The 117,628-nt window shown below is 39.4% G+C and overlaps 2 protein-coding genes across 3 annotated transcripts; one reads left to right on the top strand and one right to left on the bottom strand.

Moving 5' to 3' along the window:
* Window positions 1–16,578: 16,578 nt before the first annotated feature.
* Window positions 16,579–28,846, top strand: MSH6 (mutS homolog 6). The gene is made up of 10 exons (XM_082757470.1): window positions 16,579–16,806; window positions 17,195–17,397; window positions 19,524–19,699; window positions 20,823–23,367; window positions 24,718–24,983; window positions 25,588–25,705; window positions 26,905–26,994; window positions 27,600–27,754; window positions 27,937–28,136; window positions 28,677–28,846. Exons 1-10 carry the CDS (start codon window positions 16,601–16,603, stop codon window positions 28,756–28,758), a joined length of 4,041 nt encoding a protein of 1,346 aa, XP_082613596.1. The 5' UTR covers window positions 16,579–16,600; the 3' UTR covers window positions 28,759–28,846.
* A 525-nt stretch (window positions 28,847–29,371) lies between these two features.
* FBXO11 (F-box protein 11) lies at window positions 29,372–102,160 on the bottom strand. 2 transcript variants are annotated; one of them, XM_082757472.1, is made up of 23 exons: window positions 101,632–102,160; window positions 64,850–64,977; window positions 64,654–64,735; window positions 58,597–58,738; window positions 57,170–57,299; window positions 55,983–56,066; window positions 55,767–55,899; window positions 49,632–49,738; window positions 49,433–49,544; window positions 44,266–44,372; window positions 44,043–44,180; window positions 36,570–36,787; window positions 36,173–36,258; window positions 35,997–36,091; window positions 34,923–35,045; window positions 34,733–34,818; window positions 34,309–34,385; window positions 34,063–34,206; window positions 33,053–33,163; window positions 31,839–31,946; window positions 30,724–30,832; window positions 30,229–30,327; window positions 29,372–30,149 (listed from the first exon to the last, which is right to left on the bottom strand). In XM_082757472.1, exons 1-23 carry the CDS (start codon window positions 101,756–101,758, stop codon window positions 30,020–30,022), a joined length of 2,676 nt encoding a protein of 891 aa, XP_082613598.1. In that variant the 5' UTR covers window positions 101,759–102,160; the 3' UTR covers window positions 29,372–30,019. The 2 variants fall into 2 exon arrangements, with proteins under 2 accessions (XP_082613598.1, XP_082613597.1); XM_082757471.1 differs by having other exon boundaries at window positions 58,597–58,741; window positions 101,632–102,159.
* Window positions 102,161–117,628: the final 15,468 nt, after the last annotated feature.

Raw genomic sequence — 117,628 nt, 5'->3', positions numbered from 1 at the left:
TGAATTAAACTCTTGTAAGACCTATACAGTAATTCCTTCTTAGTAGATAACAAAATAGAAAGAAGTGTCAGAGATTTACTATAAATGGAAATTGTTACTTCAAAGATTATTCTACAAATATGAAGTACTAAGAGGACTTGAGCTGTTCTTTTCTGTACAACATTAGAAATAATTACTTTCCCTACCCATACAGTTGATATTTCTTTTGTTAGCTGATGGAGAGTCCTTATTGTGGTTGATATATTATCCCTTAAAAGTTCTTTAACCTACATCCCAGCAATAATTAAACTGGTTGCTTTGAACAACGCCACGTAAAATAAAGTTTATAGTTGAAGGATCTGAACATACTTTGGCTGTCAGACTGTCAGCATGCATTAATACCTGGTTTGAACCTGAACGAGCAGGTGAGTCTTTTTACCATAATAAATAAATAAATGATACAGTTTTGGTGGGTGTAAGACAGTTTTTCCTTGAAGCAAGATAGCATTTGTCGGTGTCATGCTAAAAGAAAGTAGGGTGGCTATTTTGTTCCTAGAAACCTTTGATCTCTTGCTTCACTGATCATGCCAGGTAGCTTGAACTCCTGAGACATGTGTGCACAGAATGGCATCTCTGCAGGGAAAGTCTCCATAGCTATGCTGCAAAGCAAGGTTTACATTTCCTGTAATTGCATGATTCTTCCTACTCTTCTTGCCCATTACTGTCACAGAGCATGAAAGGACAATAGCCTACCAGATTCCTACAACATGTCTCCCGTGAAGAAGCAGCCATCCCCCGACTGCCAGTCTGGGATTCCTGGGACAGAAATCTTTCAGCAGTATTTGAGCTGACACAGTGCAATGCACATGGCAGATTTTACCCAGTTTTGTAATCCCTGTATTGTTTAAATGACTTACAATAATGTTAGCTCTTGTACTAGTACTGTTGTTTCTCTGTGGGAACATTTAGGGAATACTGTAAATCCTTCAGTAATTTTATGGGCAAGGCTATATAATACACTTATTTTGGGCTTCAGCTCACAGTATCATATGATTCTATCAGAATCCAGATATGGTAAGCTCCTTGCCTTTACAAATAGCTTTAAAGGAAGAAGAAACTCTTTAAAATATGAAATTGATGCAATGTGATATGCCTGGGAGTGTGAAATGTGCCCTAAAGAGTGTGAACTCCAGAATACATTTTCATTTGGTATTTATCCCTGAAGCCAGGATCCCAGCAAAGCTAGTGACAACCAGGCATGCAAAAACAATGAAAATTCAGGATCAGATAACCATGGCAAGTCCTGCCAACTCACTAAGTCAATGTGCCCTGCAAGTTAATGTATCTATTACAGGTTCTCCTGTTGCTCTTGCCTCCTCTCTTAAATTAAAAAGTTCCTGTTTTCCATGGCTACTTCCACTGAGCATGTAGGACTATGACAGAAGGCTACTGAGTATGGAGCAATGGAAGGCTTGTTGGCCATACCTATGGGCTCTGAATCCTCTTTTTCTAGCCACCCTGGGCTGCAAATGCTGTCTAATAAAGAGATGTAAAAACTCAAGCTAATGCTGTGTAGTGTTGAAAGTTCATGAGTGTTGCACAGCCTGATAAACTACTATTTTTCTGCGTAAGGACCCCTGGAAGTACACATGGGGATAAGGGAAAGAGCTGAATCTGTCAGGAAGCTGTAATTAACAATTATGTAGTTAGAGCCAGAAGCAGAAAATAGCTGTAACTCTGCAGAAAAAATAGAATTAATAAAGCCTATTGATTCCTTTGAGCCATCCTGTTATCAGCCTGCTTTACTCTCAGTTTATAGAATTGGCTCATTTCCATCTTTTAAACTCATTTATGTGCTGTAACTGGAGCCATCATCTGGCCTTTTGATATTTGTTACTATTTTCATCTGTTATCATTTAAGTGGTTTTGCCATTAATGAAGGCTTTTAGATTTCTTTCCTCTTTGGGCCAAGCTGTTTTAATTGCTTGGCTGCTAATGAGCTAACAGTAGTTGGTTTGAACATTTGTGATCTGACAGTGTATTCTCAAGGGACTAAAAATATGCCCATTACTGATTTACTGGAAGTAACCATGACATTTAACTGACTGAGGTCTTTATCTCATGCTGCACTTAATGTGACCTTTGGTATCCGATTGGCCAGCAGAATAAAGAAAATCTTAACAGGGAGTGAAAAGAAAATAAAATTGAAAAAAGTAGGCATGATAAAGCATCTCGACTTACAACTATGAACAGAATTAAACGTGTATGTTTGTTCATTTCTATTTATTTTTACTTCTTTCTCATTAACCCTATTTTTATGGCTACTATTTCTGAAGAAAAGAAGCTGGAAGAGGAGAAAGGAAATAAATTGACAAACAGTAAATGTAAAAAGAAGAGAAACGGCAACACAGGCCTTACCCTGATTCTCTGCTGCAGCTCCGATTGGAGCTGTTGAAGCTGCTCACCTCCTCCTCCCCCTCAATGTTACGGCCTCTCCAAGATCCGTGGGCATAACCAGGAATGCAGATTTGCGCTGTGTGAGCTGAGGTACTTGGCTTTACTGAATCATTCAGTGTGTTGCCCTGCCAACAGCTGAGGTCAGAAATACTGCAGGGGCAGTAGCATCCCTCCGAGGATGGATGATAGCTGCTGAAAGCAATCCCAGTAGCCCAGCTCAGGTGCCAGGAGAGCACTTCTGACCAGCTAATTTTGTGTAAATCCAATGACACTAGGTTTTTTACTACTGTAACTCAGAGGAGAATGTGACTCATAAAAACTGTAAAAAATGGAGAAACATTGCATTGGTTTGGAAGAACAGGAGAAGAAGAACACCCTGGAGGAGTCCAAGAAAAAAAATGCTTTAAACTAAAAGAGGGTAGGTTTCAATTCAATATTTGGAAGAAATTCTTTACAATGAGGGTAGTGAGGCACTGGAACACAGAAGTTGTGGATGCCCCGTCCCTGGAGGTGTTCAAAGCCAGGTTGGATGGGGTTTGAGCAACTTGTTCTAGTGGGAGATGTCCCTGCCCATGGCAGGGGGGCTGAAACTAGATGCTCTTTAAGGTCCCTTCCAACCCAAACCATTCTGTGATTCCGTTTTTCTCCAAGTTAGGAGAAAAATCGAAATGAGGGAGACACTGGCTGTTGCTCTGCATAAAACATCTGTACCTGTTTATCAGTGGAGCAACAAAGATCTACAGCAATACATATTTTAAAGGACACTTAGAAGACGAAGTGAATGCAAAATGCAGCTGTTTGGTTATGCATGAAGACCTGTTCTGGAGCAGTTTTTGACAGTGATTTATGCTGCACAGTCTGCTAGTGAGTCAAGTCTCCAGATGTTATTCAGTTGTAGGGTTTGGGGTTTATGTTTGTTTGCTTTTTGTTGTTGTTTTATTTTGTTTTGTTGACATTTAAAGCTCTAAGAAACACCTTACTCCTTTTGCCAGATCAATGCTTCCTTCCTAAACTATAGCTCCATTCAGCTGGAGCTGTTCCTCCTTGTTCTATCACTATTTGCCCTTGTAAAAAGTAGTTCTCCATCTTGTTTTCTGAGCCCCCTTTATGTACTGAAAGGCTGCAATAATGTCTTTCTGAAGACTTCTCTTCTCCAGGCTGAACATCCCCAGTTCTCTCAGCCTTTCTTCACTGGAGGAATGCTCTTCATAGGTGCTTCAGCCCTGTGATCATCTTCATGGCTCTCGTCTAGACCTGCTCTTATGGTCCATGTGTTTGTTGTTCTGGGGTCCCCAGACCTGGATGCAGCACTCCAAGCAGGGCCTCACGAGGTCAGAGCAGAGGAGCACAATCCCCTCCCTTGCCCTGCTGCCCACCCCTCTGTTGATGCAGGCCAGGACGCAGTTGGCCTTCGGGGCTGCAAGCACACACTGCTGGCTCGTGTCAAGCTTTTCATCCACCAGAACCCCCAGGTCCTTCTCTGCAGGAAGTAAAAATACTTGATTTTTAAAAGCTGATTGTTTTAGTCCTACTCAAAAGAAAAGTCTGTGGTTTCATCATGATCAAAATAGAAAATAACAATGATTGTTAGGTCAAACTGAACAACTTTGAAATCCAGTATTATTATTTCATTAGATTTTCACATACTTTCACACCATTTTAAATATTAAATAATAACTTGATTTTGAAATATAACCTTAATTTAAAATGGAAAAATGGTACTTCTCTTTATGAAATATTACATTAAAACAATCTGTTTCACACATTAAGGGATTTTTCTATATTTGAGGCTGAAAATTACTGATTAAATTCACGTATGAATTTGCAAGGAGTTCCAGTTGATTTCAAATTGCATTACCAGCAAATGATTTATTTGCATGGAAAGCTTTAGTTACTTTTATGTTTAAATCTCTCCATTTGCAGCTTTAAACAAAATTGTATATGCTATGGTATCATGTATCCCATTACTTGACTGCGTATGAAAGTAGAATATTGTAATTAATGCACAGAGAATAAATCAAATACGCAGATAAGTCTTCTGAGGGTAATTCACACTTCTTCCTCTCTAAACGATATAAAATCAGATTTTCAAACTGTTTTTTTTCTCACTTACATACTGACATATCCATCATGCTGTTTCCATACTATTAGGCTGCTGTAAACTAGAATCTAACCTGGTAATTTGCAGTAATCCTCTTTTAGATATCAATCTTCTTAAAAGCAGAATTGTGTTGTGTGAGACCTTGTTTGTGGTTGTTATATCTGTAAGGGCTGGAGTGTTATTTCTGAATATGCCTCTTATCACATTCATCTTTGGATAACTTCTACTTATAACCTGTTAGTAAGATTATGACTGTTAGAAATGGCTCAGTCTTCAAATTAGGATTAAATAAAAAAATAGGATTTATTAAAAGAATAGAGGTAAGCAAACAGCGCTGGGTGCACTGGGAGTCTCCGCTCCACCAGGACGCACACCAGCCACATCAAGTAGCTGATTTTTATACTCCTAGACTAATACATATTCGTTACTACTTCTAAAAAAACCAGGTTATTATAATTAGCTTCCGGGGTCCAGTCCCTCCTACTGGAGCATGCACATCAGTCTCCGGTGGTCCCTCTGGGGGTCTCTAGGGGTCTTTCATGCTGAAGGCTCGTAGTCTTCCCCTCCAAGTTTTTTTCGTGTCCTTCCCCTTTTTACTCCTTGGCACCGTGTCAAGTTTATACAGCACCCCCTGCAGGTCTTGTCTCCTAGCCGTCCTTCAGCTTCTTTTTTTTCTTCTTTTTAATCTCTTGGCCACCTGGCCAGATATCAGAGGCTTGCATAGTATCCCATAACAGTCACTAGTTGTTATCCGTTGTTCTGAAACCCCCAGACATCAAAGACTTCATACAAACACAAATAGCTTTCTTATTGACACTTCACCAGTAATTAAAACATTCCTCACTAGCCATTCACAGGGACAGTCCCACCTATAGCAGTGTTAAATTAATCTCGAAGAAGACAAAAAAAAAAAAAAAGGCTGTAACTGTTAGAAATAGAAGTCTGGAATAACAAAAGCAAACAGGTTCATAAATTTGAGGAGTATTTTCTGAAGACTTGATAAATTGACTACAATGAGGGGGAGACTGGGACACACTGCATCTGTGGTTCAAGAATTCAATTGCCAGTGCAGGACCCAGAGGCAGACAGGACTGTTCTTTATGGACACGAATTGTTAAAACATTCCTAACATGACCAAAACATCAGGGAGGATTGGGGGGGGGTGGGGGGGGAGTTGCACAGAGTGTATATCTGATGTGAAATTATGATCAGCTATGTATGAATCACTCTTTCAAAAGACAAACGCAAATACTTAGTGATCTAACCACATGCCTCAAGGAAATTTACATGGCAGTGATGTGCTCTTAAGAATTTAATAATGCCTATGCAATGTTAATGTGCTACTTAGCAAACCTAAGAAAAATCATTCATCAGTCAGAGAGAATTTCACCTAGCTTCATTTTTTTTCCTGTTACCTTCCTCTATACTTCAAAATGAATAATCATCCAACTTTTACTTTATAAAACTTTGTTATTGTTGTTGTTGGCAGGGGAACTCTTATTTAACACATAATTTTAGAGATAGATTGAACAGTACAAATAAGAACTGGGCTGCATTTCACCAAGAGAAATAAGGGAAAGAGGGACAAAAAGTTAAGAGTGTGAAAATGTGTAGGCCAAGAGAAAGGCAACTTCAGCATGGCAAAAATGAAAAACATTTATTAAGAACTCACTACTAAGTGTACATACCGGCAGGATTAAAAAATGCTACCAACCGTAACAAGGAGAAAAAACAGCTTATGGCTTTACAATAATGTGTAAACTTGGAATTTTCCTAAGAAATTATCTTGTATTAGAGCTTTGTACAGTTACACAAATGACCTAAAGGGTTATGAAAGCTAAAATATTACAACATACTATTTTGTTTTAACATAGCAACTGCTCTGGAAAAGGCCAAGTAGTAACAAATCAGGCTAGCCAGATTCTGTAGTCTTGTAGTCTGAAAACATTATGTAGGAGGGTATAAGAAAGAATAATTTATAGAATTTTGTTAGAATTATTAGATATTTTTTTTCCTATATAAAAGGATCTCAAAGTTGTAATGGCTTTCTAACAGTAATTTATTGTAAAAGAAGTACAGCATAAAGATAGTAAAAACTTTAAAATGATACCAGTGTCATCAGAAACTATATCTCTATTTAGGTTATTTATTTCATTATCTTACTGTGTGAAGCACATGGAGGTATCCAGTGTCCTAGCAAGCAGAATATCATCTTAATGAAAGATAAGAGATTAAACAAGCAAACAAACAAATAAACATCGCTATCCTGAGACCAATATAAAGCACATTACATACTCTTGTAATTAGTGCTTTTTCTTCAGTGCTTTGGTAACTGCAGCAGACAGGCAGAATGCGTATTTCTGTAAGCACAGCATTGCTGGAAAGTAGTTTAAGACCTATTTAACCTGTTAGATGAGACAGAGTGACCCATAACAGAACAGTGGGGTTGTGTGCACCGTCTTTCTCTTTGATTATGTTCCTAATTGGACAGTTCTGATTTCATAATTGGTGAAAAAGCGAAGTGCAGCGATGGGGAAGGCCTGAGCACACATTTTTATTTCTATAGATCATTTTCTAACCACGTAAGCAAGTGTTGACTTCCTTGAGACATGTTAAGTGAGGAGGAAGGTGATTATGTGGCTCCCTCTGCTGCAGCATGCTAAGTGGTGTTGCTGGTCCCTGCCACGTTCTCTGGCTTGGCTGTGAGAAAAAAAAAGAAACAGTCCTTTTAAATAAAAACAAACCAACCCCAGATATTACTCCAATAAATCTGTCTCAGTAAGGAACAGCTTTACGACTTGCTGAAGTCATGAAGATGTACTTTATTTCAGGTAGCAGAGCTGGCAGAAAGGCAAAGCATTTCACCCAAAGAGGTTCAGATGCAGTTGGAGACTTACAGCTCCTTTTAATGCATGGAGGTGCTGGTGAGGCTGTGAGATGTGGGGTGTTCCCTCAAAAGGGCTCCAGAAGCTGTCCAGCTGCAGATACACTCTCACCTTTCTTTAGGTTCTTTTTCCTCCTGCTCCCATTGATTTCTTGCCTTCTTTTTCAACCACTTTTTTTTTTTTTTTTTTTTTTTTTTTTTTTTTTCCTCTCCCATGCCCCTTATCATTACCGTTATTCTCTCCTTTTCTCTTTTTCTCCCCTCATTGTTTTGGGCTAACTTTTCTTTTTCTATCTTGTTTGTTTCACTACTTAGGCAAACTTCTTTGTTCTGACAGCTCCAAAAGAAGCTGTTTCAGCTTCTCAATGCTGCAGATATTACAGTGCACCCACACTATGAAAAAAAAAAAAAAAAAAAAAAAGAGTTCACCACCATCCACAGAAGCATGGGAGGAAATATATTAGAGGAAATATGCTGTGCACCAAGGAACAGATCTGTGTTTCTACATGCAACCAGTCTCAGTGTGGTTCGACAACAGTGTGACCTGTCATCCCTGGGCTACACCAGGGATGGTAAAAAGCTGGTCTGCTTTTCAATTAATCGAGAAGAAACAAATTATTGATGACTCAGGACTACATTCAAAACTGATGGAGAAATTGCTTGAATGTCAATTAGCAGTTATTATAGGCAGGCTTCTTTGAGATCAATGTCAACACATCAATTTTGTAGCCATCTGGATTCACTGTTGTGCTTGTGCAGGGGATCACTTCACCTCTGGTCTGCCAGCAGCAGAGCTAACAGAGTGTGCTGTGTAAAGTGCTCCTCGTATCTTTGCAGAGTCAGTCAATGTCTGCGATATGAGTTAATGTCTAACTTTGCAGTGAAATTAGTTGTCACTGAAACTTTTGCTTGATCTCCTCTGTCTGAGGCAGATGAGGAAGGCAGTGTCCAGCTGATAGATCGCTGTTGTCACCCACTGTGTCATCTTCAGCTGTTGTGTCATCTTCAATCACTCCAGCAAGATCCAATAAAGATGTAAAGCTATCGCCTTCGCCTCTCCCCACCTACTGATAGATGCTTTCTCCTCAGTGGACAGTTAATGAAAATGGACAATCCTTCAGAAACTACTGGAAAGATGATCACTTCTGGAAAGACAGTTCCACGTTTTTGTTTGTTTGTTCTGTAAAATTCACAATACATGATACCTTCCATGAAACCCATTTCCAAATCTCCAGCATTACATGAAAATTTAAGCTTTTATTAGAAAGGAAGGAATGTGCTTAGCTTTTATCTTTCCAGGGAAGCATTTGAAAATTAGGCTACCTGGAGCTTCAAAAATTACCAGGCAAATTTAAAAGTTCATTACATTTGAAAAACTTATTATGTTTTTTAATGTCTGAGGATGCCAATATAGCACAAGTCCTATCCTGCTGTCAGCTTACAGATTTCTTAAATTAGATGCTAAAGGAGTTCAGCAGTCCTCACCAAAGGAAAAGAAAAAGAAAAAAAAAAAGGCACAAAAAACTTGGGGCCATCTGTTTCCATGAAATTCTTCTAAAATTATGAATCTCTGTGGCAAGTGCTGCCCAGCTGTAATTGGCGGAGAGGTGAGTAAGCTAACACTTGAGGGAAGAGAAAAAAGACAGTGAATATAAACTTTACCCAGAAAATGAGCAGAATATAATTAAAATATTTAACCATTTTTCCAATTAAAAAAGTGTTTCAAACTAATTAAGCATATTTTCCATTCATAGAGAAATAAATGTGTTTAAAAAGTGCATCAATTGGATGAGCTAGTTTAACTATGAAGCAGGACTTTCTCTGAGATTCTCCATTAAGATTTAAGGAAGAATGTGGGAGGAGATAGCAGATGCTCTAAGACAAGACAAAATCATTTAGGTGTAATTCTATTAGTAAAAAGCTGCTCTGTATTATTATTAATACAGGATACTCAAGACACATGGTAATACACAAGGCAAGCAATGATATGGGAGTCCTCTATGTTGAGATTGCCTTCCTGAGACTATGAAGAATGGAGAATGTGCCAAACAGAAGACCACTACATGTGAAGCAAAACAAAGCAAAAATAACAATGCAAAGGTAGTGTTTAAAATGAGACCTTGTCTCCTGGTAACCTTGAGGAAAACTCAAATTTAGTGATAGATATTACACCTTAAATTATGCATGAATGAATGTCAACAACTATAAACTTTGACTTCTCAGGTTCGGGCAACACTGATAGAAGACTTGCCATGCAACCAGTCTAACCTCCCAGCTGCTTCATGTCACATCTGTGAAAATGCCAGTGCCTACAGCACACAAACACTGAAACACAGGACACTGTGAAACACAGTGCACGTGTCAGTGCAGAATAGATCACCTCAGTCCATGTCACCTCATCCTTGTCTTGATCTACACCTCCTGATGTTCAACAAATAAACACATTTTGGAAGGCATTTGCCAGATTTAGCATCAAGGAAAAAAATGTAACTTGCTTAATCCTATCCATGTAGCTTAAACCTATATTCCCTGCTTGACTGCTGTAGAGATGTTGTGCTACTTAATTAACAGACCATTGCCATGATCTGTCTTTGCAAATCTTTACATCAAAGCTATTTTCCACAAGTCATATTTAAACAGGGGTCGATTCAGGGAAATCCAATGCCCTGTGCTACACAGGTTAGGCTGTTTGATCGCAGGTTTTTTGTTTTGGTTTGGTTATTTGCTTGGTTTTAGATTTAGACGTTTATTATTTGTAACTCAAAATTGTTAAGCTATATCATCAAAAAACTTGTGTGTTCATACTATTAATATATGCACAATAAAACAGATGGCAGGAAGCAAGATAACTGAGTGGCCACTGCACTTTTAAAAACCAGGAACATCTTGAACCCAAAGAAATCAGCAGAAGACGGTTCAGTCATCTTCAGACATGGCCCATTTCCCTTTTGTTTCTGGCTTTTTTATTTTATTTTATTTTATTTTATTTTATTTTATTTTATTTTATTTTATTTTATTTTATTTTATTTTTTGTACATTTTATTATTATACAGGGTCTATAGTATATCACATGAGAAAAAGATCTGAATTGGAGGTGCAGTCTGTTCAAATTGTTGGTTGGTTTCATGGGTTACATTTAGACTATTCCAGCAGCTATGATCTCACGTAAAGACTTACATCTAAATGAAGACATAATGCAAAAAAGTATCTTAAAATGTCATTTATTCAGAAATCTTACAGTTTCATCTCTTCTTTTCACTGCTTTGTCATTTAAGGAAAGTAGTAAAATGGTTTTAGCACCAGACTGTGAAATTCAAGGGACCGTAAATAATCACACATACCTTGCTGCTAAACAAGCTCTTCTAAAACTGGTACAAGGAAGCTGCATGTCTGCAGATGCAAAAAGCATGGTGGTTTCTCAGCCTAGCTACAGAACGATAAGCTAGTTAATGAACACTAACTTGTAATTTATTTCAATACTCTTGCTTAGCCCTTTAAGTATGCTGGACGTTGAGGAGGAAACTAATAAGCAGAAAACAGCATGGAAGATAAATACCCTTTAAAACTTTTAACAACCCCTTATACAGTCATTTTTCCCAGCCTGCACAAAATTTGTATATTAGGGTATTTGACACTTACCATTCTGCCAGATGAATTTTATTTATGTCAGAGTGACATCAGTCCTCATTAACATTTTGTCATGGTCATATTTATTTAACCCTTAGCCTTTCCTTGGTTACCTTATTTACAGTTCACATAATACACAGACATCTCATGCTGGAATTCTCCTTTTGGGGTCAAATTTTTAACAAGGTCAACATTGTATTCAGTCATGTCTATATTAGTATGATGAAATTATGTCTGTAAATTGTTCCACCTCACAATGTAACAACAGCTCATTATTATTAGATCAGTCCAGCACACTTTATCACCAAGGTAAGGCCCATAAAGCATTTAGCACTGCTTTAAGGTTACGTCTGATCATCTCACCTCTATAGGTGTAAAAGCAGTTCAAATCATCCTCAGAGAAAGGACATGCATTAATCAAGTGAAGCAGTGGAGTCTTCTTCCTACTTCCCACTAAGCTATTTGCATGCCAGTTATTTCACTTGATTTTGATAGAATCACTAGGTGTTTGCAGCAGCCGATATAAAAAGCAGTTTTTAAAAAACAGTTTTGTTTGTTTGTGTTTGTTTTTTTTTTTTTTTTTAATTTTATAAAAATAGCATACATGATACTCAGGACATTACCAAACATCAATACCTTGCAGGATGCAAGGCCTTCATTCTCCTGAGGGCACCAGTAGGCCTCAGAGGCCCATGGCCCTGCCTGTAGGCCCAGGAGCTTCACGTCTTCTTGGCCCTGGGTATCAAGTCCCTGCCTGAGCAGTGCTAGCTGACTCTGGGCCTGATCCATTCCCTTCTTTTTTTTTTTTTTTTTTAGGGTTGGTGCTGTGGTTACCAGTACCCTGTTTTGCCCACCCCATTCAGAGGCTGTAGGTCTGCATCCTGGTAAGCAAGGGCATAGCCTCTGCCAAGAGCACCCTCACTCTTCTCCCCAAGCCTGGCAGCTTCAAGAACTGTGTGATCCCTCACCTCAGGAATGACTCTTCCTTTCTATCTTTTTTTTTTTTTTTCCTGATGAATATAAATAACCAAGCGTTGATCTTTATTTTGCTGGTCTGTTGTGGTTGGTGTTCCAAGTTTCCTTCTGCTCCACCATTAACATGATCAGCAGTCCATTTCCCTTTCCTGTATCAGATGCCAAGAAGGTGCCATATAATTTGTTAAACCAAGTTGTGTTCTTCAAAGTTGCTTCAGTTTCAAAAATTTTGAGATACTATCTTGGAAAAAAGCCAAATCCGTGCCTTTTCCAATACACCTAGAATGGAAATTGTACAGAAGTACTTAGGGAGATAAAAAGTACTGTTGAAGGCAGTGTGGGTGTATTTGTGCATGCACTGGCAGGGGGAGAGGGAGGTGCTTCCCAAAGCACTGAAGACAAAGCACTTCTTTATATTAAGCTGAGCTTGGTGTAAAGTCTATGCTACAGCACTTTAACAATTCCCAATGGTTTTCTCTGCAAAAGAGAAATAATGATAAAAAATGATCAATATAATGATCAAAAAAAAAAAGGAGAAAGGACACAGAGAGAGGTTTATAGTAAGTTTTCAGTAATATCAATTACCTTTCAAAGCTTCCTACCAAAAAACTTTGAAGATTCATGTATTCATTACGCTAGACCCTACCCTGCTGAGACTGGTGGAAAAACAAGTAGAATTATATATCATACTAGAGAGAAACTGAAAATCCTGTCACAAAAGCCCCCTATGTGTTCATTTGCATGAATAGCTCTACAGGTATATGTGTGGATGGAGAAATAGGTAGTAGAAAACAGCAGGCTGAAGAGATGGAAAGTACGTGCCAAGTGGTAGCATGTGAAAGTCTCCCATGAACTAATAAGCTCCAGAGACTAGTAGTCCTGCTGAAACCACAAAAACTGATAAGCTCTGACCAACGAGTCTGCTGAATCTGTCCAAATCCACTAGCATCAGCAATGGATTGTATAACCCAGACCACATCCAAGAAGGCTGCTATTTGCAAGACTACAAAATTATCTATGTAAAATACACACACATGCACACACGCTGAAGTGAAAGACCTTGAGGGACTTCCTGAACAGCTACCTCAAACCACTGGTACACCAATACACGCCTCTGCTAGTCTCCCAAGTCTTGTACCAACTAGGTAGCTGTGAATGTGCGTGTGTGTGAACAGTGTGAACGTAACGTGTCATGAGTACCTCCTGTGGTATCAAAGTGCAGAGCTACCCTGCTTTAGGGAGGGTACTTGACATTGGATACAGAATTTCTACAGTAGGGACTTGTATATATTTCCAATGTTGTATTTCTTAAGTAGCCATCACCGTAAGTGCAGGAATGCCCAGATCCAGACACTGGGACATCACAGACACAGAGAAACTCTATCACCGTATGGGACAAATTAAAGAGCTGCAACTCAAAGTATTGATTTTCTCAAAGTTGCACACTCCAGGCCCCTTGTTCAAGCTTCTGGACCACGTGGTCCTTGAACTGGAGCATGTCACATATGAAGAAAGGCTGAGAGAGCTAGCACTGCTTAGCCGAAGGAATGGAAGGCCTGGGGGAAACTTATTAATGCTGGTTTAAATATTAATACCTGAAGGGAGGGTGCGGAGAGGACAGAGTCAGGCTCTTCACAGGGGACAGGAGGCAATGGACACAAACTAAAACACAGGAGGTTTCCTCTGAAATCAGGAGGAACTTCTGTACTGTGTTGGTGAACAAGCACTGGCACAGGTTGCCCAGAGAGCTGTGGAGTCTCCCTAATGGAGATATTCAAAAGCTGGTTCTGGCTAACCTGCCAGTATACTGCAGGTTATACTGTATGTAGCACATTGCACTTGGAAGTTCTTCATGGCCTGCATACTTTGGAATCCCCTATGGTGTTCTCAGGAAGCTAAATGTCTTTCTACTTAAGTTTGAGATGTGTGTAGCTGAGGACACATCAGATTGTTTTGGAGGCAATACATTAAATAGAAATTATGCACTGAAATTAAACAGAGATGATTCCTTTGGAATAAGTATGCTTTTAAAATACTTTGGTATTTCTGGGGTTTGCCTGACCTCTTGTGGTCAGGTCCCTACCTTGCAGTTCCGAAGTTAGCTAGGTGGTAGCGCACCTGAGACATTTTTTGAAGGCTACAGCTGTGCTGAACAGAAGACATTTTGGTTTGCAATCTTAAACGGCAACTTTAGTGAAAGAAAGAGCTAATCTAAAAGACATTTAGTGACATTCTTTTCTTCTGAATGTATGCAGATAAAAATAACTTCTTATTTTGCTCTGTAGTATTATAGACTAAGCACACTATTTAAGATGACATGGATTGTATTCTAACACATCAAAAATTTGCTTTTAAGGGACAGTCTCACCACTGAACATGAAAAAAACAAAAACACATACATACAAAACAACAACAACAAAACAAACAAACAAACAAACAAAAACATGGGAAGAGCACCAGATAGAAGACATCTAAGAGAAGACATCCCAAAAACCCTCATGCTGTAAAAAACAAACAGGTAACTCCATCTCCTCTGCAGAGCACCTGATGCTCTTACTTTTGAGGTAATTTTACTTCGGCATACTGCACATCTGCCAGTTTTCTGGTAGTAAATGCAGCTAAAGTACCATCTTAAATTAGGGGACATTTCTTCTCAGAAGGAGCAGTCAGGCATTGGGACAGGCCCAGGGAGGTGATGTAATCACTGTCCCTGGGGGTGTTCAAGGAAAGGTTGGACGTGGTGCTTAGGGACATGGTTTATTGGGTGACAATGGTGGTGTTATAAATGAAGTCTCAACTCAATCCGAATTTAGTAATATTTATAAAAGACAAGTAGACAGCGCTGGGTACGTGGGGAGTCTATGCTCTACCAGCATGCACACATAAACATCGAACCTTCTAAATATACAGAACATTGCTTTAACATACTAAACCCGAGTACGCCTATACATATGTACAATCAGAAAAGGTAACAAACAATCCTTTAAGTCTATTACTATTAATGTCCACGACTGACTAGGGGAGCATAGTTGGAGTTGGTAATCCTGGCTGAAGTGCTCCCATATCTTCCATGACTTATAACAGTCTCCATTTCCCATTCCTTTTTCTTGATTACAAACACCGGAGAATTCCAGGGCTAGTCGTGGGAACAGTATGTCTCGCTTTAAGTTGTCAAGCAACTCGGCCTTCGGGCCTTATGTATCCTATTCTTCCCAGATTGAAGAAAAACATATCCATTTCCTTTTCAAGGCCAATAGGGCCTAGGTCAAAAGGCACGTCCAGGTCATCTGTAGCAGCGGAGGGGCCCATGGCGTAGCAGTCGGATCAGTAAACGAGCCCACAGCTCCCTCACTGTCTGGCAAACCACATGTTTCTGACTGTGGTCCCACATGGACTTTCTGTACAAGCTTCTTTGAGCGGTTTGCTGAGTTTGGCTGAACCTATCTCCATGAGACGATCAATGTCCCTGTTCTTGTCCTGGTCACTGTTCTGCTAGCCTGTTCCTTTTCATTCCTTTTTTCTACTTCTTTATTGATGACATAACTTCATTATATCGTGTTGCCTTTTTTATCTTGAGGACAGGCTCCCCTCTTACACCCTTCTCCCCACAGCAGTCCTTTTCAAAAACAACTTTTCAATGGTCAAACAACTTTGCTCAGCAACAGCAAACACCCAGAAACTTCTGTGCCTTAATGGCTGGAGAACAAGCAACCCGAGACTGCATGGCATCTCCTGAATCACCCTTCTTTGTTCCCTCTAAACTCTTTTACATTCCTGATGGCCTCAATCGTTAACAGTCTGATGTTACCATCAACCACGGGGCTTGCCAGCCCCCATGGCCACACTCCCACATCTCCTCCTTCTTTATTAATATCAACCATCTTCTTGACACAAATTATTACTCCATTTATCACAGTGGTAGGGGAATGGTTGGACCAAATGGTCTTGGAGGTGGTCTGAATTTTTGGGTTGACCTGTGTGGTGCCAGGAGCTGGACTCAGTGATCCTTGTGGTTCCCTTCCAACTCGGGATATTCTGTGATTCTGTGTGTTTTATGACTTTAATGAATCTGTTATTCTATGATCTTTCAGCAGGGCAGCAGGGCTGGCAGCTGACCCAAGTTTCTGCTCTGGCCACAGCCAGCATCCTTCCCACAGCATTAATGCTCTTGTCTTCTGCAGCAAAGGCTGGAAGAAAATCCCTATTGCAGGTGCACAGCTTCCCTGCGATGTGTATATATATATGTGTGTGTGCGTGTTTTTTTGTTTGTCTGTTTTGTGGGAAGGATCCTCCCAGCTGTACATCAATCACAACAATCGCCACTGACTGCCTGGCTCCGCTGTAGGCAAGGCACAAGGTTTAAAGATAAACTCGCTTTGCCCTGAGGCGCAGCACCTGAGGCCGTGCCCGCCATACCACCACACACCAGCCCCCACAAGGGCTCCCAAAATGGCGGGTCCCGCGCGCGGGACGGAGGGGGCGGAGCCTCCGGGTGGTGGGCGGGGCGCGCGGCGGCCGTCTTGGCGCGCGCGGGCGCTGTTGGCGCGCTGTCGGCGGGCAGCGCTTCCCGGCCGGCCATGTCGCGACAGAGCACCCTGCTCAGCTTCTTCCCCAGGGCGCGGGCGGCGGCGCCGCCACCGGCAGCGACACCGGCAGCGGGCGGCGTGGAGACGCGGCGCCGCGCTGCACGGGAGCAGGAGCAGGAGGGGGATGGCCGCCAGGCCGCCGCCGTCCCCCCGCGCCCCACGGCCGAGAAGGGGCGGCGGCACGGGGCGGCCGCGGGGTGAGCGGGGGTGAGGTGGGGTAGGGTGGGGTGGGGGGCACGGAGGGGCCGGGGAGGGGATGGGGGCGCTGCTGGGGCCCGGCCTGCTTGGGGTCAGCACCGTCGGTGCCTCAGGTGCTGGCTGGGAGGGGGTCGGTGTAGGGTCCTGGGGGGGAGGAGGTGGGAGCCGCATCAGGGAGGCAAAAGAAAAGGCCAAAATCTGCAAAGGAGAAAAGTGGTTTAAGGAGAGGTCTGAATACTGTTGTTTTTATGGGCCGTGTGATGCAGGTCACGCCGCTCAGGAGCTTTCCAAGACCTCCAGCTGCTCAGAAGCAGCGTGCTGTTACCTTCATAAGAGCTGTTCAAAATGCTAAATGCTGATTAACCCCTGCACCTGTTGTCCTTGTAGCCCCTCCTGTGATTATTCGCCCGGTGACTTAGTCTGGGCCAAGATGGAAGGTTACCCGTGGTGGCCGTGTCTCATATACAACCATCCCACCGAGGGGACCATCCTCCGGGGGAAGGGGAAATCCGCCCGGATCCACGTGCAGTTCTTTGATGACAGTCCCACAAGGGGCTGGGTCAGCGTGAAATACCTGAGGCCATATAAAGGTAAGGGATGGAAATAAATGTTTTCGAAATGAAGATATGCCCCGTGTTTTGGAAGAATATAGTGTTCTTCATAGAAAACGAGTAGCAAAACCAAGATTAGGCATGTTCTGCACTTTGTAAGTGTAGAGAAAACAAATTTTTGTGGGTTTCAGGTGTGTTTATGGTTATACTGTTCTTTAAATATAAAACACTCTGCCCTCTTGTTTGTTGGATGACAATGCAAACTTGAAGTTTGCTTAGGTCATAGAGTTTTGGTTTTTTTTTCTTATGCCATGCATATAAAGAATATCAAAGATAAATCCCTGAAATATGTTAGGACTGTCAAACCTAAATTTTAAGCAGAGATTTGGGAATTGCAGCTTGATTAGAATAAAAAGATCAGGCACAAGATGTAGGTCAGGTGGCTAAAATTATTTCTTTTTTGATGTTATTTCTTGTAAGCCTTGAAATACAGCTTTGTTAAAATGTTAACTTGAGAATTCAGTGTTAGGGTGGTGCTAGTAGCTGCAGAGCAGGATTGGCGCTTGTCATCTTGAAGAAATGACTTAGCCAACTGATGTAAAAATCATACGTAATAAAAATTAAATCAGAATTTTGCATAATAAACCTGTTCTTAGTAATTATGATCGTTATATAATGATTTATAATGTTACTGTGGCTGAAAACTGTAAGTCATTTGCTGTAAACAGTCATACCGCGATTCTGTAAATTGTTATTGTGTAAGCCAAACGAGTACTTCGGGTGTAATATGGTATTTTTGGTAGACTGTAGGACTTGATTATTTCACCAATGAAACAACTTTGATTTCAAAAGGTTCTTTTTTTTAAAAAAAGCCAATTCCATCTTGTGTGATCATGTAGTCATCTTTTGTTTACACTGAAGTGTATTGCAATTAAGCCAAAATCATTTTTAAATTAAAATGGTACTGTTATTACTGTAGGCATCTGAAGGTATTCTAAAAGAATCAAGTATATTCTTAACAGCTTATAGTTACGCTTAAAAGCAAATACAGGTGAGGGAAAACTGAGCTGTTTATCAACAGAAGAATAAGATGTATGAAAGAAGCCCAAGCACAGAGATGCTGGCGTGCCTACAAGAAAGGTGACTAAGACAGAACAGAGTAAGATATTTAAAATGCATGCTTTGCTTTTAAATTGAGATTAAAAAGCTGCATTTTAATTTAATTAAGAGTGCTGGAGTCTTATTGGTTAAGAAAGTGGAAAGATTTCTTATTGTTTTTATTGCTTGCAACTGTGAATAAATATAGATACCGCAGGGCTAGGCTTTTTAACAGTTGGGCTTGCGAGAAATAGTGTTTTATGTACAGATTGGTTAAATGAATATGAGGTTGTTGCAGACTTCAGTATGCAGTTAAATTATATGATGAGATCTGCTCCTGTCACTGTTCAGTTGTCATTATTGATGCAAAATATTTCTAGGTTTTCTCACTGCATTTGCAAAAGAAAAAATTGAGATCCAGTTTGTTTGTGTGTGGCATGTATGTTGTAGAAGGAGCTGCTTTTAACTCCATCCTTAGCTACTGTGAGCTCAAATATATTAATGTGAGGAAGAAATCTGTTTGGCTTATATTTGAGATAACAGTGGACAAAAGGCAGTGTATTTGTACAAGTGCAGCTAACTTGGAGCTGAATCTTCAGTTTATAGCAGCCTTTGAAGTTATTCACGAGAACATGTTGACATCTAAACTTACAAAGCAGAAAAAAAAAAATATTCTTCCCCATCTATAGCGTACTCCTCTCTTCTTTCTATCCCCAAGCTTAATGTACATAGTACATTATAAATACAGTTTACTTCTTGAGCATGGCGTTAAGATGAATCCCAGCTTCTCTGGGATTCCTTTCTAAAAACCAGTCTAGGTTGGCTGCCTTTGTTTTTGTCTTTGTTTATAGGTAGTTGTGTCCTACAAAGGAAGAGGGAACCGTGGCGCTAAAGGGATGTGAGAGAAAGAGAATATATATGTTATAATGTATACCTAATATGTATTATAGTGTATGTTTAATATATATAATGGTTTGAATATATTTAAAAGTGAAGGATGAACACTAACTAAAGGACTGGTTAAATGCTAGACCAACTTCAGTGTCTGACATGTTGCTGTTTTGTAGGTTCATCAGATGGCGAGACACAGAAGGGAGGTATGTTTTATAGCACAAAACCCGAAATTAAAAAAGCCATGGAGCTGGCTGACAGCGCAATGAGTAAAGATAAAACTAAGCGACTTGAGCTGGCAGTATGCAGCGAGCCTTCGGACACTGAAGAGGAGGAGGAGGAGGAAATGGAGGTAAATTATTTCTTACTTGCTGTTGTTTTTAGAAATAATACTTTATCTTAGAATCTGTCTCTTGGAGCTAAGCAAGGAATATCCTACTACTTTGTAGTTCAGTTGCCACTATCTGCTCTTTAATTATGCATGCATATGTACCCCAGTGTCTTTTTTTGCACTGCCTCTGTGCTGTTAGATTATATGCTGGTGTCTCACCTTTTCTAGTAGGAAAGAAAAGTCTAGTATTTCTTTAGTTTTCCCTAACCTCAGATAAGTTACATAATTTTAAAGTATATCATCTCTGCTCATTGATCTCTCCCAAGTTAGCCCTGGTTACCTACCCACTTTCCGGCTCAAAATACTTTTCATCTGCTGCATCTCTATTTGTCTTCTCTACTCTTGATGTTCCAAGTTCTCATAAATTCAATCTGAAATTCTCCTTTGCCATAATGCAGAAATTCATGCTTTTTGAGTGCTTATTTTAAGGCATTAAATTGGATTTTGGAGCCTGTGGAGCTGCACCAAAGTGCAAATTCTTATATTGTTAATGCCAGTTTGTTAGTGGGGCAGCTAAAAGGAGATCTTTTATTGTGTTGTGTTCACATTCTTTTGTGAATAATCCAAATACTATTTGAGTACTGCCATGTGCATTGGAACAAACTTCTTTGGAAAGGAATGGTATGACGAAAGAGCTGATGTGGTAGTGGTTTTCCTTACCTCCTCTGCCAACATGACCTGTTTATTCTTTCTACCAATAATACTTCTGACACAGGTCAGGTCAGTAGGAACAAAATCACACCACCGTTAGCTGATGGTGATGTTTCTTTGTGCTAAATTTCATATACCATACACCTCTTATCCCGTTAGAATGGCTTCTTAATCAGGATCACTAATGTAACGTTATGAAGTAGTAAGGAATACAAAGGAGAGTAATTATGCCACAGGCAGCCAGCTGTTCATTATCCAGTGGGAGGGGAAAAAAAAGTCCGTGAGTATAAACTGAATTGGCTGTGACTCCCCTGTCTTCTGCTTCAAGCATCATAGCTACTGCATTATCCTGCATTTCTAAGCTTCTTTTTGCAGATATGATATTTTACTTTGTAGCCAGAATTTTTAATAGGCTAAATAATTTATTTTACAGCAATCAAATGAAAGTGCATCAGGTGACAGCGATGACCCGAACAGTGAGGAGGATGTGAAGGGCAACAAGCGGTTAAAGAGCAAGGGAAGTGCCACAAAAGCCAAAAGAAGAAGGGTGTTGGATTCTGACAGTGATCATGACGGTTCCGATGTGGAGTTCAAGCCTGATGTGAAAGAAGCAGCAAGCAGCGAGGAAGCTAGTAGCGGGGTGGATGAAAACGAATCTACTGACGCAGAGACCGATGAAGAGAGCATTGCGGAAAGTCCCGTAAAAGTCTCCTCTAAACGAAAGAGAAGAGACGTGAGCAAGCCTTCTAAAAGGAGCAGCTTAGAAAATGGGCGCCCTGAAGCACCCAAAAGAGCAGCAACGGTTTCCTTGGAGGCCAAGTCTAAGCTGACATCGTTTGCAGCACCTGATAATTTTGAGTCTCAAGCAAATGCTTGCAGTGGAGGAACTGGTGGTTTTGCAGCATGGGAACATGAGAAACTTGACTGGCTTCAGGAAGGGAAGAAGAAAGATGCACACAGGAGGCGACAGAATGACCCTGATTATGACCCATGTACTCTGTATGTTCCTGAAGACTATCTCAACAAATGTACCCCAGGGATGCGGAGATGGTGGCAGCTGAAAAGTCAAAACTTCGATGCAGTGATTTTCTACAAAGTTGGAAAGTTCTACGAGCTGTATCACATGGATGCAGTCACTGGTGTGAATGAGTTGGGCCTGATATTTATGAAAGGCTCTTGGGCTCATTCGGGTTTTCCAGAAACTGCGTTTGGCAGGTTCTCTGACGTTCTAGTGCAGAAGGGCTACAAGATAGCCCGTGTTGAGCAAACAGAAACTCCTGAAATGATGGAAGTGCGCTGCAAGTCAATGGCCCACCCAACAAAGTTTGACAGGGTCGTGCGTCGAGAAATCTGCAGAATCATTACCAAAGGCACTCAGACCTACAGCATTCTGGATTGTGATCCATCGGAGAACCATAACAAATACCTGCTGTGTGTTAAGGAGAAAGAAGACTCTTCCGGACAGCGTGTTTATGGGGTCTGCTTTGTTGACACATCAGTTGGAAAGTTTTACGTAGGCCAGTTCTCAGATGACCGGCACTGTTCAAGGTTTAGGACTTTAGTAGCACATTACACTCCCGTGCAGGTACTGTTTGAGAAGGGGAACCTGTCTGTGGACACACAGAAAATACTGAAAGGCTCACTTGTGTGTTGCATTCAGGAAGGGCTGCTCCCTGGCTCCCAGTTCTGGAACGCATCTAAAACACTAAAAGTTCTTCTTGAAGAAGAGTATTTCAAGGAGAAACAGAACTCTGAAAATGGGTGTTCTCTGCCCTCCGTGATCAAGTCTCTGACTTCAGAGACTGACTCTCTGGGATTAACTCCTGGTGAAAACAGTGAATTAGCCTTGTCAGCTCTTGGGGGGTGTGTCTTCTATCTGAAAAAATGTCTGATTGATCAGGAGCTGCTATCGCTGGCAAACTTTGAGGAGTACATCCCTGTGGATATCGATACCGCAAAAACAGTGAGTTCCAGTAGCTTCTTTGCCAAAACTGACCGGCGGATGGTGCTGGACGGAGTCACCCTAATGAACTTGGAAGTTCTGCGGAATGGAACCAACGGAACCACAGAAGGAACTCTGCTGGAAAGGATCGATTCCTGCTGTACGCCCTTTGGGAAGCGGCTCCTGAAACAGTGGCTCTGTGCTCCGCTCTGTAACCCCAAATCCATCAATGATCGTTTAGATGCTGTCGAGGACCTTCTGGCAGTGCCAGATAAAATGTCTGAAGTTAGCGAGCACCTGAAGAAACTTCCTGACCTGGAAAGGCTGCTCAGCAAAATTCACAGTATTGGATCACCGCTGAAAAGTCAGAACCATCCTGACAGCAGGGCCATCTTTTATGAAGAAATCAAATACAGCAAGAAAAAAATTGCTGACTTTTTGTCTGCACTTGAAGGGTTTAAAGTAATGAATGAAATTGTCGATGTCATGGAAGAAATTGCTGCTGACTTCAAATCTAAAGTACTTAAGCAGTTAGTCACACGCAAAGCCAAAAATCCAGATGGACGCTTTCCAGACTTGAGCGCGGAGCTTAAAAGGTGGGATACGGCTTTTGATCACAACCAGGCTCGAAAGACAGGAGTGATCACTCCAAAGGCTGGTTTTGACCCCGATTATGACAAAGCACTGCAGGATATTAAAGCTGTTGAGGAAGATCTCCACGCATACCTAGATAAGCAGCGCAAGCTGCTTGGCTTCAAATCTGTGCTGTACTGGGGGGCCGGCAAAAATCGGTACCAGATGGAAATACCAGAAAGCGTGATATCACGTAATCTACCTGAAGAATATGAGCTGAAGTCAACCAGGAAGGGGTATAAACGTTACTGGACCAAAGAGATTGAGAAGATGCTGGCTGCCATGGTGAATGCTGAGGAGCGGAGAGATGCGGCGCTGAAGGACTGCATGAGGCGCCTGTTCTACAACTTTGATAAAAACAGCAAGGACTGGCAGGCAGCTGTGGAGTGCATCGCCGTGTTAGGTAAGAGGATTTTTTTTTTTTTTTAGTTTTATCATATAGCAAAAATGATCTTTCATAGTAACTGATGAAATCTGACCAGGATAAGCAAAAGAAGGCCCGCAGCCAGCCCTTGATTTGGTTTAAAAGCTGTGGCTGTGATAACAGCATTAATAGGTAACAGTTGCAGCTCGCTTCCTTCCTGTCAGTAAAGGCAGAACTGATGGGTTGCTGGGTCTTGCCATGTGCAAGCTCTTTCTTCATTCCTGTTGTGTGATTGTAGGTGTGCATTTTTCACAGCTTGGTGTGGCGTTTTTGGTCTCACACTGCAACTAGGACTCTCATGGATCGATGAGTACCTTCCTATTAAATGAAGACAGTGCAGATGGAGGTACAGAAACCTAGCCTGATAGTCACTGTTCAAGCAGACTGCTTTATTAGCAGCCTTGAAAGATAAAATAAAAGGTGGTGGTTTTCAGTACCTTGACAAAGGTAGCCTAATAGGAAGACTTCCCCAAACTTTCCTTAAAGTCTGGGGTGGAACAGTCTCCTGTATTATCTTCTTAGAGAAGAGGATTCTCTTCTCAGCCCTAAGAAGATGTCTCCAGGGGAAAATGAAAAGCATCTCAGATGCCACTGCAGCAGAAAAGGGAGGACAGGCAGACCGTGAGGACAGCTGTCTAGGAACCAGTTCTGAGTGGGTTGGGAGAGCTGGGAAACACATTAGCTACACGATGGCACTAGCACCAGTACTGAAAAGTCAAAGGAGACTGAGCTTTCAGGCTCATCTGTTTAAAAGTTGTAATGTGTGTAAAGAAAGTCTCTAAAAATCACATAACATGGTGTTACTTTGTAGGCAGCCAGTGTTTGGAACCTTAGAGTTAGGCTAATTGAGGGGGATTGTGCTGCTTTCTGCTAGGCCATCAGAATTTTAATCTTTATTGATTCTTTAATGATTAATCTTTAATTGATTCTGACAAGTTTTAAGCAGTATTATGGTTCTTAACTTACTGTCATGGAAGTTGGTTTCCTCCTCACGTACCTTGTTCCAAATCAAAAAACAATTCTAGAAAAATAATATTTATACATGTATATAAAAAATAAGCTAAGTGAAATGATTCAAATGTTAAAGACTTTAAAAACTAGAGGGGGTATTTTTAATCTGACATCAGCAGAAATCTTGAAGGAGTGAGGAAAGACCTTGTGAATATCCCACCTTTTAATTGCTCTTCAGGAGCACTTCCTGGGTGTTGCCTTTAACAGGAAAATGGGAAAAAATGTTTCCAAAAATGCTGTTCAATGCGTAAATGCACTCCAGTGAATGGATAAAGAAAGATAAAGCATGACTTACTGGAATTTCTCTTAATCTTATAGATGTCTTGATGTCCCTTGCTAACTACAGTCAAGATGGTGATGGACCTTTGTGCCGACCTGTAATTCTACTGCCTGTGGATAGCGCTCCTCCCTTCCTGGAACTTAAAAATTCACGCCATCCATGCATTACAAAAACCTTCTTTGGGGACGATTTTATTCCTAATGACATCATGATAGGCAGCAAAGATGAAGACAGTGGTAGCGAAGCTTCCTGTGTATTAGTAACTGGCCCAAATATGGGTGGCAAATCGACACTCATGAGACAGGTGATTGTCCATCTACATAAAATTGAATGTTCCAGAGTACCTGTGCGTTTTACATGAAGGAATTACATGATTTACTTGTTCATAAAAGCCAAAGGAGGTCCCAAGGCTGGCCTGCAGGACTTGCAGTACAATACAGCAATTATACTCTAAAGACAAAGTATAATTGTGGTTGAAAATGCCCATGCTTAGGTTGTAGATTTGCTAGTTATACTGACTTTACAACTCTTGTGAGAGATGGCTGGAAAAAGTGAAAGCATCTTTTATCGCTTTCAGGTGGCATTATCCAGGACTTGGCATCATCTGGCAAAAGATACTTCAAATTGAACAAGATTAAAATAGAGGTCATAGGCAACTGGGAAAGCAGCAGGGAATTTGCTTTATAAACACCATTTACTGTGATAATTTATGGTTTGAAGGTTTTCAGAGTAGTTTTGTCCTAGTTGAGATTATAATGCTATAATCTGCAGGTTTTAAAGCAGTAGCAAGTCTTGTGTCCCCTAGTGTTTGTTTCAGGGGAAACATGGTTTCATTCTTTGTTCTCTGTGTGGAACTGAAACTCCAAAGACTTAACAAATATTAAACCATTTTAATTTTTATTTTGCAGGCTGGTCTCCTGGTTATAATGGCTCAGCTGGGATGCTATGTACCTGCTGAAGTCTGCAGGCTTACACCAATTGACAGAGTATTTACAAGACTCGGTGCCTCAGACAGAATTATGTCAGGTGAGTTTCTGCAATCCAGCTGTTCAAGGGATTTTACCACAGGATGAGTTTTCTAGTAAATTTGGATGCTCTCTTTGTGCTTTGAGTGTGTGGCAGGTTGGAAGGGGACAGTGTCTCATGTTCCCATGGAGAGCTGGGTGACTAATTCTGTGTCTCCCATTGTTCAATTCTAGGAATGCTTGATTTGGTTGTTAAGCTTGTTCTACATTATTTTTGACAGACATTAACAATCATTTGTTATAGACTTTAATATTAAAAAAGCCTACCAAATCTGAGGAATATCTTTTGGGATGTTACACAGTTAATATTCTACTTATGCAGGCATCTTTTTCTAAATGCTCTGCAAAAGGAAGTGTTGTTAGGTTATCTGTGGTGGAAAGGTTGTTCTGCTATCTTCCCTCAAGGACTAGAGGTCCTTTGTTTCAATCAGGATGTGTTCATTAATGCTGAAATCCAATTTCTTCAGATGATGGAGACAGGCAGGCTTTCTTTTTGGAAGCAGTAATTGTCAGTTCTTAGAATATTTAAATTCTTGGATGGAGAGGAGGATAGAAGTTGGGGATGACACAACTGGAAAGGGAAGTCTGCCTGGGGTGGTATGCCAAATGTCATGGGGCTTGAAAAATGTTTATTTTTATCAGGTAATATCTGTGGTATCACAATTCATTTAAGGTGCAAATTTTTTCTGTGAGCTTTGTGCTGTAAGATGTGGGTCAGTGAATATGAGAGTATTTAAATTGTTTCAAAAACTTAAGCCCATGTGTTGTTGCACATCAGAAACTTGGAAATGAATCATTCCATGTGAGTTCTTGATGTAAAAAAAAAAAAAAAAAAGAAATAAAAAAATCACACATACATCAGGCCTGTGTCTTGTGCACTTAAGAAGGAGGAAAAGAATCTTGTCTTGTTTCCTTTGTGGCTTTTTTTCATATAGCTAATATATCTGACCACTGCTGTTAATACTGGACAGATGAGGTGTACCTGTGTTCTTTAGCAACCAAAACCTGCTTTTTTTTCCCGGCAAATGGGTACCCATCATTTTCATGCTGGAAAAAAATGCTTTATGTTTTTGTTAATGTTTAGTTTGCTAAGTTTCATTTTGGCTTGACTAAGATACCAGTGCAGATTCAATGAGGTTTTAGCTGTGTTTTTCATCTCTTCGATGACTTGTATCTATTTTGTTATTGTTTCTTTTAAAGGTGAAAGTACCTTCTTTGTTGAACTAAGCGAGACTTCAAGCATTCTCCAGCATGCAACAGAGCACTCCCTTGTTCTTGTGGATGAACTTGGTATTTAGTCTGTTTTGTAATAGAAATTGTCTAAAATGTAAAGACCAGCTGTGAGGCTGTTGGGCTAAATCAGAATTCAAGTATATAGTTTTATCATAATGCTAATAATTTTTAACTAGTCAGTATCTATGTAACTGGCTCTTAAAAACATGAATTTCTTGGGTGCCCTGGGCATTAACACAACACCTTTTATTTCCCAATCCATATTAACCTATTTCTAGTTGAGCTTTCCTGCATGCCTTTGCATGATTACTTGCAGAAAACCTTGAGCAAGTCAGTGTCATGTTTCAGAGCAGAAATGTCTCTTCCTGCAGTGCAGAAGAGATTGAGATTGTTATGGAGCGTATACTCCAGTGAGCTCACCCTGCCCGTGCCTCTTATTCCTCACTGCTGTTTTGGTTTTCTCCCCTCCATGCTGTTTGCCATGGACCAGTTTGTAATGTTTGTCAATGAAAACTTAGAACTTTCTTTAGAATGTCATCTTTTCTTTTATTGCTCAGTCTTAACGCTTAATAGGGGTGTCTTCTGTAGCAGGTAAACTACGGATGCTTTACTTTGCCACTTCTGTTCCTGAGTATACCAAAGCTTTTCAATTTCATCTCCAGGTAGAGGCACGGCTACTTTTGACGGAACAGCTATAGCAAGTGCAGTTGTTAGAGAACTCGCAGAGAAAATCAGGTGTCGAACCCTGTTCTCCACACACTACCACTCCCTAGTAGAGGATTATTCACAGAACGTTGCTGTGCGGCTTGGTCACATGGTAAGTACAATAAACTGTGATACACAAATCTTCCTCGTGGCTGGCGGATCTTATGCTGTTCATGATTTTCTACAGCTGCTCAGAGTCACAGAGGTGTCCTGAGAACAGGTAGTGATGTTTCATGCATTTATTAGTCTTGTAAGTATTACATACACTAACTTGTGGTAACAAAATCTTTCTAGGCATGTATGGTTGAAAATGAGAGTGAAGATCCAAGCCAGGAAACTATTACATTCCTGTATAAATTCATCGAAGGAGCGTGTCCAAAAAGCTATGGCTTCAATGCAGCAAGACTTGCTGATATTCCGGAGGAAGTTATTCAGAAGGGGCACAGAAAAGCAAAAGAGTTTGAAAAAACAATGATATCACTGAGACTGTTTAGGTAAGGCCTTGGTTCTCCATTTCTAAGTTACACGTTGCTTACTAGGCAGACATCTTAAACTTTGGGCAGCTGCTTCCGCTTTGCTTACAATTTCAGTCTTTCAGCAGAGGGGGAAGGAAAAACTATTTTTATGAATGCCAAAGGTACTTCACAAGCATTGAGGGAGGGATGTAAGAAACCCTGGCTGGGAGATAGCCGATATGATGAGTAATGCAGTATTTTGAGGCTGGGTCATGTACTAGTCTGCAGGGCTAAGAGCTTGATTTGCATAGGTGCTAGGCTGGATGTGACCTGAGTCGAACTGAGGGAATGCATGAATAAGTCCTTGCTGACAGCTGCTGGGTGGGTACTGGGGGAAATCAGTCGTGCAGGAACCATGGTTGCAGCGCCTCTGCAATAAGGCACTGAAGGCTGACAGCAGCCTTTATACTACGGGGGAAAAAAAAGTCATGTGTCTTCTAAAGCTGTGCAAGTAAGAGGAAGCTTATATTCCTGACCCTTGGTGGCCGTGTTCAGTAACAAGGACTTTATTTTCTTTAGGTATCTGTGCCTGGTGGTAGATGATGCAACAAGTGATGCAAATGCAGTTCAGAAACTTATCACTATGATCAATCAGCTTTAAGAACAAAAATGCTTTTGTACTGGCAGTTTCTCAAAAAGGTGGTATCAGACAACGTTATGATCTAATAAACTTTATTTTTTAAAAATGACCATTTTTCCATTGTCTTTCCTAGGAAATTAAACCCTTTAATTCTTACCTACCCTCTACATAATGGTTATTGAGTACTCCACAATATATTAAGTCTAGATGTTATGGTACATGCATACACTTTCAGGCTGTTGATTACCCACTGTCACCAATACACATAAATGGAAAAAAGCTATGAAACGGTATAGGGCTGTATATATACTTGTCTCAGCTTCATTAGAGCAGGAACTTGCTGTGATTTCCAGCAGGTTATGTAAAGTAATGTCCAGACTGTTCAAAAAAAACTATGAACAGAGTAAAATACAAGACTGTTTTGAGGAGACTTTCTACTGTGTACTTTAAAACATAGTAAAATTTCACTCACAAAACTTAGTTACATGGGTACTTTGTTTTATAGTGCATTATATTCTAGGAAGTCTCATTAAAACACTCGCTTTTTTGTTAGGGTGGTTTGAGTACAGACTATTGCTGGGGCAGGGAAGGAGATTATTCTAACTTCAGAGGACACCAGAAAAATTGCTGGATATAATTTAAGATTAGTGTTTTCTCTTTCATAGAAAGAACGTACATACTGGGACATGAGTACAGTTACAGCAAGTCTAGGTGTGCTAACAAAACAGGACACATTCAAGTACAATAAGATTTTTTTTGCTTGAAATTAGAAACAAACTACATGAGATTAAAGCATTAAAATCATATTTCTCAATCTGAATAAATGTTAAAAAAAAAATCAAAAGAAATGCAGAAGTGCTAGCTCACATTTTTTTACCATGTTACAAAAGCAATTGGTACCCATGTCCATAAAGGCAGCAACAAAGAATGCTGCTTGTCTACAGAATAGTACTACTGCAAATTGGACTGCGTTTCAATGCTACTTGTAAAAACACCAGCTTTCAGAAGTTGGTATCTGTACAAAATTGCAGCTTATTTTTCTTCACTTCTGTCCCTTCAAAGTCTTTGTTTACACAGTAATGCTAAAACGCCCAGTTCTGTTATCCTGAGTCAACATATTGCCACTTTCTTTTTTGGTAGGTTGAGCTCCATAGTGTCAACACCTCACACATCCGCTTTAATACAGTCTCTTTCTGCAGAAATGGGCAAGTATAACTTCCTCCAAAAAAAAGTTTTAACAGTTATGATATTAGAATGGCAGGACTTTCTTTCTGAAAGGAATTCAGTTGTGCTGCAATGTATTAGATTCTATAGGTGGAGCAGAGTCATATAGTGTATCTGTGTCATGAGTAGGCTCTCCAGCAAGCGTACAGGGATTAGACAGTGTTCCAGCACCACAGTCACAGAAAAACCTACAAAGAAATAGAACTCTTTAGTTTTCCTGTTCACTTGCATTGCCAAAATTGCTTTATGTACTTGTTTGAAACGTACCTATCATGCCTAATGAATTCTACATCATGTCCTTGATGGCACTTCTTAATGCAGTTCACACATATGGCATTACGGTCTGTGGTGTTACAGGTATGACATCTGAAGAAAAATACATCACATTGCGCATGAATCAAAAACTGATGAGCTGGGAAAAATTGTCGGGGGGTGGGGAGAACAGTACTTAAAGAAAAGATATGAACAGGACTAAGGCTTGAGAATTTGACTTAAACTTGGATTTCATGGCACACTTTCAGTTGTGTGTTTTGAAAAAAGTTCTGCCATGTAATCACTTAGGGTTTATGTTCATAGTAACCATACCTTTCCCAATTCAGTAAATTAAAGGCAATGAAACTTTAAATTTTTTCTCTTGCAGGTGAGGGGAAACACACCTTTGTCTGTTACTGACATGGCAATTGTTAGGGGTCCTGCTAAAAGAACATGTGTGAGAGTCTATTTGAAAAACCATACTGTAGGTGAATAAAAATAAGTTGTTACCTGTAGAAGTCATGCATTGGATAGCTGGTGTAACTTGATATCTTATATAAACACTGGCCTCTACTGACAGCTTTTTCTATGGCATCTTGATTGTTCATTATTTTGTTATCTGTTAGGGAAAATAAAACACACTAATTACACCTCAGTCAATGAATACATTTACTTTTTATTATTATTATTATTAAAGATGTTAGTTTTTTGCCCACCCTTTTAAGAGCTAGTACAATTAGGAACAGTTAGTGTTCTGCCTGCACTTTAGTTTTGGCATTTAAGCACATCACATACTCAATGCCAAATGACAAGACAGGTGCCCAGACAGTGCAGTGCTGTCCTCAGACCAGAAATACTGCTGCTCTATGCACTTTGCACAAACCATCTGATAAGCCTTTGTTTAAATACTCTTTGTGAACTGGCTAGTGAAAACAGAGAAACCAGTTTAAGTTTTCTGTTCAGATGTCTGAAAATCCAATGTCTGAAAGCCTCTAGTCTACCACGAGGACTTTCATACACCCCTTCAAATAGAGAGGAAACCAGAATTAGGCCTAAAGTTAGGACCACCTCCAGCATTTAAAAGATGCGTTGAATGGATAGTGGACTCCAAACTCCTCCAAAATGACCCTGTCTCATGCACACTCCCTTCCTAGACATGGACATAGTAGGTATATAAACTATTCCTATTTTCTGAAAAAGTGATTTGGGATCACAAACGTTCATGCTTTTAGATCCTAGCAGCCAAGTGAGGCATGGATCTTTACTAGACTCTTGCTTTCAGATTTGTGACAAAAGATTTACTATTATACTAGCTTAGAGTGTGCATTAGAGATGAGCTAAAACCCAGTGACCAGTTTAGAAACAATTTTGAGACAGAAGAGCTAATAACAGTTTTAATAATAATAGCAAAACCTTAAGTTACATTTAAGAGTTTCTAGCTGACTGTCTAAAAATCTAAGATAGCTTAGCTTGGCTTACTACCTTCAGCTGAAAGGTTTAATTACAAACTCAGCTTAAAAACATAGCAGATCTGAACCAAAAAGTGTTAGAATAAAAAACCAAAATAGCACCAAATTAAGAAGTGCAAAGTGAACAAACAAAACCAAAGAAGGGCTCAGGCTCACCTTTCATTGTTACATTGACACCAGATGCTAGAAATAAACCTCCAAAGCGGTTGTTGAAAATCTGATTGCCTTCTAATGTTGCAGTTGCATGATTTGTTATTTCAATACCTTTTTTGGGTTGGGAACAGAGAAAAGCAAAGAAAGTGGGAATAGTTAGTTGTGCATATTTGTACCTCTCTCATAAGTTGTGAGGGTTGATTTTGTGTATTTTTTTTATCATAAGCTCAGGGAAAAAGTAAAATGACACAGCTGGAAATTGGACTCCGAACCGCTACAAAACTGAGGTTCAAATACTTGTGGAATCCTTTCAAAGAGTTACAGCCGGCATGCATGGTTTATGGCAGTAACAATATATTACCAGTTTATCTGATAATAAAATGCTACTTTTATCAGACATTTTCAAGGGACATATGATTTCTGGGTGTTTAACCTGCCATCTTCATGTATATGTGAAAGTTCTTGTGCACATAACTTACCTTTCTTAAAGTACCTTTTTATTATATATATACATTTTCAAGATAGGGACCTAAAAATCATTTAAATCTTAGCTTTTACTATTAACCCATGTCTTCCAAGTCATTTGTCCAGGACTGCTCCAGCAACCTATCCTTCCCCCCTACTACACACAGAAAACAACACCTTTAGAGACGCCTTCTCAGAAAACTTGCTTCTTCTGAAAAAAAGATGGGAGAAAACTCAAGAATGTGATTGTAGTTGAAATGGAATAGAATGCAAGACGTATGGAAGTCTGGTCATTAAGCAATAAATTACACAGAAACCGTTATTAAACGTTCTTCATCTCTTTTGGAGTCAGAAATGCTCATTTCAATAATTTTTCAAGTTTGCAGAATTAAAGTTGATCTTGAGATGCAATTCAAATCTTAAAATATATTTGCTATATGTTTCCTTTGTTTTAAAGCAGTGACAAAACATTCTAGACAGCTTTACCAATTACTTATAAAATAAAAAGGAAAAAAAAGTATTTCACAGAAAAATGAGAAGGCAGAATGTGCATTATTTTTCAACACACGAGTAATTACAGGACTACTGTAAAGATTTTTTGCTACAATTCTGAAATTGTTTCAAAAATACACCGAAGGATATCCTGATTGCTTGTGAAAATATCTAAGTACTGTGGGGTGACAAAACTCACAAAATTAGCTTCGTGAACAGCTTATCCTAACACTTCAAAATTTGATTTGAACAACACAAACCTGCAGCAAATCCATCGAATATTCGATTTTTCCTTAGCACAGGGTGGCTGTTGGTGCTGATAAGAACACCAGCTTGAGCATTCCTGAAGATATCATTCTCCTCCAGAAGACCTGTTACAGAACCAACAAACATTTCAGATTGTTAACATTTCCTTATCTGTAATCCTTCTGTGAAAGGTATTACTTTCATTTGGGGAATACCCATCAGTAGCACTGAAGTTAGTTAGTGATGCAAGTTTAAAGCCATTCTCAGTGTATGATCACATTAGGGTATTTTTTTTTTGGCATACATAGTAGAATTTGGAAATGCATGCACCATTACAGAAAATTCCTTTAAGTGCCATTTTATTTTTGTGGAAAGATTGAATCTTTTGACTTCCCGATCTTTTCTTTAATTTTTCTAGCATCTTTTTGTTCTTGTCTTCTAAAACTATCATCCTGTCAACACAAAGCTTAACTTGCATTTTTGTTATTGCAAGACTTTAAAATGTTTAAAATTAAATCTCATTTTAACTACAAAATATCAAAAGCTGTTTTCACACAACTAGCTGACAAACAATAGTCAGAAGATTTTGGAAGAGGACCATTTCTAAATCTAACAGGTGTACAAAGATTACTTTATAAATCTTTTTTTTTTTTTTTTTCCTTAAAATTTTTGACTCTGGCAAAACATGAAATGTTCATATGCAATATTTTGGCTAAGTAACTTCAATTCAATACTGTCTCAGTGAAATGGCGAAGCTTACAAAAACAGATGAGACAAAAGGACTGTCCTAAACAGCAATCTAACAGTCTTCTTGGATTAATTATCTCTCTGCCCCCCACAGAGTTCAGTATTAGTGATGTAATTAAGGCTAAAAAGCATTACTATGTATCTGTTATAGCTATTTTATTACTTCAAAAGACAAGAGCTAGTTTTCTAAAGAGCACTTTAAAAAGGACACAGCTTAATCTGAAATTGAACTCTTATCCAGAATACTCAGTACATGCTAGCAAGGGAAAAAATATACCTCTTCCCCCATTAAATATACAGATGCCTCCATCTCTTCCATCATGAATTTTATTTCTTCTTAGTGTAGGGTTACTGTCTGTTTTAATCCATACACCAGCCATTGCATTATCAAAAATTTCATTGTCTTCTATAAATCCAAGGCCTTAAATTGAAGCGTGGAAAAAAAAAAAAAGAAGAAGAAATGAGAAGAGATAATATTGCAGAACATAAAACAGTTCTGAATAAATGAGAGAAACAGACCTACCAGAATTATAAACAAGAATACCACCATTCTGACCTCCCCAGATCTTGTTGCGTCTTATTTTGGGGTTGCTTCCAGTTCTAGGGAGATACATACACAAAGAAGTCATTTAACACATTTTACTATTTCTCAAGGCCAAAGATTTGAAGCACCTCTGTAGAAATGCCCAATGGATCTCATTGTTTGGAAACCTGAATAAAATACTGTATTTTCAAGCAGGCAAACAGGTTTTAATTTTTACATGCTTCACAGGTCACACTTTCTGGTCAAAAACCAGGCTATATTAGAAGCAATTCTTTACTGAAGCAGAGGATATTCAGAAATACTGAATTCCAAAGAAGTTATTTTTAGAAACTGAGTGACAAGAACAGGATAAAATAGCACAACACCATGTCTGTTTAGACATAAGAATCAGAATACATTTTACCTTATCTGAACCCCTGAGTACATGTGATTATAGATGTCATTGTCTTCTAGCACACCATGTCCATTGTCATAAAAATAAACTCCAACCTAACATACAGAAAAATAAATTAGGAGTTTGAAAATGAAATATAAAAACACAAAAGAACTTTCTTCTTTTTTGCCCCCCTTCTAACATGCGAAGTAAAACTCACCTGTTTCCCACTATGTATTCTGTTTCTCCTCAAGACTGGAGTGCTCCCCGTTGTCACCCAGACCCCAGCCAAAGTATTGCTGTAAACTTCATTTTCCTCAATCACACCTTGTCCTTTTTCATGCTAAATACAAGAAGTATAAGAGTTGAGAAAAATTGCTAACTGCAAATATTGTTTATCTGGTTGCACCCACCATCCCCAACATAGATTCTTTACTGTGGAAATATAATTCCCTTCTATTTGAGTATATATTCACACTATTTTCTAAAAAAATAACATTACAATTTTGACTGTTTGTCATAAAATTAAGAACTCTCTGCATCTAAACCACCATATTTGAAGGCTCTGCAGTAGTATTTGCTAATCTCTGTAGCTTTTGCTAGAAGAGGTACTTCCCCAGCACCATGCGATCAGATGAAAGCTGTGACATGTGGCGCTTAAACGTACATCCACCCTTGTCCACCAGACTGACAAAAAATTGCATGTCACTTAAAGTGACATCTTTACCACATTTTAGTGCTTAAAAGCAAAGCAACAGTATGAAGTTATATCTGTTGAATGAGCAGATGAACACATGCAGCATTAGCTAAACATTTAGTAATTTCTGGTAGGAAAACACGCAGATATTTCTTTAAATAAAATCTGATATGGCTCAAGGTGGCCTGACAGCTCATTGTGCTTTATTCCTCACTTTTGCAGTACATGCCTGTACTACAACTGCAATGCATATCGTAACTTGAAGGAAAAAAAGTATCTCAGGTTAGTGAATGCACGTAAATGCGCAACACTCAAAAAAGCTGAATAGATTTCTAAATTTATTTTATTAAAAGCTTTTATCCAACAAGTGAAGTTCTGCCATCCTATTTTAAATGGTGTACTCTATTAACAGAAATAATTTAGGAACATTTGTAAGAGCCTTAATCTTTTAAACATGAGCACCAGCTTCAGCCTATTATAATTAACCTAAGAAATCTAGTCATTTTAAGTACAAACGTTTTACGTATAATATACACTTTGGCAATGTTTCTATGAACAGAAGCTAAGTTTGCATGCCTCCTTGTGGGTCATACTTACCACGTAAATTCCACCATGCTGACCATCATGAATCTTGTTGTGTCGAACTATGGGACAGCTGTTTGTTCGAATCTGTATTCCTGCTAATGCATTACCTAATAACAAAAATGGTATTTAATGCAATGCATATGCTCATTTTTCTCTGAATTTAAGATGCAATAATCAAATCAGCTTACCATAAATGTCATTTCCTTCAATAAGGCCTCTTCCATCACCAAAGATATAAACACCACCTTGATTCCCATTAAAAATTGCATTGCCCCTAAAAAACAAAAAAAATGGACATTACGAAATTGTTATAATAATACTACACAACATATAAAGTCTAGGACTGTATAGTACTCAGACTTTAAATAGTGTTTTTTTCCTGTGTCTTTTCAAGAAATATGCTCTTCCAAATACACACAGTTTATTTAAAACACACAGTTCAGTCAAACACAGATGGTAATCTCATTTTTACATATACAGGAATATTTTCAGTTCATTAGAAATAAATGAAATAAAGTTGCACTTTTCCCATTCCGATCAACTCTCTTATTCTAAGTAGTAAAATATCAACAGGGAAAACAATACCTTATTGTTGGGTCACTGTTTGAGGTAATCCATACACCTGCAAAATTGTTTGCATAGATTTTGTTCTCTATGAATTGTCCTCTTCCTTTTTCATGAACATAGATTCCTCCAGTCTGGCCATGATGAATTTCACACCGAACTACTGTAGGATTGGCATAGGCTTTAACTTCAAAACCTGCTATCCTGTTCCTATGGATGTTGCAGCTTTCAAAATAACCCTTAAGACACAAAACATACAAAGTTTCCTGTAAATGTCTTTTCTCAAGTGAAGGCTGAACATTGAGATGTTATTTTCTCCCCTCCAAACGCCATGGACATTTAAAAGGAACAGCATCAAAGCTGACAAAACATCAGTACTTACATGGCTAATGAGAACAGCTACTGTCACTATATCCTGTTTTTCCCCGAAAATAAAATACCATTTCAAAGACACTCTGTATTGCTATTTATTAGTACTGATTGAATTACAAGTAAAAACAGCACCTCAAAGAGGACCAAGTACCAGGTTTCTTTAGCAGCTACAAAGCCCACGCATCTATTATAAGAAGGACAGTATCAAGAAGACAACCTGCTTTTTTTCCTGCCACATACATATAAGAATATAATAAATTTGGGAAGAAGTGTCCTAAAATTCTTTGTAATGACTGGTCAGAATAAATGCATATGGATGGCTATGGGAGATAAGCAACTTTTCCAGTGCTTGATAGTAACCTCCCTTTCCTCAAGTGTGAGCTGCCAATGAATAAACACCCCCATGCAGTTACACACTTCATTTAGACACTGCAGGGATATTTGTCAATTATAAACAAGCAAGAATATATGCAGTTTAATGAAGAAATCAAGACAGCATGTGCTTTACCCTACTTTGAGGACTGCAGACAGGAAAGGGACTACATTGATTAAGCAAGCTCCAGAAAGTACTATAAGTGTACACGGCTGGCTCCTCAGGCCCGTGTGATAAGTCAAATGGAAAATGACTCTTTTTTGTAAATATTCAGAATATATTTCAAGAATTTAGGATTAGGTCTTGTCTCAAAGTGAGATGAGACATTTTCAGAGTTCTTGAAGATGCCGTACAATAACAGACAGGGAAATGTAAAAAAGATCTCTTTAGAAATACACCTGTATGCCAACAGGCAGCCTTCTGTGATTCTCATCCCCAAAGGAAACACTATTTTCCCCTTGTTGTTTGAAGAGAGGCTGTATATGAAACTTAAGCAGGATGACAACTTGGTATTAAAAAACCTTCGTCCTCTTCATGGTGGAATACATCATTTCAATTAAAATACTACTTCATGGTCTGGTACCTTTTTAATTACTTCACAGATTATCTTTGAGTGCCAAATATGCTGCAACTATGAAAACTGCTTGGGTACAAGAAAAAGGGTATATAAGATGTGCTTCGTCACAGAAGCCACACAGAAGCTGCAAACAGGGTTGCTTAATATAAAAAAAGGCTCTGTGATTAGTAACAAAGAAGGAATAAACGATCACAGAATCATAGACTGGTTTGGGTTGGAAAGATCTTTAAAGATCATCTAGTCCAATACTCCCTGCCATGGCCTGAGACCTCTTTCACTAGATCAGGTTGCTCAAAGCCCTGTCCAGCCTGACACTGTGTACTTCCAGTAATGTGGATGCATGCAGAAAACAGATTACAAAAATACCAAGTCTAAGCAGACTCAAAATACTATTTTTGAAGTAGAAAGAATCACAGAATCATAGAATTGTAGGGGTTGGAAGGGATGTCAAGTGATTATCGGGTCCAACCCCCTACCAAAGCAGGTTCCCTACAGCAGGTTGCTCAGGTAGGCATCCAGACAGGCCTTGAATATCTAAAATATATGAAAAGCTACTAATAAAAAAAAGCTTCATAATATATGAAAGCTACTTTTAAAACATTGGGAAGTAGTCTCCATACGAGATTTATTTAAAATACCAGGCAAGGCATTAGCTGTAGGCACAAAATGACAGTTACAATGACAGAAGGACTGCTGTGTGGGTAAGACAACACCGGTGTATCCCGTTAAGACCCGAACAGAGAAAGTAATTGCACGCAAACACACACCACAGTAATTGTAGTGTTGATGCCTCCACACGCTACTTAGCATACAACGTGTATGTGATAGCAAAGATCCTTTCCTGCAAAGTTGGACAAGATGAGGAGACTTTTTACATCAAGACTAACTCAGGAATTCATTGTGTTTGTGCTTTCTACATTTTATCTAGTCCAACAAATACTGCTTTGAAATATATTAGGGTTACATTTTTTAATTGATGCAATTTTGTTCACTGTTTTTTTCTCAGAACAACTTTTCTGTATTTTTTATATATTTTTTTCTTATTTCAAGGATTACAGTATTACAGAAATCCAGACATTTCACATTATTGTTTGAAAAATACAGGTATTCAAAAAAAAAAGGAAATCATGCAAATTTTAAGATTTCCTAAATATTTACTGAAACTCACAGTCTCAACAGGGCACGAAAAAGACCAAGATAGAAAGAACTGCTAAAGAGTATCTGTCTTTGTATTGACTTAAATAAATAAATAAATGTGACTGACAACATTAAAATATACACTCATAAAAATCTGCCTAAAAGTCTGGAATGGTCTCTATTTGAGAGTTGATGGATTTTATAAAAAAAACAAATGCAGCATAAAGAAAAACATATTCCAGATGCAAAACAAGCCCTTTATTTTTAGGGCATAGGAAAAATTTGCTATTGCAGCAAAAGGCCAACTGAATTTTTATGTACTCTACATAGAAACTGGCAAAAGCTTCATTACCATTTTTGGACTATGTAAACACTTCTTTAAAATGATCTGATTTGTAATATTTAAAAGAATGAGTGCTATATTTCTCATTTGGAAACAATGAAAATGAAGACCTATGCCTTGCTCTCGACTTCAAGTCATGAAATTATGTTAGCTTATTCTTACAGTACATTTGAAGGTTCTCTGTTGTTTACATACGATGATCAAATACAGTTTAGTCTGGCAACTTGTCTCAGGCACCTGGCAAGAGCCATCAGTGTAAGACACTGAGGGATGCCAGGGCCATTGCTGCATTTTTAATGCCTGTTTGTTCAATGTTTGGCACAAGCCCCAGCAAACAGCAGAATACTGCTGGTTTAGAAATAAGAGGTTAAGTTTCTACAAGCATCAAAACACAAAGAACAGTCTGAGAACATGAAAGTGAAAAACAAAGCACTCTTTAACCTTTCAGAGTCGGCACTGCGGTACAGAAACCCACGGGAAAATAATGTGTAGGGTAGGAATTTGGTACTGGAATGTACTTATCCTGCTTCACATTTACAAACAAGCGAAGAAAAATATGTACAGCCAAAAATATACCGCATGAGAAACAAGAGAAAAAGTAGAGAAAATGCACACATACGGTAGGTATGTAGGATTTGTATCTGAAAGATACAGTGTCACTTAAAGGATATTTACATTTTGCAATGGTGTTACATCATCATCTCTATGGCTGGCCTGATACAGAACAGAGGACTCTGAAAAAAGCAGGCTTTGAGATGGAAGGAGGCAGGGGGAAATCTTTCAAATGAATTTATGACTAAGAAGCATTTCAATAGTGGAACTAGGCCATTCTTAAGGATAGTATATTGTAAAAATTGACCTATTTTTCTTCCTACTTACTGAAATACTTCCCAAATATACAGGCCAATGCTGTTGCATTCCTTCCCCCACCCCCCCTTTTTTTTAAACTCTAAGTATCTCAAAGACTGCATTGCTCTGCACATTTAACCATAGTTAGTATGTGAGACAAGAGGATCATCCCTCTTATTTGCAGCTAAGATAAATATTAGCCACATTTTCTTTAATATGTTATTGTTTCTTTTATGTAAAAAGGAAAATGTCTGTGTATTCCATATTGCTTGTGAAACCACACTGATCACAGTATTAGGATAGTATAGACTGTGTATTCATTCTAGCTGGAAGAAAACAAAATGCTTTTGTTTCAAATGAATCAAGTGAGCACAATCTAGTTTTATTATTATTACTGTTTTTCAAGACATTTCAGTACTCATTTGCTAAACACTTCAGTACTTATACCAGAAGCTTATCCTAGCCAGATTTTCAACCAACCCTCAAGCCTACACACACAGACAGCTCCCCTCAGGGAATTACTGAAGCATTCACCTTTGCAAGCTTTCCTGTATCTGAGATCACTTTATTACATGTTTCAGAGCCTGTTTAAGTCTTGCAGGGATATATGGATATACATATCCACTGAAGTGGATTCAGAGTGCTTATACAATACATTAATACAGCTTAGATGAGGCAGTGGCAGCCTGCAAACACTGAGCTAATATAAAACAAAGACGTAATGTCTTAGGTTTGCCATCACTCTGCAAAATGCCCACACAACTACATTTCTAGAACACGTATAATGTAAAAAAAAAAAAAAAAATTAAATATATATATATATAATATAAAATATATAAAATATATAAAATATATAAAATATATAAAATATATAAAATATATAAAATAAAAAAATAATAAATATAAAATATTTATATAAAATAAAAATCTGCCAGAGGGCTGCTAGAAGGGAGCTCTGTGCTGGTATAACATTGCCCAATACAGAACAAATATGCTCCTTAGGACATAAGAGAGGATAAAGAAGTGCCTAACAGAGCAAAATCCTACCACGTTTAAATTTCCGCTAGCCAGAAGATTTTCACAGAATGGTTTAAGTTGTGAGGGACCTCTAGAGGCTATCTGGTCTAATGCCCCTGCTTGAGCAGGAATACCTAGAGCAGGTTGCCCAGGACGACATCCAGAGGGCTGTTGAAGATCTCCAAGGAGGGAGACTCCACAGCCTCTCCAGGCAACCTGTGCCAGGGCTGTGTGACCTTCAGAGGGAACCTCCTGTGTCCCAGTCTGTGCCCACTGCCTCCTGTCCTGCCACTGGGCACCACTGAAACGAACCTGGCTTCACCTTTCTATCCTTCCCTCAGGTACTTACAGATATTGATAAGGTCCTCCCTGAGCCTCCTCTTCTCCAGTATGAAGGTTTTATGCCAGCAGCAAAAATAACAGCAGTACACATCCTGATTAACTTATCGTGATACCAGGAAACTGAAAATTAAACTGCTAGAACTAGCACTGCATTGCTCCTTTATTCCTGCTTCCCCAACAACTTGGTGGAAAGAAAAAAAGCATGGGTAGTTTCTATACACAGTGCATCTTCTGTTAGTACTACCTCCAGACATAATTCTCATCAAAAACCCAACCAAGCCTGAGCTAGAATTAAAGCAACACAACAAGTCCTTACAAAAGCAGGAAGATACCCTAACTAAAGGAAGAAAGACCCACAATTTAGTGAGCGTAGACACACTTGGGGATCAAAATATGGATCTTCTAAAGGCAACTGCTTCTCTTCTTCCTCTTTCCCATGATAAAATATCATGGATTTTTTGGGAAGTTCACTATGTTGTGTTTACCATAGCTGCATTTAGTATTTATAGAAAATATGGACATCCATTTCCCAAAAGAAAGGCCTTATTTTTTACAATAGGAATCTGATACCTAGCTTTCTAGCTAGGTATCTAGATCTCTACCTATACCAACACTCCCAACACACAAATTGTAGAAAAATCTCACGTAAAAAGTTCATCAGAAAAGTTAAAGCCATTTAGTACCTGAATTAATACATCTAATTTAGGAGTAAGATTACTTTTAAATGTTGGGCTGTTGTTTGGAGCAAACACTGAGTGAGTATAACTTAAAAATTATTAAGTAATGCAGTTAGGTAACTGAACACACTAAATCTGGGAGGAGAGTATGATAATAAGATGAAATACACGGAGGATATGGAAGGAATGGTAGTTCTGAAGGGCATAAGATGAGTGAGAAAATGAAATGAGAAAACAGAAGTCCAGAATACACCCAAGTTATGTTTGTATTAATACGACTTGGGACTCATCTTTCTTGGCCAGTCAAAGCCATTAGTGTTCAATGCATGCATTTTTACAAGTATTATCTTTCTTGGAAACTAAGATCTACCAGCAAAATTACAACTTGGATGGTAACAGACATTTACTTACGAACAATAACAGACTATCTACTCTGTTATCTAACAGAATATCAATTGATAGAACACGCTAAATAATTACGGTCTTCTCACCAGAAAAGAAGCCTAACATATTTAGTCACAACCAGCCAAGCACTGTGTCAGGTAGCAAGGCTAAGAACAAAATGTATGGAAGGGAATATGCGGTACTATCTGATGGTACGTAACACGTGCTCTGGGTTTTGCTGACCTTCTTCAACGGTGTGCTGAAATCAAGTCTGTTAAAAGGAGGCTTTCATCACGACAGCTGCTGTTTATCTACAGCACCTTTAAAAAAGGAAGCCCTAAGCAACTGCCTATGTAGTTTATTGCTCTCTACAAATCCCTACAAGCAGTATACAACTCCTACAACAAGATAGTCAAATTCTGTGCTACTAATGTGACAGTAAAAAGGAATCTTGTTTTTTTTTTAACACCACTTGATCTGAAAGCAAGCAGCATTAACCTCAGTAGCCCTCATTTAGCTCATTTAGTCTGACATTTAGTTCACTGTACTTGATTCACATTCTGTACTTTTAATGTGCAATTCACATTTGTGCTCATAATTATAACAAAAAGTGACCAGAAAAAATCCTGCTGTTTTTGTCAGCTGGCGGGGGGGACAGGACTAGGAGTTCAGCATTCAAGCAGGAAAAACAATGATTTGGCACTGTTTGGAAGACTTGCAGAGTATTTTGCCAAAATCAAATGAGCAAATAATCTTTTATTTGAATGGCAAAAATCCATTCTGCTTTCTATTTCAAGGAATATGCACGCTCATTACATATTAGTTTATATGCACATAGAATATATCACCTTCATCCCACAGAAACATTTTTATGAAAGAATGCACTAATTCTGAAGTAAAATTTTGTGATAAAATTCAACAACTAAGTCCATGCTAAAATGAGTCTTGTTTCCAGAGAAGCTGGGCATACTCCGTTTCAGTGATGTACACTAAAATAGGTCTGATTAAGTGTCCACACAGTGTTTTATTTCACATCTTCTACCACCCAAACGTACAGAATCCTACCAGAAAAAAAAACTTAGTTTTGTTCTATTTTGAAAGAAAAAGAACAAAGTGATAGTGTAAATGTAAGCCTACCATTTATACCCTACTTCATGAGATATTTTATCATTTCATCATAATTCAATATAAGAGGCTGCCAATCAACTGCAAAAAGTACTTAAATCTCTCAGCTAAAACTATCTTTAAAATGAAATTGGCCACGAAAGAGCAAAAGAAGCAGCAGTAGGCATATTTTTAAATAACTATTCACATGTAAAAGCATGTTTTAAAAAAAAATATTTCTTTAATAATGAGCGAAGTCTGAAGACTTCAGCTACGCAACATCATCTACTTTTCTTCGAAAGAAGAAAATAAACATTACCATGCCATGGTCAAAAGTGAAAACGCCAACATCACGTCCATGATGAATGTGATTCCGTCTGATAATGGGATTTCCATGGTTTTTAACCCAAATTCCTGCTAATGCATTGTTGGAGATCTCGTTATCCTCATATATTCCCTGGAATATAGAAAAGTAAATTAAGATGGGAAACATAAACAGTAAACAATTTTTATCAAAGTAATAAAATTGATACAGAAAATACCTGTGCATGGTCTGTAATATAAAGTCCAACGTTTTCACAGTCGCTGATGTTACAGTGTTTGATAGTAGGACAAGCTCCCTGGCCACTGACACATACTGCGGAGCCAACTGCAAGAAAACAGTACAGTTACCATAGCTCCAAAGCACAGCGTTATCTATAAATAGCCTGGCACTAGTCTTGCAAGAAAAGTTAGCGTGAACTGATATTTCAAAAAGATCTGCCATGCGCAGTGCCAAAGCACTGCAAGCCGCTGGTGGAAAAACACCTGCGTCATCGTTTTGTAGATAGAAAAATCTGAGGCAGGAGCTGCTTTTTAAAATCACTTTTCCAAGGTTATGCAGCTGCGTATGACCGCCAGAATAGATAACAGTTTCTGTAATAACTCAGGCTCATGAAAGTTCCCATTTGTTTCCCCACAGCCAGCCCACTATACACCGTTTACAACAAAAAGACACAAGAAATGTAATAAAATTCTTTGGTAACTGCTGCCTTCTTTTAATTCCATTTAAAACTTAGGAACCCAATACTTTCAAAGCCCAAACAACTAACAACGCTGTAGCATACAGAAACACCCTGTTTAACTCAAAATGAGCAGCACCAGCAGCACAAGGCAGCACACAGAGCTACACCCCAGCAATCCAGGCATCTCTTCCCAGCTGAGTTACAATGCTCCTTGCTGCAGCTCCTTGGGTGATTTTACCTACCACGCTATTTATTACCCAGAAAACAAACTCTTCAGGTAGCTAGGGGACTCAAAACTGCTTGGGACCTCATCAGACCAGCTCAATCCCCTCATTTCCACGAGGGATGAAAACATGCAATTCTGCTCCTACTAAAGTCCACGGCAGATTCACAGCGATTTCAGAAGGGTAACATTTCTTCTTGACATATCTGGCCTACATACCACACACCTTCCCTTCAATTAAACACCACTAAATAAGCAAGCTGGTACATGCCCTATTAGTAAGCTTTCGTATTACCTCAAGCATACCACAAAGACTAGCCCTTAATAATTCATAGACTCATTCAGGCTTTTGTAAAATCCTGAAGAAATCATTCTGGTTGTCTGATCTGACCGTATGAATAATACAGACTGCAACAACTCCCCGGGTTAATTCCTGCTTCGATTCTAGTAGCTGGAATGTCAGCACGTGTCTTTCAGATGCATTTAGTTTTGATTTGAAGGTTTTGAACAACTGAGAAACCACCTAAAGCTTGTTAGAGCTTGTTGCACAGTTGTTACCTTGTGAATTTACACTTCAGTTTTTAATCTGAATTGTCCCAGTTTCAGTATCCAAATATTGGGTAAAGATACATTGTATACAGAAAACTAAGGCATGTATTTTAGTGCAAATGACCTATTCCTTCAGTCTGCTCCTTGCAGAAGTAACAGTTTGTGATCAGTACGCTTTTCATGATAAATGAATTCTTCTGCTTTATCCTTTAGGACTTTTTGTTGACCTGTTTCTAAATTTTCAACATGCTGCCATGAGCACCAGCAAGAAGAGGATTGACCTGAACCAGGACTGAAGATGGGCACTATCCAAGCTGTTTCCTCTCAATATTTCTCCATGCCTAACGTTAGTTCTTTGGACCTCTCAGCTACACATGGGTTCATATTTAGCTGTCTACCTACAGTGACTCCATAAAGCTTTTCCCAGGACACAGCTTCCCAGGATAGAGGTTTATCACTTGCATACAACAGGCTGTTCTTATTTCCTAGTTACTTTGCACTTTTCTGCATTCATGTGAATATTGTTTGAGAGCCCATGTCACAAGAAGTGCACAGCAACACATCCTCCTGGTTATTTATAACACCCTAAATCATCTACAAACTTCATCAGTACATGTTTTATATCCTCTCTGCAAGTCATTGATAACATTAGAGTGGCTTGAAGTCAAGGAGCCAACTTTGAAAAAGCCACAAAATCTTAAAAATAACTCATGGGGTAATTATAATTTCTTCAATGTGTGCTGCTAGTTCTGTGGGATTCAGATGCTTTAAAGCAGTGCAAGATAAAGTTGAGTGTCTTTGAGGCATCTACATAGTTTATATTGGGACTGCTACCTTCTCTTAGTCAGACAAAGTCATCAAAAATGCTAACGGTATAAGGCAGCCATTAACATTATCTGTAGTTATATTTGTTTCAATTATTTTTAACTCTTGACTGACCATCCACCTGCATTGTCTCATTGTTCTATCCATGACCAGTAAGTAGGATTGCACTGCTGTATTTCATCCTGTTTATAGGATTGCACTGCTGTATTTCATCCTGTTTAGTGTCAGTACCCCCCCTCTCACCCACCCACCCCTGACAGGTTCTCATTCACCACCCAATCCAGGCTTCAAGTTACTGCTTATACCTAACAGGAGTTCAGAAGATTTCTTGGCCCGTTCTTTAAACTCTTGTATGATTTTAGAATGGCTGTTTTTACAGCTGTTTAACCTCATCCATGGTTACTGTCAGAGTAGAACATATCTCATTATTCCTCTAGGGTATGAGCACATTTATCATTCCTACCTATTCTCATTAAATATAGAACAAAAATTAAACACTTCTCAAATATTCTTCCGTATCTATGACAGATCAGCATCATTGCTAGAAATCTGTTTTCCAAGTTAGGGCACAATTGCTGGTTCTTCTGAATAATTTCTCATCTTGTTTTTTAGTTTTGTTTTTGTTTCTCTTAGGGGAAGACAAGGGGACATTTTTGAAGGGCTACTATTTTGTTGAGGGGAAGAATTTCCCAGTTTCTTACAATTCCTAGTTGATTCCAATTTATATTAACTGCTAATCATTTCTCCTTTCTTGCATCTCGTGATTGTTTTCACTCCTTTTCCTCTACCTCTTGCATGACATTAAGGAATTGTGCGTTTGGGGGAACCCAGTAAGATGTCCTAAAAGCATACCTCTATCACATTTTGATTATAAAAGCAATCTTCATTCTGACTCACTTCACTGGACTTATTGATTGGGTGAAATTGGTTCTTTAGAAGGACCAAGCATATCTTACTAGTTTAGGCTTTTTTTTATTTTGTTTTTAACTTAGAATATCATGATTGCACACAAAAACATTACTTAACAGAATAAACGAGGCATACTGCCATCAACTTTTGGTTTTATCAAGATGAAAACTAATCCAGATTTCTTCTGCAATGGATGCAACAGAATATCTAGACTCAGGATCTTCCCATTTAAACTTTATTTTAAAATTTCAAAGGTACTTTGGACTGGCAGTAAGAGACCTCCAGCTGAAATCACTTACACGGCTCCCATCTTCACATATTACATAAAGAATTTAACATATAACAATATAACAATCTAGAAACAGGCTTTAACACAATTAGATCTACAGAAAGGGCATCAAGCATGTACTAGGAGAGAGATTCTGAATGTTTATGGATCAATATTTCAGAGATGCCATTGACTTGGAAACAGTAAATGGCTTTTTTGGCAGACTGCCACTTTTTTTTTTTTTTTTTTACACACACAATACTTCCTGAGTAGATTATAGCAAGGCTTGGTAGGATTAAAAAGTCAATAAAAATTAATAATCGATAAGTGTTGACAGTATAGCCTGCCCACAGCCTCCAAAATTGACCAGAAATGTTAACTTTAGAGCAGAAAAGCAAAAATACAATGCAACAAAAATTCAGAAGTCCAGAGGGTTGAAGAGGGCAGTAGACCAAAATTACCAAAAAGTTTGTTACAATAAACAGTGGTCATAAAAATTAAATCTTAAATTTAATAAACATTTTTCACAAGATCATCAAGACCTACTGGCTTACGTAAAAGCATGTTCCATTAAATACAAAGCCATGCAGTTCTTCAAGCTACTTCTCTAAACACGTTGAACGTGGTCCAAGAAATTAGAATAATTCCTCTCATTCATTATCAGAGTACCCAATATTGGTATAGAGAAACTTAAAGAATAAATTTGTTTTGTTTACTTCAGCTTTCTCAATACTTAAGATACAAAAAGTAAAATAAAAGAATAAAAGATGCTTTGAATAGCTAGCTGTCCTTCATTCTTCTTCATTGTTAATACTTTCACATACTAGCTGATCTGTCTCAAGTAAAACAGATGATGCAAAGTATAGAGCTGTCTTGACCATAAATGCAGTAGTATTTTGCAGCCTGTAACCTTCAAGAAAGAGCTTGTCTTCCTCTACAATGCATGTACAAGGAATCCTTTCCTTCTGCTCTCCTCATTACAGTTCCCAGTAGATTTTCCTTCTGATTGTACCAGAAAAGGCTAATTTTGCGTCTAGTTGAAGATCTCCTTGCTTCCCTGCCTTTATGTTGAGCTGAGCAACTATTATGCACAGCCTGCTGTGTAGATCTATTCCATTTCACTAGCTGTAAGTTTGTATCTTGATTTCCATGCAAAGACTCAGTATCTTAGTACTCCTGCACCTCTTCTTCCTGATGCTCCAAATCCGTTTTATCTGCTTTTTTCCATACGCATAGACGTTACCATGTCTTGTCATCGTGAACTGTCATGTTTCATGTCCCGTGACTACGAACTGACATCCATCTTCTCAGACCTCCACTGCCTCTGACCCTTTCTTTCCAGAATCTAAACTACTGTTATTTCTCAATTCAGGTGGTATAAATTTCTCATCATCTGATGCTGAAATGAGTGTCAACCTTCCACAGTGTATTTCTTCTGTCAGTACAGCTAGCAACTCATGCTTATGTCAAATCCCTTCCACTCCTGTCAAGAAACTTAAGCACAGTAGTTACAGCTCATGACTGTTTCAATGTCATCAAATCCCAATACCGCATATTGCAGTGAACCTGATGTAAATTCCCACGTATGCCCCCTTCAAATGTCATCTCCTGCCAGCTATAACTATGCATATCAGAAACAACTAAGTTTTATGTAAGAACACTCCTGTCATTTCTCAGGTTTTAAACTGCCCAGTGAGTCCAAACTGACTCAAACAGAAAACAAAGCATGTGTCATCACAAAGGTCTTAAGACACCAGTAAATCACCAGAACGATGCCGTTTCAAGGCAAGTAAGATTTTCAGACCCGTATTAAACACGTGCATAAAAAATATGGCAATATGGATCACAGTTTGTGTACCCCTTCTGTGCACACAGGTTAGACTAGTCAACTTTAAACAGTGGTAATTTCAAACAATAAAAAGCCCACTAACCCGTACAAGTACTTCGAATAATACAGTGATCTATAATTGGACTGCAATTCACGGTAATCTCTAAGCAGTGGTGTGCATTGTGGTGCTGAGCAGATTTGTCATCAGGATTGAACTGAAAAAGGAAAACAAATATAGTATTTATTGGCTCAGGTATTGAAGAGAAATTACTAAAAGCTCCACTCAAATTTGACATTCTTACCCTGATTGTCATATATCCAACATAGGCATCTTCAGAACCCTCCATAAAAACGAAGGTGGAATCTCTAGTGTTTTCTATTATAACTTTATCTGCTACTTTTCCAGGAGCTGTAAAACATTAAGAAGTTTACATTTTAGTGTATGTCAGTGAAAATGAATTCTACAGAATTCTATTCAAAGCCACAACAAAAGAAAATTAATGTGATTCACGGCACAAAAATCTTGATGTCAGAAGACCTTGACAACAGTGAATTTCAAAGAATGAAGAAACTAGTCTCAAATGATCTTGTACCATTTTATTATTTAATAACATGAGAAAATCTTCTCTTGTAGAAAGCTTATTTTTCTGACTTTAGTTTTTTATTAGTATTTCTAGGAAAATTGAAAACCACAAACTGAAAACCTGTACAAGAACAAAAAGACACTAGCTACAAAACACCAACATGTTTTCTGAATACAAACTGAAGAAACAGTTCAACAAACCTGGATTCCAGTCTAGATGCACTGTAATTCTGTTACGAAATACAATTTAGTTTGGTATTCTGAACTTTTATTAAAGCTAAATACATACATTCCACCACTAATTTGAACCAATTTAAGCATCTACTTAGTAAGCTGCTCATGACCTACATGTGACCCCTCAATGCCTCTCAAATGTAAGATTCAATGTTTAAATCGTTTCTTCATTTACAAGAAAATCTCACATAACTAGACTGAACTCTACTTCTGAAAACATAGAGAGAATTTTTCAAAATAGTTCATTTACAGTTTCCCACAATCTGGAATTTGAAAAAGCAAGGCTGTGCTATATTCTTTATCCTTAATCTGAAGGGAAAATAATGTTTACATTGGTATTAAAAAAGCCAGCAGAGGGAGCACAAGTTAACAGTCTTACAGTGGCATAAATTCAGTGATACTCATTCACAAGCAAGAGTTTGTCCAATTCAAATCTGCACATGAAATATGCAAACCAGAAACCTTCCTTCATACATGAAATGCAAACATGGAAGTTTTACATATTAGAGCAAGCTATGGGAATGATTTGGAGTTGCAACTGTGGAACAAGAGAGATGCAAATGTGACAGATATTTGCCCTAAATTCTGCATTTTACTGAAGAGCCTATTCACAGCATTTCTCACCAGCAGATCTTTTTCTGTTGCCTGTTGACACCAGGTACAGACAAGTGGTATGTCCTGTTCTTTAGCACTCAGGCAGAAAGGTGCCAGTCAGAATGAAGCAATATTTACATAATTACCCAGCTTGTTCTTACTACTTAAAAGCCAGATCTGTTTTCACTACTGCAGAGCTGCAAATGTTTTAAGGCAGTCTAATCTCTTTGTACCACTATGCACTTAGCCATAGCCAATACCTAAAAGAGGTTGTGTGTTGTCACAAAATACTTCGCTGTGACCTGTTCACATTTCTCTTAGCTGTTTTTCTCCATCACACAAATTCATTGACATATATACATTAGTACACTTCAGCACCTGAGAAAGAATGGCCCCGCTGTACTGCAGCCAAACAAACTAGAAAATTAAGTGTGGTCCATGGCAGAAAATAAGAGCCATAAACCAACATCAGGATTGTGATCAATCCCAGGGAGCAAGGATTTGTACTGTGGATGCTCTGAAGCACTACCTAAACAAAGCAGATAGATCTGTGAAATTGTGTTTGGAAGTGCTTGCCATGCTCTTGCTTGAGGTCACTCTACAGGTATCTCCTTCCTCTTAGCACAGAAGAGAACTTACAGGTCTGAGTTTGGGTGGTCCCAAAATGTTCAGTATGGAACATCCCAATTAGTAAAACCAGTGCATTTAGATGCCCCTCCAGGAAAAGACCGTAAAGGGAAAGGGACATGTTCAAGGACTGATTGTATTCTAAATGCAAAGAAATAATCTGCAACATCTTTGCAGAAGAATTATTCAAACAAACATATCCATTTCAACTTCTGGCTTTGAACACTTTACAAGAGAGAAACCAAAAAAAGAATGGAAAAAGAAAGTGCCTCAAGTGTTATAATCAAGCAAAACGTTTCTCTGTTCTATTTTGCCATCGTCTGATGCAGACAATACCCCCACAAGATCAGAGTTGGTTCTCAATTTAAGGACCAAAATGCGATGATTTAAAAATTATTTAACACAAAGCCTATGATAAGAGGCTGCCTAAACAAATTAATTGGATGTTGCCTCAGAATTCTAAAATTCTGAAAAAAAAAAAAAGGAAGTTTTCAGTACATTAATAGGAAAAAAACATGCTAGATTCTACATGAAGTAATTGTTATGACCCTGTTCAATCACATCACACAAAAGATGCTGAGATCCTTTTAGATCTTGCAGCATACAAAATCTATGAAAAGAACACAGCTCTAAATTTGGCTAAAATATTTTCAATTCAAAGATACAGAACAGGTATCTAAAGAAGAGGTCAGTCATACTGAAGTTCTTTCTTGAACACAGGAAGTATCTAATTATGACAGTCTACACTATTTTAGATTCTGCTACCCTTAAAATTATAATCATTTCTATTATTGTCACTACTGCTTTTTCATGATTGGAAAAAATCCTTTGATAATCCATTTTTTCACTTCCTTGCATATTATGTAAGTGAAGTGGAAAATAAAGGAAAAAAATGAAAGCTGTGTCTCCCAAAATACAGAAAAACATATATAGTGCAGACTGTCAGATCAAGATACCTGTCTGGACAACTGCTGAAACAGTTAAGACAAGATGTTTCTCATCTTCAGTGAGATGAGCACTTCACGGAAGACCTGTACTCCTGCATATACCTGACTCCCTACTCCACCACTTGTTTTCCCCTCCAAACCCTGGAAAATAGAGTTTACTTTTAAGAAGTTCATAGATGTTTCTGTCCACTGAACTGGACGCATCGATTTCCTAAGAGATGGTCTACTCTTGTCTCCTACTTGTGAGTTCACATAAACTGCCATTTCTAGTAAGTTAATTTCCTTTACAACAAGGTTACTTACCTAGTTGATCAAGGGAAACCAGTAGATGGGATTTTTTTCTTTTGGATTTCAAAGCTTTGGATACTGTCTCTCAAAGTATCCTTCCGGACAAGACATGCGGCATACAGCTAGACAAGTGCATAATATGGGTTGGGCTCAAATTGATATAGTAAAGGGGGTTATGTTAGGCTGGTGGCCAGTCACCAGTGGAGTTTCCCTGGGCTCTATTTTATAGTCAGTTCAAGGCTTCATTTATTTAAAAAAAAAAAAAAATGATTTGTATGCAGGGCTCAAACACAAACCAACTCAGCTTGCAGATGATACTAAATCAGGAAGAGGTGTTGACTCCTTTGAGTATAGAGAGGCCTTGCAGACAGATCTTGAAGAACTGAAAGGCTGAGCAATCACAGAATCATTAAAGCTAGAAAAGACCTTCAAGATCATCTGGTCCAACCATCCCCCTTTCACCAGTATCAGCCACTAAACCATGTCCCTAAGCACCACATCCAACCTTTCCTTGAACATCCCCAGGGACGGCGACAGTGACACCTCCCTGGGCAACCTGTTCCAATGCCTGACTGCTCTGAGAAGAAAAATCACACCTCGTGAAGTTTAACAAGATCAAGTCAGATTCTGCATTTGGGATGGGGCAGTTCTGGATATACATACAGGCTGGGGAACAAGAGGCTATAAAGCAGCCCCACAGAAAGGCATCTGGAGAGTTTTAGTTGATGGCAAGATGTCTATGAGTGAACAGTGTGCCCTGGCAGCCAAAAAGGCCAACCATGTTCTGGAAATGCAGTAAGCATCACTGCTAGCAGGTCAAAAGAAGTGGTCACAGCACCAAACCTGTCTGATTACAAGTGTTTGGACAAGACTTAGAGACATGGTTTAATTTATAGGTAGGATAGTTCCTGTGTGGAGCCAGGAGTTGGACTCCATGAACCTTGTGGGTCCTTTGTAAGTCAGCATATACTATGATTCTGCAACTACAGTAATATCCCTACAGGTTTCCTTCTGAACCAGACTCTTTCCCCTAGATTTAACAAATTTAAATACCAAAATTAAACTGAACAGCAAGCATAGAATACCAGGCATTATTCTGTAAAAAAAATTTTCTTATTTGGGAAAGAAAAAAAATCTTGAAAGCTTGAAGTATGTAAAGCTGCCTTTCTAGTAATTCTATGCTTCTTCAGAAGTCCACGGAAGCAAGTGTTAAAATTGAGCAGAATTGCAAAGAGATTTGCTGCTGTCTTAATTGCACCATTCTGAAAGGCACACTAAAGTGAGAAGAGGTAGTTTTCCAAGGCTTAGTGGTTCGCTTTGTTTTCTTTTCAGACATTTTAAAATTGAATCCCTCTACAATCTTACTGACCATTCAGTGCAGAAAGTCTGAGGAAGTGAAGAGACAGTGCCAGAAACTGAAACAAATACATCTCACATTTCTGGTTTACTCTTAGATTTTGTTCCTCAAGACAGCTATTCTATTACAAAAACACAGTACAAATCCCTTGCTTTTAAAGAACTGCAGTTAAAATTATTGTTTTCTGAATAACAGGTTAATTGCAGTGGAAGGGAATTACTGAAGCAGAGGGTAAACTTGAGGGTATGCAGAAGTTCAACCAGGTATCAGAGATGTCCTTTCAAATTTCATGAAGGAAGCAACTGAGATATTTTGTATCTTTGAATAGTACTGATCCATTTTTTTTTCTGGATTTTAAACACTGAAAGACTCTTGCCCTATTTGTACCAGTAACTATAACTGTCATCCCTTAACTGAAACAGAAGCCAGGTCAGTATTTTGATATTGGTCCACAGCTATGGCTGCATTACATGAGCACTGCAACACAACGGTAGTGGAACCTACAGAGTAAAATCAGTAGTACTGAGGAGCAGGCACTCACACCATGTCCATTGCAGGACAGTGAGGGAAGATAAGACTGACTTTAGGTTAGTCACAGCTTGGTCCCTTCAACCAAATGCACACTGACTACTGGAGTGCCACAAGTGTATACCAAGAACATATCTTAAATCAGCCTCATCCAAAAGAAATCTCATTTGTGCTCTAAAGCCTCTCCACAACACAAACCAGAGCACCAAAAGTGGAGAAGTTCAGGAGGTTAGTACTGAAGTGCAGTCCTGAACCAACAACTAATTCAGCTGCACCTTGCAGATTTGCATGGACAAGTTTTGTTGTAGTGTTAAGTCTTAATCTTACTCAGTTGGTCAAAGCATTTCTCACTCCAAGAGAGCAAAAGCCAGGCAAGAAGTGCCAGAAAGAGGATCACTAAAGAACAAAACAACTGGTATACATAACAAAAATACCTGAAAAGGAGGGACTTTTCTGGTCAGGAAAAAAAAGGCAGTATCACTTTTATCTCAAAAAAAAAAAAAAAAAAAAAAAAGGCATAGCTGGCAATTGACTTATGGTCATTGTAGAAGCAAAGACACTGAAGACCTCTTAAATGAGGTCTGTACCAGATAAAGAGAATCTAAGTTCTTATCACTCTGTTGTACTACTCAGGATTAGCATTCTGACAGTAAGGACAGGAGAGGCAAATTGCTAATTTAGCACCGCAATTTGTGGACATGTGTATTATTTTATATTAGCTACATAAGACTTCTAGAATAGGGAAGAGTTTGTTTACTACTCCATACAGAATTCTTCTTTAGAGAAACAGCTGAGAAATGAACAAAACAAAAACCTCTAGTCTCAGAATCTTTCTGCTAGATGTTCTTATTTACTAACTCAAGATGGAGTTACAATGCTTAAGAAAATAGGACAGATACTAATTTGGTCTTGGATTCTGGACTGGATTCTACTCAGGAGATAAGATATAAAAACAAATTTCATAAGAACCAACTGAAAATTTCAACTGTAGTCATAACCAAATATACTTCCTGACAAATTCAATTTTTTTTTCCTCCTGATGAAATAAAATAGATAAATAAGTTATTCCAAGAACTAACAAGCAGATAATAGTACTTCAGTCCAAAGCATCAGCCATTTTTTTGTTAGTGACACTAGTACAGAAAGTATTTATTCATTATGCTCATGAAGACAAACTGGCATTTATACCAGATATTTAATATACAAAAATATCTTTGTAATAAAGGTGGTAGTGAACACAAGTCATGCTTTGAGACAAAGATGTTTTCAGTTTAAATACCTGCACCGATCATGGTGATTGGAGATTCTATATATATCCATTCATCAGTATATATACCAGAGTGAACAAAGATAAGTCCATCAAAATGAGCTTCTTGAACTCCACCAAGAGCATCCTCAATGGTATCATAATACTAGAAGAAGAGTAAGAAGTTTAGAAAGCTTTCCATAAAAAGGCATACAAATATTCTTAAGAATAACTGCTTTAGAAACTTACCAACATATTTTCTCTTCCTTTATATCGTGCAGGATTACTGTAGAAGTGTTCAGCAAAACCTGGCTTTACATGTGCTCCTTTGTACTGAAACAGGCAAAATAGTTTATCGTAAGCTTGCAGATAGGTGGATCTGAATGCAAAGCCAGACACACCTGCATGTACATACAGACAAGATATCCACTAATCCCCTAATTAACAAGCCAGTTGCTGATAATGGTTACTTCTGGGAACTAAGGGTCATATTTGACCTCCTACATTAGGGCACCCAATTGAAAATGGCAGCATCAAAAACAAAGTCTGTGTCTTAAAAGTGATCAACTAGCTCACTTACACAGCCAGAGGCATGTGAAGTAACTTAAATTTGTCAGTAAGCTCTTCACATTCCTTATTTACTCCACAAGCTTCCATCTTTTGATTTTCTAGCTGCTTGCCACAGAACAAACTGCACTTACGTGGTGAGGAAAAAATACTCCTGTATACATGCGCATCTGATTCAGATACCAAGTTTGTCTTCAACAAGTTTTAGCGCTTCATTAACCAATATACACTGCATTGTGTAACAGACTCGCTTTGATATTTTATTTCCATTTCCTACATTTTTCAAATATAAGCCATTCTTATAGTATTTTGATATTTTGGATTAGAGGTTCAATCACATGCCTTAAAGGTAATCTGTTTAGCTCCAGTCACGTCAGCTGTAAATCACCATTTAAGCCCAAGTGATGTTAATAACGTACTGCTCAGCCTACTAGTGGAAGAAGCATCTGAATCTCATAACCAGCATGCACATAGGCTTAAAAATATACATGATGACAACAATATACTTGAAGTTTATTTGCGAGCCACAGACCGTGACAATCTCTTCCACAGAATTTCATTGATGCAATACATGAACAAAACCCAAGAGAGAAGAGCTAGATGCTCAAACATTCCACTTAAGCATGATCTTTCTCTAAAGTGTGCCTCAGAAAAGGAAATAACTTTAGATATTTCCCTATTGGGTAACAGTAGAGAGATCTCTACCCACCTCCTTAATCTCATCAGCTCATCTACTTTAACTTCAAAAAAACCTTACTTCTGAAATATAGCTGATTATATAGTAATGACTTATTTTTTTTGAGTTTAAAGTAAGGTTTTGCTTTTATACACCATCTTGAAATTGGAATATAAATTAATACTACTGTTACCAGTTGCTGAAAGCTTTCCTTCCAGGGATTTGGATGTTCATATTCTTCTGGATTAATCTGATAAAATTTACCAGCTTCAGGATGCATCATTGGACGTGTGTACTCAAATACTTCCATATACAGTCTTTTCCTGAGTAGAAGTGTGAATCAGGAAAGAAAATTAGTGTACTACTCATAACTCTCCCATTTTAATATACCACACAGAAAATTAAAGTTGTTTAATATGGTCAGTGACAGTAAATTTGACCACAATCAGTTACAAACACTTCAAAACACTTTCAAAACAATTTCTCCATTGGACTGGCTTTTGTGTTTCTGTAAAATACTTTTTGAAATGTGTTTCAGAATCCAAACGAACATGTTTCTCAACTTGTAATTTCAATTTAGGGAGAAATCTTAGTTAGCTACACTGTTTTTGGAATTAGAGTCTACTTGTGCATGAATTGCAGAAGTGTTTTAGCATATGAAAGCTAGCATAGTAAGAATTACAAAACTTAAGATAAAGTGTGCTACCAATTCATCCTCACCTTGATAAAAAAAACCTGCAAAACACATTCAAAGAAAACCAATGATGCACTGTATCTCAAAAGAAATTCCATCAACGAACAGATTGCACTGATTTAAAAAGAAAATAGCACTCCAAGCACAACAATTGGATTATTTTGATTAATGCCAGAATACAAACAATTGCAGTGTCTAAGCCTGCTGATATTTAGTTTTAGAGGATGACATCAAATCTTAGAAATTTTAACTCAGCTAACACAACACCCCCAAAATTGTCTTTAGGACAGAAAAAAAAACATCACTTTTGTGATGTCATACTCAAGCTTTGTTCTCTTAGTCCTAATCTTTATCCAAAACTAAACAGAAAAACAAAAACCGAGACCAAACACTAGCATGTGAAGCATGTTACTTTCCCTTACAAATAATGTTAATTTAGAACCCATTTATTCAACCTCTCAATAACCCAGGGCTGGGACGAATTCATATGTGGGAAAACAACTTCAGTATCTAAGCAATAAACAATAAAAAATGAAAACAAAACCAAATAAAAATATCTAACGCTAGACAAGCTAACACTTAACATCAAGACATTAATTTTCTTTTTTGAGTCAGGCAGAATTCCCACAGAAACCTGAACAAGGTTAAAGGGAAGGAGTGGCTACTGAAGGAATACCTCACTGAATTCTAAAGCAGCCAACTACTGTCTACACTACGAGATCATCAGAAGTTTTAATGTTTAACACACACAGGTATTTGTAGGTAACAAATGATACTTGTGTAAACTAGATATATTGAAATACAATTTGTTTTAATTCAACTAATTGCAACTCCTAACTAACATTTCAATTTTTCTATTGTAATGGCATCTCATGCAGCACATCTTATATTTTCTCTAGATAATGAGGAATAGCATTTTCACTTACCACAAAATTGGATCATTAGCCAGCTCACTGAAGCGTTTACACACACAAGCTGCTCTGCAGAGATCCTGCTCCAGCAGGTAGGAGAAGATCTTTAGAACCACTTCATCTGGCAACTTTTCCTGAAGATACTGTTCTGCAGGTGCTGCTATTAAACAGTAATCTATGTGAGATTGACATATTTAACCAGCCCAAATTCTAATCAAAATAAATCACCAGCTTGCCATTTGCAACATTCCCAATGAGAATTCCAAAGTCTCAGATTTTAAATACCCCTCATCTAAATCCAAGGACAGAGAGGTAAATGGTTGACACTGGAGTCAGGTAGAAGTTACAGACTGACAAAAACCAGCTACTAAACATGTTTCACTAACCAAGAGCCACTGTATCTATTATTACTATTGCCACACATGACAGTTCATACAGAAAAGCCCATCTATACAGTTTGAATTCTCATGAGGACCTTCTGCATCAGGTATCCTTACTACAGGGATGTTCTATTTGCAAAGGTCACTTATTTGGTTGTTGTCTTTAGAGTCTTTTCTCAGGCAAAGCCATACAGAACAGCTTCCAGATTTTAGATTTCTATGCGTGGCATTAAAAGCTCCTGCTACATTCATAATGCAATTATATCCATATAACGCTCCTTGCATTATTAATTTTTTTTCCTAGACCATCTGAACCAAGGGAGCAATACAACAGTTTTGAGTATTACAGGAAGACAAGTAGCAGGCCTTCTGTCTCATGGTCACTTCAACTTTGAGTGAGACTCTGGAAAATGGTTTCCAAAAATATTTATCTACCTACCCCACCCCAAACAAAACAAGACACCACACAAGGTAAGCCTCAAGCCTTCCACGGGCAAAGCAGCATGAACAGCTCAGTTATTTCCAGCTAGAAGGGAGAGAATACATGAACTGCAAGGGCCAGGACTGTGGCTTCGGCAGAGATGTTAAGCTGTGGTTTACAGACCACATTACCAGAAGCTATGGACTATCAGAGAACTGATTAAAGCTGCAGCACACTTGTGTGTTTTTGTTGTGTGTCTGTCCCCGTTTCCTCCTGGGTGTTGTACTCACATCTGTGGTCAGACCATTTAGTAGAAATGATGAAATATTACTGACTCTCCTGTGACTTCCCCTAAACTTGTTCTTTGGGTAACATTCATACAATGGTGCAGCAAGTGATTCACAAATATTGATTTCCTCTGAGATGCTAGGATAATTTATACAGTGTACTGATTGCTGGTCTTTATAGGAACACGACTTACAGTCATAAGCTCTGAATATTCACCCACCACTTTAATCAAACAGAAATCCATAGGAATAAGGGAAAGTCTCGCTATTCCCTATGTTCATAGCTATTCTCTTCCAAAATATATTTTTAAGTTTGTAGTATTGATTGTGGACAGAGGAAAAAAAGTTTTCTTCCTCATCCTTACCTGCCCTCCTCCAAATTACTATTTTTCTGGATCAGCTCCTTGGTGTAGCTCGTTCACAAGCTATAGAACCATTAGCATGGGTACCACTAGCATGGGTATCCAGAAGCTGGACAAGACAGTTCTTGTCACCAGCAGTACTACTAATGCCAGATTAAGGCATTTACTTTTCATTAATAATAATAAAGTCTTATGCACCAGGCTGAAGCCAGTAAACTACCAGAACTATTAAAGAACAAGCAAGTAGCCTGGAAATGTCTTTTATGTTCAAGATGGATTTTGAGAGACCAAGATCTGCAGACTATACACCAACCCTTGAGGTGAATACAGCTAGGAAAAAATATTACCCATGCAATCAGTGCTTCTTTTTAAGACGACGTTTTTCCACTGGACATAAAGGTTTTTTTTCTGTATCAAGCAGGCAGCAGCAACTCATTCTACAGTCCTAATTACCCTTGAAATGCAGCACAGGATAGCTGGGCTTTGCTTTTGAATTCATCTTTTCCTGGTAGCTTTCCAGTTAGATGTGGAGATATTCTTACAAGCTGAAATGTAATGTTGTGAACGCAAGGCAGTAAATCCTCACAGGTCTTCCATGACCTGTCTTGGGCTTTTAACACACGCACACAAATCCCTGAGGCATACAACATGATCTTCTTTCCAAGACAATCAGTTACTTGCCTAATCAGCCTGCAGAATTTCATCCTCCGCTAAATTTACCTATATTAGGACTTGATTAACTTTGTATGGAGGGGGGAGTTTCATTAGTGTAGTGCCTCCCATTGCTCAACAGTTCACATTTCATTTTCCTCCCTAGGTCACATCTCAATAAAAATTGAAATCCAGGTGCATTTCCTCACTGGGACAGATAGGAGAACTTTGAAGGTGTCAAAAAAAGTATTCTTCAGGAAAACCAAAACCAACAGTATCACACCTTGCAATTTTTCAGGCTGTATCTACTTGGAAGCTTAGACACTATTTACAAAATGAAGACGACAATTTTTACAGGTGTTTCCCATCCTCTCCCACCTTTACCCAAAGTCCTTTAGAAGTAAGAAATTTTAAGTTGCCTTTTCACTCAGTTACAAAAATGGGTTTAGGTGATTTCAGAGATAGTGATGGTTTTACTAGGTAGAATTCTTCAATATAATCTTAAAAGGTTCGCTACTTCTTAACATGAATACCTAGAATACCTGAATCCAAGAGAGAACCCCATGGTTTTGTTTTGGAAATTCATGCTTTGGTATCTTTTAGTAATTTATCAAAGCAATGATGTATTTGTGTTCTCCCCAGTTCACAAAAATAGTCCAATTCAGTTTTAAAAGCCTATCATCTGGTGACCAAACTAGAATCACTAGTGTGCTGCTACTTCTGGTAGTTAGAAAGGTATTTAAGTTTTTTCATGTAAGTATGCATTTCATACTTAACCTTAATTTTATTCCTGTTGACATAATGAAGTGTTAAAAAAGACAAAGTGCAAGAGGCTACCACCTCTACTACCAATCTTTATCATTACCCTGACACATCAATTCAAATATTGATCATTTTAATAACGTGTTAATATATAAGACAACTGAAAATTAGAAAAAAAGGTGGCTGAGTCATTCTGTTTCCACAAGATAGGCATGAAGCTAATTCAGTTTCTTTTTTTTTTTTTTTTTTTTTTAAATCATTTAGTAGATAGAAACTAGTACAGCGAAACCAAGATGAGGGCATGAAAAGCTGCCTGAAATTGAATTGCAGTTGTCGTACAGAGATCAAGAATGCCATCCTGTGAATCCTGAATTGTAAATTATGTCTTGTATGGATACCATTTTTTGTCCATTTAATAGAGAAGATAGGGACAGATATTTTGTTCTGTAAGAAGGCACTCAATGTTTTCTTGATAAGAAATAGTTGTCAGAAAACATGGCAGGCAGCGATCTTGAAAAAATAACTTAAAAATCAATAGGGAAAAAATAAAAGATAATAAGTTCTGTGAACCATGAGCTATGCATGTATCTGATGTAAGAAATAAGCAACAAGTGATCCAACAACCTAGAGTCTCAGTATCTACTGTAACTCCAGGGGTCATCAAAAAGAAATAGTCTGTCCCTGAACTCAAGTCTTCCAAAAATGATTAAAAGCCAGTATGAACTGCTCAGTATAAAATGAATATGCAAATATAGTGATATAGTGAGAGAGAAAAAAGCCCTGCACAGTAATAAACAAAAAGGAAGAGTGTGTCGGTGGATTAAAATGACATGACAAATGGTACTGAAGGTTGAGAAGTCATGTGAAGTGGAAGCAGACAGTTCAGTTGACGTAAGGAAACAGAACATACCAAATTTAAAATCTTTCTGCAAATCAGGAAGTACTATGAATATCAGCATATGATAAAAGTATTTGTACCTACAAGATCTAAAAGCGGTAAACTTTTTATTCAGATACCATACAAATAAGAAATTTGTAGGTTCACCAGTTACTTGTGATGTAAGCAAGACAGCTCAAGCATATCTTTTTCTTATTTTTTTTTTTTTTTAATTTCTTGGAATTCTATTTAGAGGGGTTTAAGTGAAAAATCATTCACATATTTTCTAATAATGTACAACTTTCTTACCGAGGTTCTTATATATGCATTAATCTTTCTGTCTCAGGATTGCAATGCATATTGTCCATTACCAAGACTATTTGAAGACACAGTTGCAGAGAAGAAAAATTTGTCAATATTTGAAATCACCAGAAAAAGTCTGAAATACTGTCAGGAAGAACACGCTAAAATTTTTAAGTATCAACTGTTTCATGGAGACATTAAGCCTGAAATCAGTAATAAAATACATAATACTGTTGTTTTTCCAACTACTGGCTCTAATCCAGCTGAATACATTGGTTGACTAGCATTTCTCCTTTCATCTCCCCCAAAATTTTCCTCAGCTCAGAGCCCATACAAGAAGGAATGGTTCTCTGCCCAGACATATCCTGACATCACTAGTCCCGTACCTTTATTTTAGAACTTTAGTTGAAATGAACAGTTATATGTTCCAAATGATAATATACCATTTCCACTTGTGATGTTCCAGAAAACTTCATGCTCACACTCAGTCACAATAGCTATTGTTATCCATGGTAACAAAGCAAACAAACAAAAAGGCAAGAAAAAATCTTATGGCAATCAGTATTTGCACAAATTTAGAGGAACATCTCAAGAAATGGAAAGGGGAAAATAAAGTAATGATCATCCACACTGGAAGAGAGATCAATATAAAGTGGCTTGACAAGTACCCTCTCTTGTCAAACTGTGACTGGTCTGAATGCATTCTTAAGAATATAGTTAGAAAATCATTGTTTACAATTCCTCTGGAAATTCCATGCTGGAGAAGTTTCCATAGTTCAGTACCTTCCCCAGACGAGTTCAGTAATGCAACACAAGGAATATACAGGAAACGCATGGAAAATTCATTTGGAAATTACCATTGTGATGTAATTTGTACCAGAGGACTTGAATAAAATTACTGACCTTCAATAAAGCAAGGAGGTGGGTATGAGCATAGTAAAGGATGTATCAAAAGTATATAGCCTTGAAGGAAAACTGGGAACTGGCAAGAGAAACTGAAAAGAAAGACTTTGTACCAGGCTTTAGGTATCAAGTCAGGAAGTGAAACTGGAAGTAAAATGACAAAAGCTGATGTTCATTTGGTTCTCACCATTTCAAGGACATAAATCTAAGGTTAAATGGTTTTTAGTTACAGAAATTAAGAGAGAAAGACAGAAAGGGGAGATAGATATAAAGCAAAGGTGAAAACAGAAGACAGATGACTTGAAATAGAAATCTGTACTACCAGGGTGAGAAGCCTGAAGGAACAGACTTCAACAGAAGCCGTAACTGACCAGAGTCTCATGCCAGCACCTCAGGTTTAATTTGCAAGGTTAAGACAGAAATGGACTAGAAGACACCCGTCCACCAACACTCCCCAAAAGCAACAGAAACTACATCAACAGAAGCTGGCAAGTGCTAGCACTGATTTTTCAGGGAGAAGTCACAAAAGATCTCACGGAATTAAAGTGCATAGAAGACAAAAAGGGGAAGAAGCAGAGATTGAAAAAGGATACAGAAAAAATGAACAAGTAGTGTGTGTGCTTATGCATGTATACATGTGAACATAAATACACCCATATATACACACTGTACACATAATACACATTGTGCATATATGCGTGTAGGTGTATCTGCATATATGTTTATTTTTTAAATAATTTCTCACATGCACGCTGAAAATCGCAATAATGACATAACAAAACTACTTCTACCTCCAAACAATATGCTGGAATAATATGAGAAATCATAAACAAACCTAGTCCTTTGCTGCAGCATTATTACTTTTAAGAATACCTTAGACATAACTGCACTGCACTTCAGAAGAATAAAAAAAATAAATTTTAAACAAACAACACAAACTGCATCTGCAGTAGAACATGCAGACTGAAAGACCAGATTCTAGAAGTCAGACTAAAACCAGTGTTCTTCCACTGCAGGTTATTAGTTCAAGAATAGAAAGGGATTTTTTTTTTTTTTTTTTTTTGAGGGTTAGAGGGGTAGTGGTATCAAAGTGCATCCCACCAATCTTTGTACAAAGAGTTGTTACCTGATAAATCCTGGGATTTTCCAGATACTCTAGCACGTTTAGCTCGGTGACCAAAGTTTTCAGTAGCTGAAGTGGAGGCACCCTTTAACAAAATAAGTAAGGATTAATTCAGTCATTACATAAATTACAAAAAGTACTCATTAACTGCCTATTCTTGAGGCAAGAACTACAGTTAAAAAACAACTTTAAAAGTTACCTCCATACTGTTCTTTGTAGGGCAAGCTGTTCTTTTAGGTAGAAGAGTTTTTCTGCGAAGTTGGTATGGACTATTTTGTGCACCAGGACCTGATTCTTCTGCAACCATATCTGCAGGCACATCATCATCTGTCAACAACAACAACAAAACAGCTTAATTAGAATTGTAGGGTTTTTCTGTTTGTTTTTTAGAAATAACAAAAACACTACAGAAGTTTTTAAATAAACCCATTCAGTTTGGGGGGGAGGGTGGGGAAGTGCTAGAGCACAGTGAACATTTGAAGAAGTGTGGAATATATGTAGTAATACAAAATTACACTCAAAAGTACAGATGAATTCAACCTGTGCTACACACATACTTATACATATATATATAAATACATATACACACACAGCTGCTACACCATAAACTACCTTTTTAAAAAGCAATTAAAAATACAACTTCACTTTATTCGCAAACGTGTTATTCACTACGCCAATTCTATTACCTCATTACCGCAAACTTTTCACCTCTGTAACACTATCATAATGAATACCGCTGTAGCTTCAATTATTAATCAGGTGTTATCAAGAAGTCCCTTAGTAAATATGGTACTTAGTTCAAAACCCATGGCAGATTTTTCCAAAATATTCCAGGAAAAGCCCCAGCCAGCATACAAATTCTTCAGTAAAAGGGAAAAGGAAGACATAATGCCAGAGGTAGCTTTAACGGCATACACTGATTGCTTAAAGTACAATTTTATATAAAGAGTAAATCCTCTTTAAAAAAAAAAAAGTACAGAAAGCGCAATGAGTATTACTTGAATGCAATGAATGAAAAAAACTTACATTTCCACTGTTTATAAGGTTATGCAACAGATCAAAAACAAGCAAAGAATTACTATTTATCTCTGCATCTCCTATGACTAGCATCACATAAAGTTACAATAATTTAACAAAGGCCATAACAAAAATCTGGTGGGACAAAAGGCTGGTGGGACACGCAAAACAAGCTCGAGGCAATCTAGGAGTGTCATCAGTTATTTAATCCATGTGAAAACTAAGCCTGCAAGAAGTACCTCCATGCTTATCCTTCGGCCAGACCACCAGGTCAGCACAGCCACAAGGAGGGCATGAGACCACACGACGGGGAAGAAGCAGCCCCCCTTTTGCAGCACCAGCACAGACTTTTAAGGACATTAAATGAAATTTGTAGAATTTCAAGTATTTTTTCATTACACAGAGTACCACCAATACACGAATTTCAGCACATGTTCCTGTGAACCCAGCCCACCTCTGGCATCACACTCCTGTTGGACGTTACTGACAACTCACAGGTAACTAACTACACCCCCAAAGTTCAGTCATCAAATTTTAAGTTTCTTTGCCATCTCTGATAGAAAATACTGCTGCCAAGTTAATCACACTATCAGCAGCTGGAATAGAAAGCCAGAAAGTCTACTACAAGAGAGCACCCAGCTTCCTTCACAGGTAGTAACAGCAGTCGAGTCTGAAGGAGGCCTGGATTATATAGTGGCAGCCAGGAGCGAGACTCTTTCGAGCCAAACTCTTGCACCCAAATGTATTAAAACATTTGAGTATGTCACTACTCGCACCCCTTATTTCTGTTTAAGGACTGACACAGTATGAATTCTGTTGCGGATACCCCCAGAAGCATGCTACTTGGAGATTTTGAGGGTCTTCTCTTCAGCCCCTTTCCCCGTTTCGCACTGAACGCAAAGCACCTGTCAGAAATGCATGATCTTTCCTCCCCCATTCTTGATGTAAATACAATAGTTCAAAACTGCCACATAGAACACAGTAAAAAACATAATAAACTATGAAAAAGTAGCTAAGCACAGGTTTGATCTCTCAGTAGGAGATGAAGAGAGCAATGTCAAAACCCAGTGGGGTTCTTAGAAGAAAACCAACGCAGGCTACTAAGAACAAAACATATTACCACTGGAAAGAAGACAGAAGCCTCTGGGGGCAGGGAGAATGGAAGTAAAGGTCAATTTGGCTGAAACACTGAAAAACTGCTTAAGCAGAAAAGAAAATACACTCATTTTCTTGCAGCAGATTTAGGAGGATGGCACAAGTCCTGCTTGAAGATCACTCTTCTAGCACAGATGACATTAAGAGATGCATGCATTCACTCAGATTCACAGCAGGTACTGTAAGAATTAAAACCTTCCTTCTCCCATCTGGCTGGCAAGGCAGATGAGGAAGACGAGAGAAGTGCACCAGAGGGAAGTGTGAATGCGCAGAGCGTGGGAAGCAGCAGGGTTCCCGGGGCAAGGGTGGGAACAGTCCCCACTCCTCCTGCTGCTGCATGGCACTGCCACCAGAGGTGCTGCTCCTGTTTGCTTTAGGATGGTCAGAGCAGCTAATGGGGCAGAGGAGTGCTTCAGAAAGCAAAAGGCTCCAACCTGAAGGATATGTTAGTACACTGGCTGCAGATGAATGGCAACGAGAGTTGGGTGGATGAGATGCCTCATTTCCTCACCAGTACGTTTTGGTCACACTCACAAAGGGCTGGGCCAACCCTCAGAAAAATTTCTAATATTTCAGAAACAATAACACTGTTCAGAAACTGCTAATATTTTTCCAAATGTGCCCCACAGTGTTTCACTTAAAGTAACTATCAGGAAACTCGGAAGTCTGAAGTGATCCATTATAGAAGTCATCTCACTGCTTGTTTTTGATCTCCCAAATGCTACGTTTCAAACTCCAAACAGAGTAGAACAGCTACAGGATAAATTCTCAGAGCAATAGTTCTCAGGATGTACTGTTTCCTGAAGACTGTGTTACCCTTCCATAAAGGAGTAACACGACAACATTCAATTTTGCCTGGGAACTTTCTGTGCTAAGAAAACATTTTGAAAATGCTCCCCTAAAAACACTCACATGATAGACTTTTTTTTTCCCCAAAGAAAAGCCAATTTTAAAATACAGAGACTCTGTGCCTACAAGTCATTTTTAGAAACCCAATTTTAATGTGCAACGGTACTAGCTACTGCATCTACTGACATAAATAAAATGCATTATCAACATCTGTTGATGGTAAGAGTGTTTGCCCTATAAAGTCATTAAACAAATTCAGGGGAGCATGTGTGTAATATCAATGCCCTCGTGTACACACCTGCTGAAATGACTGCCAGATGCTGTCACAATTTTAAGTCAATACATTTGCAGTTTTAAAAGATTAATTTAAGCTGGGGTCTGCTCTCAAACATTTACCTGTAGACTTTACACTAGTTGTATTATTTAAGAATATAAAATAGTTTTAAAGAAAAATTGCATTTATTTAAAAGTTTAATCTGCCACTCTTGTCAGCTGCCATAAGCATGACTCTTGCATTTCCACAAATGCTATTAAGTGTGTACTTTTACGTGTGTATGTTAAAGAACATAAAATTAACATTGTTTGGAATGTAACTTACAGTAGTAAGTTACAGTAAGTAGTAATAAAGGGCTTTCCAAATAGTTTATTAAAAGACACATGGAGCAGCTCAAGAGAAAGTTTATCATGACCATACCATTTTCTTCACAAAAAAACATGCACGGGTGGTTTCACTTCTTACACATTAAGATTTCCAAGAGCCTTCTCAAACAATGAAGGCAGACTTCATGAAAACAGAGTAGGGCTCATGAAAGCTTTCAAAATACTATGTTTTTAAACAAACAAAAAACAACAACAAAAAAGTGCAGAAATATAACCTTAGCAGAAAAATATGGGTGTGGAGGTCATCAAGAGAGGAAACTCACATCCTGTTCTGTAGAGTTGAATTACTTAATTTAATATCTGTAACACTGCAGTTTCAATTTTGTATTGTTCTTCTATATAGTCCCAAAACACAGGGTAGCAGGGGAAATGTAGAAAGATTTGTACTCACTGGCAGATGAAGCTACAAAGAACTGATCAGTTTTAAACTAGAGAAACACCTAGTGAATAGGGAACAGCTCCTAGAAGAACACTTCTGAAACAAAGTAATTCATACTGAGGCTTTTTGAACAAAGCAATGATTAATCTAGCCCATCAGACAAATTTAACAGTGATAAAGGTCAGTCACACACAATCTTAAGTAGAACTGGTATAATTTCTGAATGAAATAAACTATTAACTAAGACAGAAAACCCCAACACTTTCTAATTAGAAGAAAAGCCAAAAATAACAACTAAGATGTAAACCCAATACAGTTCCGTGGCTTTGGGTGGAGTGAATCTCCCCAGACCCACAAGGGAAGACCACAGGGAAGACATGCTGCCAACCTGCTGAGATGACAGCTCCCACTACTTCACTGCCTAGAACTGCAATGCAACAGAGAGGAATGAAGCTTAAGGGAGTGGAAAAGGAAGATGCACATACAAAAAAGAGATAGGAATGAAAATAAAGTTACTTATGGAAAACAGAAATACATGGCAGAAGTTTTGCATTTGCACATAAAGTATTTACAAAAATGCAAACATCTCAGTAACAAGTTGTCAACCCACAATAAAAGGAAACACCCACCCAACATTTTTCTTTAAAATTTAAAAAAAAAAAAAAATGGGAGTGAGCTGTTAAACAGGTGTGTGTTTCAATACGGCAACTGACACTTGTCCCATGTCCTCACAAACCATCCAAGCAACTGAGGGACATCTTACTTTTAGGTACTGTATCCACTTTTTAAAAAGTGACTGCATATTTAAAGCGTACATTCCACACCTTACATCAGAGCAAAAATCTCACATTGAAGCTTTCCCATTGATCCAGGGCAGCATTTAAGGCTTAGACTATGCATTGCAGATCATAACTTGTAGTGGGCTCTCTCTTAAATGGAAGTGGTCTCTTCTGCAATCTGAACATTCAACTTAACTTCAGAGAGAAAAGGACACTAGCTGGGTGTACAACCACAAAGAAAAAAACTCAAGAACTGCATAAAATTAATCAACTCCAACTACAAGAAGTTCACTGAAGCAAGATCTAACATCATTTTAATAGTCTTTCACAATCAAGCACTCCTTCTCCTGAGTGAATTTCAAAAAAAAAAAGTCAAAAGAAAACCACAGTATGCTTATACATGTATACAGTAACAGTAGGTGTAATGGTAAAAGAAAATGTTAATATTAAAATAAAAAGTACCTGCACGCTCATTTACTAGTAACACAAAAACTAACAACTTTGATAATTACAACATAATGCAATGTTTATAATTAAGTCCTACAATATTTTCAAACAATATCCAAAGCAACCTGACTCGCATAGAGATAAAACCAAAGAGATGACGTTTTTGTAATGTTCCGATGGCACAGGTCAACGAGAAGGATTAATCTGACATGAGAGTCGAGGCTGCTTGGACCTGGAGGAGACCCAGCAAGAATAAGCTTCAGAGGCAGATCTCCATTCAGAATAGCAGGATTTCAGTTTGGAAAAGGGACAGACCTAACATTAAAAATGCCTGCTTTCAGATTGACTCCAGAAAGCTCAGACTTACTGAACACCATATGGAATAAGGATATTCAGCCTTATGGAAAGGAACAACGAGACAGAATAACCATTACTGACTGCTAGAACATTTTAGGTATAAATACTAATTCTTAACTGATGATAAACCAAAGATATCTCACTCTCTTAACAATATTCACATTTATTGTAACTGGTTACAGTTTGTTTGACAAAAGAATCTTAGCACATGTAGTATTTAGATTTTTTTCTGTATTAAGATTAATATTTCCAAGATGAGGGAATGCTGTTTTACTGTTTAAACAAATACTAAGAACTGGTAAATGTGAAAGACAGGTGGTGGGGGGGAACCACAACACAGAAAAAGAATGAACAGCATCTTTTTGGAATTTACATTTTAAGCTTTTAAACATCACTATCCAAATGAGACAGCTTATTACTCTTTGGAATTAGGTCATGCACAGCACATAACATGATGGCCTAAAAAGAGTAAGAATAGATCAGATAGATGCTCAGCTCTACTTTTATTTGCTCAAAAGTTCATGTTAGACTTACAATACATCTCTCTCTCTATATATATATATTTTAATAAGAAAATAGCTAGATTTAGCATTTATACAGAAAGTTTCTTGAGACTGAGTTTTTTTTTTCCCCTCCCTGTTATTCTTAGGACCCAGTGTTGTGGTTTAACCCAGCCAGCAGCTAAACACTACACAGCCGTTCACTCACCCTCCCGCCTCCTTCTCTGGGAAGGGGGAAAACAGGAAAGTGAAGCCCATGAGTTGAGATAAAGACAGTTTATTAAGACGGAAAAAATAATGATAACAATAACAACAATAATGATAATAGTACTACTACTACTACTGTGTACAAACAAGTGATGCACAATGCAATTGCTCACCACCCGCTGACCGATGCCCAGCCTAACCCCGAGCAGTCTGGCTGGCCCACCCCAGCCAGCCACCCCTATATATTGTCCAGCATGATGCCAGATGGGATGGAATACCCCTTTGGCTGCTTTGGGTCACCTGTCCTGGGTGTCCCCCCCCTCCCAGCTCCTGCTGCACCCCCAGCCTGCCCACTGGCAGGACAGAGCAAGAAGCTGAAACATCCTTGGCTTGGTGTAAGCACTGCTCCGCAACTATTAAAACATCGGGGTGTTATCAACACTCTTCTCATCCTAAGCCAAAACACAGCACCCTACCAGCTACTAGGAAGAAAATTAACTCTGTCCTAACTGAAACCAGGACAAACAGAAATTAACCTTTGTCTAAGAACCTGACCTTTTCTCCAGCTCCTCTCGCTGTAAGGCCCGCTGCCTAGGTCACTAACAGATGCTGAATGCAGCTTATATTCACATGACAGAAACTGAAGTTCTTAGAGCTGGCACAGAGAGAAAAGCAGAGAGAAAGTAAAAGGTGACAATTAGCAAGATAAACTGTCTGCTAGCCCCAGACTAGTCTCCAGCTACATTTCTTTAAAATGTATGATCAGTCAAAAGCAGCTATTCACATCTCTGAGCCTCATTAACTAAAGAGCTCATAGTCCAAAACTACCTAGCACAAAACCACATGTGGAGAGCAGTTAAAACCCTCCAAATACTATGAAAAATATTTTCCTTTTCAGACACCAGAAGCAAAAAGGGATAACAAGGATCTGATGAAAAATTCTAGTTTCTTTCCAGAACACTTTCACCCCAAGGTATTAGCACCCAGTTAAAGCCACAATTTCTAAAGAAATACATTAGCATGCACATTTTTAATAGGCATACAGAAAAACTGCTCAACTACCTGCATACTTGAGTTAGTTGTTATCTAACTCATTTTAGAAAAGCCAGGAAAACTTTCTTGGAGCAAACAGCTCTAATAATCAGTACCGGCAGGTTTCAAACAACACTATCAGACCAGAATAAGAAGATGGATTTTTCCTTTGGTATTTTTCTAGATCATACTGTTTTCCCAAACCGATAACAGTATTACAGCCAACTTAAAAAACAAACAAACAAAAATCTCCAGGTGGCTGCTTTACAAGTATTTTATTAAGAGTATTTCCCTTCTTGCTTAATAGCCAGCTTGAATCCTGCTCTGACAAGCTTTCACTGAGAAGGGAGACAAAGATCCTTTTCTGGATGCACTCCTCATTAATAAAGCAACACTTATAAAACTGTGGCCTTAGTGCATGGCTCCTTGATGATACAGTGAAAATGCTGGCCAAGTAAGTTTTAGAGGTGCAGGAATATATACTGTTTAAGCACTACATAGGGAAGTCACTTAAGGGCCCTTCCTCATTACATTTCTAAGCAGTAAAGGAAGAAGACTTGACTACTATGCACTGAGTTTTTCCCCTCTCCTTATTTTGGACTACTGAAGCAAGTTTCAGACTTGGAACAATTTAAATTTCTATCTCGTGATATTTGCTTGAGAAGAGAGGTTACCAGTCTTGAAGGTCATCCTCCTCTTTAGCTGAAATATAGCAACGTTCAACTAATTAAAAAAGCATAGCCAGTGATGACAATAAAAACAAACCAAAAGCACGCTGAAGGAAGTTCAAGTATTCCCGTTTTATTCTGCATTACAGTTGATCACAGCAATTGTTCTGATCAACCAACGTGTTTTAATTAATGGCTGTATTTTAAGGTGCCTAAGCACCAGCAGGAATGCATGCAACTCTCTGCCCACATCTTTACAGCTGCTGTTATGGAAAATACGACAAACCCCTTCCTCTCAACAAACATCCCACCTTGTCTGCGATGCCACCTCCTGATAAGAAGAAACGAGATTATCCGATACCAACAATGACCAGAACACATGCACTTCAATGGTGCTGTTGGTTCAACAGTTCCTGACACTTCCAAGCTCACTTCTCTTGGTAAAACTGCTGAATATCGATAGGAGGAAAACACGCCTCCAAAATGTAAGTATTAGGAAGAGGACAGACCCTGGCTGGGGTCTGGAAGGACAACTGAGTCAGTTTTAGGGAACCGCCATTCAGGCAAACCAGCAAGTCCATCTTGTATGAAAACCTGGCTCAGGCTAGATATTTTTTCAAGTAAAATGTCAGAGCAATCGTATCCAAAACAGGTATTTGAAACAATGGATTATTTCTAATAATCAGAATTGATGAGCTATGAAGCCGAAACGTTACATTATTTAATTAGACTGAACTGGACATTCTTGATACCCATAAACTCCAGAAAGAATGAATTAGAAGTTTATAAACAACTGTCTTTAGCACTGCCACAACTAAAAAATGAACTGACAATTCCCCCCCTCCCCCTCCCCCCCGTTGCATTTCTCGTATCTTAAATAAACAAAGTTGGGGAAAAAACACAGAAAAAACACGGTATAGGAATGAGCAATTACTCAGTGAGAACACAGATTTTACTTGATGCACTTACATCCTATATTTCAAGTTTTCTATGGCCCGTAACTGATCCACCTGCAGGAGGATTCTCCTGCAACGCATGGGTGCCTAGAGAAACCTGGCTGAGAGAAACGTTACTCCCCTTGAAATGACAGGAAAGCTTACGTGTAATAAAACAATCCACCTAGCTAGAAATCTCAGTATGACTAAACACTACTGCAACTGTTCAAGCGTAACTCCCATAAAGCACGATCTCAGGGCACAATCATTTAACCAAATTTTCAGGAAATGGAAGCCTCCCACAGATTTCTTTGCCGTAAGCCACACCTGCAGAGCGCTGATGTGACACAAGGAAGGGGTGGTGGCAAAGGGTCCTGCTACTAGCTGTAGTAGCAGACTTAGAAATCCTTGCCATCTGCCTTACAGAGACTCAGCCGCAGAAGTAACTGGCGTCTATCCATACACTGGGCCAGCTGAACCCTGGTTATGTCAAGGAACAGTTTTGGTACACAGAACTAGGAATTTCCTAAGGCTCTCCCAAATAGAAGGGTTTCTGAAATGCCTACCAGGGATCTGTCTCGCAGTAGCGAACAAAGAAAAAAGATATAAGCTGAAGTATTTCAGAATTTGTTGAACAAATAGATCAAGCTAAAACAGATTACACAGAACTACAGGAATTTTTGGAACCCTTTAATAATCCTTGGAGAAGTCTACATGACACCCAGAGAAGTTTGCTAAAGAAACTTCTGTTTTGACTAGAAAAATTGGGGAAGCACATAACTATCTTCAATCGTCTCTTCCAACTTAACTGATTCTGTGATTCTAGTCTACACAGACTACCCTCAGATGATGAAGACTTCTTTCTTAGTATAAGGGATTCATTTTTGAGCAACAATACAGCTCTTTATAGTTAAATAAAAAAAAAAAAAAAGAAAATGTCAATGCAAGTTTGTGACAACCCCAGTTCAGGCTCTAAGGAATCCAGAGGTAAATCTCTCATCTATTTTAAGACCAGAAAGAGGAAAACTTCATTAAATCAGGAAGTAATGCCAAGAATTATGTATGACTACAACAACAAAGCCAAAAGGCAACTGATTTGAAAGACCATACAGTTCTCTGTGTGCTGGGGTTAAGAGGGGGTACAGACAGTATGGCCTTTTCCTCTCAAAGCAAGAAGAGGAAAAAGTAGATTGGTAACACTTCAAAGCTTACTGGTTTGGGCTGTCATTCTTCCCTCTCTGTATCCCTATTATGTTACATCAAAGAAGGAAAAAAAATAAAATAAAAATCAAGATCCAGAAACCATCAACCTAAGCACTCCCTATAACTTAACGTTACTGTAGGAAAACAGAGGATAAGCAAGAAAATCTCATAGTTTGATACTTTGGTTTTTACAGATCCCAGGTAACATTTTGACATAGTCTATTGGCTTGTACTGTTTCTCAACACTATAAAGCATTTTTCTTTTTTAAGAAAAAAGAAATCCCTGCTGCTGCTTACTGTACCAAGCAAAGTTTCCAAGTCCTATTCGGCTGCAGTTGCAACTTACCCAACCATTAGCCTAGGAAGGAGCAAAAGGCCACCAAGTAGTCGCAGAGGCAAAAAGCTACAGCCCGTAACTTAGACATACGGCAGTGAAGAAAAAAACACCTTGAGCTAATAATAGTCACAATTTCAGATGTACAACAGCTTGTCACTAAATAACTGTGTCAACTGCAGAAGGTAAAATACGAGATTTGCTACCAGTTGGCTATTTCCCCATCTCACCATTACAATGATACTAAAACAGGCACACCACTTCCTCCTCCACCCCCCTGCCAAGCACAGTACTGAAAAATCAACATTTACATAACTTTCAAATGTTATAGTGGAAATGAAAAATTATGAAATATCACTATTTGAACAATATGATTAGAAACAGTATACTAAATACACTACACACCAAAGGGAAAAAAAAAAGGGGGGGGAAGCAAAGCAGTAAATCCCCCAAATTACTGTTCTTTACCAAAAAAAGACAGAACCTCTATTACAGTATATATTTATTTTTAGTAAGGCCATTCAGTGATAAGTAAGACACAAAAAGAAAAGAAGCCTCTATTATCCTTGGACCAGACAATAATATGTTGTATTTAATGTAAAATTCAAGCTCATTACAAACTACTAGGCTTGCTCCTAACCATGGCAAGGCTTGCATGCTGTGACTCAGACGTATCTGATCCCTATTTACTCAGAAAATGTTTCAGAGCGACTTTGCCTATTATTCTGTTACTTGGATTACAAACTCTAAAGGGCCTGACAAGAGCAGGAAAGCATGGCTCTGTGTCGCTTCAGGGAAATGACTATGAGAACAGCCCATGGACTGCAGTAAAAGCAGGCAACATCAGGAAGAACCTTCTTGGTTACTCATTACGTATCTGTTAGCATATACGTGTATGCTATTAAGATGGGTTACAAAAGCTGACACCGAATTATAAAATGCCAGTGTAGCAGACATCCTCTGATTTGAACTTAATTTTGCTAATAACTACAGTAAAAATTAAAAAGCTACGAACATTGGAGTACTGTGGTAGTAATGGTTAGAAGTCTGCCTAGGTCCAAGCTGCTATGAGAAAGCAAATTGTACAGAACATCCATGTTCAGGCCTCCTACTCTGGCACATAAAGCTAAAAAGGTTTTCTACTCCGTTTTAAAATAACAACGTATTACATAAACACAAATTGGAAAAACAATGTTTTCCATCCCCAGCATGTGTTAGAAAACAAGCCAGAAAAGCTAGAAACAGGTTTTGTATTAGATGCTCAAGAAAGCAGCTGCACACGAAGGGTTTCTGTTCTTCCTTGCCCTGAAGAACACGCATCTCCCAAGCATACCAATCCACCAGTCACTACAGCAGCTAATGTACTGCTCTTGGACGTCAGCAGAAATCACATCCTGAATTTTGTTTTTTAAAGTTATAAAACCAGATGGTATAGTTTCGAGACATTAATCCAATTTTCTACCTCTGTTTGTTTTAACTCCTTCCAAAAAAAACCTTTTTTTTATAACCACGTTTACTTTGAAAGACAATTGTTATACTAAATATTCTAGTCTAGGTTTTTCTAAATGTAAACACGGTTTTAATTCTACATGCGCTGGTTACCCAGCCCATTCCACAGCACTTCATAACCTAATCCAGTTCTCAGACCAATCGCTGCACAATGCCCACTTAGTTTTTACTTCAACGTTTTCAACTTCAGTGGAAACATGCAGTCAGATGCAGGGTTTTTTTCCCCCCCGCCCCATTAAAAGCAGTATCATGCATGAAATGCTGCTTTGGTGAACTTTTAAGAGCTTTTTTGTAAGTAGTTATTAGATTTCCATTTGTATTTTCTATTAACATTGTCATTACAGACCATTAGTAGCTCTTACATGGGGATTTATCTATGTATTTAAATGCATTCCCACTTCAGAAAAAAATACATTTTAATAACATGATTAAACTGATTTTGACCCAGGAACTCAGTTTTCAGTAAAGCTTCAGAGACTAAAAGCCCAGCACCTGTAACTGCTAAGGCATGCGTGTGCAAGAGGTATCAGAAGTCAAACTGTATTTAGATTTCAATTTATTTTTTTTTTGAAACTATTACTAGTTGCTGATTTTTTAATTTATTTATTTTAAGAAATTCTGAAGTAAAAGTGTAGTGACAGCTCAACAGTTTCCAAATTGAGATGTCTGCACTGAATTTTCTCAACTTCAGAACTCCGCAGGTGATGCCCTGGTTCTTGATGAAGTATTTTTAAACTATTGACAGTTTCTTGAAGCAAAAAAATAAATACATCTAGATTCGCTTTCTCACTGTCTCTCAACTGTTTCTCTCCTAGTCCCAGTCTGGCCACCACTCTGTTTCAGTAAGCAATATGTAAACGTGATTTGATGAAAAAATAAACACAAATACGGACAGCCTCACTTGAAGACATTTTAGTTTTCAAGTAAGAGATGCTTGTTACTTGTTCTTTGAAAATATAACAGCATTAAGAGAGACAAATTTCAAATAGGCATCATAAGCTTGGTTATCTGATAGCAAACATAACTCACAGGACAAAAAGGAACTACCAGTTTCTAATATTGTCTAAGACATCCACAAGTAGGTGCTGAAAGCTTTCAGCGTTGTTTTGCATCTCTCCACTCCCTTTTATGTCCAGTCTTTCTGTATATCCTCAGCAGAACCCTGAACTTTACTTATTGTTAAGCAGTTCCTCATACTTTTGCACCAACCTCCCATTTCATTTAATTCCCATAGTTCTGGAAATTCACCCTTTGTAAGACCAGGTAGAAAAGCTGCCATTTATTCAACATCCATTCTGAAGTCCTGACCCACCACACTTCCCACAAACTCCCTGTAATTTGTCATACCTTAGTATAGTAAGTTTCTATAAAAAGCTCTTAAAAATTATGTACGTGAACTGTAAAAGCTGTTTGAACATGTGTAACAATATTTTCCTGAGTATTTTGAGAAGGAGTAGTTCATCTGGAAAGCTAATAGGAATATCAGAAGATGCAAAATTCCCCAGAGCAGCCGTCCCACTGAGACACCTCCACCCCATGCCTGGTGCTGACTCCCCTCCTCCCAATCATATTCCCAACTGTTCCACAGGCCTGTGCAGCTTGATCCTTTCTTTCAGCTCTTCATAAAAAGAAAAATAGTACTGAGAAGTATTAAGCAAATACATATAGACTAGAAATGCAGCCATTTGCACGTGCATAGCTGTTGAGGCATTCTTCTGCAAACAGTTTTGATATATATACAAAAATATATTATAGGAAAATAGTCACAGGCATATGGCCCTTGAACAGTTCCAGGCACACCGAACCACCAGAAAAGATAAACACTTTTCATTTAGCTAAATTAATTTTACTTAGTACAATGGGCTAGGTCAGCCACAATACCTTGGTTAAGGAGGGCTATCACTTCATACTATTAACTTATTGTGGTTTTTAGGTCACCTGGCTGTATCCTGAAAAGGCTGCAGGAGTAAAGAGTATTAACATTAAGAAGGAACACGGCATAACAAACAAGGCAGCTGGCTAACAAACCTTCAGGTAAGTTTTGTATGACAAATAATCTTCTAGATAATTATCTCTTTTGGAGGACAAACTGTTCAAATATTATCTTGAAAAAAAAAAAAAGACAGACTTCTCTGGTCCAAAGCAGTGCAAAACTTAACTTACAGCTCTACAAATAGGGAGCACTAAAGCACCGGAAGGACTTTTTTATATATATATATATATATATAAATTATAATATATAAATATTTTTAATAGAAGTCCTTCCGGTGCTTTAGTGTGTATATATATTTCCATCTGAACGTAAGAAGGCTTCTTTACTGTGCAGATAACTGAGCACTGGCACAGGTTGCCCAGAGAGGTTGTGGGGTCTCCGTCCTCAGAGATCTTCTAAAGCCATCTGGACATGGCCCTGCATAACCTGCTCTAGGCGGCCCCACTAGAGCATAGGGTTGGACTAGATGACCTCCAGAGGTGCCCTCCAACCTAAACCATTCTGTAATTCTGAAAACAACTCAGTGTTCCCTTGTCTTCTCTGAGCGTCTATAAAACCTCAGCTAAAGCTAGTTCTCAGTACTCTAATTTAGAAATATCTTGGCATCCTGGCATGAACGAACAAATCAAAGTACCTTAAAGTAAAACCCTGTTGTCCCAATAAACTCTCAACCATTTTTCTTACCCTCCAGAAAAGCAGCAGTGTGTTTAAACTTCCATGTAATGTGCTAACAGCCATGGTACCTTGGGTACCACTTTAGAGTCTCACAAGCACCCAGCCCTTTCCTGTAAGTCTGCCTGGAACATGCCAACAGACCGTAAGCCCTGCCCAAGTCAGCCAAGGCTTGGGTAACACGTCTCACTGGAGGTACAACAAGTTAAGGGAATTCTCAAGAATCACAGAATCACAGAATTTTCTAGGTTGGAAGAGACCTCAAGGTCATCGAGTCCAACCTCCAACCTAACGCTAACAGCCCTCCACTAAACCATATCCCTAAGCTCTACATCTAAACGTCTTTTGAAGACTTCCAAGGATGGTGACTCCACCACTTCCCTGGGCAGCCTGTTCCAACTTGTTTTCAAGTGAAAAGCTCAAAGGGCTGTTCCAACAATTTTTGAAGGATGACCTCAGTTATGAGCCTGGACAACCCATGTGGTCAGCAAAGAGAAGTCGCTCTCAGAGGACAGACAACTCATTCATGCCTTGACTTCAGTGTGCTGAACAGCCAGGTAGCTTCCCCACTCCTGATGAATGTATGAAGAGCTGAAGTATTTACCGGCATACCACCTCTAGATTTCACATTTCCTGGTCTAGCTAGAACACCAAAGCTTTCAGCCAAGGAATACTTTGATTATAAAACAAAAGCTTGTGCATTAGCATCTCAAAAACCTCAGCCCATTCTCATTGTACTGAGTACTCCACACACCCACAAGTCCCAGACATCAGGACGGAGGGCCAGACCATAGTATTAACTGTACACATGTGAAGTTACACAACTATGTAGCTTGCATATCTAAGTAAAGGTGCTTACCTTCTATGCCAGAAAGTGTTACTGCAATAAGCAAAGAATTTCTGTGTATCCAAATATATTTTGTTAGCAATAAGCCCATTATGGAGGAATATGAAGAATAGTTTAAGTTAAAGTGTCAGCAGCACAGTAATTTAAAGAGATCTGATTAAGTATAAAATGTAACTTTTTAAAAGTGATCTGCAGCTAGAGAAGCTTCCTATTGGTTGAAGACCACTTTTTAAAAAGCTATTTTACAGTAATAGCAATCTTTTTACAAAACTGACACTGATGAGTAGCTTATCAGATCACTGTCAATTTAGTTATGTCTACAGGAGGTCAAAGGTGATTAGCAGAAAAAATAAAGGTCAAAGGCGCTAAGCATAAGTTTTAAAAAAGGAGGACTTGAGCAGTTTCCTTCCTCGTGTTTGTACATTACAGACTTCCAAAAGCTAAGGAGAACATGTTTGCATGTAACCCAGAAGGTGGACATGGACGCAGCCACACTGAATTAAAGGAACCGGCTGGTGTGATCTCACATACACTGCTCAAATTTGGTTGTACCAGAACTAAGAGCTTTACTTGCAGGAATACAGGAAAGTTTTATCCCTCGCCACTAGAGGTGAGAAAAAGCCTGACAAAAACCCAAACAACCAACTGACCTCCCTTTAAGAGAGCAAAGCTTCCAAAACGCAGGTGCAGGATGGAGGCAGGCCAGTGATAACCCCCCGCTGCCAGGCCCTCCCATGCACAGTGGGCCAAGTACAGGCCCACAACCCCAGCAGGCACATGTATGGCCCCAGCACAGAAAGGTGGGTGCGTGACTCAGGTACCTACAGCAAGCTCTGCTCCTTTCCCTCTCTTCCTGTCCCCATCTCATGCTTTTCCACTCTTCTGTTTGTGCCAGAACGGGGAGGCACTTGGCTCACAAGTACAACCCGCTTCAGCGCCCTTCAAAATTGTATTTTTCTCCCATTTCTTTCACCAGAATGAAGTATTTACACAATTACTGTGCACTGTGATTGTACAATTTTGTAAGTATCTTCCTAGTACAAAAAGATAACTCACTTTTTCCATATTGTAGTTTTAGGCTCCCAGTGTCTAAAATACAAGGAATGCTACTGTGCCAATTCCTGTTTCACAGATCTTTGCAACTGTAAATTCAAGTTCGCTAGAACACATGCTTGTTCACACTGAAAAAAAAAAAACACCCCACAATTTATCTGCTAGACATGATCCATGCCAACTAGAAACCCAGAGTAATAATATATGCAACCTCATACACCTCCGTTCTAAGTCACGATTTGCTGAAAGTGAAGCCACATGTGATTGCTTTCCCTCCTGAAGTATGCTCTCAAACTAATGAATTTATAGACTTCACTAAGATGGCTGTAACATCAGCAAATTGAATTTATGTTGCTTGCCCTATTTTCTGTCAGTCTTGGTAATCACTCTGGTTTCAGCTTCCTTCAACAAGTGATCCTGTCACAGTTTCACCTGTGCTTACCTCAGCAATCTGACACACCTGTCAACTACTCAGCTGTTCCAGCGTTACCCACTCACAGCAGCACCTAGGGAGACAGTCACGTTGGTCACTTCCAACACAAGCCCAGGGGACCCAACACCACCTCACCTTATCCTGGTGGCCTCGTGGCAACAACTAGCACAACTAGAACAGGAGAAAATAAAGCACACCAAGTAATCACGTTGAGCATGTTTTCGCACAAGCATATACCAGCACGCTGACCATGTTTTGGGGATTACATGAACGTGGTTCACTTTCCTTTGCTCCTGCTGGCTTACTTCACAGCCAACTCTTCTCTCCTAGTCAGAGATCTGGGACGATGGCTACATCTGGGATGATGGTCACACTGGTTAAGAACTCTGCCTTCAAAGGCCTGCTTGAAACTGATGGAGCCAATTCAGAACTGGCTACAGCCATCTCACGATGCTCTTTACCTGACTCACAAGCATATGAATGATTCATGTCTTCCAGAATTATGCCAGGAAAGGTTTAGAAAAAAAAAGAAAACAGAAACAGACATTGCTGCTCACATTCTTTCAACTGCTGCTTCTTTCAAACACCACTGCTGACAAGAACTACAGTTTACACTGCTTGATCTAAATTAATTTACCTTATGCCAACACTTAGGAGACCAGTTCAGTACCAGAAGTCCTTCATTTTATTAACCACATTTAACCTCACATTTTTCTTCACTTGCAAACTCCACAGAAGCAACAAAGCTCATTCAGCCACAACTGAAGTTTAACAGAATGGCTGTTGTTTCCCTGAAAGGTAACAAGAGCATCTTGATGCCATAAAAGCAGACGTATTTCAGAAACTTACAACCCTCACCCCCAAAAAGTGTCTGGAGAGCAGTTAAACTTGCAAAGGACATACACAGCCTTTGGCTTCTCTGTACTCTCAAGTAAGGGCTGGACAAGCAGACGTCATTCAAGAATCTACAAAAGGGAAGGTTTCCAGGCAGCAAGGATAGAAAGCTACTTTTAAATACTGACTTCACCTTGAAGAACCTCATCACTGTACAGTAGCTGACTAACAGCATTTTTTCTCCAGGAGATGTCAGAGCATATCCCACCACTGATGACAAACAAGGAGCACAAAAAAAATTTTGGTGCATCAGTCAAGCCATGACTGAAAAGCCTATAAGACCTGAACATCAAATCAGGTTGCTATCTTTGTGTAACACTTGGTGAATTATTTCATGTCAGTGCTGTGTGGGTTTTTGCTGCTGGCACAGGAATCAGAAACGGGCCAGAGCCTGACCTATGATGGAATGAATCTTGATTTGCAGTTGGTAGGCACAACCAACGCTAGCAGCAGACAGATGCACTCAGCTACCTACAGTGATATTCTGGGAAAATATCATGGCAGTTGAAAGTGTCCAGTCACATTCAGAAATGCAGAATTAAATGAAAAAAATCGTAGAGATGTACTTCCTTTCAGAAAAACCTCAAATACCTTTTCAAGGTGTAAAGGAACATTTATGGAGAAAGACACTTCTAGAAGCATTTCCAGAAAAAGACTTCATAGCTCAGTCTCTGAAAGGACTTATAGGAGGTCCATCTTTTCTGGAGGAAATTTTGAGACCTCTACCACAAAACAGAGCTATGCATGTCTGCACACAAACACCAGATTTTATTTATACATAAATAAATAATGCAGTGAAGAGTCAGGCCCCACTTGATTCTGCTCCCATCCTTTTAACTTTCTTGCGCTGCTTGATCCTGGAGAACTGCAATGTCTCAGGGAACACTGGTGAACGTTCCCTGCATCCAGCATCCTTACCTTGAGGAAAGCCTCTCTACAGCGTCCAAGCCTTCCTAGAGGAAGACCTCCATAAAGGATCTACAGACCAACGACACTGCCTTTTAGGCAGTCACTCCATGTACCCTTTCCACTTTCTTGACAGACCAATGCCTACATAGGTTAGTGCAAGTATGGAGCTCAGCCTTAGCACAAAGGCTCATGAAACTCATCAATTGTTAATTGTACTCCATCCAAAACAGTAACCCTGGATTACTGCTCATTGTTTTTGTTTTTGCCACTAGCAGAATGGAGATAATGTGAGTGTTTTAATATGTATCAAGGATATTTTACAAGTGTATTTTGCAGTGTATCCTGCTGTATTTTGTTTGACCATATGGAATCCTAGCCATCTTTGATACATTCATGCTTAACAAGCACCAAAAACTGTCTAGAATGTATTCTACAGAATTCACTCCAACAACTAATGTTTATTCACAAACCGTGGTTCAGTTAAAAAAAAAAATCCTGTTTGCATTCTGGAACAACAGAATGAACAAGATCATTACAGTGTTAGTGTATTTATTAAAGTAGTATTTGTTCATGTGATTTTTTAGTAGCTGTTTTACACAGAAACAGTTTTAAAGAGTAATTCGAGACACTAGGTTTCACAATGCATTAAGCCTCACCATTCTGAACGCAGGAGTTTTCTACAGCAATCTTGATTTTTTCCCCCCACATATATCTTTACTTCCCCCCAACACGAACAACCTGTCCTACATTCCAGATACTATAAATACACCATTGGGCTTAGTTTTCTTGTGTATAGTTGATTACTGTTTTTTTGTTCCCAAATTCAAAAAAAAAAAAAAAAAAGAATATATATTGATAAGAAAAAACACTGCTAAAAGCTTTCTACCACAGTTATGTAGTGATATCTAGTATTAATTCACCAAGAGCTGTAAAACCCTTTCCAGAAGGCTTTTTTTTTTTTTGGAACAGAAAGAACAGACTTCTACACCATCTCTCCTCTACCACATTTTCTTCATCTTTTGCTTACTTCCTCCCAACAAGCTGTAACAGAAAGCTGTGGGAAAAGCCCTGCTATTTGTTTTAGAAATCTGACATTATTATTTATCACACAGGAGAAAAAATTACTAGTACAACTTTATTAATACAGCTAGGATTACCTAATGCATAGTTCCTATGAAGTTTGAGTTTCCGCATTTCTGACTACAAATTTCACTTGCAGGGGAAAAAGAAAAAAAGGCAGCAAAGGAGGATTCCAGTGTGTACTAATTTGTACAAGAAGTGACCAGCCACAGGGGCTGTTTCCTCCAAGTATTTCAAAATGTTTTGGGTTTAAAGTACGCATAATAGACTGAAGACTTCATAGCACCATTCCCCAGGATACGCTACCGCTTTTTCAAGGTGACTTGTTTTTCCTAGTTTTTCAGGCAAAGAAAAAAAATCCAAAATATATCCACCAATTTTTAGGATTCTCTACCTTTAGCCCCTTCTCACAGAAGGTTTTGTACTCTTCACCTCCAACACTCCCATCAGTAACAGGGCATGAAACACTGCAGAGAGCTTCACTGCCTTTTCCTCTTCAAGCTTCCTCTGAATGTCTTTACACGTTAAGGCTGCACCCAACAACTGAGCTGCCCCTACTTTGTGATCACAAAGCAGACTGCTCCACGTGAGGCAGAAATACCTGCATCTGGCAGCTCTGTTTTAAGGCCTGGAAGAGGCTGCAGGACACCCATCCTGAGTCAAGACACGTACCTGCACTTGATTGTCTTCTGCTCCAGCCACCCATAATTGCTGAAGCTTCCATCACAAACCGGTCTCTAGAAATAGGCACTGTAAGTTTGTTTTCAGATCTTCTGCCTGACATGCATGGAGCACTCAAAAAACAACTATTTTTTTTTTTTTATTACCTGGGTAGCCATATCACATATGGTAAGACAGCTATAACAATAGAGGCAACAAAACCAACTACACGGAAGTTATTGCAGGGGTGGGGGGTACTCAATACAACAGGGACACCAACCCAACCCACTCAAGGGAATCCATCACCAATACAAGGGCTACAACACTCCAACTGAGGAGCAATCTAGACCTAAGTTCTTCTGCAAGACAATTTTAAGTAGGAAACTGGAAAAAAAAAAAAGACGACTAGCCAGAGTTTAGGTTATAATAATAATATTAGACCGCTATGCCTACTGCAATTAAAAATAAATGTTCTGTAAAGAAGTTCTTTCCAATACTGCTAAATAGGGCATATAACAAGAGGAATTACTCTTTACAGATTTAGAAATCCCCATTTTCTAGTAGCTTCTTCTCTAATCTCATCTGAAGAAGCTTATTCACATCTTTTCCCTACCACCAGCCTCCTCATCCTCAAAAAAAAAAAAAAAAAAAAAAAAGCACTCTGCTGCTGGTGCCAGGTAACAGCTCTGCATCATCCTAACATTTTAACTCATCTGTAGGCAATACAGCAGTCCATACCACTCAACAGAAGATGTACATACACAGGCTCCAGGTACAAGAAACACTCCACAGTAATATAAATAAGGAGTTCCTAAACCTTGGTACAATCACTAGATTTAGCAGCAGCGGCCTCACATACAGGCAGGAGGCTGATAACTCTTTCAAGTTATATATACACCCATTACTTCTAATTAAACATACGGAGAGGCAATTCACATATATTGGTGTTCCCACCTAGTATCAAGTAAAGCATACAACGACAACATTAGGTACTTCGTGGATCAAATGCACTAGTTAAAAGCAGTTACTAACACGAAAAAAATTAAACATTAAACATTTATAATCACCTAGCATTGGAGAGGAAAATTCATATTTAAAGCTCAGACATGATTTACTGCCAGGCAGTAAACTGCTGAATACATACAATTAAGCATACACAACAGTACTGTGCTAACAAGACTAAGAGCAGCAGTTAGGTAAAAGACTAAAAACCTCCTGCGTTTTGGTGCCCATTTCTCTATTCCATGTGTTAGAGCCCTTCACTCCATAGCTGTGCCCAGCTACCAGTCAGACAGCGTGACCATTCCCACAAAAAATAAGTGAAGAGCCGTGACATTACAAGATTTTTGAAGGATTTAATTTTGTTTCACACTCAAGTGCTAGCCCTCAGTTTTTTAAGGCAGAGGTTTGTGTTCTTTATGAAAGGAACTGAAAGGGCAGCAGCTTCCCTCCAGCAAAAAGGAAGTAACGGATTGTGGCTGAAGATCAGCCAACCTCAGCTATTAAGGCGTTGGGGATGTTAAGAGAATCATACAAAGCTAAAAACTTCCAGAACCTATATGGCAACAAAAATCACCAATGATTTAACAACAAAAAAAAAAAAACACAAACAAAACAATACCTCTTTTGGTGCCCTCAGCAGACAGACACAGAGCTGCAGCTGCTTGGGTAGAGAGCAACTCAATTAATTTTTCATCTTCTATAAAGCAAAGGCCTGATGTGAACTGGTTGCTCACTGTAAAGACTGAAGAGCTCTGGATTCCCAAGAAAGAAGAGAGATGAAGGCAAGAGAGGGAGGCCATTGTGTATTAAAACACAAGTTAAACACCATTTAAAGTACATACATGCACATACCACAACCCCACAGCTTCCTCCCTCTCCTACCCTGCTTAATGTGACCGCCTCAGACGAGACAGCACGCTTACCAATATAAAGTTGTTGCTAAAGTATCTTTTAGGAATCACTGTATGGGAGAACAGAGATCAAAATCAAAGCAACTAACTCATGAACCTGAGCATCTGAAAATCCAAACTACACCTGACAAGTCATTTATCAGAAGCAACTGGACTGAAAACAATTTTGAATGTGGCACTGACCTTTACTTTGCCAGCATAGGAATGGCACAGTTTGTCTGCGTCTCCTCTGGTACTTACAATTGTAACTTACTTTCCTTTAATTAATAACAATGGTGTTGTTCTGTCATTGTTGTTTTTTAATCCAACTGTATTTTTCAGATTAAATTTAGTTCTGTATTATTCAATTTCCTGGGAATTCTTGAGGCAGTTACTCATGACAAATGCTTCCACTACATCAGGAGAAAATGTAGTCAGAAGTTTGCTTTCACCCAGCAAATGATATGACTTGGGAGGAGAGCTGTACGGGAAGTTTTAACTGCAGACTGTTGTGAGCTGCACACCCCAACGAGGAGATGCTCCAGACATCGCAGAGCGTTTTCAGAAGACCACACTCAGCCTGTGGGCCCTCCCAATTATTTCTTGACATTGTAAAGGCACAGTCAGCACTGAGACCCATTCTGAGACCAAACCAAGACTTTATCAACTTTGTGCTGGTGGAAGACGTGTTAGCCATTCCCTTTAACAGTCTCTGGGTCTACTGGTCATGCTAGAAGAGTTGGGAGCAGTGGACACAGCACATGTACGCCAGACATTAACAGTTTACAAAGGTCCTTTAGAAAGCAACAGCAGCTAGTTTAAATTGAGCAGAAAACCATCTGCACCTGTCGGCATTGTGACTAAGAACCAGGAATCCCCTATGAACACTGTTCTGTTTCCTACCTTTTAGCCCAGGCATATGAGCTGGCTATATGGGATGAAAAAAATAGCAGCAAGTAGGCTCATGCAAGAGCAAATGCAAAATGCCACCCTCAGCAATCCAAGTCCTCCTGAAAACAGTGAGCTATCAACTCATTCCTGGATTTGAAAAAGCAAGGAAGCTAACCAATTTAATAAAATAGAAGAGAGGCAGTGGTACCTCCTCTTCCGATAAAAATATTCAAACCATTTCAAACTAAAAGCCACACACTGTTTGCCTGCCAACTGCAATGTGTTCTCCAGCTATTTTCCCAGCAATTGCTGTTTGTAAGGCCAGAGTCTTCCTCAGATAAAACAAGGCTTTAGTGTTTTGGTTTTTTTCCTCTACTCACAGCAACAGATCCAACCATGGTCAGCACCATTAAGAGGTCAGATGTCCTTACTCAGAAACCCGTAACAAAACCATTGATGAGAGATTTCTTAAGAAACGTGCAAAATCTAAATGTTTGCATCTTCCACATGGCCCTTTCTCTGGGTTGTGGCTCTACATATTTCTTTCTATCTTTATGCTTTCACAAAATAACACGATTTCAGTAAGAATAATTTTATCACATTATATGACTGGCTCGGTGCATGCAGAGATGAACCTACAGCTTCACAACTGTCCTATTATTGTTACATCTTGAAACTGCAAAAAAACAGGTCCATAAGAACACAGAATACACAACACATGAATGCAATTTATTCTTGCAGAAACGTCCACTTGTCCTCTTGGGATTTTTATTTTAATTAATTGCACTAGTAATTAAGGGAACCCCTACCCTCTTCCTTACCAAGGAATAAGGGCTCTGACTGACAGGTAGTGGCAAATTAAAAAAAAAAGTCTGCCAGCTGAAGCAAGCCTCACCCCCTCCAGCTGCCCCTTGTATTCCAAGTTGTTGCCCCAGTGACAGATGGCCATATAGCTCGTGGCAATTCAAGAGCAGCTCCAGGTTTCAGCCCAGCATAATTAAGCAAGCCAACTGCAATTCCCCTTTACCTTAATAATGCAGCCCTGAACGATCAAAGCACCACCACGGCCGTATTTTGAGCTGTTCAGTGATCCCCACCTTGAACAGGGATCAGCTGGGACCAGAGGACAAATTACAGCTGAGAACAACAACCCCCACTCCAACCATCTTGTGTTTATCTTGGGACGAGCTGAGCACTAAAATAAGGCAGGTACTGAACCAAGAGAAACAGCACAGCTCCACGACTATGGTACCAACTACAGAAAGCATCAAGTGCAATTTCAAGCTTTGCCACAGATGCAATTCCATGATCAAAAGAAACCAATTTAGGGCTATAATGCTACCAGAAAAGACAGCACAGACCTCTTCCCACCATCTCCCCTACACAACGTCCCCTGCTTGTACAGATGCGGTGTGGGAAGGAAGGACAGACGAGCATCAAATCCCTTTTGGTGGCTATCTACAATCCGACTGCTTAAATCAACAGCAAGATGGTGCCTACAGACTGCCCTGGTGACTGGGCAAGTTAGGACTTCTCTTAACACTTTCATTCCCCACTGAAGTCAAAGCACTGGTACTTCACTGTATCAGAGGTGTGCAATGAGCGCGGCTACGGAACACAGCTGAACTCTACGAGACACAAGACTGGTACACAACAAACATCCAAACCAGTAAAATAAAGAGAAATACTTGCTTGTACTCAAAATTACTCGAGGCCATCACTATAACTGCCATAGGAAAACACGGTGGGATGAGAGACATTTCCTCCACACATACACCACTGAATGATTGAACAGGTTGGTTTTTTTTTTTGTTGTTGTGTTTTTTTTGTTTGTTTGTTTGTTTTTTGTTTTTTGTTTTTTTTTTTGGTATATTCTAAGAATTGACTTTGGAAAAAAATTCTGTGAGGAGTCAGGAACCTCCTGGACCAGGACCTGCTCCTTAGCCTAACTCCACCTACCACTGTTACTGAAACTGCTGAAAGAGGAAACAGCCACTGAATTACTCTGGTTGCTTTAAGGAAAGAAACTGAATATGTATATATGCATGAGTGAGTCTCTTCATAAGAGGAAAAAACCTAGCTTCTATTTGAATCCGTAAGATCATAACATCTTATATAAACACACCGACCAAAGGAAATTTCATCTATGTATTGAGACTTTACCAGCCAGCTTTGGAGAAAGGTGTTTCAGAACTTTGTCTCCACATATGTGAAAAATATCTGATGGGGGGAGGGGACGAGACATGCCTTGGGAGGACATTCGTCACCTATGTGTATTTATAAGAAAAAAAAAAGTACGTTTAAAAAATACCTCTTTGCCCCCTTCTCAAACCATATTTTGATTCCAGAAGCTAGAGGAATTAAAGAAATTCTGTAGCCAAAGCTTAAAAATAGTTTTCTGTTATATATTTGGCCACTTCTGCAATAGCACAGAATAGAGCGCAGGGGAAGATGACAAAACAAAAAAACATATACACCTTTATATCCCAGAAATCCCGAAAAGATGAACTAACCAGGCTCAAGCAGTCCCCCAGCCACCAGAACATACACACAGTATTTTTACCACTGAAAATAAAACCTTTCTGCCAACAGGGCCCTACACTCAAGCATTAGAGGTCATAGCGAATGTTTAACTCGGTACATACGCAGAATTTTAGTGACTGCAACAGCATCAGAACTTCAAAGACACCAAAACAGATGACTTTCAGTTTTCTCCTACTATTTAAAACCCGCTCATTATGCAAGTGGCATCATTCAAGTGATAGGAACAGTTGAAAATTTCTGCCTTCCCCAGGCGTTAGAGTACTTCTCCAGGGGACTGTTACCTGCTTGCTAACACCAGTAGGAGAGAGGAGTTCTGGAGGTCCTACCTTGCGGGTAAGGAGAATCAACAGGGCAGCAACCAAAGTATATTCAGTCTGAAAATTGCTGTGTCCAACTCACTAGGATGCTCACTGTTTCCAACCATTATTCTTAATTCCACCTGACTGTGTAACACTTTAAAACCTCACATTTAAAAAATACATTGGCTGCTCATAGCACTCTGATCTTCGCCATTAAGGAGACAAGTAAATGACAAGCTATGCTGCCTGTTGGGATCTGCCCAAGAAAATGGGAATTAATCCACTTCTACAGCATCAGTGAAGGGCAGGTATTGCCTAGTATGCCTTTCAAATAGTTAAAAAATGTGATTTTGCCACATGCAAACCATTTTTAACTTCCACTGTATTAATTTGTTAAAGCAACCCACAGCAGAGTAGATGCTCAAGTCTTCAGTTTCTTGGTAAAGTTGTCCAGAAAACATAAGCAGAAAAATTAATGAAGTGAGCATGAAAAATTAAGGTTTAACTTAAACTGAACTAATACAGTGTCAATATTGAAAATTTCAAAATAAATTGAATAACATGTCAAAAATAAAAAAGGAAAGTTAATTTCAAACAGATTTTTGTAAGTTCACACTTCCTTTATGTGTGTCTTATTTTCACTCCAACTACAGAAGCTATAGTTAATAGCTCTACCAAAGCAAAAAGCCTCCAAAAGATAAAGTATTTCTTTCAACATTTACATACCCAATATATTTTCTTTTCAAGTTACACATTGAGGTTATTTTGCCTATAACTGAAAGTCAGAATTTTATCTCTCCCACTTCTGTTGAATTCAGGAAAAAAAAAAAAAAAAAAAAGTTTAGATGAGAGAGCTGTCAAAAAAACTTCATTTCCTGCTAACATTAAAAATGAGTTTCCTTCAAACTCAGTTGTTGAAAAGTCACTTAGGCAAAATGGGAGAGGCAGGATCATACTGACATGCACCATGACAACTTTCTCTTCAAACAGGACTTCATTAGATACCCAGTGAACCTAGTCAGGTATTCCCTTTACTTTAAATTAAAAGATTTAAATAATTGAAAAGTTTGACCATGGCAAATATCCACACTGGTAGTGGATACGCCATCAAGTATATCAACATATTATTGATCACGAGCTGCCGTGACTGAGAAATTTGGCAAGATATGAAAGGGTCTAAACTTACTCTTGAAGGTCACCTGAAGTCACTCAGATATTAACCATTATCACAACCATACCAACTCCTCTAGCCATCCAGACTACAAGAGTAGCCAAAAACATTCATCTCCTGCCTTCTCACCGATGTTTAGCTAGCCAAACGGCTTCAAAACTTGCATTGAAGGAGGTTCTCTCAGCAGCGACCTGAAGCATATGCCTTAGAGGCTCCGTTACCATATACCTTTGCAGAGTTAAAAATGGACAAAGAGAGGAACCAAAGGGATCAGAACAAGATGGTTGTTTGGTGATGGAACACTTGCTACTCCTTTTCACATACAACAGCCACCTTAAAGACCTTCAGTCTTGCAACCTTCCAGGTGAGAAAGGATGGAGCTCAGATCTTCTGTCACTATCGGTGATCAACACTGACGCTGCAGTCAATGCAGGTCAAGTAACTGAGCAAGTGAAATTCTAGAGTAAGCTCTCGTTGTTTTGAACAACAGGTCTTATCACCTTCAGAACAAGATGAAACGTCACACCTTGCCAAAGTCTTTAATGTAACAGCCATTTAAAGCTGTTGTCCATCCACCTCCAAGATAGCAACAACTCAAGGAAACAGCAGATATGTTCATCTGGATGGTTATTACATCTAGTTTGAAGTGCAGATACATCAGCTGTTGGAACACCTTTTTGACTCTTGCTTTCATGATAATTGGGGAAGAGTTACTGAGCCAAAAAGCATCTGTTTTGTCCTCAGATCACAGAAAAATGATTAAAATTAGAAGTTTTGCTGTGTTTCTGCAGCATGAAATGTTTTGTTTTGTTTTTATTTATTTATTTTTAAATCAATTGCAGCCTACTCTAAAGCTATGTTGATAGACCACCTTCAAAACTGTTTATTTCTCAGAGAACTACATTAATTCAGCACCAAGGCCTGTGTCTCCAGAAGGCCGAATACCAAGAGTTACACTTCTCCGTCCATTTTTCCCCAAGTACAACAAACTTAGGAGCTGTACGTTTTATGTAGTTTTCGCTTAGAAATTCTTATCTGCTAAATAAGGAAAAATGGGAAGGACACTATTTGTCATACAGATGTAGGATCAGTAATGCAGTAATTAACTAACCAGATTTGTCTTGGGAAAGAGTGGGAACTGATGTAGGTTCAAGAAGCACTTCTATGTTCTTTTTTGGGAGCCCTGGAAATTTAGTCAGGGAGCAAGACAGAATGGCAATACCTGACTACTGAGACATTTCTTGTCCCATGTGCATTTAAGTAGTATTTTATATGCTTAATAATTATTGATGAGGCAGATTTGATAGCTACATATTCACTGTCACAAACTCAAATTTCATATAACTAAGCACTACGAACAAAGTTGACTGTTTTACCTTTCGTGTCAATTCAGATGAAACTCAGGTGCCATTTTGTGGTCAATGGGAATCTTTTAGCTAGGCAGGATTTCAGTGAGCTTTGAACCAGAACACCCAAAAAGCACTACTGCGGCATTAGAACAACTGACTTCTTTAAGATGATGCTTTGGTAATTGCAAAGTAAAACCTACTTCTTTAAACACGAGAAAGAAGTACACCGAGATACTGTGAAATAACCAACCTACTGTAGTATTTTATGATGTGCTAATGAAGCTTTCATAAGTTTTGCCGAGAGAAAAACACACCTGGTAATTATAACATCTGACTGATTCTCAGGGTAGCATCTTTGTAGTAATCATTCCTTCAGAAAGGTGTAGTCTCAAAACAGCAACGATAAAGCAAACTCTGGCGAAGCCCTCATCTTACTGTTGTACAGATACGCTCAAACTAGCTTGGAGACAGAAACTGGATTATTGTTTTAGCCAGGCACTCCAGCAGGTCTAACAATCCACGTGGACAAGGGAGTGCCTTGAAAGAAGGTAATGAAAGAGGGTCAAGCTAACTCAAATTACCTTCCACTTGCCACAGGCTAAGAGCATACACATGAACAATTATGGTGCATCAGATATCACAGATCAGCTGACATCTGGTAACCTGTCATCCTGCAATAGCCTGTCCAAATACAAAGATAGCTCCAAATTTAGACAATCTGTAGAGTTAGAGCTCACCCCTGTTCAGAAAGCAGAGACTAAACTCACAAACTTCTGCCTCTAAATGCACACAACAAAAGAAAACCCACAAGTCAGAGCCCTTAAGGCAAGCAGGCTGTTTCCAAACACTACAAACCAGGATTACCAAAAGGAAATAGTTACTGTAACATGACCTATTCATGCTAACCAGCCCCTTGGTATAAAAGCATGCACACAGCATGATGATCATGAGACTGCAAGTTCAGCTCTTCTGTTGATCTGGACAGTGGTTATTCAAAACAAGTGCAATATCTCCAAGTGCAGTTTTTAATTTTGCCCTGTAATGGCAATTCACAGTAGGACAAAAATAAAAGACCTTTTGCTTCCCAACCTCGTTCCCAGGAATGCTTGTTTCCCTACGCAGTGTTCAGGAACCAGAGGGAGACTACCCTTCTAGCAGCCTACAGCCAGAGTAATGAATGTGTATTCCTTCCTTCCACTCCCAATATTTTCCAGCCATTCCCCATCTCCCAGCCCAAGAGCACTGTCTGCTAAGAGGTTTAGATCATTTTCCAAATCAGTTTTCACTAACAATTGCAAAAACAATCATTAAGTAACAGCACTAATCCTTATACCTATGAGGTTTGATTAAGTCAGGAAAAACAAAAAAGGGGAAAAACTATGTACTTAATCAACACTAGGCTGATGCTGACCTGACAGAGCTATAAAATTTAATCAGTTTTGGAACACAGAATCACTTGCACTGGAAGATAAATACCATTCTTTTTAGCACTTGACAACTGCTTGAACAGATATTAGCCATGACAACAAGGGGCAGTCCCGCTTCCTTTCCCCCCATTCCCAGGTGCGTACCTGAGGACCACATCTCATACACACTGAACTCTGCAGTTGGCCGGTTCCAAGTGCTTAACCAGCAACAAACTATTCAGGTGGTGGTGGTTTTGTTTGTTTTTTCTTGAATCTTAGCTTCCATGGCATTCTGGTTCAGGGTTGGCCTAAACCAGAGGAGTGACAACACAAGGCCAGGTATAAAAACATGCTTAGAAGCAGGAATAGCGAGACAACCCCTTCCTCTAGTGAAGAAGCTCTAAAATAACTTAGTTATCTTGTCAAAATGCAGCTCAAGGAAATACCTCAGAGGACTGCATAAGGAGCAGTCCTTAAAAGCCTGCTGAAAGGACTAAATGGTTTACAAGTGGTCATTTGTTGCTTGCCTGCATCCTAGCAGCTTCTATGAACAATAACATTTTAAGAACAGGCAGCAGCACAACAAGCAAACCTTATGTACTGAGAAGAGCCACAAGGATTGCTATGCAACAGTTAGTTACCTTCTTAGAAGCATTCCAAAGGCAGAGATTTTAACCGCCTCAAAAGAGTTTGTTAAACTTTCCAGTAGGAAGTAAAATTAAAGATACCCATGCAGTGCCTTCTCTACTTCAGGATTTATATCTAGACCTCGCCTTCCTCTTTTACAGCAATTCAAAATGCTTCCTAAAAGTAAAATTTTAACAGGCGTTTTATAATTTCACTGTATACAAAGGACTCAAACTAAAATTCTAGGGATATGTTCACATACTGAAGTTTACAACAATAATAAAAAATACTAAGTATATTTCCCCTCCTTTTCAAGTGCTAAAAAGAAAAGCACCACATAATAAAAAATCAGCATTAGTACTTAATGGTCTGAAAACAGAAGAGGATTAAGTAATGACAAAAATCAACTGCAAACAAACCTTTCATTTTATAAATTCCTATTAGTTCAGTTACATCTTCTTTCCTTTGTTTTTATTAACCACATACTACACAGTTCTGATTTACTTTACTTACTTGACGTTAAGTGTGTTTACCATTGCGCGTTACAAACAGCATGATTTAGAAATCTTAGAGGAATACACTACCCCCTCTTTATGGCAGATCAAACAGTTCCCAGCCACAAGCTGTAAAAGGAAGTTTGAGCTCTGCCACAGGTGACCCACATTACAATACACCTGGAGCATACTCCCAAGACAACTTCCTCTGTAGAAGCAACCCAGAGCAGATGGTGACCAAAGGGGTTGTATTCACTGCAGTGGCTGCCCTTGGCCTCCTCACTGATAGCAGTGTGCATATGCAAAATAAGTACACTTACTGCGCCGAACAGACCTCCACACACCGCAGTCACTTTGTATGTACACTGCAAACTGAAGCACTCGCCGGGCACACCAGATTTACAGTGCTGGTGAGGAAGCAGCTATGTAAAGTAAGCAGCAAGTCTGACGTTCCCAGGCAGCTGCCGGGCTGACAAAACATTCACGGTACTCTGATTCTATGCATATACATTAAATTCTTCATATTCAGTGCCCATAATGTCTATTATGTGTAATGCCCTGCACACCTGCAATAAGCCTGACACGTGCTGGACAGCTTTGGTCCACTCCATAACTGCGCTGCTCCCAGGTAGCGCTGGAGCAGGAAGGGGACAGAGCGTAACGCTCCCACACAGCAGGAAGGTGGTAAATAAACCAGTGGAGGAGACTTCATTTACCTAACCTCAACTATTCAGCTCAAGGGTTTTGGAACACAGAAACAAAATCTGAAAAGACTTGCTGGTTCTCAGAAACTAACATATGTTAATATTCTGATGAATTATGAAAAATACACCAAAACTATGGGCAATTAGCATTATTAGCAAAAACAAATATACTCAGCTTTGATCTTTGCAAAAGAGATACATAATCTTTAGCATAAATTTATGCACTTGTACTATTGTCCTTCATATAGGACAAGTAAACAACTACGCCTCTTTTGTACTCATGATGAAAAATCAGGATTTGAGAAGGAAAAGTAGGGCTTGCAGTACCAAGTTCATAAAACCTAATTTTTTAACTGCAAGGCAGACTTTAGAAACTTTTTGCTGCAGAAACAATGATTACGCATCTGTATGTAAACATATTTTTTCACAGCCTAGAACTCTATTTTAAGGAATATGGAAAAACCTGTATTAGATTTCTTTCCACCTGGAGCAACTGATGCCCGACTTCTTGACTTCTTGCCATAAGGGATGATCCTACAAAAACTGAAACCAATTTAGCTATTTTGATGCAAGTCTGGGCATCTGCTTCAGAATAAGAGTCATTTAATTCAGTCACTGCTACAGGCCAGCACACACCAACGTAGCCCTTTTGGTGCATATATTAAAAAATAAAAAATAATCTCGCACACGCTTACACACATGCACTTGAAACAGGGCCAAATCAAGACTCCTTAACTTTCCCAAGATATTTATCTTAACATTACAAAATTCAAGCTGTGTGAGCAAGAGATCTACTGGAGCTTAGTTTCTACATGTTTGTGTCTTGCACAGCCTAACCTACTCTTCCCCTCAGTACTTCAAGCACTCGTGTCCCCTATACAGACAAGTGACTAATTCAATTACCTTGTGTGCTGACAGGCCAGCTGGCTGTTGCTTCTTGGCATGGGTAGGGAGGATAAGTTACAACTGTCTTTCCCTCATTGTCTTCTTTCTCTGCCCATTCAACTATTTCCACAAAACTTAAGAACTTCACACCCCTTTGTCAAATCTGGCTGGAATGAGCTAACAAATTCAGAAGTTGCAGAGTGACAGACAGACAGAATGTACGGGTATGAAAGTCTTGTTTTGTTTGGAAAACAGAACAGGGAGGAAAAAAATGAGCGAGCTTGCCAGGTAGGTATACGAGCTGTATTCCATATGCCCCAACTGCGTAAGTATTGACCCAACTTAGCCCAATCTAAATTGGAGCTGCCACCGTCCCACCACACCCACAGGCATTCAGTGTTATCCCTTCCCTTGTACTGGCACTACACCTGGGAAAGAAAAAAAAAAAAAAAAAAAAAAAAAAAAGCAGTTAGTTTTTGGCACAGCCAGCTCACTGCCTTGTCACGTGAATACCAAAACCATATAAAAGAGGCAAGCAGGATCACGGCAACCCCACCAGCTGTGATGGTGCTACACATGTGGTGCTTAACAACATGCAAGGTCCAATCCTGAAAACACTTAATACTGGACATAACGCTCAGAACCTCATTAATACCATAGACAGTAATGTGCTGACATCATGAAGAAGCACATGTGCACTAATGCAGTTATAATTTTGAGAGGAGTAAAAACAAGAAAAAAACAAATATCATACATGATAGCTTTGAGGTTAAGTTTAGCTGCATTCTGACTTTTTTTTTTAAAGCATCTAACCTTGTTTTCTTCCTAAAACTGTAGCCAAACAGAAAATAGATAAATAAATAAAAAGCACTATAAGCAAACATAGGAATATTTTAAACACAGACGTCAGCCAGTCTCAATTTCCTTCTGGACAGACCATTGTCCTAAATAAAATGAAAGGACCCATCCATTCTGTATCCTTCATGCAGAATTCCAAAACCACAGAAGAAACCACTGGCAACGCCACTGGTGACTGTGGAAAGATCAGGAGGGAGAAGGTAAAACAGAAGTAGCATAGTATAGCCAGAGTGGCTAATTTAGATGGAGGGAGGTGTGAACAGCAGAACATAAGGCAAAACATCTTGGGAACTATATTCTGATGACATCTTATCTTGGCTGTACAACACAGTAAGTTGGGGGGGGGGATTTTTATGATCTCCTTTCCCCAAAGTAATCAGAATAAAGGTACACAATCATTATTTACCAATCTATAATATAGATAGCACCATTATACGTTCATTAGATCTATTCATACTACATGTATAAAATATATTAAATTAAGAATAATCTCACATTATACAACACAGCTTTATTTGATTTTTAAACCTTTACAAGGAACCTTTGACAGGGAATTTCTTTACCTTTTTTTTTCCTAGCAATGTATTAATAAAAGGAGTCATAACTAGATTTTTACACAATAATGAAATTTTAACAGCTGTTGCACAGATGCAAACACAGTGTACTTATGCAGCATTAAATAATAAATAAAGTTCAGGATCTAGCACTCATTTTACTAAGCAATCCACCTTAATGATACGAAACAACAAGAAGTTCCAAAGATTAACTACATGCTGCACTATATACTCTGTTCTACAGTATTTGTAAGATCCTCCTTACTGTGATGTGAAGGACGAGCAGAATCAATTTTAACAAAAAAATAATTTTAATTTAATCACAGGCACACTCACATTATCTAATAATAATTTTAAAACAAATTTAAATCTGATTTTAATAGAAACCCTCGGCTAATAACTTACACTGCTTCTTTTATACAGACTTTTTTTAAGACGACCTACATTGCTTGGGAATAAAGGTGAAAAAAGTCAGTGCTGACTTGTGTGGTATAGTTTAACCCTTTTATACTGACTCCTCATTTGGTAGCATTCTTCCTTATCCTCTCCAGTAACAGCCCTGTACAAAGCCATCAAAGTCACAGGTAAAAGTGGCATTCGCTTCCAGAGATACTGAATCTGACCATACAAGTTCTGAGATGGGAATAGGAAATGTGCTAGAGATACCCTAAATGTAAATATGAAATTAACACAAAAGCCCTTAATGCTAATAATGCATTTTTCAGCAAGCCAGACCTTAGCGCAACTGACCTTCAAAAATGGAAGGAAAAAGCTAGCAGTGACCCATATGGAGCATTAATTTCAGCAGTTACCACCACTGAGTGGTAAACAGCAGTAACAATGTAAGAAAAAATATATATATATAAAATAAAATAAAAAGGTAAACCCAGAGTTCCACAAAATATCAGAGTAATGCAAATAAACTGCAGTCTCATATTTTAACAGGAAAAGTTTCTGCCTGGATCTTTAGCAAATTAGTAACATGTGAATGGTTTGAGACAGGCAGTCTAACGTAAAACTGAACAATCACAGCGTGTAATTTATAAGCACGCCTTTCCGGGTGCCTCTTAGAGGCTGTATTTTCATCTGTTTAAAATACGAAGAAAACTCAGGGGCTGGAAAAAATTCTGTGTTGTGCGTACAGAACGTCAGCGATGAAAATCCTCAGTGCGTATCATTGAGAGAAGGAAGTGCTTTTTTTTTTTTTTTTTTTTTTTGTAATGTCAGTTTACCAGTGAAGTCATTTTAATTATATAATTGCCGAAGATTTGGGAAGATTTACACAAGCCCCATAATTGGGCATAAGACATCACATCCTCTGGTATAGACACAGCGAGCTGGTCCGGGGAACATTCTTTGCTCTGACCAATGTGTGCGAGGGGGGGCGGGGGAAGGAAGGGGAGGGAGGGGAGAGGGGAGGAATGGAGAATTAAAAATACTTCCTCGGCTTGAATTTTATTTACTTCGTTCGATTAAAACCCTTTGATTGCCACAAACACGCCGGGATATTTACGGTGACGCATCTCCACAGCTAAAATACCTCGCTCTCGATGCGATATCCTGGATACTCAAACAAAAGACATTCAGCTGACAATGAGGGCTTTTTTTTTTTTTTTTTCTTTTTTTGGGGGGGGAACGGGGGGGGGGATTTTAAGAAGACATTCGTACGCCTAAAACTGCACCGCGGGCTCAGCCTCGCCTTCATCCTGCGAGAGTTGTGACAGCCAGCGCAGGAAAAATTAAAAAATTCCCCCCCATCCACCAGATAAGACATGCAAAATGTCTCCTCCAATCCCACCCCCATCTCGCCTTTAGGAAATAAATAATTAAATAAATAAATAAATAAACGGGAATAAAAATATTAAAAAAAAAAAAAAAAAATCCGCGAATGCAGGGAGCACGCTGCTGGCACCCCCCGAGGACAGGACCCGCTCCAGCGGTGGTGGCAGCCCCGGGCCTCAGGGACGCCCCCCCCCCCCCCCCCTCTTTCGGCTCCTCGTCGTCGTCGCCGCCCCCCTCAGCAGCGCCCAGCGATCGGGCTCCGGCCTCCATTAAGGGCCGGGCTCCCCCCTCGGCGTTATCCCTCGGCTCAGCTCAGCCCCGCTCCGCTCAGCCCCGCCGGCCCCTCAGACAATGGTGCCGCTTCCCTGCCTGCGCTCCGATTGTCAACAGCGCCCAGGCCGAGCCCCGGCCCCGGCCCCGGCCCCCTCCCTCACGGCCCTCAGGGCTCGAGGCGCCAGGGCCCGCGGCCGGGGGGCGGCGCGGCGGAGGGAGGTCACCAAATGGCCGCCCGGCCCCCCCCCCCCCTTCACCCTCCCCGTAACCGAAGCCCGGGCGCCCAACTGCGCAGCAAGGCGAGGCGAGGCCGGGCTGCGGAGGGCCGCGGGGCTCCGGGACGCCGCCCCCGGGCCGCGTTTGGCCCCGTTCCGCCACGGGGGGAAGGGGGGGGTCGCCCCCCACCCTCCCCAGCGGGCGTGGGAGCGCGGCTGGGGGCTGAGGGCCGGGGCCGAGCCCTCCCCTCCCCTCCTCTTTCCTCCTCTCCCTCCCTCCCGCTCGGCGGCAGGGCCCGCAGCCCCGAGCCGGGGCAGAGCCCGAGCCAAACAAAGCGCGGCCTGAGCGGGAGCCCCCGCTGCCGCCGCCTGGGCTTTTCCTGCCGCTGCCCGGCCGGGCCCGGCGCCCCCCCCCCCCTACCACCACCACCACCTCCCCGCTGGGCTCGGCGCTGCCCGCCTTACCCCGATCCCCGGCGGCGGCGGCGGCGGCGTTGTTCCTCTCCTGCTGCTGCTGCTGCTGCTGCTGCTGCACCGGGCGCGGCCTGGACACTCGCCTGGGTCTCCTGTTGGCGGCTCGGACCGAGTTCATTTGCCGGCTTCGTGTGGGTGGCGGCAGGGCAGGGAGGAGGAGGAGGAGGAGGAAGGAAGGAAAGGGGGGGGGGGTCCTCCGGCAACCGGCGCCTGCTCGCGGGGGAAGGAGGGAGCCCCGGGGCGGCCGCCTCGCCGCAGCGGGCGCAGGAAGGAGGGGGCTCCGGGTGCGGGTCCCGCTGCCGCCGCCTCCTCGCCTCCTTCTCCTCCTTCTCCTCCTCCTTCCCGGCTGTGCTCGAGAGGCGGAGGAGCCGCGGAGGTCTCCCGAGCGCTGAGCTGCGGGGGACGATGTCTCGGCGCCCCCCTCGGCGGCCCCCCCCGAGCAGCGCTCTCTTAAAGGAGCCCCCGGCCCGGCCCGGCTCAAGCCCGTCGCTGCTCCGTGGCAGGAGGAGCCATTGACACTGCCGGAGACACACACTCGCGGGGAGGCAGCCGCTGGCGGCCGCGCTCCGCCAATCGCCGCCTCCCACACAGCCGGCCGGCGGCGGGGCGGCCAATGGGCGCGCCGCTTCTATCGGGCGCGGGGCAGGGAGGGGCGGGCGAGCGGCGCGGCGCGGGGTGGGGTGGCGGAGCCCGATATAAGGGCGGCGGGAGGGGAAGGGGGGGGTGCGCTGAGGCGAGGCTGCGCGGCGCTGCGTGGGCCGCCATGGCGGGCACCGGGAGGGACGGGGCCTGCGCCCGCAGCGCCATGCTGACGGGAACGGGGCCGCCTCACTGCGAGCCTCCCGCTGGAGGAGGGCGCTCGGAGAGCTCTGGGGGCCCTCAGCCGTGTGTAAAAGGGGAAGGAGGCGGGCAAAGGGCCGCCGCCCGGAGTGCCTTGTTGTGTGTGTGCGCTGCGCCTTGGTAACCTGCTGCTGCTGGGTGTGGGCGCCGGGCAGGGTGGGAGGGTGGCTGCTGGCTTCCTGAGGGGCTGTCAGCAACTCTTTCGTTCGGGGATGGGCGTATTTCTCTGTGTGAACGCTCTTCCTAACGTAATAATGTGTTTATTTGGGGATGACGTTGTGCGAGGCTTCTCCTTTATTATGTTAGTGCCCACCTGGTGACCTGAAATCTGTAAAAAAGTAAGTAAAGTTAACCTATGTTTTTTACTTTTCAGGCTTCACCTAATCCAATGGCAAAATCCAAGCGGTAAGAATCTGGATCTTCTCTGTGTAATCTGCTTCTAGCCATGCAAAGGTTGGTCTGTGCATGGTCCCGCTTAATCCAAGCGCCTGGAAGCCTCTGCGGAATCAGGACCTGGTGTGTTATCATGGCATGAAATGTAAACAAAGGGTTGTAATTAAAAGCACATTAGGCAGAAGGTTGTTCGAAGCAGACGTGAAGATGTAATGGAACCTAAAGAAGTGAATGCTCTGTTTAAAAAAAAAAAATAATCTTAAAATGTTTATGCTTTCAGGTAAAAAACAGTGAAACCTTGCTTTTAAGTTCATACCAGGTCAGAAACCAAGCCTCTGTGTGTATATATGTATATGTGTAAATACAAATAAAAATGAAGAAATCTTGTCGTAACTGTTAAGGACTTCTTTGACTTATTATTTTGTTGCCCTGAAGAATGGTGGAAGAAACTGAAGAATTATTTTCCATGCATCAAAAAAGTAATTCTTACTACTGTCCCTTAAAGGGAGGGGAAATAATAAAGGTAAGCACTTGTGAAGAGAACTTCACAGGAAAAGAGATCAGTTGTCACTCTACTTGGGGGCAGTTTCTGTCATAATTACCAGGCTAGTATATAAGCTTCCATTAGAATGTACATGTAAAATACATTTTCAGGTAACAGCAGTGTAAAACTGCTTTAATTTTCAAGCAGAAAGGGTGATCCATAGTAACAAACCGCCTATTTTATAGTACACAGTTAAGGGATTTCATATCACTTGAAAACCTATAGTCTTATATAGCCTATTAATGAACTATGCAAACTATATTTAGTAGCATATATAAAAAATGAGTAACTACGCAAATACAGAAGTTTACTTGTATTTCTGTTAAAGTTTTCTGGTTGTGTTGTCTTCACCAAGATCCACCAAATGAATCCTTAGTGACTCCAACTTACCTGCAGTTGTGCAATATAGTATAACCTGATTTTCTAGTACCCTGTCCAAATTTTTGAAAACATGCTCATCATCCATCTTGACCCTTGAACTAGCTCTTACCTAAAGCATAAAATAATCTAACATTCTGATATTAGAATAAAACTTTGAAACCTTGAACCAGAGCGGACTTTTGACTTACGTCACTTCAAATCTTGACTTGAACTACTTTGAAACCCAATGATTTCTTGGCATAAAAACACTTCTTGTAATTGTCTAATGTGGTAATCTGTGTTAAAGATGTAATGGTGGGAATCTAGCAAAATATACTGTAAATGGAGAGAAATACTGTGACTACATGTAAGCAGCTCCAATATGTATTCTTAGTGATTTAGCCAAGAGGGATTGAGGGCAATCTCTAGAAAGCTACGCAAAAGTTTGAAAAATGTTCTGAGTTGATGTGGTAATAACCTCATATGCTGAGTAAGACAACCTGTGTAAAGCTATTAAATAAATCACTGTTGCAAAAAGTGATATTGTGGGCGCTTTCATTTGGCTTACAAGGCATGGAGTATCAAAATAGCTGCACTAATCTAGTGCTCATGGCTACACATTAGAAAGCCTGAAAAGTCTTCAGTTTTTACTAGTATTCCTCTTTTTTCCTCATAACAAAACTATTCTGTCTGTGATGGCTGGGAGTTGATTATCCTAATTTCATTTTTGTAAGTCCTTAAATTCTTATACATAGTCATCCCAACCATTTGTTACTGCCATGTAGTGTCTGAGAGGAGAAACCCTTCTGTGATGCAGTCCAAACTAATATTAAGGCTGCGTTGTACTGACTACTGTGGAGATGATTTAAGCCATCCTGTATGATATGCTAATAAAAGCTTTTCTGAATGTGGGTGCAATTCATAGTGGCAAGTTAATGTTGCCTTTGTCAACGTAGCTTTTCTTTATTTAAATTGGAAAGAGAGCGAACAGAACGTGGAACTAAACCATAATGTGATTTATATTATAGATAATTATGCAAAAAAAAAAAAAAGCTTGTCAGACGGGTTCTTTGCCACCAACCACCTTTTGGTGACCTGTGAACAGCAAGGCACAAGACCTGGTAAAGAGTTTACTTGGGCCACTTTCAGCATAAGCAGTTTGGGCAGAGCTGTTGTGTGCCAGTTCATTTCAAATGTAGATGTATTGAAGCATTAAAGATACTTAGTTCTCTGTATGTACATAAAGGGTTGGCTGCTGCTTTGAAGAAATCAACTTCCTTTCTGAATGCAGAAAGGGATGCCATGGAGTGCTTAGTGATGACAGTAACATGTTAATTATGTGTTAACATTGAGTAGTTAGAACTGCTTAGCTAATGAGGCTACTTCATAGAGAGAAGTAGTGCAGGCAGTAGTACTGAAGGAAATACTGATAATGAGTTTCCTATTTATTTGCGAGGGTAACCTGCAGAGACAGATGAGCAACTCTGGTTCAGATGACTTCTGAAGTGAAGATTGTTATGAACAACTTGAAGATCTGTTCAAGTAAAGGGACAGTACAGCTAAGCATTTCCTTTCCAAAATCTCAGAATGAAGAAGAAACAAGATGGTGGGGTCAGAGAATAATCTGGGTTTACAAATGGATGTGGGCCAGTGTAAACTGTTCGATCAGGATGATTCAGGCCAGGGTGATCTGCTGGAATCCCTGCTATTTCATTCCCCTTAATGTGCCCATTCAAAAGCATCATGAAAGGCCTTGCTTCAGAGACTGAGGATGTGAGTATTGCTTCAACGGTTGATCAAAACAAGTCTAGAATAGAAGATTTCAATGGATAGTGGTCTGTGGATTGCTTCTAAGGGGTTTACAGATAAGTAAGAGCAGACCTTAAATTGTATACAAAGGCTTAAATCTATTTACAAATTGTTCAGAATCAGCAAATTGAAAAATACAAAATTGTTGGTTTGCAGTTAAGTGGAACACAATATTTTTACTCGTCTTTGCTTCCTAGTATTTGAGAGAACAAGAAATATTGAGACTACTGTTGCAGCTTGTTACACAAAGCCCACCACAGAGCCTTCTGCTACATACAGCTCCTAGATTTGAAGAAGAAATACAAGTCAGTTTTCTGTCGCACTTTTTAATCAGTTCAGAGGGCTTTGCAAAAGAGCCACGTGTGTATCCCTCTCCTTACAGATGAAAGTGAGGCACAAAGGGTTGAAATGGCTTGCCTGAGAGCATTCACAGGCTATTAACAGGGCCAGGAATAGAACCTAGTGTACAGGAGTCTTTATCTAAGGCTTTCTCTACAGTGTCACATTTCTGCTTTCAGGAGCAGAAGACTTCTGCCTATTATTTCTATCTCATAAGCCATTAATATATCCCTGGCCTAAAAATACTATACTGAAGATTTTGGACTGACCCACTGGCGACTACTGACTTTAAACCTAGAGGGTTGTTTCTCATAAGCTTGGAAGATCTGAGCATTTCAGAAATAGTGGGATCTAGAACTGGTTGAACCTGCTTACTGTGCAGCTGAAAGTATTAATGCCATTTTGCTGCAGTTGCTCTGACCCCTGCTTCAGCTAAGTCTTCCACGTGTTACAGCAAATGATTCTTGGAAGTCCCTGCTGTTTACCTGGAATCCACGTCTCCAGAAATCTAGCTGTATTTCAGCTCACCTTAGTGGCTTGCGTCATAGATGACTGTGACTGGGATGCTGTCTGTTGCTGTACCAATGTGGTTTCTGCAGAATGAGTAAAGACCTCAGGAAAAGAAAAAATATATTGTTTCTATAAGCACTTGGGTCTTGGGACTTGGTTATTTAACATCCTAATTTTGATTCTGCCCTACCAAAATGTTTATGGAAACCTGAACACTGCTTCAGTTTTTATATATATATATATTAATTTTTTTAAGGTAACTGCTGACAAGTCCTGTAGGGATTTTTTAAAGCATCAGTACAGCACTCTATGGTAATGTTTCAAAACCATGTATGCATATATACCTTACCTGCTTCAGGATTTTCTTCGGTTTATTTTCAGGGGAGGGAGGGTAAGTACGAGTGATAACTGATGGGAAAAGCACCCAGTTTTGTACAGCTGCTCCACGAGTGAGGAGGGAGGTGGTATGCAGTTCCTGTGGGCCTTCACCCAACAGCTAGTGCAAAGCTGTGGGTGCTGGCCTCTGACAGGGCTGTCACACTGGGACTAACCCCATCGCCCTTGACAGACATAAGCAGGCTTGTAGCTGGGCTTAGGGATGTGCTCACTTGTGCGGCTTTCTGCTCTGTGCAGGGAACGTGTGGGAAACTGCTGCCTTTGTTTCAATACGGTTTTGAGAAAGTGTGTTCAATCCCAGCTATAAATGAGGAGCACAACATGTCTCAAAGTGAAAGGAGCAAGAGCTTGTGTTAGAGATGAAGTCTGAATGACAGTTTTAAGGTAGTATTATGGCAAAGATTTCACTGTACAGACCAATCCAAAGTCAATAAGAGGAGTTTATGCTGAAGAGGTAAAGTGGAGGAAATCCACTGCATATGATGGTAGAACTATCTCAGGCGTTCAACCTACATTTTCAGCCTTGTTCTCCCAGTGCCCACTGCCTTCCACTGAAGTCTCCAATTTTGGTTCTCTGGATTGCACTGAATTTAGGTATTTCAAATAGTCTTAATTGATACAAAGCTGCTGTGCTAAAATTAATTTAAAATCCAATGGATGTAAACCATGTAATTTTAAGGGTGACCTGTCAAAACAGCATGATTCTTCCAAATTATTTGACTAGGTATTTAATATTGAGATAATGTTTTGACTCATCAGTCAACATCCACTCAAGGTTTGCTTTTCACTTTCCCTTTTCAAACATATCTGTACAGGGATTTAAAAAAAAAAAAAAAAAACATGGGCTACACCTTATACCTGTAGTTCCTCTCAAGTCTGTGGCTTAGATTTGAGAATTTTCACTAGATCTTTTTGTTAGTTTCTAGTTTCAAATTTGTCTTGCGCTCAGTTCCTATTTCTTGGAGTCTACTTTTGTTCTGCTCGTTGCACCAGTAACACATCCATATGACAGGTTGTGTCTGTAGAGTTGGGGTTTTCTGCCCCCAGATACTGCAGGTATGTCTTCTTATATTGCCTTGGAGAGCACGCAGCCTAAACAAATCTTTCAACACACTGAATTGAGTCAGACCCTGAGCAAAAAAAGCTTACAAGAAGCACCTCCAATACTACCAACCAGAAAATCAATTGTTTGATAGAAGGACGCTGGAATATAGAGCCTGACTCCAGATTTAGACCTACCTATGAAAAAAAATAGTTTCTTCAGCGTTTGTTTTTTTTTTTTTTTTTTTGCTGACCTATGGCATATTTCTCCCTAAAAAAACTATCAGTAGGATTCTGAACTCTCCATTTTTACAAAGCATAATAATAATAATTCTGCATATAATAATATGCAGAATATTGCTGTCTTTCTTTGCTAGACCAATGCTATTATAGGTCTCCTCCAAAACTGTATCCTTTTCTTCAGAGGACTTCTTTCGATGTAAAAGGATTGTGAAATGAATTCCCATAAGCACACTAACAGCTGATGGGAAAAAAAAAAAAAAAAGTGTAGCATATCATATTTGTACATCTTGCCAGTTTGCTCCTTCTCTAGATTGGGCAGCTGGACAAGAGGAGTCTATGTCCTTGTTGCCCTCAGTTGGATTTGTCAGTCATGGCTCAACTAGGCCTTTTCCCTCATTCATAAGATACCCTTGCTAGTGGTTCATAGAGTCATAGAATGGCTTGGGTTGGAAGGGACCTTAAAGATCATCAAACTCCAACCCCCTGCCATGGGCAGAGATGCCACCCACTAGACAGGTTGCCCAGGTATTTCCCCAGGAAAGCTTTTTGGATATCCTTAAGAGTGTTTTGTAGTTAGGGTCTAAACTCTCATTGCCATTAAAAAACAATCCTGCTCTTCTCAGGCAACCTTTTCCTTTTAATTTTTCCTAACCTGTCCCCCTATTCTGTCAACTAGCATTTATGTAGCAGTACAGTTAGGCAGATCAAGGAGGTAATACAGCTGAAAAATAATCTAGCTGAAAGTGCAGCTAGTTTTCAGGCACATGTGCAGGTGTTAGCACAGGTAAGTGGTGGGAAAGCATGGATCCTGTGTGGTGAAGGAGGCTTGGATTACTGTGATCCTGGAATCATGTGTATTTAGCATGTATTTAGGAAAGACCAATACCTACAGATTTCACTAGTGTTGTGTGTTTTTTCCAGTTATCCAAATACTGGGGACATTTGTGCTCCTATTTGTACAATACTTCAGAGGTAAACATTCCTATACCTCAGCAGAGTGAGCTAATCAACAGCAGGAAGTGTTTTGCTGAGGATAACTTTGACAAAACATAATGCTTTTTCATGGCAACATGCTGCAGGTATCTCTTTTTGAATCCTCGCTCGTCTGTCACCTCAGATTACTCTGGATCTAGAAGGTTTTCCTATCCCATCTTTATCACATTAGTCAAAAGCTTGGCTGTGATCTTTTCATCTCCCCACTGACCTGGTTTCTTTAGTGAGATCTGAATTCTGTCCTCTTGCCCTCAGTGGGTGAGCTCTCCCTTTCTTCAGATACACCATTGTCAACGCCTTTCACTGTAATGTTGCTGGATCAGTGCAGTCCTTCAGTTTATACCAATCCGAGGGCTCCGGGACTTCATGTAAAGGCTGTTTTGGGTGGAATACCGATTTGTTTCACTTTCAGCATGGCAATCCTTGTAATGAGTCTTCAAAGTTTATTTGCCACTAACTAACTAACTAGTCTTACAGTGTTTATACTCACCAAGGTGAGGGGTGGAATGGTGGGTTGTATTCCTGGAAGAGTCAAGGATTTTGCAGTTGAAGGGAACTGAGGGCTTGCACTGCCTCCTGAGCAGAGTGTGTGGTCTGTGCCCTATAGGCAGGTGTTCTCTGGTCTTGACTCCATGTAACCCCCACAGGCAAACATAAATACTAAAAGATATGTAACTTTTCATTATGCAAAGGACATAAAAACAGAAATTCATCCAAATTAACCAATAAAGAATAACTGTGCTGCGTATGGAAAATGTTCTGCTCTCTCCCACTTGCCTATTGGGATAGTTGTCTTGGGATCTCATCTGTTTTATGGTGACAAGCAGAGACGGAGAAGAATTTTAGAAGAATGTGTGTATAAAAGACATCAGTAGCACTGTAAAACCCTCTCCATTGTCTGCTGATTATGAGCATCAGTGTGATCTAGGCCTTGAAGTAATTTATACAGTATAGGTGACAGCACAGTAAGGACAGTTTACAAAACAGCTGGTTTAAATGTGTTTAATCAACTGTTTTTCCTCCACCTGTCTGTGTCCAGTACTGTGAAGCCAGATTTGCTGAGGCACTGAAAATCTTGCATCTTCTGTTTCCTCAGCTTATATTTCTGTGCTTTTCTCCACAGCAAAGCAGAAGTGGAAAATGGGAAAACTGAGATTCTCATGTATTTTCAAGTCTCAGTTGGCTAACGTGAGAAGGAAAATTTGAATATGACAAGACTACTCTGACATTTTAGAGAATTTTCCTATTAGGAATTGGATAAACGGAAGTAATGTGTCTGTGCTGTTTTGTGTACATGGGTTATTGACAGTCACTGCAAGTACATGACTGAGATAGGTAGGCCAGCTGTTGTTCTAGAAGTTTATAAATGTTCAAACTTTATTGTTTGTTTTGTAATCTCCATTTCTTAACATCTGATATTTCTTTTTTTATCTAACTGGTGATCTTACTACTGTGTATGATTAAATGAATTACTTTGTCTTGTAATGTTGCCTGGCAAAACCAGGTACATTTTGATGCAAGTTTGTTTCTTTTTAGATTTATATCTGCTTATGTAGCATTATTGCTGTTGAAGTAGGACATTTTATTTTCTTCAATGATATGTGATCAGAAAATGAAAGGGAGAAAACGCATCAAATCAAACGTTCTTTGTATAAACTCTGTTTCAACATGTCATTGCAATAGCTAACGCTGGGCAGTGTTGGACTGTGGAATAAGCGGGGCAATTTTTCATAGCTCTGAAGATGTTTGAGTGGATACTGGAGGTCTAGCCGTCACAATTGTATAGTTTCCCTGGCCTGTATGAGTGCCTTGGCAGCTACGTTCTGTTGCAAGACCTTGTATAGGACTATGTTTACATGTCTTTTATCTTTCAAACTTCAGCCTGTGAGGTGTGGGAGAAAGAAGCTAACAGTCTGATTTATGAGTCAAATTTTTTGGAGGTGTGCAAGAGTAGTTAGTGAAGATGAAAAGAAAAAAAAAAGATGAAGATTGGAGAATGGAATGTTTGGTGTTGGTTTTAATTAGAATCATCCTGTTCATCACTCATACCGTAAGATAAAAGGGGAGAAATATCCATTACTATCGTACATGCAGAGAGAAAATATTTGTATTATAGTGAGTGAGCAATTCTAATTGGTCTGCCAAATATAACTGAATTGAAATACAGACCTTCTCTTTACTCCAACATTAAGTATATTCCCTTATGTGTATGAGACACATAACTGGCATCATATTTATTCCTAATCTGTTTGCCATCTAATTATTTTTGTCTCAAATAGATGCTAACTCAGTATTAAAGCTAGCAATTATCTCAGTCGGTGCTACCCCCTCCTCCTCCCCTCCCCCTCCCCCCCCCCAAAAAAAAGCCAAGTCAGTAAGCTTTTTTTTCATGGATATAAGCCTTTTTGTGCCTTTCTCCTTCCAAAAAGGAAAGCAATCGGTTTTGTATTGTGGCTTGGAAGAATGCATATTTTAAACCAAGTAGGAAGTTGATGGATGACCTTTCGAGTTCAGAGATGAAGTTTCTTCTGGTTTGGGGGGGCTTTTTCCTGCCAAGCAGTAACTAACAATGCGCTCAACTGTCCTGCTCGTCTTCCCATAGGTGTGGTGCAATGACATGACAGGAGAGGTATTTGCTACCCGTAACTGTAGTTAGTCATGCAAAGTGACCTATGCTCTAATCTCCCAGCATTGTAAACCAGCCAAAGTGACCGATACTGCTACTTCACATGTTACTGCAAGTTAGATTAGAATCTGCTGCTCCTGAAATTTAATTAGCTGGCAGTATCTTTAAAATACTTTCTGGAGTGTTTGAACTGTAATGCATCGTTTTTAAGACATGAACCTTACTAAATGAAGCAAAACAATCTCTGCTCCTTCCACATGTTAAAGGGAAAAGTTTTAAAAAATTTCGGATCATACTACGTTTTATAACTTAATATCAGGATAAGTGGGCACAAGTAGCCCTTTCAATGTATTTCAATGTATTTGTTGATACAAAATTCTATTCTAACTTTACATAAATGCCTGTGTGTAGACTGCAGCTCAGTCTGAACCTTTTTTTTTTTTTTGGCTTCTGACTAAAAAGCATGCAAAGAGATAGTCCAGGGTAAGTACGGCGGGTTGCTATCAAACTCCCAGATATCACATCTAAAAACAATGAGAGAGAAAACAACTCTTAATTGATTGCTTTACTTTTCTAAAATAAAAGTAAGGCATTTTTGGACATTATTTCATTCAGGTTATCAAATTCATGTGATTGTACAACAATGGGTAAGGCATACGTTTTAGAAAAATTAAAAGTGCAGAAAGCTTGAACGATACGCGAATGTAAATTTACTCATCTTCTATAAAATGCCTTCTCGAGGTGCTGACATTTTCAGTACATTAATTGTTCATAATGAATACTCTTGTATAAAACATTTCAAAGGTAATTTTCTGAGGCCAAAGAATCACTAAAATATTATTTGCTAAAGAGCAGTCAATAATCTGCATCCAGAAGCAGATTTACAGGATGTGAAATAAATTAATGCAACAGGCAAATATACAAAATAATCACTTGCCCTTTTACAGGTTCGATGCCCTAAAACAGAAGCTTCGGAAGTGGTGTTGGCTGATGCAGAGGCAATCATTCTGTTCTGACCATGTGCCACTGAAGGAAAGGAAGGAAATGGCTCTGGGCAAGATATCCATACCTGTTGTAGCAGAAGTCCAAGAGGCAGTGACCTCTGCTGCAGGTAAAATGCAATCACTTTTGTGTTATGTCCTTCAGGATGGATAATACTAGTCAGTGAAGATACAGTATGTTTGAAGAATATGCGTAAAAATAAGGAAAATAAACTAGTTGATCTATCAGGCTGCTTCCAGGCGGTAGTCTTTAAACAACTTGTCATTGGTTTCTTGGGTATTACAGCCCTGCATAAAAGCTTTTCCTGGTTCATAAAGAGAATTAATGTGAAATCAATAATGGTATTTAAAAATTCACCGATCATTTCCCACCCAGATAAAGTCTGTTTCAGAGTGCTACTAATGCTACGGGCAGAATGGGAAAAACACGGAGTAGACCCTAATGGCAAATAAAAGAGAAAGCAGAGCAGATGGAAAGTGCAGTGCCAAAAGATGCTTTCAGGAGCCACCAGGAGGAACAGGGAAGACCTGCCTGCTGCCCCACAGGAGCAAACGTTTACATAGAGCCACCGTGGGATCAGCCTGCAAAAGTCCTCTGCTTGAAGATGTAGCCTAGATGCTGCACTGGCTACAAACTGAAGGATACAAGTGACATGAACAGCAAAGAAAAATTCACTTAATGGTGAAAAGACCAACAATAACACAGTAAAATGAATTTCCTATAGCATATCATGACCTTATGACCCGCTGGATTCCTGCCAGTGAAGAGGATACTTTTGCTACTTCAGTTTGCTTCATTCTGCTATCCCAGAAAACACAGAATTATTGTGGAAATGCGAAGAAACAAACCATATAATTAGATTTGGTTGTATATGTGTTTAGGCTACTTCTCTGCTGAAGATGTGTTGTATTTACAAGTTGTACCATTTAATGCAACTGTAATTACCTGCAGTTGCCACATTTAACCTGTGAAAAATAAATAGGATTTGTCAGTATTCCCTCTCTTCCTCTTTACTCCCTGGAGCAATGGAGAGCTGCTTTCCAGCCTCTTTCACAGCATGGTTCAGAAATAGCAGAAGGCAGCAGCAGCAGCAGAGCAAAGCCTCTAGAGTTTGGGGTGTAATGGTCTTTGCTGAAAGGCTGATTTCCCGATCCACTGCACCCGACGGCGAGGTTCAAAGGGTTTGCTCAGGATTGCCATCTCCTCACCCTCATACCCACACCCCCTCAGTTGCCTTCACACATTTTAAAATATGTTTCATTACTTGTGATGATTTCTAGATTGGAGGGTTCTCAATGCCTCACATTTTCCCAAGCAATTCTCTAAACTTCAGAGTTAGAAAAGTCATTTTTCTTTTTAGATTAAAATTCCGATTCGCATGGAAGTGCTTGACTCCTGAAGCTGAGGCTCAAACCAGCAGATAGGAGGTTTGTGATAAAATTGGCAGAACTGTACTGCTCTAAGCACTTTCGGAGACATATGCTGCTTTTCCTGCTCCTGGAAGTAGTCCCACAGATGTCTCATGATTATTCACTTGAGTCATGGTTGCAGAACTGAGTTTTTGGTGTTTTGGATTTCCAGATACACTGCACATTTATGGTGTTTGGAGTGCAAATTCTAATAAATGACCTGCCTATTTTAAAACAGAGGATTATGTTTTACCCCAAACCAGTATCTTGAATTTAAACTAACTTTCCTAATTACAGCAATATTTGTTCAAGATGAGACATCTCCCAGGACATAGAAACGACAAGAATAAAGCTAAACTGGACATGGCACGCTGCTATTAAAACTTCTGTGTTTGTTTTTATTCTCCTTGTGGTTTTCACCAGTGGTATTACCGTGATATTAGGCACTAGGTGGTGCTATCCTACATGGTCTTCTGCATTCCTCTCTCAGGGTGGGAGTGTCCTGGGCTGCACGCCCTGAGCAGTTTGTTTCAGAAAGAGAGCATGGGAGTTACAAAGTTAGGCAGCAAAATCTCTGGCCCATTTGGACTGGAGTGAATATTTAGAGTAAAGTTGCCCTACGGAGCCTAGGTGTTATTTTTTTTGGCTGAGATGCCTGAAACGAGAGAATGCTTATGTGCCATTTATGAGCAGCTCTGCATGCAGGTTGATGTGCTTTGTAACAACTCGGTAGTGCTAAGCCTGTTCTTACAAGCAGTTTAACTCTACAACTTCTATTAAGCTACAAGGCTTTAATGTCTAATGTATCAACACAATAATTGCTTTTTTTTCCCACGTGTACTTTTACTGTTAGCCGAATTTATTACAGGTGTTTGTATACACTGTACCGTTAACAGATGTTAGGCAACCTGAGAAAACTCACACAGAGTTTTCACTTCTTCCATTTGCTTTGTCTTTTTATTATTATTATTATTATTATTATTATTATTATTATTATTATTATTATTATTATTATTATTATTATTATTATTATTATTTGTGTTTCAGATTAATTCATTTTTTATTTTTATTTTTAATTGAAAAGGGGAAAAAAAATCTGTCTATAGCAATCCTTCACAGAGTTCAAAATTTTAGATATGTCCTGATCAGTGAAATTTAAAGATTGACTGAGTACTAGGAATGCCTGAAAATGGTAAACATTTCTCAGCGCTTTCTCTAAATTTCCCACAGAGTTTGGAACATTTGAATTATCTGACTGTAAGTCAGTTTGGTTTTCAGGCAAAGAAAGTTGTTTTCTTTTTCCTCGCTTGTAGTATTTTTACAAGAAGCGGGGACAAGATCAGACAGATGGAAGGAAAAAAGTGTGAAGGAATTGCAACTTCATAATCTTTAAAACTGCAGTTTTGGTTTGAAAACTGAAAACACTAATTGCGTAGTTTCCGCATCTAAATTTCAGGAAGTTCTTAAAAATGGCTTTTATTTTAATGTGCTGTATTTATTCAAAGACATCCAAGAATGAAAAATATTGATACATTCTATTAACAGTTTTTATATGGAATCTATTTTCAGCCTCATACCAGAGAATGTCTGTGTTATTTTTTTGATTGTGATCCTAATCTTGGAATTACTTTTCATTTATCAGTGCCTCTAAGTCTGCTATTGTGTTTCAAGCCAGATCCTTTCTGCACCTTTTTTACTGTGTCAGCTTCTTGCATACTCACTGCAGGGCAAAGTTTGCAGTTATTTTCCACCTGCACAGGAAGGATTTCCCCTCTCAGGAGTGCAATGGGCTTTACAAAGTGGAAGCCAAGCCAAGTTAATGCTGATTCTAATCTTTTGTGATAAAATTTCTTGTGGTGTATTATATTTAACACTGAAATCTGCAATTTGAGATTTAACTTTCTAGCAATTCAAAGGCCTTTCTTATGCTGTTTAGTCAGATGAAATGGCTTACTTCTTGCTTTGACAATAATAATGTTAAAATACCACTTTCTAGACAAAGATTAAGTTCTAGTATCCGCTATTAAGAAGTTGGAAAACATGAGTACAGTGCAAAATAAACAAAAACAGAAAAAAGAACTGATTCCTCTTAAAATTGCATTTTTTTTTTCTTTTTATTTTTTTTTTTCATTGTTTAATGATATTGTAGCATTTAGGTTCTCTGAAGTGTATGCATTTTAACTTGTCCCAGGTTGTTCAGGTGCATTTCTATGTATTCAATATGCAAGAAACAGCTGAAATTCTCTTAAAACAAACAAACAAAATCCCACTGATTGTTCTTCCCTGATTCACTATTTGCTATTACAGGTTTTGTAACTCCTGGTAGCAGTGAAAATTTGTGCTCAGGTCCTTGATCAAAGTTCCCATGTCCCTGCCCTGCAGCAGCTATGTGCCAGTTATCAAGGCTGCCATCTCCTGCAGCTGAATGGACCTTGTGAACTTGTGGAAAGTGCTTTGTGTTCCCTTCAGATGAAAGGCTGACGTTCAGACTGGAGTTCCTTGTATCAAACATGCTTTTGTGTTTCTCACTGGACATTCATGGCCTTCAGCTGGAGCTGAGGGAAGCAACAGTTATATGCCAATATCAAATAATTAGATATAACAGGAGAGAACCAAGCATGCACGCAGCAAAACCAGACAAAACTATTCAAGCTGGCTGTACACGGGCTCATATTGCTCAGTTATGTTTTACCAGGTGCCAGTTTAAAAATTTAGTCCGTCATGTTGTTTAGGTAACTGACATATTAGAGAGGCCCATAAACATCTGTGTCACGAAGTGAAAGCATACGTATGAAACCTGTTTGGGGGTTTTGTGCAAGTTTTCTTTGGAAAGAGCCAGACTCATCCAAGTCAGGTCCATGGGAAAGTGTCACCAATACACTGGTCTGGCTGCTTGCCTCGTTCTGCTTTCCCTTCTGACATTGAGTTGTGACCTTTGGATGATTCCCTTCCCATCTCTCGGCACTCCGGACTCCTCCTGCCACTTGATTGCTTTGTCTTTTTAGAGATGAGCTCCCGGGGAGGGCGAGGCTGCGCGCTCTCTATCTTATGAGGTGTTTGCACAGTGCTTGTTACAATGGGACTATCTCAGTCGAGATCTCTAGGCACTAATACACTACCAGTAATTGTTACTATGAATAACAAAAGCATCTAGTCGTAATAAAGTGTGGAAAGGGGAATAACTTGGCATTATTAATGTCAAGTTTAAAGAGCAAAAGCTCCATTTGTGTTATTACCTGTCATCCTTTGGAGAACTATAAGCATCTCCCTGAATAGGGATCCAGTTTCTGCCCTTACCCTATATAACCTTACTGGCTTCAAAACAAGATTTGATGTCTTTAGAGCAGACTGGCATGAAATCAAGGGATTTTTTCCAAGGAATTCAGAATGCCTTTACTTAGTTTTGTAAGTGCATAGCATCAGAAAGATCACTGAGAACATACCCATAGCAGCCTTTCTTCCCAACGATCTCAGTTCCTGCTT

Source organism: Aythya marila (genome assembly GCF_965140915.1).
Source record: "Aythya marila genome assembly, chromosome: 3".
In the NCBI taxonomy this organism is placed as follows: domain Eukaryota; kingdom Metazoa; phylum Chordata; class Aves; order Anseriformes; family Anatidae; genus Aythya; species Aythya marila.
The sequence above is the reverse complement of the archived record's forward strand: the minus strand, read 5'-3'. Positions and strand labels throughout refer to the sequence as shown.

What these genes read in the sequence shown, in the direction of transcription:
- MSH6 (XM_082757470.1), top strand. Translation starts at nt 16,601, where the DNA reads ATGTCGCGACAGAGCACCCTGCTCAGCTTCTTCCCCAGGGCGCGGGCG. An exon ending in TGTTCTTGTGGATGAACTTG is followed by an intron (nt 26,995 to 27,599) that starts GTATTTAGTCTG and finishes TTTCATCTCCAG; the next exon opens with GTAGAGGCACGGCTACTTTT. An exon ending in ATATCACTGAGACTGTTTAG is followed by an intron (nt 28,137 to 28,676) that starts GTAAGGCCTTGG and finishes TATTTTCTTTAG; the next exon opens with GTATCTGTGCCTGGTGGTAG.
- FBXO11 (XM_082757471.1), bottom strand. Translation starts at nt 101,758, where the DNA reads ATGAACTCGGTCCGAGCCGCCAACAGGAGACCCAGGCGAGTGTCCAGG. An exon ending in GCTAATGATCCAATTTTGTG is followed by an intron (nt 57,300 to 58,596) that starts GTAAGTGAAAAT and finishes ACTTCTACTCAG; the next exon opens with GAAAAGACTGTATATGGAAG. An exon ending in TATTCGAAGTACTTGTACGG is followed by an intron (nt 44,373 to 49,432) that starts GTTAGTGGGCTT and finishes GTTTTCTTGCAG; the next exon opens with TTGGCTCCGCAGTATGTGTC.